The 144,179-nt window shown below is 38.7% G+C and overlaps 3 protein-coding genes across 6 annotated transcripts; 1 reads left to right on the forward strand and 2 right to left on the reverse strand.

Moving 5' to 3' along the window:
- Nucleotides 1-45,730: 45,730 nt before the first annotated feature.
- txn2 (thioredoxin 2) lies at nt 45,731-82,907 on the reverse strand. 2 transcript variants are annotated; one of them, XM_028815574.2, is made up of 4 exons: nt 82,769-82,904; nt 63,140-63,393; nt 56,147-56,270; nt 45,731-46,814 (listed from the first exon to the last, which is right to left on the reverse strand). In XM_028815574.2, the coding sequence occupies exons 1-4, from the start codon at nt 82,850-82,852 to the stop codon at nt 46,698-46,700; spliced, it is 579 nt and encodes a 192-aa protein (XP_028671407.1). In that variant the 5' UTR covers nt 82,853-82,904; the 3' UTR covers nt 45,731-46,697. The 2 variants fall into 2 exon arrangements, with proteins under 2 accessions (XP_028671407.1, XP_051790451.1); XM_051934491.1 differs by lacking the exon at nt 45,731-46,814 and adding an exon at nt 52,359-52,407 and having other exon boundaries at nt 82,769-82,907.
- Nucleotides 82,908-92,496: 9,589 nt separating this feature from the next.
- Nucleotides 92,497-109,226, reverse strand: foxred2 (FAD-dependent oxidoreductase domain containing 2). 3 transcript variants are annotated; one of them, XM_028815578.2, is made up of 12 exons: nt 109,110-109,226; nt 107,015-107,160; nt 106,362-106,519; nt 105,331-105,554; nt 102,948-103,262; nt 102,558-102,809; nt 101,846-102,142; nt 100,114-100,280; nt 99,865-100,030; nt 99,537-99,769; nt 99,196-99,366; nt 92,497-94,567 (listed from the first exon to the last, which is right to left on the reverse strand). In XM_028815578.2, the coding sequence occupies exons 3-12, from the start codon at nt 106,362-106,364 to the stop codon at nt 94,383-94,385; spliced, it is 2,013 nt and encodes a 670-aa protein (XP_028671411.1). In that variant the 5' UTR covers nt 106,365-106,519; nt 107,015-107,160; nt 109,110-109,226; the 3' UTR covers nt 92,497-94,382. The 3 variants fall into 3 exon arrangements, with proteins under 3 accessions (XP_028671411.1, XP_051790481.1, XP_028671412.1); XM_051934521.1 differs by having other exon boundaries at nt 109,191-109,212; XM_028815579.2 differs by lacking the exon at nt 109,110-109,226 and adding an exon at nt 108,766-108,830.
- A 24,245-nt stretch (nt 109,227-133,471) lies between these two features.
- Nucleotides 133,472-143,864, forward strand: hmox1a (heme oxygenase 1a). Its single transcript, XM_028815582.2, has 6 exons — nt 133,472-133,639; nt 133,832-133,952; nt 135,276-135,491; nt 137,977-138,252; nt 141,338-141,434; nt 143,045-143,864. The coding sequence occupies exons 1-6, from the start codon at nt 133,611-133,613 to the stop codon at nt 143,167-143,169; spliced, it is 864 nt and encodes a 287-aa protein (XP_028671415.1). The 5' UTR covers nt 133,472-133,610; the 3' UTR covers nt 143,170-143,864.
- Nucleotides 143,865-144,179: the final 315 nt, after the last annotated feature.

Consider the following 144,179-nt stretch of genomic DNA (forward strand, 5'->3'; position numbering starts at 1 on the left):
TAAATGTTAAAAAAATAATTATTTAGCTATTACACAATACAACAAATCCAATTCCAACTGTCCTTTATTTCTGAGCTGGCATTTAAAGTCTCATAACCATTTCAGATGCTAACAAGCCTTGCACTAAAATAACAGTGTCATTTCATTTAACACCCTATGATTAGCTAGCAGAAATTTATTATTAAAGGAAGACACAAGTGTTTCCTCGAAAAACACCGTGAGTAACAGAGAGGAGTTTAAGACACAGACAAACAAGGCTTTCATTTTTTGGTGGCTGGAAACACAATCAACGATCAATTAGTTGGCAGGGTTTGTGGGCCCGCCACTTTTTATAAGATGTACATAACTGTTACTCAAAAAGGAAAAAATCTCACCCACAAGTGAAAAACGTAACCTTTTTTGGTCAGCCGTTTTGCTAGAATTACAAAATGTTTCCTGTTTCATTTCTAACCTTTTTCAGTCAGTCCATCATTATTATGCAGCTGTATGCTTGAAAATCACAGCTGAACAAAGGTGTACAGGCAGGAAAATAAGGAAGTGGATTATTTATTAATGGGGGTCAACATTTTCAAATGATTCTGTACACTTTGGCATGTACTGTCAGGCAGGAAGGTTGGAAACTCTCGCATTTTGAAGCATTACAATACAACTGGCATGTTTACCATTTTATATAACTTTCAAAATATGTCACTTGATCAGAGTCACTCCATGCCTTCATTCAAGTTCGACGTATCAGACATTAAGCCAAGCAGCCTTTTGGCTATAGCAGTTCTGCCCTTGGTTTGAATGCCGTTTTAAGTTCACAACATTAAGATAAGAGCTGAGCTTTGATGGAAGAAGCTCACAGTTTACAGATTAACCAGCATTCCTAAATAATAGCTAAAAATAACAAGAAATTGCAATAAAAATGAGTATTCTTTCCTGTTTTATTCTCCAGGGAAGCCTGAAGATTTCAGTTAGCTTGAGGAGCAGCCACTTCTCCCAAGTAAGCGGAGACAGTTCAAGTGGGCTTTGGGAACTTATGCAATGTTGCCCTTCCGGTGCTATAATTTTCTGCTGGAAAGCCACCCACTGAAGTGAGACCTCGAGGCTGACCAAGGACACCTTGGACAAATTCCTGCCTAGGAATGCTTGAAAATCCCCCACAGTGGCTGGAATCTGCAGGGGAGGACAAAAGGGGGCTGGTAATGCCCACTGAGACTGCTGCCCACAGAATAAGGACAACTGAAAAATAATTGGACGGCTGCGTTCAGGACATTTCGGTTTAAATTATTAGCTTAATTAGACAAGAATTGAAAATGCTAAGTATGAAGTACTGAGGGGTGGTAATATCATACCGTGACAGCCATACTGTGTCAAAACCACATAATGCAATGTAAAATTAGATTCCAGGAAAATAAAATACTTTTACAAAAAATGATGATGGCAGGCAATTTCTAAAAATACAAATATTTAACAAAAAGTTAAAAAGCAAATCAGATCAAATAGACCAAGATATTTTGTAAAAATATGTTTTACTGTAGATATAACAATACAAAAGGAACCAGACTTCCTGACACCGGCAGGTAAAAGGTTTTATTTACAAAGCTGGACTCCCATGAAATGAATTTATTCTCATAATAGGCAGCTGGACTGCTTCCTGTCATCTTGCTGGAGTCTTTAAAAAAAAAAAAAGTATAGTTAAAGTTCATATGTTATTTCCCCAATGTAAAAATAATAAATATCAAAACAAATAATTAAAAGGGGGTAACACAATCATGCAGCAATTTACTCTCCTTCTTCATGAACAAGGCAGCCTGGGTCTGAATCCTGTGCCATTACTCCCACAGCCCCAAAGATATGAATGTTAGGCTAAATGGTGAGTCTGAGTTGGTCCTTGTGAAGTCAAGTGTGTATAGGGGGTCTGTATGAGTGTGTGTGCTGCCCTGTGATGCACTGGTGCCCCACCCTGTCCTGTTTCCTGCCTGGCGCTCACTGTTGCAGGGATAGGCACCAGCACCCACAACTCTGAAGTGGATTAACAGGACTTGAGGATGTTATGTTGTAATTATAAGGAGGACACAGAGGAGGGGACTTCAGTGTTATTCACAATTTAGGAAATGAAAATGATAGATAGATGTTAGTGGTACTATATAATCTAGATAGATAGATAGATAGATAGATAGATAGATAGATAGATAGATAGATAGATAGATAGATAGATAGATAGATAGATAGATAGATAGATAGATAGATAGATAGATAGATAGATAGAGGGCCAGCGTCACCATTAAGGCGAATTAGGCATTTGCCTAGGGTACAGATCATAAGATGGGGAAAAGCCCAGTCACAAGGGTTAGTACTGAGCAGTCTAATGGTGCACTAATAAGCTTGGCGTAGGGCACAAAATAACCTAGCACTGGCACTGGATACAAGAACAAGGAGCTGGTGTAATTATACCCCAAGAAAGTATAGAGCGGTGTGACTCCATCAAAGTTGGGTGCCGATGATTTGTTGACTGCTTGCTCTGCAAAACATATGGCATCACAGGATGGCAAGAAGCAGAGCCATCAGAGTAGCCACAAAGGCTACAGAGAGAGCCTCTGGTTGAGAAAGGATGATCAATGGACTAACACTGATGGGACACAAGTCGAGGCCTGATTAACCCCAGCTGGGTTGCCTTGGCAAGGGTGTCTGATGTCAAAAGATCTGGAACACCCAATGTCCCCAGGAGATAGATAGATAGATAGATAGATAGATAGATAGATAGATAGATAGATAGATAGATAGATAGATAGATAGATAGATAGATAGATAGATAGATAGATAGATAGATAGATAGATACTTTATTAATCCCAAGGGGACATGATGCTGAGACAAGCATACTGAGAAAACTCCTTGGCACAAGATAAATCAAATCAGCATTTTATTAAAGAATCTATTATAGAATAATTTAAGATAAACGTTTTGCCAAAAATCTTCATCAGAAAAGGACAGCAGAGATAATGTAAATGTTTTACACATTTTTAGAGTTGGCCAAAAAACAGTGTTAGTGAGTTGCTTGTGGTCCAATACAACACTTTGCCAAGCTAGATTTGTACCATTTGGCACGACTTCTGATTTTTTTCATTGCTCAATGGTATGTTGCCAGCAATTAAGTGATGATCATTATGTCTATGAGATAGATTCTGCTGTTCTTGCACATATAAATAAAATTTATTATTATTATTATTATTATTAAACATATCATTCAAACATTCACAGGTATAGATTGGAAAATGTCTGTGAACCCCTAGAATGATGACTTCAACGAAAGCTAACTGGAACCAGGAGTTAGCAAACCTGGAGTCCACTCAATCAGATAGATAGATAGATAGATAGATAGATAGATAGATAGATAGATAGATAGATAGATAGATAGATAGATAGATAGATACTTTATTAATCCCCAAGGGGAAATTCACAATGTAGTGCATTTACAGTATATGCACACACATAACTAGGTTAAGGTGACTATCCCGGTTAAAGCAGAAACCTGCTTTCTTAATAATCTGCCTTTACATGCGCAATTATTCTTCTGGAGTTTTCCTTTACCAAAATGCTCTGATGTCATTAAACTGCGCAAAAAAGAATTAAATGTCATTATTGGCCCACATGAATTCAAAAATAAGTAGGAGGCCTGTGATCATTTTCTTGTGTTTTATAAAAATGTTTAGTCAAATTAACACTTTAATTATAGGTTTTTGTTACAGGATTGCATGCAGCATACAAAGGCCTGGCATACCGGTATGCATGCTTCCTGCCTTACACCCAGGGGTGCTGGAATAATAATAACACAAGTATATTTAGAATATGCATTAGGTTACTCCTTAGTTTAAAAAGTACATAACGTACATTACTTTTAATGCATTACCCTAATGCTGTCAAGATTGTGTTGCTAATCGTGGCACTGTTCATTCATCTCATCAACACAAGCTTGTGATTTCTGAAATATTGCAGCAGACTATTTTAGCCAGGAGAAGGAATAATGTAATTGCCTGAGCATTTGCCTCTAGAAATGTATCTTTGTGGATGCTTCTATCCGTGGCTACTGATAGTTTGTGGCACTAACACATGTGCAGGCTGACAGAGTGCAACAGACATACACAGACTACAAAATCCTTAACAGTACCCTGGTTAAGGGTTTACATGGCCACATAATCGGTTATCTGGGGAGAAATCTACTTCTGTTAACCAGGTTTCTTAAAGGCCAATACTTCAATTTCTCTTACCTGGAGTAAAGGATTAAATGACACATGCTAAATGACACAAGATTGGATGTCCGGTTTACAGATACTTTGACCAATAAAAAAAGACTCATCCATTTTGAATTTGCTATTCACAAGAAGCATTGCTGATGTGAAGTATGCTTTGTTTTTCCTCAGATGATCTTCAATCAAGAATTGTTAATTTTCATAAAGCAGAAAAAGGTTACAAAGTAATTTCAAAGAGTTTAGATATTTATCAGTCCACAGTTAGTCAAATTGTGTATAAACGGAGACGACTTAGTACTGTGGGTGCTCTCCCAAGAAGTGCTAACTCAAAAGGCACAACACAGAGCGCTCAGTAAGGTAAAAAGAAACCCCAGAGTGACAGCGAAAGTGTTGAAGAAATCATTTTAACAGGTTAACATCTCAATTCATGAATCTACCGTAAACAAAAAATATAACACATATGGCGTCCATGGCAGGACATCAAGGAGGAAGCTGCTGCACTCCAAAAAATCATTGTTGCATACCTGAAGTTTGCCAAAGATAATTTTGACACTCCACAAGTCCACTGGGAAAACGTTTTGTGGACTGATAAAACTAAGGTTGAATTGTTCAGGTAAAATATGCAGTAGTATGTATGGTGTAAACAGGGTGCCACATACTCACATGAAAATATCATCCCTACAGTCATGATTTGGGGCTGCTTGGTTGCCTTGGGGCCTGGACAGCTTGCTATTATTGAAGGGAAAATGAGTTCCCATGATTATCAAGGTATTCCACAGGATAATGTCAGGGTGGCTGTCCACCCGGTGAAGTTCAGTAGAAGTTGGGTGCATCAGGCCAATGACCCTAAACATCAAGGTAAATCTACTACAGAATGGTTCCAAAAAAAAGAAAATCTGCCTTTTGGAGTGGTAAGTAAGAGCTGAGACCTTAACCCAATGGAAATGCTGTGGAATGACCTCAAGAGAGCCATCTACACCAGACATCCTAAGAATATGGTTGAGCTGAATCAACTCTGTAAGGAAGAATAGTCCAAAATTCCTCCTGAATGAGTGCAGGTCTGATTTGTGTCTACTGGAAGTGCTTTTTGAGGTCATTACTGCCAATGGAGATTTGACCGGTTCTCAAATTCAAGGGTTCACTTACTTTTTATACAGCATACAGTGAATGTTTGATTGGTTTGTTCAGTAAAGACATGAAGATTATAATTGTGTGTGATATTAGCTTAAGCATATTGTCTGTGCTTGGGACCGAGATCACATTTTATGACCAATTAATGCTGGAAAAAAGGTCATTTCAAAGGGTTCACATACGTTTTCTTGTCACTGTACGTGGATATAAAATCTCTCATGATGTGTGTGTCTACAGAAACTTGTGGAACAGCTACTTTCAAGATTATTCACTCACAGGTTATTTTTCCATCCTTAATTTATAATATCTTTACTAAGTGCTTTCTTTCTTTGTAAATAATATATAAAAAGAGGAGAGCAGACATACTTGCAAAGCACCGTTAACAAATTGCCAGTCATGTCTGTGCCAATGACCTACTTCTAGAAAAATGTAGTAGTGTCAATATGTAACAGTTACGCTGGGTAGCAAATATGCTTTGCTCCTAAATTGTATTTTCTTCTCTAGTTGTGCATCTTTGAAGAGACTTCTGGATTTGCACAAAGGTTTAGAAATGAGCTCAGGAACTGCCATATGTTAAACGTAAGAAATGATCGCAACATCAACTTAGAAAATTTAATTGAAGGCCTGGCACTGTGTCACCCACCGGCACCAGGGAGGCTCTGTCAACAGTGGCACAGCAGTCATCTGTGTCTGAACCTTGTGTATACAGGATCCCCATGTTTTTTACTTCAGAAACACATTACAGACCAATCATAGTACACGTGGCATGGATGTAGAATTGAATATTTGTGTTCCTTGCTCAGATTAAGAGACGGCCAAGTCTGGGATTTCAATGTGTCCTCAGCCACACTGATGTCTAATAATGATCTGAACAATTACTTATCACACCAACACTCCCACACTCAGTGTATATGTCTATACACTGTGGGAAGAAAGCAGAGCTCCCTGGGAGAACATGCAAACTCCACAGACAGAACTGAACCAGAATCAAGGCACTGTGAGGCGGTAATGCTAACATTAACCAATGCACCACATAACCATCACTAACTGTTCGGTTTTACACAATGCCTTGTGGGATTTTTTTTTTATCATTTAACATCTATCAAAGAGGAATGGCTCCTACTGTATTGAGAATGTTGAGATATTCACAAAACACTACACTTTACAGTGGACAGTGGCTGAATGCTGCATAGATTCCAATTTTAAAAAATCAGAAGGAACTGGGTATTTAAAAAAAAAAAAAATATATATATATATATATATTCCAAATGCTATTTAATTATATTACCGCCAAAGGCTTTTCATTCTGCCTTGGGTCTTCATGGCTGAGTCACCCATTGGCCTGGCTGGCTCTTTTCAGAGATGGTTTTACAGCCTACAGATAGCCGGGCACTGAACTGTCATCTTGAGAAAATCAAAGAAAAATAAGATTTGTGAAATTTATTTTTGCTCAACTTCTTAGCAATGGTAGTACTAGGGTTTTGTACTGTGTTAGCCATTATGAATGTAGTGACAAGTCAAGTAAGATGACACTTTATATTGGCTAACTAAAAAGATTACAATATGCAAGCTTTCGTGGCAACTCAGGCTCCTTCTTCAGGCAATGATAGTATTGCTGCATCATTGTAAGGAGATCATGGGTTCACATCCCAGGTTCTCCTTGCATGGAGTGCAAAGTGCTTGAAGTAGTGAGAAAAGCGCTATATAAATGTAAAGAATTATTATTATTATTTCATAGGGCTGCAGTCCTCCCAGCCATATGTTACAGCTAAGATATCCACCAGCTCCCTGCAACCCTGACCAGGAAAAAGTGACGGTAGACGTCAAATTTATTTCAAACACACCTGGTGTATGCACACTACTCGTATGGAAAGGAGACAGACAGAAATGCATTCTTTCAGATTGTTGATTACCCTTTAATTAACCACCTCTGTAGCAGATTCAGAAAGTATTCAGACCCTTTCACTTCCTGCACACTTTATTGTGTTGTAGGTTTAATTTTAAAAGGATCAATGTGCCATTTTGCCCATCAGTGTACACTCAATAACCCATAATGACAAAGTGAAAAGATGCTTTCAGAAATTTCTGCAAATTTATTAAAAATCAAAAACTGAAATCTCTCATTCATATAAGCATTCAGCCCTTTCGATGTGACACTCCAGCTTGTGCTCAGGTGCCTCCTGTTTGTTTTAGTTGTCCATGAGATGTGTTTAGACTGTGATTGGAGTCCAGCTGTGGCAAACTGAATTGATCGGACTTTAGAAAGGCACTCACCTGTATATAAGATTCCATAATTCACAGTGCACGTCAGGATAAACCAAGCCATGAATTTTAAGGAATTCTCTGTAGGCCTCCGCATTCAACTTGTGATGATGCATAGTTCAGGGCAAGAGTATGAAACCATTTCTAAAGCTTTGAGAATTTCTAGGAGCTCAGCGGCCTCAATAATTGTGAAATGGAAGAAGTTTGGAATCACCAGAACTCTTCCTAGAATTGGCTGTTCAGCCAAACTGAGTAACAAAGCAAGAAGGACCTTGGTCAAGGATGGGACCAAGAACCTAATGGTTGCTCTAACAGAGCTCCAGAGGTTCGCTGCTGAGATAGGAAGACCTGTCAGAAGGCAAACTACCTCAGCAGCTCTCCATCAATCAGGTGTTTATGTTAGAATGGCTAGACAGCAGTCATTCTTGAAAAGTGGCATATGGCAGTTTAAAAGACTTTAAGAGCATGAGGGAAAAGATTATTTGGTCTGACGAGACAAGTCATACTCTTTGGGTAGAACTCTAAACACTATGGTGAAGACCAGACACTTCTCATCACCTGCCTAATATCATCACTGTGGTGAAACATGGTGGTAGTCTTATCATGTTATAGGGGTGCTTCTTGGTGACAGTCTTTGACTGTCCTTGAGTGGCCCAGCAAAAACCCAGACTTATACCCCACAGAACATCTGTGGAGAGACCTGAAGATGACAGTTTAAAGACACTTCCTGTCCAATCTAATGGAGCTTGTGAAGATATGCCAGGAGGAATGGAAAAAACTTTTCAAATTCTGGTGTGCAAAGCTTGTAGAGACTTACCCTAAGAAGAATCAAAGCTGTAATTGCTTTCAAAGTTGCTTCTACAAAGTACTGAATTAAAGGACTAAATACATATACGAATGAGAGATTTCAGTTTTTGATTTTTTATTAATTTGCAGATCTTTTTGAAAACATATTTTCTTTGTTATTATAGGTCATTGAGTGTCGATTGATGGGACAAAATAGCAATTTTTGTCATTGAAAATTAAACCTGGAACACAATAAGGTATGCAGAAAGTGAAGGGGTCTGAATGCTTTCTGAAACTACCGTACATCAGTCCATTCAGTGGGGTTCAAGAAAAAGACAAAAACCATCCCAAGGAGGAAGATCAGTCATTTGCTGAGCATGCTACCTCAGATTGGGTCAATTTAGTGTCAATCATCCTTGCCTTTGGGATTTGTAAGGAAGTCAGAGAACCTGGGAAAACTTAAAGGACAGCAACTGGACTGGAAATCCCTCTGCAGCTCCTCTAACCACCCAGCTATGCCATAGGACTCATTCTGTGTGCTCACCACTAATCTCTTAAAAGCCTTGTTTACTTGACAGCCATTTTCTCTTTAATGGTGTACTGTTTGCAGTAGCTTATCATTACAAACACTGAAAATATGTTCTGCTGTTATTCTTTAGAATGGCATAGTGATGGAAATGTTAGCTGCCTCTCAGGTCCAGCAGCTTGAATCTGAAAATCTGAAAGGCAGCCCTAGGTCCAAGGCAGAAACAAACCGTGGATGGGATGCCAGCCCAGTGGATTTCACACTGAGTCCCTCACACTGCCTTATTGCACATTTCTGAAATGTGGGAGTAAAGCAAAGTAACAGGAGAAAACTTACAAAAACAAAACAACAAAGACCTAGGGAGGAATTGTGCTTTGCAACTGCCACCTTGCCACCATGTTAGAATTTTCCAAAGTTTAAAATCTCCTAGACTATTGTTGGAATGTGTTAAACAGGCAGAGAGTAAGCTGTTTTTGATCAAAACAACTCTGTGAAGAAACACTTCCGTCATTGTGAAAAATGCAATACACGACTCAGTTTCGTCCGATTGCAGACACTCAAGCTGCAACATTCACATAATTAAATAATTAATTCCATATACAGATAATCTGACAGGCTAAAATCCCAGTCAGAACCAGAATGTGCTAGAAGAAATCTGTTTCTCACTACAGACTGACTTCCTGTTACGAGCTGCTAGATGTTCAAAGATTTATATGTGTTTGTCAGCATGAATTATCCAACTGGTACATAAAAAAATTGTTAAAAACTCATTTTTTCCCATAAAAACTCCCTTCATTTTCTGAACTCTCTTAACCTAGTACAGAGTAGTAGCCTATCTCATTTTTTTGGGGGAGAACCCACCATGGACAATATAGATATGTCAGTTCATCTCAGGGCACATTTACTCACATCAGGCCGACAGTCAACTAACATAACACGCATATGTTTGGGATGTGTCAGAAACTCACAATACACAGAGAGAGAGAGAGTGAGCACACGGAGACAGGGAGAAGGTACAAAATCCACACAGACCTAAGGCTGCAAGACCGCAGTGCTTTGCACTGCACTTCCATAGAACCCTTCATCTCAAACAAAATGCAGACAAATATTTTATCACCTTCTTTCATCTGCCGTGTTTTGTTTCACCAGAATCAGGAATCCAAAATAAAACTCAAGTGAAAAGTCTTCTCGAGCTTATCAGTGCAAACATGTTTTGTGTGCACGAGCTCGGCTCAATACCTTGCCACAAACAGACAGCAAGTCTGGAAGTGCGGCAAAGGCTCACTGCTGGATAACACATTTTGGCTGGAGTGGTCATTTTTGGTGATTGGGAGACTAGTATCATGTTTTGCATTTAGGGCAAGTGGCAAAATGCACAGTAAAAACAACAAGACAACTTTGTTTAGTCTGCCTTATGAAGACAGCTAGGGGCTTTTGTTTAATTTACTTTGTGTTCTTTATCCGAGTTACTCTTCCACGTCTGGTTCAGAGTGTGTCTAAGCAATAGACTCAAGGAAAGTAAAATAAAACAAATTCTGAGCCTAGTTGTTGTGCAGTGTTATCTGGTGGCAGCATGTAATAACCAATCAACCTAATGCCTTCGTCCAATGAGTAATGCCACACTTTTTATATTTACATACATATTATTTGCTAAAAAATACATCAGAAATTAGAAACAAACTGTGTAAACTGTTCAGGCTCTATCATGGATGTTTCACGAAGGAGAACTCAAAAGTCTTTGCCCATTAATATGACAATATCCTCTTTTCCCCTCAAGGTGGCAGATAGTTATGAAGAGGGCATGTTGGCTGAGCTCTGGAAGGTCTTATGGCAGAATAAACTAAAGCAGCAATAGTGCAAATGGTCCAGGGCTGACATGGATAAAATGTGGGTAGGCATGGTGTCTCTGCCACAAGAAGAGGGCATACAAGATGTTGGAAGCTCTGAGTGAAGCCTTGACAGGGTTCAGTTCAGGACCTGGAGCTTGCCTGTGGTGTTTCACATGGTGGTGACCGGAGTAATACTCAGAGCCCCATGAGTAAGGAGTCTTGGCAGCCTTACAGAGCTCCACGGTCCGGCTTAAAGTCTAAGACAGGTCACTGTCTGGGTGGTGTCTTTAGGTTATTCCTGTGCACTTGTGGGCTTTTTCATGGTACACTAGATGACTGGTGACTTCAAATTGTACCAACATGAATAAGTGGGCCCTGTTCAATGTTGTTTAACAGAAATTTTAGTGATTGGCAATAATGGATATAATGAGGTTATTAGAAATAAACTTGATGCATTAGGATTAAAAGTCAAAACGGAGGTAAGGAATTTAGGGGTAACTATTGACTGTGACCTGAATTTTAAATCACATATTAATCCGATTACTAGGACAGCATTTTTCCACTTAAGAAATATAGCAAAAGTTAGACCTCTTACATCATTGAAAGATGCTGAGAAATGAATCCACGCTTTTGTTTTCAGTCGACTAGATTACTGTAACACTCTCCTGTCAGGACTACCCAAAAAAGACATAAATTGATTGCAACTAGTGCAGAATGCAGCTGCTAGAATCTTAACTAGGAAAAGAAAATCCGAGCACATATGTCCAGTTTTGATGCCACTACACTAGTTACCTATGTCATTCAGAATTGACTTTAAAATACTGCTTATAGTTTACAAAGCCTTAAATAATCTCTCTCCATCTTATATTTTAGAATGTCTTACACCTTACACTCCAAATCGTAACCTTAGATCTTCAAATGAGTGTCTGCTTAGAATTCCAAGAGCTAAACTTAAAAGAAGTGGTGAGGCGGTCTTCTGCTGTTATGCACCTAAAATCTGAAATAGCTTGCCAATAGGAATTCGCCAGGCTAATATGGTGGAGCACTTTAAAACACTGCTGAAAACACATTACTTTAACATGGCTTTCTCATGGCTTCATCTTAGTTTAACACAGAAGCTCTGTATATTCAATTAATTATCATTACTATTCCTGGTGGCTCCAAAATCCGTACTAACCCCGATTTTCTCTTCTGTACTTTTTCCGGTTTTCTGCAGTGGCAACCTGCGCCACCACTACCTGATCAAAACACTGTGATGTCTCTACATTGATGGATTAAAGGCCAGAAGTCCACATGACCGTCATCATCAAGTTCTTCCATGAGAACACTGAATACCATGAGGACTGATTGAAGTCATTTATGTTAGGTAGAATGCCTAGAGGAGGCTGGGTGGTCTTGTGGCCTGGAACCCCTGCAGATTTTAGTTTTTCTCCAGCAGTCTTGAGTTTTTTTTTGTTTTTTCTGTCCTCCCTGGCCATCGGACCTTACTTTTTTTCTATGTTAATTAGTGTTCCCTTATTCTAATTTTTATTTATTTTGTCTTTTTTTCTCTTTCTTCATCATGTAAAGCACTTTGAGCTGCATTACTTGTATGAAAATGTGCTATATAAATAAATTTTGTTGTTGTTGTTTCTTTCTAGAATGGACTATGGCACTTTGTGATCCTTTATTCAAAAAACTACAAGGGGGATATTCAGTACCTATTAAAAGTATTTACTTTCTCAGATGTTTTCACATTTTTTTATCATACAACATTGAAACACAGTGGATTTAATTTGGCATTTTTGACACTGATCAAATAGAAAAAGAGGTGATTGAAAAGCACAAGTCAGGGGATGGAGACAAAAAATATCCAACTTGCAGAGCAGTCTTTGTAGCCCAGATAAGAAATGGAAAGAGCATGGAAGAACTATAAATCTGCGTGAGCAGGCCGTCCACAAAAACTGAGTGATCATGAAAGAAGAAGAATAGTGAGGGATGCCAGCAAGAGACCTATGAAAGCGTTACTGTGCAAGCTGGGATTGGAGAGACATTGTGCATACAATAACTGCTGTTCCAGTTGCAACTTTCTGGGAAAGTAGCAAAATGAAAAAACATGCCTAACATCTCAGCTAGAGTTTGACAGAAGGCACATGGGAGACTCTGGGGTCAGTTGGGAGAAGATTCTATGGTCTGATAGATCAAAACTGAGCTTTTAGCAGTCAGACGAAACGCCTTATTTAAACACTGCACATTATCAAAAACACACCACTTCAGCATGAAGCATGGTAATGGCAGCTGTGGGGATGTTTCTCTGCAGCAGGCCCTGGAAGACTTGTGAGCGTAAAATAAATGTAGTAAAATACAGGAAAATGTGTGAAGAAAACCTGATAGAGTCTGCAAGAAATCTGCACCTTTGGAGACAATTTGCTTTGCAGCAAGAGAACAACAATAAAGCTACAGACAAATGGCTTCAAAACAACAATGTTAATGTCCAGAAGCGGCCGAGTCAGAGTCCAGATCTCAGTCCTAGTTGGAACAAGTAAGCCCGCGATTCGCTAGCGAATCGTAAATCCTAGAATGGCAATCAGTTTCTGTTCCGTCCGATATGTGGATGGATGACATATCATGGAGGGCGGGTGCGTCTGGGGAAATGTCATTTAATCCAATAAGCATATCTGTACTAAAGCAGTTTCGTTTTGTGGAGACGTGAGTCTGTTGCCTTCGCTGACACCGACTGCTTGAACAGGTTGTGTTGTTTGGGGGCCACCTACTGACTCTGGGAAGCCGCTGCGTCTGACTGTGGGGCGAGCGCCACAGCGCAATATGCGCCTCGGTGAGAAGCCGCTGTGTGAAGACATATCATGGAGGGTATATGTGGTGGTGTGGGCGGTCACGTCCAGGCAGCTGTACAACCTGGCGTGCACGCTTTACCTCAGGTGTACTTCACAGGTCGTAGTCTCGTTTCTGTGTTTTCTTTGGTTTGAGCCGTGACTCCTTTCGCAAGCGCGTTGCAGACGCCACAGCGTTTTGGGACGCCGCTGCGTTTGACTCTGGACTCTGGGGCGGGCGCCAAACTGAATGACCGTTATGTGATCTACATTACTGGCACAGTGGATTAGAGCAAGTGTAGTTTACAGGTGGCGGGCTCGTTGCAGTGCGGCAGTGCGCGTGACATCCGGTTTACAACCTTCTCGTTTCTGTGTTTTCTGTGCAGTGCAGCAGTGCATGTGCGCCTCGATGTGCCCAGCGCCCAGCACCCTGCGTCCATATCCAGTTTACAACCTTCAGTTAGTAAGATGGATGTGTGGCTGAACCTGTGGAAGGCTCCATGTAACATGACAAAGCTTGAGAAGTTTTGCAAAGACGAATATGGAAAAATCAGCCTCAATGTTAGCTCACTTCCATCTTGGACCAAATTTTTTTTTTTGCATTTCTCATTGAATTTTCCAGAGTACCCATAGGAAACCCACACAGACACAGGGACAATGTGCAGACTCCAAACAGGGGGATCCTGGAACGAAAACGTTGAAGTCCTTACTGTGAGGCAACAACGCTACCACTGTGCCACTGTGCTGCTCCTTGTTATAAGGTATATTAACCAAATGTTGATATTCTCAGAGTCTTACGAACACAGCCAGGATTTTTTTGGATAAAATTTCACTGCTCATAGATTTTGTGAAAACAGAATTGGATTAAGTGGTTTGAGATCTCATCTTAAGTACCTTATAATATTCATGTAGTCATCCTTTTCCTGACTTGCTTATGTAGTTAAAGGTTACATGGGGCTAAGGCTATAAATATGAAGTGTATTTAGAAAGATCTTCAAAATGTTATTTTCAGTTTTATAGGCTAAGAATCAAGAGATATACAATTAGATATGTTTATAAACTGCATGTATATTTATAGACATATTGTAAATATGAATATTCAAGCATTATTATTAATGATGTGATATAGTTAATATAGTTATTAAATCAAATACATGATTTTCATATATAAAAAGGAATAGTTTAGCACTCTACAAAAAATACTGTAAGTGGATGTTATAATGGATCATGAACACACAGCAGTCAGACCTTCTGGAGAATGCTGAGATATACTGCATCTCCTGAAAAGCATGTGGATTTCAGGATTCAGTTCCTGTCTTCATGCTATAAAAAAGACATTGATGAATCCAGCTGATCAGCTGAGTGTCTGTGGTCAAAACACACAGGCTGCCATTCTGATCCCATAGAGGCTGTCTGCCTCTGTAGTAATGAAAACTGTCTCAGATTATTCAAGAATTCTCTAAACTGCAACCAATAACCCAGAACAGTTCAGAGTGTGAGTACCGACTCCAGCTTTAGAGGAATAAGGAAGTCTCTTTCACTCACCTTCAGTGGGACATCACCAGGTACTGCCCATTGCTATTGGGTATAGGTATAGACAGAGTGCCTACATCTTTTCAAATGATGACATAATAAATGAACCTCAAATTAAGAACAGAAAAGTTTATGAAATATAAACTGATAGATAGATAGATAGATAGATAGATAGATAGATAGATAGATAGATAGATAGATAGATAGATAGATAGATAGATAGATAGATAGATAGATAGATATGAAAGGCATTAACATAATAATTTGGTTACAAATATGCACTTATACAGAATACAAAAAAACACACACACACACAGGGGTTCCTAACTGAAGAAAGAGCAATCAGGAGAAAGACAGAAAGTTGTGGTTAAATGGAAGCAGACGAGTTGCACCCGTTGGTAGTCACAGATGCAGGCAACTATTCAGGAAAGATCAGAAAGGGGAAATCCAGCATGTGATTATTGTTTTCTTTAGTGTAAGCTTTCTTCCTTTATTAGCCCTTGCTTTGTGTGATAATAAAAGCTTCTACATTTTGTGGTCTGCAGCTTTTTGTTTCAGGTCTGGGGTCATGCCAAGTGCCACCACCATTTCAAATGCCCATGCCAGAGTCTAAAAAAAGGCCAATTGAATTCATGTCTGAATTAGAATCTTAATACAATTTAAGAGACAGAATCTGTACAGTCCGGAATGAAGGAAAAAGTAGGCCTCCCGGAGGTCTGAAACATGTAAACATGATGTTTTCCTTCAGGAAACAGAGAGACACAATCAGGAGAAATGGGATGAAGCTGGGGAGTGTAGATTAACATTAAAAGAAAGCAGTTGTATTTATGTCCAGGGAATACTTCCAATGAAATATGCTGATGGAACATGTTGCAGAAGGCAAGATCAACATTTGGACTTTTTTATGTTCAACTTGAAAGACATTAAATGGAGGGATTCTGTTTCTCCTAGCTAACCTTCAAGAAGTTGTTCAGGCAAACCTTTGTGGACTGAATGATCTTCTCTCACTATGATTTTATCAATAGCATTATTACTTTTGCTATGTTCATTTCACCAAAGTGCAGGTGTGTCAACAGTCATTCTTGAGACAGCAAAGGGGAGAGCAAAACTTGTGGTAGGAGGAACAGCTAACAAAGAATGTGAAAAGTGGTGAGTTCAGAGGGGACAAAAAGTGTTACGAGGGTTGGAGGAAACTGAGTCATTGCTTGTAAGGCGGACAGACAGAAATGAGGAAATGGTTACAGGCTGAGGTAAAAGGTGTCAGTATTCATACAGTATAGATGAAAAACAGACACATTATGGATATGGAGAAGGTGCTTTGAAGTCTGAAAGAGTTGGTTTGTAGGGAAATATCAAGAGACATCTGTCCGTCCATTTAAAAAGCCTGATATTGTCATTAAAAGATCAGGAGCTGGACCTTAGGTTGCCAGAACGGGACACCATCTACTGCAGGGAACTCTCACTCAAAATCATCACATATGTTAAACACAGAAAACGTAATGTTTATAAGCAGATATACTGCTGCATGTTGAAGTATGTGACAAGAGGAAAATGGATGATACAGTTTATTACCAATAAGAGGACACATTGGGACAATGGATGAATGGCACTGGTGTCTAACATCTTCAGAGGACTGGTTTTGACTTTCAGCCCAATTGCTGTCAATTGCATTCACAACTGTCACTTTATTTATGAACTCCATTTTTCTTTATGCGTATTAACTGGGTACTGTTATGAAATGAAGCCTGTTGTTAGGCCATGGCAATACTGCACAATGGCTTAACTGGCCAGGCCAGGCCTTCACTGCCTGACTAAATTAAACCTCACTCAGTTGGGCCAATCCCTAGCCCATGTGATCTGACTCAGGCTTTGCAGGCCTAAAAGGGATGTAAGCCAAAAATAATCTTAAAATGTCTCTAACTATCTCAAAAGCCACACAAGAGGAGAATAACTATAAACCTCAGCTTGTGCATGTGTGGGCAAATGAAAAATCTTTATAAAAATGAAGATTTTGCAAAACACCAAAAAATATAACAAAAATTCCACAGTGCAAAAAATATCATTAAAGGAATTGCCAAAAGGGTACCCCCCCCCCCCCCCCCCTTCTTGGGGTATTACTCACAAAAAACCAGGAACAAAACAGAATACATACTTTCACACAGAAACATAATTACACAAAACTGAAATATTATGAATGTAAAATAAATAGCTATTGAAAAAATATAAAACGCACTTTAGCAAATAGCATAAACAGAAAATACATGATGTAGTAGACACATAACAGGTACACTAAAGTGGCACTGTATGTGGGTATGTGCATGGTGCTACCCTTGTAATTGATCAGTGCCTCTAGAGTTGGCTCCTTTCTTGAACTTGCTATTGCCATGATAGACCCCAGTACCCATGACCCTGAGCTGGATTAAGCTGGCTTGATAATAGATGGATGGGCCATGTCTCATGTCTGCAAATTTTGCCATTACATGTAGCCATTTGAGCCAAAGTCTTTGCTTTCTTAAGATAATCTTCTTTGTTCACTAACTGTTGTATCACTGCACCAATTCCTTCTTTATAATTTTTAAGTTTGTTGTTGTTTCCTTTATGTTTTTGATTATTCTGTGAATGTTTATGATTTCCTGCCACTGCTTTTGTTGCTTTTGTAGCCTAACATACATTTTGACCTTTTTTTAATTTTGTTCCGCTATGGTTTTATTTGCTCCTTTTGGTTCCTGTTCCTTCCCATTCCACATCATTACATTGCCTAGTTGCTCGATATGTCTATGTTCTCATCTTACTGATGTCACAAATATGAATCACCTACTAAATCACACTAATGAATACTCTGATCCTTTAGCTCTGTGTCTACTATGCCTTAAACAGAGGAGGGAGTGGACACATTCAAGGAAGCGGACAATTCTAACTTGTTAGTATTACACAGTGGCTCACATGAAGATGTATAATAATTACACAAGGCACCGGCAACACAGATGTGTCCTTGAACAATACAAGGAAAGAAACAAAACAAAAGTAAGAAATGCGCTGTTTTCATTACAATACTATTGAGCACTTTTTCAGTCAGGTTGTAACTCTGTGTAGGGTGAGAATGACTATCTAGGTTATAAATCATCTTTGATGTGGAGTCAACCAGCTACAATATATTAACACAGTGTTACATTTTTATTTTTTATTTTATTATAATTTGGTAAATTTTATTTTTCCTCACATCTTGCTTTCTTTCTTAACACAATGTCATTTAGAAAAATCACATGTCCGTGATCATCCCTCTGATGCCATCATGGAAGTGACAATATGCGTAAGCATATTCAGGGTTAATTCATCCAAGGTTTATTAATTTTGCTAACTTTTGAACAAAAAGGTTGTTAAGATGAAAGAAAAAATAACTTTGCTCTCTCAATATAAGCTAGAGTATTTTTTAGTATATTTGTTACACCTTGCCTGATGAAGGGGCCTTAGCTGCCTTGAAAACTTGCATTTGTAATCTATTTAGTTAGCCAATAAAAGGTGTCATTTCACCCAACTTTCTCCTGCATCAATCTATGGCTAACACAGTACAACACTCTACTAATATGCATAAGCGTGAGAGTCACTTCATGCACTATCCCTTGACAAAGTCTTCATTACTGTAGTTAGCGTCTGAATTCTTGTAGGCTCTTATGTTAGGTTTTTGCTTCTGCTTACAACTTCAATTTGCTTCCAACTTCTGATTAACGTCTAGCTCCTTATTGTTTTGGCTTTCAACTACTTCTGATCTCATGGTTTTGACTCCTTCCTCTGCCTGACTTTGTCTCGTTCTTGGTTAACCATCACCTGGTCTGTTGCTCCCTCACAATACTCCTGTGACACACCTTGTGTTCCCACAGGTTGATCCAAATTTGTGACTGTTATAAATCCAAGTCTTTTGCTGCAAGATTTATTTTTCCATTTTTGACACATGCACTGTATCTTTTGTCTGTCTTTATGTTAATTATTTTACAATTATTAAGACAATGCCATTTTGCGCTCTGTTTGTTGGATGGACACAGTCATTATACTCATTGCTGGCAACATGATATGGAGGTCATATGGAGATTTGTGTCATCATGATCTATTAAAGATAGCAGTGCATAGCTCCTAGTTTGTGTATGTTGGATTTCTCTTTTAATGAGTAACTTCTACCTTCTTGCTAGTGTTTGTGGAAGCTAACAGGTGCTTCCATGAAGACTTTAGAGGTAGGACTTCTTGCACTGTTAATTTGATAACTAATGTAAAGATGCTTCAGGTTCGGTTTACTGAGCTCTGGGTTACAAACCTAGCCTATTTCTTTACCATGATTAAGATATACCTTTTGTGCATCCATTTCCTAGTTGCAAACTGCCAATGCCTTTTTTAATCTTAGCCAGTTCAAAACAATTGTATGAAAACAGAGCTCATATGGCATGCAAAGCTGGATGGAGCAAATGTTTAACTTCCATGTACCACTAGTTTTTGTTTCAAATTTAGCTCAGACATTTTATTTTAAAATAACTGGTAAATCCTTCCCAAATTAAGAGTACTGTTGACGACAGTTATCACACTGGGGACACTTGATTTCAGTCATTAATTTCTTAGTTAAAACACACTGGGTAACAAAATGTAACATTTTTTGACACATATTATAGGTAAATCTTAAAGGATTTTTTGTCTTGAATTCAAATATCTAGTTAGACTTTCTCTGTCACACAAAGATATTAAGCAACACACAAATAAAGTAACAATAAACATATATTTACATTTTTCATACATTTTGGGAGTGTCTCACCTAAAAAATAGAAGTGTACAATTTCTGCAGTACTTCCTCAAGAATATCCCTCTTAAGGGTCCAGCAGTAGTCAGCAAGCATACTGAGTCTCGACTTGCCTTTTTCAGGGAAAAAAATCTGGAAAATTATAAACCATTCACAACAGCAATACCAACATTTTGATCTTGAATTTAATTTTTAAAAACCTAAAAGTGATTATATACTAAATATGCAGCCTAAAAAAGACATAACTCAAAAATTATGGGGGATAAAATAAGTCTGAATATATTTCTTAAATCAAGATGAAAAGGTACCATTAAAACACCCCTAAGCTGTTCAGTGAAAAAATACTTGTTGACCAGAGTTATCTAGTCTTATCATAATTGTTCTTTTTTTTTTTGACTCTTTTAAAAAAAATTTTTTTAATACATATTCACTCATACTCCTAGTTTGTTATTAAGGAGTCAAAACCGATCTTTTATAAAGACCAATACACACACCAAAAAAAAAAGTTCCTTTTAACAAAAGCTATGATTTAATACTATTTTTTGTCAAAGAAAAGGAATCACAAACAATTACCTAAATATCCAAACGCAGATGATCCAGAAACACAAGTGCCAAGTTTCATTTGGCCGTGCCAGTGATGTCATATATGTTGCATTCCTGGACCATCCTTGGTAAAATTGCCATAACAACAGCCCACATGATTGCTCTAAAATGGGTGGTACCAATATTAAAACAAAATGTGGCCATCAGATAACACAAAATTATTTCATCTTGTAAATCACACCTTTTGGGGAAAACAAATGCCAGAATCAACTTCCTTGGGATCAAAAACTCCAGAATAGATGTATTGATTGTAGAAATGTTTCACAGAAACATGAAAAAAATTAAATAAAAACTGCCAATTATAACTCTGGAGTCAGAGTCAGCCCCAGCCTGTTTATGCCATACCTTGATTGGCACAACACCACTGCAAGAACGGAAAAATAAAATTTAATTAAAAAAAAAATGTCACAAAAGTAATATGCAAAACACAACCCAAACTCTTGATGGAGTCTTGGTTTTACAAAGAAGATCAGGTGAGTTGGTGGCCTTGTCGTGCTTCAGGGCCTTTGATACTGTGTACTAACTCACGTGATCCAGCCCAGCGTGTCATATAACAAAGAATGCAAGGCAGCCACACAGAAAAAATAAATAAATAAATGACACACATGACAATGTGGTGCTATTTACAGGGAACAAAATGCAAACTGTTTTATTAAAACTTTAAAAATGCTGTGGAGTAGAGATCAGCTAGCAGCAAATCACACTTTGCTTGTCCAGTTACTTAAGCAGCTTATGGCTGTACATATCTTGCACCTTGTCTCTTATTTAAGGTCTTGCATTCCATCAGGTGTACAAAAATGTACCAGGGCCATTTTAAAACAGTGAGGCCAGTTTTAATTTTCACATGGCCACTGCTACGTCCTCTTTAAAGTTCTGAAAATGATCAAACAAGCCTTCAGGTAATGAGTGACAAGCCATTTAGTAGCTGTCAGAATCGCTCCTGGGCTCCACCCTTTGATTCATTTACCGTCTGTCTTTGGCCCTGCCCCTTTGGCTGTAATGCTAAGCAACATGAATTATGTAGCATGGGATTGGTGTAAGTAAAATTTTATTTATAACACACATTTAAAAAAACATGAGTGTCATCCAAAGTGCTGCACAGTATTAAGGGAAAATAAACCAAATAAGCAACATAAATTCATCATGTAGTCAAACTGTAAAATTTCAAAATAGAAGATGGTGGTCATTACACCCCAGTCAACAACTTTAAGACAATTTATCTTTATTCAAAACTATTGAAAAAATCTAAGTTTTAAGCCTGTTACACATCTTATTTCAAAAGTTATACCATTCCAAAGTCTAGTAGCTATGACACTGAAAGCTCAGTTCCCTTTATGCTTCAATCTGGCTCGAGGTATGAAGAGCAGAAGCTGATCTGAAGAAATGAGTGAACATTTATAACATTAAAATTTGTGATTTGATTTAAGAGATGCCAAGCATTTCAGAGCTTTAAAAACCAACCTTCAACAGTATCCTAAAATTAATTGGAAGCCTTTGCAATGATGCTAACACTGACATGATATGTTCTCTTTTTCTAGTGCCAATCAGCAACCATTCAGCTGCACTGAACCAATTGTTGGCATGACACAGCTGACTGGGTAGATCTGCGCCCTAGTGCTGTTCCACTTTAGCATCTGCAAGAGCCGTTGAGTTTAGTGCTTTGTTTCCACTCATGTTGTTAGATTTTGCCTGCTGTCTGCCTTTTTGCTCTTGTTTTGATTCAGTATTTCTGCCTTATCATTTTGTGACCTTGTGCTAGTTTTTGTTTTTTTTTATCTTTTGAAATGCAGATCTTAATAGAAATATATATATTTTTAGTATGGCATAGCTTTTGTGCTCATTTCTGCTCATTTCTACTTGTATCATCACTTCAGTTTGTGCTGGCGGTCATTATGGGGCATCGTTTGAATCTGTGCCATCATGACAAGATTTGTGCACTGTAGGGGGGGGGGGGCTGCATTGAATCAGCAAGCAACCATCTCTGTGGGCAGTTGGTCGGCATTAGCTTGATGGTTATCTGGAGATTAAGACAGTTTACATTTGTGCACAAATCCTTCTATATAAAAAAGAACAAAATGCATAAAGTAAAAAAATATCTATCTGTATCCATGGGGCCAGTTCAAGCAGCACCTGGCACAAGGCTAGAATCAAGTCTGGAATGGATGCCATTGCTTTGCAGGCCATACACAGTCACTCAGATCAGTTTATACAGTATACATATATTAACCTAATATGTACTAGCCTGGGTTTTGACCCTGACTGCTGGGCCACCATTCACTGCAGGTTTGCAGAGAGCCAGAGGCTATCCTGCCACAGAGCACAAGGCACACACCAAAACTGGATGGGCTTTCAGTCCATCACAACTACACTCACTCAGTGCAGGACAGTTGAGATGAGAGCATGAGGAGAAAAATGTAAGCAGATACTGAAAAATGTGACAGTAAGCAGGCCAGGTTTGAACCTGTGACCCTGGTGCCATGAGACATCACCACTTACCTGTCTGCCACTGTGTTGTTTCATGGAAAACATTTTTTATTGCCACATTACATCTGTATTGCAGAAAAATGTGTTCTCCCCATGTAACTCTGGCTTCTGGAACATCAAAAACATTGATTTAGTGGTGCAGTAAGCCATTCAGCCATAAGCTCAGAAGCCATTCAGTTGCACTACGGCTTTGATATTGTCCAAAAACATATGTGATTTTTCTTTTTTTTTTTTTTTTACATAAATAACTAGAATAGACCACCTTTTTATTTAAGAAGCAATAGGAAAGTATGAAGTCCAATGATAAAAGGTGTCATTACAATACCTTTAAAAAACATTTACCCCTTTGGAAGTCTTCACAATTTATTGTTCTATAATGTTGAATCGCAGCAGATTTCATTTGTCTTTTTTGACACTGATCAACAGACAAAGACTTTAACGTCAAAGTGAAAACAGATATCTGCAAATTGGTGTAAGATAATTACAAATATAAATCATGAAGTAATAAATTGCATAAGTATTCACCTCAATATTTAGCAGATGCACTTTAGGCAGCCATGACAGCCTTAGGTCTGCGTCAATGGATCTTTGTCAGCTTTGTGTATCCAGACACTGCCATTTTCTCCATTCTTCTTTGTAAAACTGCTCAAGCTCTGCCAGGTTGCATGCTGATTATAAGTGAACAACTTTTATGACATTCAGCTAGACATTCTCGCTAGGAAAGAGATCTGGACTCTGACATGGCCACTTCATGACATTAACATTGTTGTGTTGCTTTGACTTTATGTTTGGGGTCATTGTCATGCTGAAATACAAATCTTCTCCCAAGGCGCAGGTTTCTTGCAGAGAGCACCAGGGTTACTTCCATGATTTTCCTGTTTTGCTGTGCTCCACCCTTCACAAGCCTTCCAAGGCCTGCTGCAGATAATTATCCCCAAAGTATGAAGCTATCACCACCATGCTCCATGGTGGGGATGGTGTGTTTTTGATAATTTTATTCTCATCAGACCATAGAACATTCAGCTCGACATTAGAGTCTCCCATATGTCTTCTAGGAAACTCTAACCAACACGTTATACGCGTTTTATTTATCATTATCATTTTTTTAACAGAGCTTTTCTCTTTGCCACTCTTTCATAAAGCTGTGACTGATGAAGAACCTGGCAACAGTTGTTGTCTACACAGTCTCTCTAACCTCTGCCACTGCAGATTGTCATTCCTTCAGAGTTCTCATAGATTTCTTGGTGGCCTCCTTCACTAGTCTCTTCTTGCAGATTCATTCAGTTTTTGTGGATGGCCTGCTCCATGCAGATTTACAGCTGTGCCATCCTCTTTCAATTTCTTAATGACTGATTTAACAGGACTACAGTGGATATTCAGCAACTTTGTATTTACTTGTCTCCATCTGTTGACTCATGCTTTCCAGTTCCCTTTTCGTGGAGTTGCTTGGAGTGTCCTTTTGTCTTCATTGTGTTAGTTAAGCCACCATGCTGACTCACCACAAGTTGTCCCTTCCAGATAATATGCATCTCTCTATTATAATAAAAAAAATCTTGGGAAGAGAGATGAGATGTGACTTTCTTAGAGAGACACTTTCACGTCCCGCGAGACGAGACTTTTGCCAAGAGATTTAATCACACCCAGGGCTGGAAATAAAAGACAAAGAGTAGATGACAAAGTACTGTAGAACGTCATAAAGAATTCAAAAACATTGGCGCAATACTCATGCAGAGCAGGTTAGAGATAATGGAAGTACGAAAATTCGAAAGTCTCAAAAAAATGATAGTAAAGATCACATTAGCACAAACACACTGAAATTATTACTCTGTGAAATAATGGAACAGCAAAAAGAGACCGAATATATTGTTCAGATTTAAACTTTAAGTCAGAGACTTGTAGATCATCTAATTCGTGTTGCCATCAGGGAAAAGTAGTGTTTCTTCCCAATGAAGAAGGGTCTCTGTGAGAATTAAAAGATTTGTTGTTTGTTGAAAGTGAAATCCACATATGCTGTCATGCTTAGGTCACAGAGTTGCACAGATACACAGGAGATTTTATTGACTGAAACATTATTCAAACACTTCAAACAAACATAAGTCTCTTTTAGGAGTGAATCAAGCTCTGTGTGTAGTTGGAGGGGACAGTTCTGTCTCTCAATTAAAAGAATAGAAAATCTTCCTCTTCATAGGGACGCGCCTCTGGAGCAGGACCCCCAATAGGAGCAGAGGATGTCTGGGTGAGAAGAGAGACAAGGCAGTAACACAAAAGGACAGCTACAGTATAGGCTTTTAAATGTTCGAAGCACCACGTGAGATGCAGATCACGCAGCACGGCAACAGCAGCAGCAGCAATCCAGCAGCTGATTGAGCAAAGAGGAGGTTAAAAAAAACTGTATTTATTTCCCATTGTATCACCAATATGAGGGGGTTTCAGAGAAGCGACTGCGTCTCCTTGGGGTGCGTTCAGCCCTCTCTTTACAACACGAGCGGCAGAGACGTATAGTGGAGAAGCCCCCTAGTTTATAAGAAAATCAGCTGTAACCCCAAACAAATGATCTCCAGTGACCGAATTCTGAGACTTTTAAAGCCAATTGGCTGCACCAGCAATGACTTAGGCATGTCACGTTGAAGGGGGTAAATACTTAGGTGACCAATTAGTTGGTGTTTTCTGTTCTAAATTAATTGACACCATTTTGCACAGCTGTATTTTCACTCTGACATTAAAAAGTCTATTTCTGTTGATCAGTGTCATAAAGCCAAATTAACTCTATTGTTATTCAATGTTGTATAATAGAGGGGTTAATATGTTTTTTTACAGGCTTTGTATGTAATTATTTCTAAGAGTAAACAGCAACAGCTAAATCATGCTGAGCATGAACTGGACTTATATATGCTTTCAATGTCAAAACAGGCTTAGCCCTGTTGCATCAGACTGTGACCCTGCACAAAACATGAAAATCTTGAAGCAACATGATTCTGCAAAAGCTAATTGCAAGTGCTGATTGGACTAACGTCCTGCAAGGTACATGTGAAGAAAGAAATGAGAGATACTTAGCAAATGTCTGCGATTAGATCTAGCCTTAATATTTTCCTTCCCCCTGTCTTCCTCTCTCCTACTCTGACACACACACAAACACACACACGCACACAGGCAGTCTAATTGTGACCCCTGAACTCAAGAGAGTTCTGTGCATTCCAAGCTAGAACAACATCAGCAGGGCTGGCTGGGACATGCTTTGTGAGTGTGAGGAATGTAATTGATGTTTAAGTACTGATTTACCCAGGGGGTGCACAATTGCTAGCTTTATGTTTTTATTTAATGCAGTTTCTGACTAAGGTACAAGGTCTCCACGAAAACTCCCATAATGCAGGTCTACTTACTGGATTGGGTTAAGAACAGCCGGCATCACTCAAATAATCTGTTGGCACAAGTATTCTCCATCGCCATCACTCATGGGTCAGCCCTTTCCAACTCCCCCTAGCCCCCACCCCACCACAGTGCACGTCAGGCAGTGTTTCGATATCAAGCTCTTTAAAGTCATGCATTTCATTCTCAGACATCACTCGAAGCAAGAATTCTTTGCTTAATTTTTTGCAGCATTTTAGTGTGGATTTGTGATTTATTTAACTGTGATCAAAATAAAATCTGGTACAGAATGGAATCGTTTCCCGATTCCATTTGGGAATAATTAAACTAGATGAAGTCATCTTTTTTTCATTTCTAAACACGCTTATTTCAGTACAAAGTTGTGGGGGGCACACAATTCCTGGCAGGATTGAGAACAAATCAACAAACAGCCCGGTATGGGACCTCAGCCTGTTACGCAACATTCACTCAAGAGACCTACAATCAGCAGGACTGAGCAAAAGGTAGGAAAAACACATGGCCACCTCAGAGCACAGCAACTGACACGCCCATCCACACGTTTAATCCAGTTTTAGGGGCTTGGAGGGCTGGAAGCCCATCCTGTCAGCACCAAGTACAAAGCAACAGCCGCTTCTGGATGGGATGCAAGTCCTTTTACGGTATACACATATCTAAACACTCAGAATCATGCATTTGCATGTTTTTATGCAATATGTATTTGGCTTGACGGAGAGTATCAGGTAAGAGATATGAGAGGGACAAGCACAGCCCATTGCAGTGTATACTCGCTCACATACTCAAAATGGACCTTCTATCACATAGTGTAGTGAAGAGTAGGACTTTAGGGAGCTACAGATCTCATCTTGATGTTATTTTGGACAATCAAGGTGATGGATGAGCTTTTTGGGCTGAATGGCCTGTTTTCATCACAATTGCTCTAATGTTGGAATGTTCAATCCATTTGCTGGACTGGCCTGATAAAGCAGGTGCCTATTCCCAGCCATGTCTCGAGCAAGTAAATGGAGAGCAAGAGGTGACATGATCAAAGTGTTCAAATTATGAAAGGAATTAGAACAGTGGATCCCAGCCGTTACTTTAACATAAACTCTGCACCAAGAACACAGGGACATGGTTGAAAACTTGCTAAGGGCAGATTTCACACAAATTTACACAAAGAACCTATGGAAAAACATTATCATGTAGAGTGGTGGAAAGTAGGACCTTAGGGACCCTGAGATCTTAGCTTGAATAGGATGGATGAGCTTGTTGGGCTGAATGGCCAGTTCTTGTCACAATTATTACAATTTTCTAAAGTAAGGAACAAACCTTAGATGGATGCCTAAACTGAGAGTCAACAGTTACACTAATTGGCATGTCTTTTCCTGCAATGAATGGAGTTTGCTAACTAAGGCTTGTATCCAATAGTGCAGGGTTAAGACCATGTCAAATTACACAACCTTTTTACTGATTTTCTGTTCTCTGGTGATTGCTACTCACATAGTCTGTCATACCCAGCAACTCACCCCGACAAAATTTATCTTAATTTATAGGGGTGTGCTCTGTATGTATGGGACCTGATAAGCAATGAAGGCTCAGTTGGAATTACAATGCATAAAATGCAGGAATGTGGATAAGGAAGACGAGTGTTTTAGACCCCACAAACAGAACAAAGGCTTGTCCGTCTGATGTCTTAACAGAACAAGAAATAGAACATAATGGGCAGAGATTGCAAGTGAATTCATCTTACCTGCAGACCCTTCACATGGGAATCGGCTCTGTTAAGAGTCACATTAATGGCAGTCAGAACAAATGGTGAGCTCATGATACTTTGGAAATGTGAAACTGTGGTATGAAGTCGTCTAATTTCACAGGTGCAATGAATTCTAGTCTTGTCATCTGACATGTTCTGGCAACAATATCAACAACGGCAGTCATCTAGTCTGACAACCCCTCTGACTAGTAGTCATGTGACAATGGCTTTAGGCTTCTGCCTCCAGTAACCCCAAACTGGATAAAATGTGTTAGATCAGTGTTTGACCCAATCTATAAGACCCATTTCTTGATGAATGTCTGGATGATCGTCTGTGTGGGGGGGTCCATGGAGAACCATGGGTGATTAACTCAATGGGGGTTGAGGATAACATAATTGAGGATGATTGTTGGAGCAATGTTCATTGCTTAATCAACCCATGGAAACCCACTTCATAAACCATCTGTGACCCACTATCATTAAACACAACAATGATTTGTGATCCAATGACAGCAGAACGTGACTCATTTTGGGGCAAGACCCATAGTTTAAGAAACCCTGTTTTAGATGACAGATGGATATACAGTATTTAAGGAGAGGGATGCAACAGCAGCACAGTGACTAGCCCCTGAGATGGGATTCAAACACCTGCCTGCATGAAGTGTGCATATTCTCCCCATGTCTGTGTGAACATTCTCCAAGTACTGTAGTTTTACTTCCATGCAACTGGCCCGATGGAAGTGTGTGTGAGTGTGATCTTGGCCTGTGATCACCTTGCTGCCAGGATGCTACAACTATCTGTTTTGAAACTTGACCCAGGTACTTATGGAGTAATTAATTTGGTGGATAGCACCTATTTTCTCTGTCATGTTGTGCTTGTCCACATAGCTCTCTGCAAAAGAACTGGAAAACAGTTAAAACTTATTTACGCCTCATATGAACTTCTGAACCTCAAAGAGGTCCCCCATCAATTACAATGTTTCAAAATTTGTGTACGTTTAGCTTAGGTTAATGATGTTCAAGCCAAATGTCATTTACTTCTCTCATTGCAGCCAAAAATGGCAGAGTTCTTTTTTAATACTTTGGAAAGTCAGCACTTGCAACCTTTTGCAGTTCCGTGTTGCGGGCAGATGACACCTCTCAATTCTCTCTCGCCCTCAGCATCCTGCTGACTGTTTGATGAGAAATTTGTTTATGGGCTTTAAAGGAAATCGGGCCAATTTGCCTACACCACAAGGCTTTCCCTTCTGTCATGGACTATCTTCATAGTCAGTTTTTTTTCTTGTTGCCTTTTCTTTTAGACAGTTATATTTTTGTAAAAAAAAATAAAAATAAAGGTGTTTAGTGTAACATCTGCATTCTCTAAGTGACCTTGTGTTTTACAAGGCTGACTTCAGACCACATCCTGCTTTCACACATGTCTGACTAGAAATACTTCACCCAAAAGCCTCCAAATAAACCCCAAAGTGATGGCCGTAAAGTCGCTTAGGGCCATAATCCCCTCACTCAGAGCCAAACCAAACGACCACACGCAGGGATGAGCACTGTCTGTGTATTATGGGCCTGCCAGTGCTGCTGGGACAGACGTGTAGAACATTCTCTTGCCATTAGGAGGCTCATCCTCGGCTCATTTGCAGAGCCTGTCATCTGCAAGTCTTTTCTTGTACTCCATGTATGTACTTCATGTTAAACACCTTGTTTTAATCTGATCTCACCTATTCTAATATGGAGTCACAGAGGGCTCTTTTAGCAGCACTGGGGACAAGTTCGTCCTTGAAACAGTCCTTGTGGGTCATCTACACATTGCAGGGGCAATTTAGAGTTGTCAAATAGCCTAAGATGTAGCTCTTTGGAACAGGGATAGAAACCGGAGTACCCGGAGAAAAAACACACAGACATTGGGAGAACTCAACACAGAGCAGACTGGGATTCAGATCCAGTCCCTTAGGATTATAAGGCAGCAGCACCGATCACTGCCACGCCATATCGCTCTACTTGTAACTGTTACTTTTTCTTCTTGTTTTAGGCAGACATCCTAGAAACATACATGACAAACACAGGAAGATCATGTAAAGTTCACAGAAAGGAACTGGGCCAGAATGTGAGCCCAGGACACTTGAGTTGTGAAGCATTAACATTATCTCTTGTCACTACGCTCTCCGTTCCTTTAATTCAATTCACTTAATACACAAGACAGGATCAAACCCTGGATTTGATGCCAGTCCATTGCAGAGCAGAGTCAAGTGTCCACAAATTATCACCCATGCAGAGCACCAGGGTTGCCAACTACGTTAACACACAGGTCTTTGGCATGTGATGGAAAAGCAGAGTACCTAGTGTCACACACAGACAAGCCATGGGAGTGTTTCACTGGCTCTGGACTAGGAAAGGCAGGGAAGGGTGAGGGTGAAACAGCCAATAACTGCCTACATACACTTCTTTTCCCCTTAAGTAGGGTACGAGAATGTGGCCAAACCCTGAGGTTATTTCTACATCGCTGTAGTCCAGACCATGTTTAAGAGACCCAACAGACGTTATGCTCAGTTTATATAGTCCAGTGGTGAGACTGTACCCAGAGTTTTATGTGCAGTTCTGATCACCAAAGCTGTGCAGAGAGGAGCAATCAAGTGCATCCTAGGACTTAAGGACATGTCCTATTGTGACAGACTCAGAGAATTAGAATGGTTTAGTTTAAAGCAGAGGAGACAGCTGGGAGACCTAATCCAGGTCTTCAAAATTCTCAAAGGCATTGATAAAGTAGATCTGTCAGAATTCATTCAACTTAATGGTGATTCACATACTCAAGGACACCAGTGGAAATTAAGACGAAGTACATTTAGGACTGAGGCCAGCAAGCAGTTCTTTACTCAAAGAGTTGTGGGAATCTGAAACGAACTACTGAGACATGCAGTTGAATCAGAATTCCTGTGGATGAGATATTGGGACAGCTTAACCATTAGCTAAACAAACAAGCCCAATGATGAACTGTATAGCCTTCTCTTGTCTGTTAAATTTGTTATGTTCTTAAGAAGTTAGCATTCAGTTTGGACCCTGCTCCCATGAAGGCCACGAAGATGCCTTGTGGAAACAAGAGTCCTGGTAACAGACCAACAGTCCTTCCATTTTCTGTTATTCCTTGCAAGGACCCTCTTTTTCTTAGATGAGTTTACCACCCTGGTACCCCAAATTTTTAAGCATGTTCTACCTTTCTTCTTACACTGGATGTAACACATATTGACATCGGGAGACAGTGGCTGGGCAGAAGTTCAAATAAAATACTGTGTAGCAGAATCCTAATTTTTTTCAGTTTTATAAATTCAGTTTTAATCAAAAACAAAGGTGCACCTTAACAATATGTTTCCATATTTCTGATGTGGGAAGAAACCAAAACGCCACAGGGAGAACATGTCAGCACTAGACAGAAAGTCACCTCAAATAGATTTGGATCCAGAACTCTGGGAACAACACTAAATACTTTGTCTCCCCATTTTGAACAATCCATTAATTTTCTGCCTGGGCCCTGTCCTGGCAGCATTAGAAACAATGCTGGACACCATGCACATTCACGCTCAATGAACAACTTGTCACTTAAACTTACATATATATCTATATCTATCTGAGGCTAGGGATCTGCACTGGCAATCGGAAGGTTGCCGGTTCGAATCCCATAAATGCCAGTAGGGACTCTGCTCTGTTGGGCCCTTGAGCAAGACCCTTAACCTGCAATTGCTGAGCGCTTTAAGTAGTGAGAAAAGCGCTATATAAATGCAAATTATTATTATATCTTGTATATATATATATATATATATATATATATGCATATATACATATATTACATATAGGGATGTCAGAAGAAAAGAATGCTACACATGCAAAATAGTGCATGCAGACTCCAGAGAGAAAATAAGAAACAACATTTAAAATTAACAACTGTATCAACATGGGACCCTACATGGAAACATCCATTCATTTTCTGTGCTCACTTCTTCCAATACAGGATTGCTCTCAGATGGAGTCTACACTAGCTGCATCAAGCCAAACCAGGAATCAACCCTGGAGGGGATGCCACTCCATGGCAGGGCACATTCATTCTCACGTCCACAGAAACTCAACAGATCTGTCAATTAACCTAACATATTTGCAATTTGGATGTGGGGAGAAATCAAGGAGAAAACGCAGAAACACTACTGAGAAAGTAGTGTGAAGGATTTGAACCTAACTACTGAGGCACCATGGAGTCCTACACTGTTTCCTAAATTCATCCATCCAAAGACCCACTAATCTGCATATCCAGGGAGGGTGGTGGGGCAGCTGCAACCTACTCCAGAAGTCATCGGGTGCAAAGCAGGAACAACTCCTGGGCAGGGTGTAAGTCCATTGCAGGGAGAACACACACTCACATGCAAATTCTAAGGCCAATTTAGCAATGCCAATCCACCTAACCTGCATGTTTTTGGATGGTTGGAGTAAACCGGAACACCCAGGGAAAATTTATGTGGACATGCGCATGGGAAGAACATGCAAACTCCATACAGGGCACAGTCTGGGACACGAACCCCAGCATCCTACCACTGCACCCAACCCCCCCATGCCATCCTGTTCAGAATCTATTAAATCCAATTTTATTATCACATAGAGCTTGTGTTTAGGATTAGGGTACCGTGAAATAAAGTCTAAATGCAAACTCCACAGAGACAGTGACAAGGCCCCAGTGACACTAAGCATTGCTCCACCATGTCACCATACTGAATGAGTAGCATACTGATGAGGAGTAACAACATCATATTTTAAACAGCAGCTTAATTTCCTCAAGGATAACCAGATTGAACCTAAAACCCCAGTACTAGAACAACATGATTCAGAGCCAAGTCTGAAAAGGGTCAACGTGAAATTGCCTTTTTAAGGCCTTCTTCTGGAAGTTCTGTTTCAGGAAAAGGAAGTCATGTTCAGATGAGTCACTGAGTTCACACTACCGTTAGGAATGCAGCTCAGAAAAAGAAAAAAAGCACAAAAAAAAAAGAAGAAATCTCCGCCCACATCCCGTTAATCACCTTGGAAAAACAATTGCACAAAGGTGGTGCTGATTAGGAGATTTGGTTGGGGGGGGGGGATTGGAGGGGGTTCTTCACCACCCTCTAGGCCCGCCGGCCAGATTTTAGAAAGGCTTGCTGATTTTAAGCCCCTATGCAATTTGACTAGCCACTTGAAAGAATGGCAGGCACAGAGAGGCCGCACCTAAATGCCACGGTCTGTAGAAACTGGATGCTCAGCTTGGCAGGGACACCACTGTCCTGCCTTATGATCCACATGGAAGATTAATGTTCTTTTAAATTATTAACATATCTGGTGTGTGCTACATGATATATCAGCCTGGCTTTATCTAACATTTCTCCCCCATTTTTCATTCCCTTCAGGCTGCACTACCGCATAACTTTGCTTGTACTGCTGACCTGGGAATCAGCTACATAAAAACATTGGGTCTCCGCTACATAGGCGCTTGCATGTCTCTATCCGGCGAATGCCTTGCGTCGTACTCGTCAGCAGCATTCAAGCCGACAGCACACCACTTCTAGTTGAGCAGCTTTTCTTCCTTAAATGGTAAAAGCAGGGACAGAGGGAGTGCGAGAGAGGAGGTGTGTCTATTGTGTCTCTGCCCCTGCACGCTGCACTGATAATCACCACCACCACCCCCTCACGGCTCTGACATGCTGCACAGCCCAGCTCAGGTTTGCAAGTAAACCTAAGGCAACAAACTCCTGATTTAAAAAAAAAAAAAGTTTTGGTGTGAAGAAGATTAGCCATCATACACCAAAGACGGAGACGCGTTGCTTGCTGATTATTCAGATAGTACAATTCTGTCTGGGCTACTATGAGTCTCCACATGGAGTTGCGGTGGGAGGTGCTGTCCTGGAGTACACCAGAGCAGGCCACCCAAAGCATCAGGACTAAAGGGGAAATATCATGGTTTACATTTTATTGAAAGTCCAATGTGCATTATTCCCTAGGACTCTTGTGATGTTGAATTGTAAGTCACTTTATATTATAATGCACTCACCTATTTGTAATATTTTGGTTTGGTATACCCTGGCTTATAGGGATAATGGTGTTATCTGACTTTCAATAGATGGTGGAGTAAAGAACCACAATTAAGCCAAATGTAGCCTCACAAACATGTCATTTATTTTGATGGGTGGCTCAATGGACAAGGAATTGCCAGACAGGAAAGGGTGGAACACAGCTGGGCGCAGCAATGCTTCAGAAGGAGAGAGAGAGAAACACACAGATGTAGACAACAAGCCCTGCAAAATATGATACATTACTGGATATGCTATAAAGGCCTATAAGTGGGGCACAGGAGGAGGCAAAGGGGGAAGGACAACTTGGAAAGAGACAGGTAATGTGCCCCCTGAACCAGAGGACAGGCAGTTTAGGACATGCTTGAGGAACCTGACCTTGAATAAAAAAAAGTGAAAGACAGGTCAGCTGTGGCTATGGATGCATGGAAAGAGGATTAAAGACTTTCTGGCCCAAAGGGGCAGCACTTACTCTCACACTGACAGACTAGGGACTGTTCATCCCTTTAAAGGTCCCATCATATCACACAACTTTTCCTGCAAGTTTCAGTCGTAGACCTCATTTACATAATCTTAGCGAGTCAGGGGCAGTCACAGCATAATTCCATTTTAATCATCGTGTAGTATGACATACCCAGTTCAACTAGTCTGCAACTTGTTTAATTTTGTCTTAAGTCATAGGGACGGGCACTGTGTACATGAAAGCTGATTAACCAATGAACTCCCACCCAGCAGTGCATTAGTGACAAGGAATAATGAACACAGGTGTTTTGGACCTCAAAAACAGAAGAGAGGCTTGTATGTCTGACGTCTCGTGTTTTATGTACAACAATAGAATGGAAAAAGGTCTGAGATTATGGCTGAACTCTCCATATCTGCAGTGCATTTGTACAAAACTGGCTTTATCAGGCATCATTTTATTGGCTGTCAAAAAAGGGGCAAGCTCATTATATTTTAGAAATGTGAAATTGTGCTAGAAAGTCATCACAGAGTTGTGTAATTTGTCATGCCCTGTAGTTTCATGTAATCTGATACCCTTAGTGGACAAGACCAGCAAATTAGGAGGACAAAGGCGAGCAGTGTGACAGCTGCCCTGGAGATGCAGCATCTTTAAAGCTATACAAAGCTCAGGATGCAATTAAATCTAGGGTCACTAATGGAAACTCTAGTGTAGAGGCTCTGTGTATACGTATGACTGTGTGAACCTATTAGTGATTGTAGGGAACATTTTATGGTTCTGAGCTGGATGAATAAGGGAAAAAAAAAAGAGTGACATTGGCACCTTTGTTCCATCTTTTTCTTGAACATGGAGGAGATGAAAGCACTGGAAGACTGATGAGGTTGCTTCCCTTGCCCCAAAAGCCACACCTCTTCCAGTCCCAGATATATTTAGTCAAAGCTCTCAGCAAAAGTTGGCATTCATTATCAGACCACTTTCTGAGGAGAATAGCACTGCGACTCTGAAGTTTACTGTATTATTCAGGCAATATGCCAAACCTTTTGATCAGCATGTTGGTACTATATCTTCCTAGTCCTTCAGACAACAAATTTAAATTAGGCATCATCTGAGACCCCAGCCCTAATTTTTTTGTTTCAGTTTTCCTTTCACTATATATTGTACATATAAATACACACGGTTCACAACAACAATGACAACCATTTCTGGTGGGAAATAACTACCACCATTGCTTCTGGAGTGGGGTTTAAAACCACCTCAGGCAGAAGACGAGGTGGGGCAGGGTCTAACTGGGAGGAGGAGAAGGTTGGGCCAGAACCACCAAGTGCATAGTTAGGCCCAGTAAAGCTGGTTTTTGTCATCTGTTTATCTGGCACATTTGTGACTGTCCTTTGCGCAACACTCTTGTTTATTCTCTGAGGTACACACACATACATATTATATATATACACATATTATATATATATATATATATATATATATATATATATATACACACATACACATATTATATATACACACATACAGGGTGAGTCAAAATTAGGTTAACACTAATGGTACTGCTATGTACATAATTATATACAATTTATGTGCCACATATAGTACATGTGTTGAACATGATGGCGAACAGGTCGAGACATTCCTGTAAATTATCTTGTACCTATGAAGTATGTTATGTGAATAAATTGTTTCTGCCATTCAAATGTTAACATAATTTTGACTCACCCTGTTTTTTATATAGGGCAGAGAGGAACAAACCATAAATGCAATGCTAGTCCACCATAGGGCACTCCCCCTACACACAGTCCCACACCATGCAAAATTTCAGTCTCAAATTAACCTAACATGCATGTTCCTTGGACGTGTCAGGAAATTGGAGTATGCAGAAAAAAAAAAAACGTGTACAGTTATACGGAGAATATACTAACTTCACATGGACAATGACTGGGTCAGGATTTCAGCCCAACTTCCAGCATCTGTGAGGTTTCATTGCTAACTGATGGACAACCTTGCCACCTTTATATGCTTATCAGTGTAACTACACGACACATACTAAGTGGAATGGAGCCCACTGTTCAATCTGCTTGTCCAGTTTCAGTGTCTAGTACAGATCAAGGTGTATGTGAATGCTGGGAAAACTGCAGCTGGAATGCTGAGAAACTGCAGCTGGAAACCACTGCAGGAGGAGACAAAAAAAGGGACCATAACCCCTACGCTGAAAACTGACTCAGGAGGCCAAGCCAGGAATTTACATTCCTTTCCTCAACTTTATATTTATTGCCAAAAAGCTTCCTTTTACACACTGGTTACTTTGGTGAATTTCATACAAATTAAACCAGACACCAACAGCATAAGGAACACAGCAATAGGCATTTCCTTAAGAGCCCACACATAATCAGTTCAACACAACAGTCAGACCTTTATAAAATTAATACAGCAGACAAAATGCTAAGTCCCTACATTTCACTACTGTGGGGTAAGTACCATTTTTAAGCGGATCATTCTGCTCTTGACAGAATTAAGTCATTTACCAACCGGAAAGAGGGTTAGCAGAGGATGGGCGGGGTATAAAGGGTCAGATAAGATCTGTAAGGTTTTATGTTTCAGTCTTACTGGGGAAGAAGGCATCCTGCATTTTCAGAGGCGGCGCATAACACCCTCTTTAGCTGGTTTATGCCCTTGGTGGAGATATTGTTATATAACACTGTGTTGGACAAAGTCAAAACACTTCTGAGTAACCAGAAAAGGGTTACTGCTTCAAGTGAGGCTTCAAACTTCTTGTACTGTCCCTGAATGAATAAAGCCATGAGTGAACTTTCCTGACCACAAAGGATATGTTGATCACCCATGTTACTATTAGAAATGTGGCAGTTAAACACCTTAAAATCTCTGCCAACCTCTACAACGTTGCCAATAATGTAGTAGGTACCCTGTCAGTAGATCATTTAGGTCACTTTATTAGACAAAATCAGTTACTTCACCTTTGTACACATAATCATAATTAACAGACAAGCCCTGGAAACTTGATCATTCTTGCATAATCCACATATTAAATACAGTCATTTATACACAAACAATGATGGAAAGACACAACCCGTATCTATTCATTTTTCAGACATACTTATTCCAACGCAGGCAGCTGCAGCCAGTTGTGGATGCATCAGATGCAAATGAGTAACAAGCCCTAGATGGGCCACCAGCCCATTGCAGGGTACTTTCATGTAGGCACCCAAGACCTCAATTTACAATCATGAATCAGTCTGCACTTTTGGGATGCAAGAGGAAACCAGAGAGCTTTAAGGAAAATGAATGAAGGCTCAGCGAGAACGTGCAAACTCCACATTGAGAGCTTGTGGGTTGCGAGTGGAGCCAAGGACTATGGAACTTTGACACATCAGTGCTAGAGGCTGAGCTGCACACTTTTCGTTCTTCAGTCTCAGCACTTAAACAGAGACTGATTCTCAGTTGCTTTTCAAAACTAGTCCTCCTCCACTACGTACTAGACACTTTATTTTCTTCTTTTGTCTTATTATTTATTTGGTATTACTGATTTTATTTTTATTATCAGTTTTGGGTCTTAAGTAGTAGGGTAACTCAAAATGTTTTGAGCAAGAAAATTTAAAAGAAACATTAAAACTATTTTTTTCTATCTAATCCCACTGAATGCTAATAATCTTGTTATATTAACAAGACTTTCCTTTGTCACTCAAATAAAACATTTTGTCATTTGTATAACCACATATCTGTAGTTGACTTGCCTTCTGGGATAGCCCTTCCACAGAGGCCGACCTTCAGGCTGGGGAACACATCCACAGAGGCAGACCTTCAGGCTGGGGAACACAAGCTAGTCACACGGGCCCAGCACTGGAGAATGAGGTGGATTTGGCATCTCCCTGAATTCACAGTTTTGTAGAGCAGCCATTGGCTGCATGTGCAGGAGGTGCCATCAGCAACTTTGCTTGCCGATTTTTCCTGGCTGGTTGAAACACCAAAGCAAATCTGTATAATAGTGACAAGCTATATGGGTGTTTTGAGGCATGTAATCAATATGGACTACACCTTCAACATCACAAAAAAGTTTGCACATGATCTTGTCCACACTGAGCTGGACCTTGAATTTTTCATTGTTGAAGATTTACAATGCTTCTGCTGTTTAGACTCCAGGGTCCTCATGTATAACACCGTGCGTAGAACTCACACTATAACATGGCGTAAACACAAAAGTGGAAATGTTCGTATGCACAAAAAAATCCAGATGTATAAATCTGTGCGAACGCAAACTTCCACATTCTTCCGCTACATAAATCGCGGTCAGTGTGAAAAGTAACGCATGTACAGGCCCTTGCAGTCCCGCCCCAACTCCTCCCAGAATTACGCCTCGTTGAATATGCAAATCAATATAAATAGCCCTTAATCTGAGCCTTCTGTGAAATGACAATGGGAAAAGCACGAGGGAAAATAGAAGAATTTCAGCGAATAAATGCTTCCTGTTCTCTCTACAGCAAAGTATTGCTACGAAAAAAGCCATAAAAAAATTGCGGAGGATATTTGTGCTTTCCACTAACAATTAATAGTTAGGTTCTAAGGAAAAATCCACGAATGACCGAGTCCGTGAACCCTGAACCGCGACTTTGCGGGAGTCTACCGTATATGATAAAGCCGTGTCAGGGTTGTGGATCTAAAACAGAAAGGGTAACCACACAGGAACAGTAGCACTGTTTTGACGCTGGGTGCCGCCAGTTTGTAAAACCAAACTGAGAACTTGCGTATGCCAGGGTTTGAGCTACCGTGAAAATGTGCGTGGCTTTACGCCTACGCCAAGTTTAGGTTTTATACATCGCGATTTGAGCGTGGAAACGTTCATACGCAACATTTTTGTACGTACGCACCGTTTATACATGAGGCCCCAGGTGATTTTTTGAATTCAAGTTTCATCCTGTTATTTTTATATTTAGCTCCAAATTCAATAGCTCTAGAGTCTCTGGGAAACTGGATGCAGTGATTCTTCATTTCAGAAGTCAACATTTTGGGCACCCAACAAATGCCAACCTTGCTCATGTGAATGGAGAACCGGTTCAGCTGACCAAAAGCTGTCTGCTATCTCATGCACCTTCATTCTTTGATTCTTAATTAAGATATGCTCAGTGATGGCAACATTTTTTTTCTGTCATCAGTGTAAAAAAAAAAAAAGGCTGGCCAGATCTTGAGTCGTCTTCAAGAGACATCCTGCCACAATGGAATTCTTCGTCCATATCTCGACTAATGTATATCAATGGGTCTGGTTCTAGTACACATTCACTAGGAGAGAATAAATCTCTGAAGGTATAATGTCCCCCTGCTTCAGAAATTCAGTGATAGCTTGATTTTAACTTTTTACACATACATACTTACTTGGTTCTGAAATATGAAACATACACTGATCCAGAAATGCATGAAATTTGCCTTTCACACATGAGTACATACACAGCAGCTAATCTGAGCCAATTAGCAAATCAGTGCCGTAGAATACCCTTTTCAGATTCAGGCTCAAAAATTTCTGATTTCACATACAGATTACATTTCCTTATCTTGTATTACAGTGTTAACTCTTCTTTAATGCCTCACAGAATGGTGAACACTGAAAACACTGCTAAATGAAAGTTAACTGGTTGCCTGGCTTGAACTTTTCTTCGTCTGAGAAAATGCCAGATGTCAACTGAACTGTACAGAGCGATAACAGAACTACCAAAAAAGCTCAAAAAATTTCACAAAGTGGATTGTAATGAAAGCTATCCTTGTGCACACTGAAGGATTCCATCATGCAAAAGCAGCAGATCAATTGCAAACTTGGGAAAAAGAACTACATTTGCTCATTTTTGGCCTCATGTCACACACTAGGATCATGAGAGATGGCAGTCTGTGATTCCCAAATTTCCTAAGGCACATGCATTCCAGGCATAGCTTTTTACACACAGCTGGATCTCATTCACACAATGACCTCCTGGCCAGTCCTAGTCCAGTCAAGTCCAGATGGTTTGCAACTCTTTGGCTCCAGTTAACATCTGTGTATGTTTAGCTAGATTCTAACAACAACGGGAAACTAAGAAGAAACACAGTGGTACACCAGACACCCACTCTGCCATAAACCCGTATACTGACATGGAAGTTAGTCAAATACAAGGCTAATTATTTTACTAAAACAAACTACATGAAATATGTGATGAACATTAACCAGCTCTGGACAAGTTCAAGAGACTTCTGATATTCAAGCAAATGAGTTTCTGTAAGATGGCAAATAAAAGAATGAAATAAAAAAATACAGCTCAACCATGATGAAACTACAAAGATAACATGTGGCAAAAAATAACAATATTTAACTTAAGTAAATTGCTACTGTGATAACATTAAAATAATTTATGGATAAAGTTCTACAGCCTTGGATCAAACTGAGAGTATACTAGCTTGCAAATACATTAAAATAAATCTTCAAAAAAGCATTTTTAAAACTGTTACTTAAATATATGGGACTTGTACAGCTATTGCATGTATTTCTAAAAATAAATAGAAGGTACTATTATGAAATATTTACATTACAGCAAATGCATCCTTACACTTTATTTACAATTAATAATCAGAATTTTTTAATGAACTTGGATATTGATTTGTAGGTGCACTACAACTGCACCAATAGAGACAATAAGGACTACATTTCTAAATCTCAATTTAAATTTAATGCAGATCTAAATTACGAACTCTTAGGGTAGAGGAATTAAGAGTGCAATAAATACATATACAGGATGGTCCAGATCTAACTATGCAACTTTTAATGCAATGCAATAATTGCGTAGTTGGATCTGGACCACACTATACTGCATAGGAATAAAATTATGTAAATTATCGATGTACTATTTTAGTAAATTTTTGGAAATACATGTAACTTGTTTAAAGAAACTATGTAATCAGGAAAGTATGTAAAGTGTTAAAGACAACAAACCAAGGGCTGCGGATTCAGTCCTCCCTATCGACCGTCTTAGTGACCTTGACCAAAGTTATGTAATCTGCCAGTAATCACACTGTAGAAATATGACAGGAATTTACTATTCACTTGTGATTTATGCATTGCTTTGTATTAAAGCTTCATGTAAAAAAATATATACAGTCATATGCAAAAGTTTGGGAACCCCTCTTGATTCTTTGGATTTTTGTTTATCATTGGCTGAGCTTTCAAAGTAGCAACTTCCTTTTAATATACGACATGCCTTATGGAAACAGTATTTCAGCAGTGACATTAAGTTTATTGGATTAACAGAAAATATGCACCATAACAAAATTAGACAGGTGCATAAATTTGGGTATCCCAACAGAGATATTACATCAATACTTAGTTGAGCCTCCTTTTGCAAATATAACAGCCTCTAGACACCTCCTATAGCCTTTGATGAGTGTCTGGATTCTGGATGGAAGTATTTTTGACCATTCTTCCATATAAAATCTCTCCAGTTCAGTTAAATTTGATGGCTGCCGAGCATGGACAGCCTGCTTCACATCATCCCATAGATTTTCAATTATATTCAAGTCAGGGGACTGTGATGGCCATTCCAGAACATTGTACTTCTCCCTCTGCATGAATGCCTTTGTAGATTTCGAACTGTGTTTTGGGTCATTGTCTTGTTGGAATATCCAACCCCTGCGTAACTTCCAACTTTGTGACTGATGCTTGAACATTATCCTGAAGAATTTGTTGATATTGGGTTGAATTCATTCGACCGTCGACTTTAACAAGGGCCTCAGTCCCTGAACTAGCCACACAGCCCCACAGCATAATGGAACCTCCATCAAATCTGACAGTAGGTAGCAGGTGTTTTTCTTGGAGTGCAGTGTTCTTCTTTCGCCATGCAAAACGCATTTTGTTATGACCAAATAACTCAATTTTTGTCTCATCAGTCCAAAGCACTTTATTCCAAAATGAATCTGGCTTGTCTAAATGAGCATTTGCATACAACAAGCGACTGTTTGTGGCGTGAGTGCAGAAAGGGCTTCTTTCTCATTACCCTGCCATACAGATGTTCTTTGTGCAAATTGCGCTGAATTGTAGAACAATGTACAGATACACCATCTGCAGCACGATGTTCTTGCAGGTCTTTGATGGTGATCTGTGGGTTGTCTGTAACCATTCTCACAATCCTGTGCATATGCCACTCCTGTATTTTTCTTGGCCTGCCAGACTTGGGTTTAACAGCAGCTGTGCCTGTGGCCTTCCATTCCCTGATTACATTCCTTACAGTTGAAACTGACAGTTTAAACCTCTGAGATAGCTTTTTGTAGCCTTCCCCTAAACCATGATACTGAACAATCTTTGTTTTTAGATCTTTTGAGAGTTGCTTTGAGGATCCCATGCTGTCACTCTTCAGATGAGAGTCAAAGGGAAGCACAACTTGCAATTGCCCACCTTAAATACCTTTTCTCATGATTGGACACACCTGTCTATGAAGTTCAAGGCTTAACGAGCTAATCCAACCAATTTGGTGTTGTCAGTAATCAGTATTGAGCAGTTACATGCATTCAAATCAGCAAAATTACAAGGGGACCCAGATTTTTGCAGATAGTTGTATGAAATTAAATCAAATGTGAAAAACTAAATACTGCTCCACTAAAAATCTTTGTTCAGAAAACACCCCAGTACTCAGATGCTCCTAGGAAATGAAAGACATACTACTGTTATCTTTTTTGTTGAAAGTAAATTATTATGCAGGCTGAGAGGGGTTCCCAAAATTTTTCATATGACTGTACTATGCCTGGGTGATGCCTTTGACTTGTGAGAACAGTTTAGAGTACAACTGTTTGGAATCAGAATGCAGGTAGGTGATTTACGTGATTTGCTCAGGGCCAACTCTGTAACAAACATAAGAATAAACCAGCAATCTTGCAATTTAAATTCCTGAGCCTTAGCCATTAGACCATATTGTCTTCTTATATAAAAATGCATTAAACAATACCAATAAATTAGTTCATTTTAACAAGGTGTTCTCTCATATTAGGTAAAAGAGTGCCTTTCTTTTTAAATTTTCAGACTGCCACACCAAAATGGATTAATTTAATCTCATTTTGACTCTTCTGTTTGAAGGCTCACAAATGACAAATTACAGAATTATTTTTCTGATTCCAGACTGTCAGCTTTATTTCTGTGATTCAAATGGCAACCTTGCCTACCAGCTATTGCCATTGCATGACAATTTATTTATGAAAATGTAGTTTAATACCACCTTTTTGGTCGTTTCCAGTTTTACTTGATACACAAGAACTATACTGAATTCACCTCTCCCTTTGGTCATGCAGCTTTACTGAACCAAGTCACTGGGAGATTTGGTATGTAACATATTTAAGATACAAAGATACAGTATTATAGCTGTGAAAAAAATAAATGTCATTACTGCCAAGCATTAACTAGACAAGTATAAAAGTTTATACTTTTATTTTTATATTTTCAAATAAACATAAGAAAAATTATATTTTGTAGACTTGAAAACACTTCCAATTTTACTAACACTGCTATTGGTTCAGTTAATCCCTGCTATTTTGATTTTTTCTTTTACTTTTTTGGATTCCTTGAACAACATACTATATGAACAACTTTCTGAAGGAAAAATAAAGCATATTTCCTAGATTGTTAACAATTTCAATTTATTAGCACTTCCCTCTAGTCAGATACACTGTCCTAGGCAATGTTTGGGACATAGCAATGGCAGGTCTATTAAAGCAGTCATATTTAGTACTTTGCTGCATTTCCCTTGCATGCAATTACTTCTTGAAGTCTGCGATTCATAGACATCACCAGGTGCCGAGGATTTTCTCTGGTGATGGTTCATCTTTGTCTCGTCTGTGGACAAGACCGTTTTTCCAGAATTTTGAAGACTCTTTTAAGTATTATAATCTGGCCATCCTGTTTTTGTGGCTAACTACCGTGGCCTCTGTATTACTGTTCATGACATCTTCTGTGGATAGTTGTCTCTGACATCCACATCTGCCTCCTGAATACCGTTTCTGATCTGTCGTATTTTTCTGTCATAATTAGCTGAGGTCTTTTTTGGCCTACCTGTCTCTTTGAGATAACTTAATGATGCTCCAGACAGGTGATTTAGCTAATTGTAAGGTTTTACCGATGTCTCTAATGGTTTTATTGTTTTTCAACTTCATAAGGTCTTCGACTTTTATTTGGAACAGCTCGACCTAATGTTGAACAGCAGCAATCACAGAATCCAAAAGGTAGTCTGTAGGTAGAAGCAAGCCTAGGTATCTTATGCCTGCATTAATGAAGCAATGAACCACACCTGAATAATCACAAACACCCACCACATGTGACGCCAATTGTCCTAAAAGTTATTGTGCCCTGAAATGGGAGGGGCCATGTAGAAAAAGTGTTGTCATTTCTACACTATGACAGAAATGTATACAAATACGCTTAAACTAAAGTCTGCAATATGCACTTTGATCATGTCTGAATTGTTTGATTTATAATTTTAAACTGAGAAACAGAGGGGTAAATTGGGGGAAAAAAAAAGTGTCTTTGCCCCAAACATGGAGGACACTGAAATCTCTTGACATTTTCTACATCTGCTGCTCAATATCAATTTTGATCTTTCATGCGTATAATAAACAAAAACACAGTGTACATCATCTTATTCAATTGGACACAGATAATTATTTTGATGACATGGAATGGAGAAGAACTTAAAATTTTCAAGCAAAATATAACCAGAGTATTTTGCATTAGGCAACCAGAAACTTAATGTACATGTGTTGCACATGCAACTGCATGCACAATGACAAAATGGAAGTACCCTTGTCAAATTGTTTGCACAAACTTGCATCTTTGTATTTTCAAACCAGCCATACCTGTTGCCCACTTTCTTAGTAACAAGACCACGCCCTGTTTGCTGAACCAACAAGTTTGTTTCAGCTCTGCTATCACCAAGTGTTGCCTCAGGTTATGCAGTGATAATCACCCCTTTTATCTGTCAGTTGTGTGCTGTACATCCAGGTGTGCTCTACTTGTGGCTTGCAGCAAGGAAAAAAATACTTAAAATATTATGTTAGCTTTCTGAAGGAAAAAGAAAACAAGGGGGGAGATTTTTGTAATACATATTAAAAATATTTATTATTTTTTCTATAATGTTATCAGTGATACATGTAAACAGTGCAGGCAGCAAACAAGTCTGCTAAGTATCTGACTGACCTCTCTAAATCTTCAGAAAATAAAATACTGTGGGGTCAGGGCCATGTTCCCCACCCCCTCCCACAAATACAGTACCTAGAAAGACCTGCCCTCTGGTGGCCAGATTAAATAAAGCCAGATTAACAGCAATACCCTTAAATGATACAGGGCAATACAACAAAATGCTAAAATGTTTACGTTCTCTGGTAATGTTAAAAAGAATCAAAACCATGTTACTACTAGAATTTGACAGAAAATGCATTCTAAATATGTTAATACAATGCATTATTTTAAAAGTAGAAAATATCTTCACAGTGTTTAGGATGATTTAAAGGTTAATTCTTAAACCAAACAGCTGAATATTAAGCCAAATTCTACATTCCAATAAAGAAATTAATGTCTCAAGTTAGACTTGTTGAAATATTGCCAAGCAACCAAGTCAATCTGTTTATAGTCTTGGCGATAAGGCCATTATATATTGGCTGTTTCAATGTATAAACACTATTTTATAATGTAGACTGGTGACATTAAATTATAGAGTTGGGATTTCTCTCCTTATTCAGTAAGACATTCTGGATGATTGATACTTAAAGTACTATTGGAGCTTTTAGCAACATATCCAATGCAAATTAACTTAAAACTGTTCTGACAAAATCATGTACTTATACTAGGGCAACTATAGCTAGCAATGCAAGTAAGTACTCCATCAACACCAATTATCATTGGGGGGGCGGGGGTCTGTATGGTTAGTCATACATCAAGTTGTGAGTTTCCTGCCTTATTGTAGGTACTTGTTAACATCATATTATGAAACAATTATCAGGACTGAGGTACGCTAAAAAGGAACATTGTATATCATGGGCATAAGGACATAAGGAATTTTCAGGGGCCAATCAACTTGCGAATGAAGGCATCCAATTGATCTTCATCTTTAATCCCAACAAATTTGTCAATTACATTTCCATTCTTCACAGCAAGCACAGTAGGGACTGCTGAGACCTGAGGAAGAAAGGCAACGATTTTAAAGAGAAGTCAAACAAACAAGAAATGCAAATTTTAACACTGGGCGAGTAGCAACTAAATACAAAAATATACTGTATACAGTTTCGGCAACAAATGTTTTTATTCAGCTGTTTCACTTTTGGTACTGAAATGCCAACATTATTACTTGTGAAACAAAAGCATAACCCTTGTTTTTATGAGGCTGTACATGAAATATAGACTGTGAAGAGATAATGATCATGAACTTTGCATAAAGGAGGTACACAGCAATCAGATTCACTTACTACTAAATACATTTTTTTTTTTTTTTTTAATTTTGAAATAATCTCACCAGTATCAGCTACAGATTTTGTAGCGGTCATTCAGAAAAAAAACATTTTTTTCCTCTATCTAAAATTGTATATTCATAATCATCTATTTTGAATCCAGTGACAAAGTATGAGTAAAATTATAATTATTAGGCACATATAGGCAGCCAAAATGAATCAAACTGTACAAGAGGCCCCCCCCCCCCCCCCCCCCCACAAGCTTGATAAAACTCAAATATCTTGGCATTACATTTAATATATTTTTAAATTACAGTACAGTGCACATAGAAAGCCTGAATACCTTTACAAGAATTTTTGCTTTTTTGAAATTATAGTCAAAATCTAAAACAAATTAAACACAATGTAGCAACATAATCACCAAGTCATAAAATAATAAAATTCTGAAAATTAGAAAATAAATTTAAAATTCACCTTATTCCTATCAGTTTAAAATCAGTGCTGCTGCCAAGGATACAGGGCCCTGGATTCAAATCCTATCCTGGAAACAATATGTTTGCAAGTTCATACTGTGTGTAACAAGAGGTTTCCATTAAAACTATGATATTGTAGCAGATGACAACTGAATAGCTTTTCATTTTTCAGTATAATCATTTTTGTCTCACCAGTGCCTTGTAATAGAACTATTTAGCATTAATTGGCCCATCCAGGTATCTGCTAAATTGGTTATTAATTACAAGGACCTAGACTGGATGAACAGTGGGAACCAACTTTGGAGAAAAAAAATAGCATATCACAAGGTGTTATTGTGTGTTAGTTAGCCTTGAATGATGCGGACTCTAGCTATACACTTCAAAGTGAACCACGTGTTGTGTGGGGACAAGCTGGGATTGGCAGAAGGTTAGAAGGATACAAAATAACCATGCCTAACTTTTAAAACAACATGGAAATAATGTTTGGCTCAATGGAGGCGTTACACCTCAATGCACAATTCTACTTTTAGAGAAAATGCAACACAGCATTATCAGGCTAAGGAAGTTCTTTTCTCATTTAATCTACAATGGAGATCAGCATTTTGTCATAGGGATGTTTCACTTCAGCAGGAACAGAGAAATGTATTAGCATAAAAAGTGGTTAAGACAAAGTAAAAACAAATTCTTGGAAAATGCCTTAAAACAGAAATATGTCAACATGGTAACAAACCTAATATCCAAATCAACAAACATTGTAGTGTACAAAGAACAAAACACATGCCTATTTAGGGACTCAGACTTAAAATAAAAAGGAAAAATCTACATAATCACTTGGAGTGTACCAGTGGTTCTTTATCAATCTGAATGAACCTGAACAGTTTTGAATGTAGGAATCTACAAACACTGTCAAATATATACTACATTAGTACATACCTTTCCAAACATAACTCTGGCTGTAAATAAAACCTTAAGGTGTCTCTAAGTATTAACTCAAAAGGTGTGTGCGTTTGTTTAATACATTTTTCTAGCTTATTAGAAACTCCTCTCTTGAAATGTAAACACTGCTTTTTTGCTGTTGCAAATGAGTCTGTTATTAGAAATATGTTTCTTGAAGTCAAAGTCAAATTTTTGGGGGTATACAAATTATACATGTCCTATCAGAGTAACAGTGTAAGAATAGTCTGTAACAGAATCCCACAAATATTAAGTGCCACCTTAAACTACTGAGCAAATCATAATATAAAACAATGTAAAGTTTGGAGGAAAAAGTAACAGACGGTAATAATTTATTTGTTAAGGAAAATATGTGTAAATTTAAATGAGTGACGAAGGCTACAGTGCAGGCAAATACATGATTTGTAAAATACACCATTATACATTCAACAGTTGAGGCTTACTGTTCAGCACATATCTTATTTGGAAAAACAGATGATAGGGTACAGGCTTCCGTCATTAGATGCTGAACGGATTAAATCATACTTTAACAAGGGACACTATGGACTACTAGCACTGATATCATAAGTCACTGACTTTTCAAAAGCAGAAAATGAAGTTTGGACATTAATGGGTATTTTAATATGAAATATTTTTTGATTCTAGTTGAATCAAAGTTGAATCATGTATAAACTATCAAGGGTAAAGTAAATCAAGAATTTCCAAAGATAGTTCCCTTAATTGTGACAGGGTGTTCAAGTCTTATGGAAGAAAAAGCAGCAATAATACCATGTTTGATGGAAAGGAGACTATAGTTGGTGGTAGGCAATGTTAGGCTTTCACCAGATGTAGTTTGTTTTTATTTTCCTTAAATTTTAGGGTAAGATAGGTAATTTTTGAGTCAGCCAACCAGGGAACATTTTTCCAAATATTATTAGGACTAATTATACAGTGCATCCAGAAAGTATTCACAGTGCATCACTTTTTCCATATTTTGTTATATTACAGCCTTATTCCAAAATGGATTAAATTCATTTTTTTCCTCAGAATTCTACACACAACACCCCATAATGACAACGTGAAAAAAGTTTACTTGAGGTTTTTGCAAATTTATTAAAAATAAAAAAATTGAGAAAGCACATGTACATAAGTATTCACAGCCTTTGCCATGAAGCTCAAAATTGAGCTCAGGTGCATCCTGTTACCCCTGATCATCCTTGAGATGTTTCTGCAGCTTAATTGGAGTCCACCTGTGGTAAATTCAGTTGATTGGACATGATTTGGAAAGGCACACACCTGTTTATATAAGGTCCCACAGTTGACAGTTCATGTCAGAGTACAAACCAAGCATGAAGTCAAAGGAATTGTCTGTAGACCTCCGAGACAGGATTGTCTCGAGGCACAAATCTGGGAAACCACCAGGACTCTTCCTAGAGCTGGCTGGCGATCCAAACTGAACGATCGGGGGAGAAGGGCCTTAGTCAGGGAGGTGACCAAGAACCCGATGGTCACTCTGTCAGAGCTCCAGAGGTCCTCTGTGAGAGTGGAGAACCTTCCAGAAGGACAACCATCTCTGCAGCAATCCACCAAATCAGGCCTTTATGGTAGAGTGGCCAGATGGAAGCCACTCCTTAGTAAAAGGCACATGGCAGCCCGCCTGGAGTTTGCCAAAAGGCACCTGAAGGACTCTCAGACCATGAGAAAGAAAATTATCTGGTCTGATGAGACAAAGATTGAACTCTTTGGTGTGAATGCCAGGCGTCACGTTTGGAGGAAACCGGGCACCGCTCATCACTAGGCCAATACCATCCCTACAGTGAAGCATGGTGGTGGCAGCATCATGCTGTGGGGATGTTTTTTAGCGGCAGGGACTGGGAGACTAGTCAGGATAAAGGGAAAGATGACTGCAGCAATGTACAGAGACATTCTGGATGAAAACCTGCTCCAGAGTGCTCGACCTCAGATTGGGGCGATGGTTCATCTTTCAGCAGGAGAACAACCCTAAGCACACAGCCAAGATATCAAAGGAGTGGCTTCAGGACAACTCTGTGAATGTCCTTGAGTGGCCCAGCCAGAGCCCAGACTTGAATCCGATTGAACATCTCTGGAGAGATCTTAAAATGGCTGTGCACCGACACTTCCCATGCAACCTGATGGAGCCTGAGAGGTGCTGCAAAGAGGAATGGGCGAAACTGGCCAAGGATAGGTGTGTCAAGCTTGTGGCATCATATTCAAAAAGTCTTGAGGCTGTAATTGCTGCCAAAGGTGTATCGACAAAGTATTGAGCAAAGGCTGTGAATACTTATGTACATGTGATTTATCAGTTTTTTTTATTTTTAATAAATTTGCAAAAACCTCAAGTAAACTTTTTTCACGTTTGTCATTATGGGGTGTGTGTAGAATTCTAAGGAAAAAAATGAATTTAATCCATTTTGGAATAAGGCTGTAACACAACAAAATGTGGAAAAAGTGATGCGCTATGAATACTTTCCGGATGCACTGTATGTATTTAGATTTTGTAGGCACTACAGCTACTGCCTGCAAAAAATCAAATAATATCCCTGAATTACTGTCACTTCAGTGATTAAAATAGAACATTTAGAAACACAAGTAATGACTCTTCATCTGTAGAACTATTTCAGGCTCCCAGGAACAGCTCCAGTTTGCTTATCAAATTAATTAATTAGGTCAGTGAAGGACACAGTCTGTCTAGACCAACACTTTGTCCTTGAATACTTTGATTGGCATAACACCTACTTCAGGGTGCCATTCAAGAGATACTTTAATACACACCTTTAATACACTTAGTCAGTCTTGAAACTTTATCATGTAACCTTGCATAGCTAGATCTGCAAAAACACACTCAATTTCCTCAGAGTGAGATCACAGATTGTAAAGGAATAACAAAAACCTTTCAATGCAGATTTCTGAATGCTGGAGTCTTTCAAGGGTGATTTCTGCACCACTACTCATTTTTTTCCACAGAAACAGTATTTCTATTTGATTTGCTTATTATATCAAAAATTGCAACAATACAAATATGACTGTATACAGTAAAGAGATATATAATCTGGTTTTCAAGGGCCTGGTGGTTGTTTTGATACCACTCGGTCAAACTCATGAGATAATGACAGCCCAATGTAGCATTATAGTCATTTTACTACAAATTTCAATCTCTCCTCTTTACAATGCGGCAGATTATTCTGCAGTTTTTGATGTTTATCACACAGTTATTACCCCAAGATAGTAGATGTCTTCCACCGATAAAATCAATGACAGTCTCAGCTATCCCATTACTGTCATGAGTAATGAATATCATACATCTGCACAACATGCTGCACTATGGTGTATGCAGCATTTTATGCTGTAATCCAATTTGTATATTGTATGTTACAAGAAACATTTTCTTTTTACTTTTCCACTACTCATATCAACTATATTTAATGTCATCTAATATCTATTTTTATTAAATGGTACTAATATCTTTATTGATATATTAGGAGAGCAAAAATGAGTATTTCAAAGTATTTGTTATAAATTTCAAATAAAGCTAGAACCTGCGTAAGATGCTCAGTATCTGGTAACTAATCAGTAACTGTTGGTCAATTAACTTACATCAACAGTTTAGACTAAGTAGTCTTATCAATTGTGCAATTAATATAAATTTGCGTTGTGAAATGCAACTGCCTTGTAAATGACAACACCTTATATAGTCTTAATATGTAACAGGTAGTCAGTAGACAAAAGACAACAGTTTTTAAGCTGCTTGTTAGATTGTTTTCCATCCAGGAGCAGAAAAGATGCCGGTAGCAAAAATTAACCATGCTAAAAGTAGTTAGATTTTGGTTATGATGGATTTATCATGTACCTTAAGTTTAGTTAGAGGCCCATGCCTGTTCAACAGTTTACATGCTATTCCTAAACAAAACAAAAAAAAAAAAAAAGCTTTTCTGTAGCTTAAAATAACATTAACAAAAAAGTCTTTGTTAACATTAAAAAAAGTCTTACACACAATGCACTAAATCTTTTCAGGGAATTTATTCTTTTATTATATTCTGTTATCAAGCAGGGTGTGTTTTTTGTTTTTAATTATTAACAGTTATTAATTGATGAAATGTGGGCAAAACTCCCTAATGCAAACACTTGTATTTTTCTTGCTCCTTTCCATATTGGCATATTTATGTAGTCTTACCTTTTGGCTGAACACAACAAAACACATTTAGATTATATGATTAGACTATTGTGTACTTCTCAGCTAACAGTATATGTGAAACATGAGCACTTACCTCTAAAATTTACTTCCTTCCATGGTCCAGTCCATTGATATGAACTGTACCTACGCTTCCTGTATTCTGTTGTCGCTTGTTGAAGAAAATTATAATAAACAGAGTACAAAGTTGAATAGCCCGATGTAAAAACATCATTAGCAATGAGTAAACTTCCATCTTGTAATTAGGACTAAACATTACAAATTGTATTTTGGTTATAACTCTGCTAAATATCCCCAAATACTCTTTTGCCTACTCTTTATAGAAAGACCACTGCAAGAATTGTTTGAGACCTGCTGCTTGTGTTATAAAACATGCGTAAAGGGACAAGACACTACATAATATAAAAGTTTTTTTGTTTTTTTTTTTAAATTGAACAAAGGTGCAGCTGCTATACAAACCAATGTTTGCCAGCAACAGAGGAAATAAACAAATCAAGATGGGTTTGCTTTTATCTCTGCATTAAAATATAAGCATCTATTATGCTGTACTGAGCATAGGGCAATAGGTCTATAAGAAGCAGGGAAAAAAGGAATGTCTACACTGCATTTCCTTTCTTATAATAGAATGCTTTTGCAGAGTTTAATAGGAAAACCACCATCCAAAGTCATATTAAAGTCTGTGGCACTTGCTTCTGGTGAAAACACACCAAAGATGACATTGCAGTCAATTGTGACTCGAGAAAATGACTAGTCCTTATTACTTCAAAACGCAACATCAGTCAGAAACTGTTTAGTTACAGTCAAACTTGGGGAATTTGTCACTGCATATGCAGCATATAGAAAGTTAGTTTGCCTTGCACTTATATTTATAGATTTGGCTGTAAAAGTTAAAGTAGTGAAAGACAAGAGTTTCTTATAAATGAAACACTGGTTCCATAGGCAAATAAGGTTCAGTCCTTTTTTTTTTTTTTTTTTAAATTGATTCACTTACATTTTCTCTTTAAAGATCAAACTAAACTTGCAATAAGTTAAGCCATTTTTAAAAACTCTTCAAAAATACAATATCTGACTAGGGATGTCCATTTGTAAATAAATAAAAATAAACTTTAGATAGCTTGCACACATTGTTAAATTACTGGGAAAGAATATGCAAGCTATATTTAAAGAATCACAAGGCATGCTATGAACACCCACCCATCCATCCATCCATTTTCTAACCCGCTGAATCCAAACACAGGGTCACGGGGGTCTGCTGGAGCCAATCCCAGCCAACACTGGGCACAAGGCAGGAAACAATCCTGGGCAGGGTGCCAACCCACCACAGGACTGAACACCCACCCATTTGGTATTAATTCAAAGCATACATGACTAATTGTTTGAAGTATTACCAAGGTGTTGTTCTGCTTTCTGATCATCCACTACCTTGAATCAATCAGAGCAATTCACATTTTTAATGTCGTTGTAGTTGCCATTGCCTACAGTAGATATTACAAAATTATACCCATGGTGAAAGAAACTCAGGAGGCATAAATTGTGTATTTATTTAAAATATGTATTAACTGCTCACTATTTTGTTCTAATCCTTTAAAATGAATAAAAAAAAAACACACTAACTAGAAAATACAACGTGAATGTGGGTTTAAAATTTTTTTTATTTTTTTTTTAACAAGCATAAAGAAAACATTAATTTTGTCTACCTACTGAAAAAAATGGATAACATATAATTAAGCAACAACTAAAAGGCTGATAAACATAGATGGCACTTATGTATAATGGCAGCTTGCATAGCCACTTCATCTTATAATTATGTTCCATGTTGAATCATGTGTTAAATGACCATATGGTGTACACGGCTTGATGAGCACAGGCATGGTCAGCTGTCCTTGTACTTTGATGCAGAGAAAGCACATTTGCAGATTTCCATTTTTTATGGCCACAGTCCTCAGAGAACTGCATCTTCTTACAAAGATCATAATACTGAGGTTATTTGACCACCGCTGCCAAATATTAGGCTGGAAAGGGAAATCAGCAGTGATAAAAGGAAAGTGCTGTGCATTCTGATTGATAGTTCTCTCTAAATCTTGATGATCTGAAGTATGATCCTGGACTTACAGTAAATGTCACTGGAAAGGGAAGTTTCTTATTGACCTTAAAGAGAGTCAATGGTCACTAAGGGTGTATTAGCAGTCAATAGATTCAAACCCTCTAAAAATCTGCTGTATGACCGACTCTGAAATAAGTATATTGATGCATTTTTTTATTATGTGTCTGCAATGCACATACTTCAACTTTGCATACAACTGCCCTTTTCAAATTGTATTGATAGAAAAAACACAAGTATGGATTTAAATGTACTTGTTAGAAACAGACTTTTGTTTTCAAATTAGAACATTCAAAGAGGTAAACACAAGCTAAAATTGTAAAATATATTTAAAAGTTGTAATATGATCTTAGTAAAAAAATCTGAAATGATAGTCAAAAAATACTCTGAAGAATTTCCAAATGATAATTCTATTATGGTAAGTAAAACATATTTACTGCTATCAAGCTTTGACAGACATCTTCATTAGCTAAAATTCTTGGATTGCATTAACTCATTACAAAGCAAACTTCAGGAAAAGTCCTAACATAAACCACTTTATATCATAAAGATACAGCCAGAATAGTTGTCCTAAAACATTACAGATAAGGAAGGAAGCTAAATTAGCTAGTGGGAATAAAAATAAATATTTGAATTCCTTAAGTTAAAAAAAACAAAAAAAACAAAAAAAAACAACAGTTGTTTGTGAAAGTCTTCATTTTTTATAGTGTTCTAGCTAAATATCCAATTTTACATGCAATAAATTATTTTAGTTTTTGTAATTTTTTTAAGTGTATAATCATGTACACCAGTGGGAAAAAACATAGATGAATTCAGAATTGTATTTGTAAGCAGCCACACACTTTACCCTCTATGTATTGGGAAGGTTGAAGTCAAAATAGTTCATTCTGCTTTAAACAAACAATTCAGATATACAACAAAAGGGAAATATGTGGTAAAATTATAAAATCAATGTCTTAGTTAAGGAAATACTAAATATAATGTGAAACTTCACCCTCCCATTTCAAGTGAGAAAGTTATCATTCCATCATTCATCTTTTCAACTACAATCCTAATCACTAGAGTACAGAGCAAAGCTAGCAAACTTTATTTACTTATTTTGCGGACACCTTTATCCAAGTCAGCTTACAACATTTGAGATACAATATTTTACATTTCATTCATTTTTCCAATTGAAGTACAGGCAGGTGAAGTACTTGCTTATGGTCACACACACAGAGTTTTGAACCCACAACCTCAGGGTTTCATGTCCCATGTCCAAAGCTTTAACCACTATGCCCCACTGCCTACCCCAGAAGACTTTAGAAGGTGCTCTATATGATGATGCCTAAGAATTTGTAACTCACCCCATACTCAATGGCAAGATCAGTGTGATCATCTATATCAACTTTGGCCATTGTTACTTTGCCATTTTGCTTGGCAACCATCTTTTCTAGTCTGGGACCCAAGATCTTACAAGGACCACACCACCTACAATAAACAAATGACAAGCATACATATAAGTGATCTCTCTTTTTCACTATGGCTTCTTTTTTCAATTTTTACATCAAATCATAAACTGCTGAAAAAAATTAAGGCAATACTCAAATCACACATCGGATCTCAATGAACGAAATATTGTTAAGTGGATGTAAGTGGAAAATCTTTACTAAGTAATACTGTGTAACTCATCAAGAACAAAATGATGCAACAATGGTCAGTGGAAACTAAAATCACCAACTCACTGAGAGTTGGATTTGACAATCACCAAAAATCAAAGTCTAAAACTGAAATCATAGGTTGATCCAACTTGTTTGAATTTCACCACAGCAACTTATTATGCGACTCAGTAGTGTGTATGGCCCCCATGTGACTGTATGCACTCCTGACAACATCTGGGCATGCTCCGGAGGAGATGGCGGATGGTATTCTGGGGGATTCCCTCTCATACCTGGATCAAAGCAGCTGTGAGCTCCTGGGCAGTCTATGATACTACTTGGAAGTGTTGGATGCACCAATACATTACATCCCAGTGGTTCTCCGTTGGATTCAGGTCTATGGAACATGTGGGCCAGTCAATGGCATCAATGCCTTTGTCATCCAGGAACTGCCACCACACTCTGGCCACATGAGGCCGGGCATTATCCCACAGCAGGAGGAACCCAGGGCCCACTAGCAGCACTCTGACAAAGGGACTAAAGAATTAATCCCAGTACCCAACAGCTGTCAGGGTACCACTGCCTACGCCAGTGGAGGTCTGTGTGTCCAGGAGCTGGACTACCTGTGGAACCTGAAATTGGCTACAGGTAATATCTCATACTACCAGTAGTGACAAGGACACTAGCAAAACACAAAACTAGAGAAGAATCAGTCATGAAGGATAAGGAGAGAGCAATTATCTGTGGCCACCACCTGCAAAACAATTCCCTTTTTGGAGGTCATCTTGCTGTTGCCTCTCCAGTACACCTGTTGTCACACTTATTTACTCCAAAGCAGGTGAAGTTAATTTGCAATCGCTTATGCTTCCTAACTGGACAGATTGATTTCCCTGGAGCTTAAATGGCTTGGTGTTAGACTGTGATGATTAAGTGTTCCCTTAATTTTTTTGAGAAGTCTGTTTTAATGGTGTTCTAATAACTGGAAAATGGTGTCACAGCTCCAGTGAACTTATCCTTATTTCCAGTAGACTCACTGCCTTTGTTTAAGTCTGCATATTTTCTGAGTGTCTGTGTTGTGTATGTTTTCTTAGTTTAATTCAGGTTACTCTTAAGATGTGAATGGGACATTTGGTGGGAATTCTAACTTGGCCTATTATGAATGAGTGTAAATGTTTGACCTAGTGTGCCCTGTATGCTAGTCCATTTAGGGCTGGTACCTGCCATGTGCTGCTGAGATAAGCACTACTTCTCCACAACCTCAAAATCTAGGAGGATTAAAATTGTTACAAAAAAAAAAAAACACAATTAAAAGAAGAACATTTCAAGACATAACATTTGGACAGTTTTGTTTATAGGAGAGCCATCAAGAAACCAGACGCCATCACAAAAGTACAATCAAATGTAATAGCATAAGCTTTTGGAGTTAGGCCTGATTAATGGGAAGGAAATGGAGAGCACAGATAAGGACAAAATACTCAGTCAGGATGGAGATAATTAGCGAAGTCCACCAGGAATATGTGAGAGCATGATTTCACTTTAAAACATATACTGTTTTATTCACAAACAGTAAGGACACCTGCATAAATTTGCTAAGTTAGGCAGAGTTTAAAATATACCAGAATAATCAGTATAAATTAAAAGTAGATAAGTTTAAAAAAATTTTGCACATTAATTCAGTTCTCTACATGTAGGCAACTAGCAATCAAAATATAAAAGGAAGATGAGAGGTACGGAGTAATAAGAAGCAAATGACAGAAAGCATGTACATACTTATGTCAACATAAATATACCACCCTCTGGGCAAAGAGAAGAAACAACTAAAATTGCAAAGAAAATGTATCTGTTTCCCTAGGAAAAAGGACAAGTCAAACAACAGCTGAGGGAACAAAGCCCATTATATCTAAAGATAGCATGGTTTCAAGGGAACCTAGGCAGAAGTGTTTCTTAAAATAATTAAAATGTTTCAAAAGACAGGTCTATTTAAAATCATTTTATTACAATAACTCCGGACCTTTTAGGTGCTTCACAGTTACAGAAAATACGTTATACTTTAATTAAAATAAAAGTGAAAAAACAGAGTTAATTTCTTTGTTTTTTTTTCTTACCAATGGCATACCTTAACATTTTTAAATCCACTTAATATAATTCAAGGTCACGGACAGGAATATTTATAAAATTTTAATTTGCAATTCCATCAATTAGTGTGTTTACATGCACATCAATAACCCGATCATTCACAGAAATCTGATTTCTAAAATGCAATGCAAACCCTTATTCTGAACGGAGAAACCGGGTTATTCGCCTCTGAGAAACCACATTATTAGAAGTATATTTCTCCACGAATAATCCAATTATATGGTCATGCAAACCCTTAACTGGGTTACTGTTAAAGATTTTGTAGTCTGCACATGCCCGCTGCACTCTATCAGCCTGTGCACGTATTTTGCTTCACACATGCTTTCAGCAGCCACAGGTACAGTAGTAGCATCCACAAAATACACTTCCAGAGGTAAATGTTCAGGTGATTGCTAAATTCCTTCACCTGGCTGAAATAATCTATCTCAACATTTCAGAAATTGCTAAATTTGAGTTGCTGAGCTGAATGTAGGCTAAACTAAGCAACACAACTTCAAGAACAACAGAGTAATGTGTTAAACGTAACGTGCGTCAAGACGTCTGATTACTCTTTAAAGCAACGAGTAACCTAACTCACTAGTTATGTTACTGATATAAAAATTATTCCAGCAACACTAAGTGTAAAACAGGAATCACACATACTGTGTCCTTTCACAAGCTCAATTGCACAGCCAAGCTGAAAAGAATTTGCTCTGTGCATTTCAGTAACAGAAACCTATAAATAAAAGTGTTAATTTGACTAAACGTATTTATAAAAACACAAGAAAATTATCCAGATGTCATGCTTATTTTCTGATTCACAGTGACAAATGATCTTTTTTTGTGCAGTTTAATGACGTCAGTGAGTTTTCCCATAGTAGAACTCCAGAAGATTACTTGCATACATAAATGTGGATTATTGAGAAATCAGGTTTCTGGCTCATTCGGGTTACTCACCTTAACCCGATTTTGTGTGTGTATGTAAACGCACTGAATGTGAAATACCTAATGAGCAGCTACAATATAAAAGGAATCATACATTCCCTAGAGCAGTGTTTCTCAACCACTGTGTTGCAATCCATGGGGTGCTGATGGTGGATCATGAATGGCTGTCGTTTCTCTCGTCACCCCATTGCCAACAAAACAATCAATAGCACTGTGCAGTGTTTTTTCCCATGCTTCTTTCACCATGGGGGAACCTACTCCTCTAATCATGCTTGTTTTATTAATGGGGGACTCCCATGGTCCACTTTGTTCAATTACTGACTGGATCGTCAGTGGAATTGAAAAGATAGAACTGGGTTGTGAGACAATAAAAGCTGAGAAACACTGCACTAAAGAAATGTTTCTTAAACTATAGTTCACAGCCCAAATTGGGTCACCATATGATTGCGTAGTAAAACTAGCCGTTTTACCCTAGCATGAATTCTATGTTGAGCAATATGCCATTTGCTACTCAAAATACTTTTTATTGCTGCAGTATGGGAAGCAATGCTGTTAACTCATCAGCACAGTATTACTTTCTGTGGCACGAAAATATATTAAGTATGTACCACCTTCCATCTCACAACCTATTCAACAATCAAATTGAGAAGACTGGCAGCAAGGACTCAAATAAGAAAGTGGGAGAGAGGAGAAAAAGACCAATACAAGCTGGTGAGGTGAACAGACCATGGTGCTAGATTCAAATGTTTTTTTTTTTTTCTTTTCAACAAAACAGGTGTGGGCCAAGGATGTGACAGTTTCCAGGGTGATATGAATTGTGCATAAATTGGGTGGGATTCTATATATAGTGCCATGGCAGTTATCAGTGATGTACACAAAATACAGTTTAGTGACCATAGACAATTGGATTGTGCCTCATCGCCTTGTTCACTATTACAGTACACACTGAATCTAAATATGTAATAGAGGTGCAAAGAAGATACTGAATTTCAGTAAAGAAGTTCTTCATTACACTACTTCAAAGTGGTTCAATTAATGTCATTTTATAGGTATTGTGAAGGATGTGTTTGTTAAGACAATTGAGAACTTTAAGAAAAAAGGTGTACAGACAAGCAGAAGACATTCAGCACAAGGTCTGCTGGCAGAGTTAAACATTATTATCTTTTTAAAAAAAAAAAAAAAAAAAAAACCTCGGGTAATTGAAATCTGTGTATGTTAAACTAAACTGCTCAAAAAATTAAAGGAACACTTTGAACACACATCAGATCTCAATGGGGGAAAAAAAACCTGCTGGAGATATCTACGGATATGGACTGGGTAATGTATTAGGAATGGAAAGGATGCCACATCGTTTGATGGAAATGAAAATTATCAACTTACAGAGGTGAATTCAAAGACACCCCGAAAATAAAAGTGAAAAGATGCGGCAGACTAGTCCATTTTGCCAAAATTTCATTGCAGCATCTCAAGATTGTACTCAGTATTTTGAATGGCCACCACGTGCTTGTATGCATGCCTGACAATGTTTTTTTTTGGTTGTTTGGAGGTGGGGAATGATCCTGATGGTGTCCTGGGGGATCTCCTCCCAGATCTTGACCAGGGCATCACTGAGCTCTTGGACAGTCTTAGTTGCAACCTGGCGGCGTCGGGTGGACCAAAACATAATGTCCCAGAGATGTTCTATTGGATTTGGGTCAGGTGAGCATGAGGCCAAGTCAATTGTATCAATTCCTTCATCCTCCAGAAACTGCCTGCATACTCTCGTCACATGAGGCCGGGCATTGTTGTGCACCAGGAGGAACCCAGAACCCACTGCACTAGCATAAGGTCTGTTAATGGCTCCAAGGATTTCATCCCAATACCTAATGGCAGTCAAGATGCCATTGTCTAGCCTGTAGAAGTCTGTGCATCCCTCCATGGATATGCCTCCCCAGACCATCAGTGACCCACCACCAAACAGGTCATGCTGAACGATGTTACAGATAGCATAAAATTCTCCACGGGTTCTCCAGACCCTTTCACGTCTGTCACATGTGCTCAGGGTGAACCTGCTATCACCTGTGAAAAGCACGGGGCACCAGTGGTGGACCTGCCAATTCCGGTATTCTATGGCAAACGCCAATAGGGCTCCACGGTGCCGGGCAGTGAGCATACGGCCCACTAGAGGACGTCAGGCCCTTAGGAAGTCTATTTCTGATTGTTTGTTCAGAGACATTCACACTGGTGGCCTGTTGGAGGTAATTTTGGAGGGCTCTGGCAGTGCTCATTCTGTTCCTCCTTACCCAAACGAGCAGATACCAGTCCTGGTGATGGGACCTTTTATGGCCCTGTCCAGCTCTCCAAGAGTAACTCCCTGTCTCCTGGAATCTCCTCCATGCCCTGGAGACTGTGCTGGGAGACACAGCAAACCTTCTGGAAATGGCACATATTGATGTGCCATCCTGGAGAAGATGGACTACCAGTGCAACCTCTGTAGGGTCCAGGTATCGCCTCATCCTACCAGTAGTGATAATGACCGTAGCCAAATTCAAAACTACTGAAAAAAAAGAGTCAGAAAAGATGAGGAGGGAAAAATGTCAGTGGCCTCCACCTGTTAAACCATTCCTTTTTTGGGGGTTGTCTCATTGTTGCCCCTCTAGTGCACCTGTTGTTAATTTCATTAACACCAAAGCAGTTGAAACTGATTAACAACCCCCTCTGCTACTTAACTGACCAGATCAATATTCCAGAAGTTTCATTGACTTGATGCTATATTCTGATTAAAAAGTGTTCCTTTAATTTTTTTGAGCAGTGTATTTGCAAGCTAAATTAGAAAAATGTATTGTTAATAGTGGAGCTCGCTTGAAAAAAGTTTTTTTTTTTTTTTTTTTTTAAATAAAAGTTACTTAAGACAGGGTAAACAGACTATATCAATTATCGATTAATTAATTTTTGATCTACTTCATTTCTTAACAGGTGCCAGAGTCAAGCATCTAAATTTAAGTGACGTTTCAAAAATCCACATATCCTTGCACGGCAATAAAGCTTACACTGAGAATTTCCACTGGCACTAATAAACCCTGTAATCTATTTCTATTTTAAATGATAATTGTTTTAGGTTCAAGCTCCAGGTGCTCACTGTGTGGAATTTGCATGTTCTCCTTGCACCGATGTTGGTTTACCTCAAAAGCTCCACTTTTCTCCTATAATAGAAAGACATGCAGTTTAGGTGGATTGTCATTGCTAAAGAGGCCTGTGTCTATGTGTTTGCCATTCGATGGGCTTGCAACCTATCCATAGGTTATTCCTACCTTGTGCCTGTTCCTTGCTGGGACAGGATCCAGCTGCCCCACAACCCTGCTCTGAATAAGTGAATTTGGAAAATTAATGGAATGGGTATTGTTTTAACATTTCCAGTTTAGTAATACTCGTGTGAGAAATATGCTTGAAAGGAAACAAAAACATTTACTTGTATTTACATTATATGGACATTGCTATAGTACCAGTTTTCTAATTTAATTTCTAATCAGATTAAAAGGGTGAAGAACCTTTGCACTACAGCATCCATATAACATTACATTTTAGTAAACTTAATATCTAATCTCCCATTCCAGTATCTTCACTTATCCTAAGTAATAAGTGGTTATTACTAACATCACTTACTGTGCATGGAAATCAACCAGTACTGGAAGCTGGCTGTTGAGGACTCGTTCAGAAAAGTCTTCTCCATCCTGAATGCTGAATGTCACCCAGCGAGTGCTAGATATTGAGAATGGCTGGTGACGGCCAGTGAGGTAAGGGTGAAGAAGAGATGGGGATCTAGAGAGCACAGCAGATACACAACTGAAGTGAAGAGAAGATGGCAATATCCTTAGAGGGAGCACCTTTGCTCGCCGAAACAATATTCTCAGTGTCATCTTTAAAAAAAAAAAAACACCAATTCAAGATAAATTCTATGGTATCTCTAAACAATAGCATCAGACTGACCACTGTGTAGTTCAAGTCAGGGACACCTGCTGTACAAACAACTCCTTATATTTATCAGTTGAAACATATAACAAAGTAATCAAAGCTTTATTATCTTTCACTCCCTTAGTCCACATATTTGAAAACATCCTGTACTTTAAACTCACTAGAATGCCACAAAGGGTCAATTTGTAGAGAACAGGATGCAACATTTTACTGTAAAGGATTAAAAGATTAGGATAATCAACTTCTTAGATTATCAGATTGCTAAATTTGCTTTTGAACAAAATCCACTGTACTTGTGGATCCCTTAAATTATTCACTTTAATATTATGGAAGAAGCAAAGACCACAAATTAAAATGTTACCTTTTAAATTCATTTTGATATTTTAGGTAATGAGTTCCCTCATGTGTATTTAAGCGTTAAAAAATACAATAACTATAATTACACATTGCCTGTGTAGAGTCTACAGTTGATCTCAGAGTACTCCTCACATATCCAAAGATATGCATGTTAGGTTAACTAGCATTTGTAAGTTGGTTCTGTAAGGGCGAGTATGGGTTTGGGTGTGAGCCCCTCAATGAACTGGCATCCATCCAGATTTAGTTATTGTCTTCTCCCTGGTGCTGCTAGAATCGGCTTTGGCTCACCTCAGCCAGGGTTGGCAGGTACTTAAAACGTTTATAGCCCAAGGACACCTTATAAATAACTGATCACCGAAACCACCCCCCCCCCCCCCCCCCCCCCTACCCCGTGCGCACAAAAAAAAAAAAAAAAACCCAGTACCTTACATAGACAAAATGACACACTGGAGTGTGTGGCACGGTGTCAGCGGGAAAGAGGTATGGCATGGTGGGGGGGAATTGGGGCAGGTATCCTCAGAGATATTTTAGCGACAGAATGGGTATATACCATCATAAACTGGTCAGATTGTCCCTCTGAGATGGTAAAGAACATATAAAAGTGCAAAAGGAGGGTTGATGGTGCCAGATGGATGAAAAACATGGTAAAATGCAATGTAGGAGAGTTGAGCAATAGCCCAAGTTTTTTTTTTTTTTTTTTTTTTTTATAAATAGCCCTAAAAGCCCATGCTTTCTCACATACAATGATTGAAAATAGCCCAATTGGGTGAGAAAACCATGGACCTGGCAACTCGCCCCTCAGCTCTAAATTAGACTAAATGGATGTGAAAATAAATGAACAATTGAAGTAACATTTGTGTTTATTATAAGGTGCTGTAACTTCTTGCAATACAATCAATTACAATCTAAATAAGAAACGCACTTAAACAGTTCAATGATATCTAATATTTTTTTCTATCTGGGGACAGTAGACAACTTTATAAAGGTATCAGATCATAGAGGGTATACCTCTTGTACAAACACTGCAAAGTAACAGTTAAAATGGTCTTTCACATTCACTAAACTGTTTTCACCATGGTTATTGAAAAACAAACAAAATCCAGTAATACAGTCTTAAAAACTAGGACAAAAGTGAACTAAAAATGGAGAAACACAAAAAGAAATAAAAAAAAAAAAATCAACAAATTCGAACTTGGTTACAAAGAGAAAGAACTTCCAGACACACTGATAGTCATATTTTGAAATTAAGGCATGATGCCTCATATACTGTACTTTGTTTATAGGACAATGCAATTAATTGATAACCAGCTAAAAGAGAACTTTAAAAAACTACAGTTGCCAAGTACAATTCTACACTAAACTAGTTTAGAACCACAGGGCTTTAAGATGACAAAGGACAACCCACATTAATAACAAATAAGAAGAGGTGGGTAATAACAGATTACATTTACTTGGTTACTAAAATTTATGGAAAAAATTGTACTTTTTTGACATTAATCCTTTGTACATTTACTCAAATATACTTGTAAACAAAAAATGTACTTCTATTCTGTTACATTTCATTTGCCCTCAATACTGTTACATTTCAAATTTTAATATTTGTTAGCTTCCTCAAGTCTCTTACCATGAAGAGCAAGTACCAGTTCCTCACCATCAGCTGGCATATTTTGTGTATTTCATTGGTTGTTTTCAGCTATCAGTCAGTTTTCCCTTTTAGACCTGTAGTACTAGGGTGCTGTACCGTGTTAGCCATTATGAATGTAGAGAAAAGCCAAGCAAAATGACACCTTTTATTGGCTAACTAGAAAGATTACAATATGCAAGCTTTCGAGGCAACTCAGGCCCCTTCTTCAGGCAAGAAGAAGGGGCCCGAGTTGCCTCGAAAGCTTGCATATTGTAATTTTCCTTTTAGACCTGAAAACCTACAGTGATGTCTCATCAATTTCATATGACTTATTCAGAGAATATCATTGGCCATAATTGGCTGTCAGTCATCAATGTCCTTCCTGCGAGTTGTCAGTGAATGCAAACTTTTTAAAAAAAATGTATGCAAAAATTTGGAAAATCCAGTTAAACAGTTGGAAAATTAGAGGCATGGAGGATTTGTCAAGTTGCCCAAGTGAACACTTCTGATTTCAAATTCAGTCAATGTTTAGATTGTATGCCAAAGAGGGTAGGAATTTCAGAAGCTAGCATACATGAACTGCACCTCTCGTGTATGAAAACAAATGGCTGGAAGTACTATATTTACTTTTTTTCTGTTATGTAGCTAGGCCTTGAATAAAACTAATTAAAACAGGTTTTGAAGTCTGATTTTGTCATCATCATTATTATGTATTATATACACTAACATATACTGTAGCTATCAAATAAAAGTAAACTGACACAGTAAAAATGTACCTAAACTTCACAGTGTGTGAATCAGAGCTATCATATATTTAAATTTACGTCTTGTGAGAGCTACAGAAGCTTATTGTAACCACTCACAAGAAAAAAATTACTTAAAGATACTGCCAGCTTACTGTATCATCATAGCGACTGATTAAGCAGATGTATAACATGCAATAAATGCTACTAACCAAGCCGATGTTACGCCTATACATTTACTACTGAATGTGGACTGACCAGTGCGATAAGCTCAGGCTTGTTTGCTAGCTTGGTCAGTACCTGTATGGAGTTTGCATACTCTCTCTATGTGTACGTGGACTGAGCATTTGTAACTGCACAAGATTATCTACTTAACAATTTGATACTGGAAGTGTTTCATTTAGTGTTCTCAGTTTCCAAAAATGTGTTTATAAATTACATCAGCCAAGTTTAGAGTATCACAGCAAAACAAAATAAAAACTAAAAAAAATAGAACAACAAACTCAATAAAAAACATACTTCTTAAAACTATAAAAATACTGTTTTTAAGGTATATTACGTGAAATGGTGATCTGCAATACTAGGGGGCTCCGCCCCCTGCTCGCTTCGCTCGCCAACCCCTGGTGTTGGGAAATTACAAAGAGCGTGATGTATGAATGAGATATAGCATAGTGTGAAGGTGTAGATGACGCAGATAGGAAGCAAACAATAAAGTGTTTGGCACAGTGTAAAGGTTTATTGGAAAATTTCTTTGTAAACAACATTAGTAGTAAAGATGGTGTCTTGTCCTTGAATGAGTTTTCCTTGGCATGGAGCATTTATGACCTTAACTTTAACGTCAGATGAACGTCGAAGTTGTGAGAAGGCCACATAAAGTTGTCCATGTACAAAAACGGGCTCAGATAGGTAGATGCCAACCTTGTGCATGGTTTGTCCTTGTGATTTGTTGATGGTCATGGCAAAGGCAGGTTTAATGGGGAATTGTTTCCGTTTAAGTGTAAAAGGTAATTCCAGGTCAGAACTTGTAAGGTCAATTTTAGGAATTAGAACAGTACTGTTAGCATGTGATCCTGTAAGAACTGTTGCTTGAATAACATTGTGTGTTATGGTGTAGACGACGAAACGTGTACCATTGCATAAACCCTGTTTAGTGTTAAGGTTTCTTAATAGCATGAGTATTGTTCCGTTTTTAAGGCTAAGACTGTGTTGTGGTAATCCGGCTGGGTTAATAGTGTTCAAATATGCTAAGGGGAAATTAAGATGGTCATTGTCGTCATCAGAATCAACTTTGTCAGAGCTTAGAAATAGGTGTGACTCTCCAGGAAGTAATGAAATGACCTGGTTATTAATGTGATCAACAGTAATATTTTTTGGACATAATATACTTCGTTGTGTTAAAAGGGGCATTTGATCTAATGAGACCGCTGTTCCAAATATCTCCGTAAGTAAGTCGTTGCAGATGAAGGGTTGAGGAATTGTAATAATATCTGGGTGAAGTCCATCTGTATTGGTGAGTGTACAATGTTCTAGTTGTAATAACCAATTGTTATATTCGGGATCTGGAAATCGCATGTTTTGTACCAAGTGTATCTTTAGAAAGCAATGCCAATTGTTCGCGTAACATTTTTTGTTCCGCGGTTTTAGAAGTGCGCCGAGGTGAATTTTTTTTTTTGATGCGGGTTCGTGTTTGTGGTCCCGTTACTCGAGCCGTCTAGTTTTGTATCCGTGATCGTGAATTGATGACTTGTTTGATCTTTATCGTTAGGAATATGGATAAGTAATAAGTAGGATCGAACTCAGTGTTAATATGCGGACTGTTCGTTTCTTCGTATTATCACCAATCAGGTCTCGCGCCTGTATATGTATTGTAGTTCGGTCTCGTGTTGTTTATATGACGTCATTGCGTATTTTAAGGTGGACTGAATAATAGCTGAGCGCATGGCATGTGGAGCAATAGGTAAGCACTGTCTAAAATCTACTCCTAATAAAAGTACCTTTCCTCCAAAGGGAATATTATTATTCATCAACGCAATGCCAATTGTCCGCGTATTTTAAGGTGGACTGAACAATAGCTGAGCGCATTGTAAGTGGAGTAATAGTTAAGCACTGTCTAAAATCTCCTCCTAATAAAAGTACCTTTCCCGCAAAGGGAATATTATTATTCATCAACGTTTGTAGAAGTTTATCAATGGTGTTGAGTAAGTGAGTGGATGCCATTGTACATTCATCTATAATTAATAGTGTGGCAAGACGGATGTCACGTGCATTGTTACTGTGCATTGTCATAGTGGATACCGAAGTTTCTGTGATTGGGACCGGTATTTGGAATAAGGAGTGACATGTGTTTTTGGAGCCGAGACATTTTTTCTTCCGCGGTTTCAGAAGCGCTTTGTAGGTGCCGACGTGATTTGTGCATATTTGCGTTCTTGATTTGTTTCAGGGTGCACTGTTCCAATGCGATGTAATATTTGTCCACATACGCGAAAGCAGTATGGGTCATTGCCTTTTGGTGACCTGATATTTACTCCGGTAGATGCAAAATCAAATGACCTATTGTAGGATGTAATGCAGTTCATAAAGTTTTTACTTTCAGGTACAGTAATCCCTCCTCCATCGCGGGGGTTGCGTTCCAGAGCCACCCGCGAAATAAGAAAATCCGCGAAGTAGAAACCATATGTTTATATGGTTATTTTTATATTGTCATGCTTGGGTCACAGATTTGCGCAGAAACACAGGAGGTTGTAGAGAGACAGGAACGTTATTCAAACACTGCAAACAAACATTTGTCTCTTTTTCAAAAGTTTAAACTGTGCTCCATGACAAGACAGAGATCACAGTTCCGTCTCACAATTAAAAGAATGCAAACATATCTTCCTTTTCAAAGGAGTGCGTGTCAGGAGCACAGAATGTCACATAGATAGAGAAAACAATCTCTGGCAAACAAATCAATAGGGCTGTTTGGCTTAAGTATGCGAAGCACCGTGGCACAAAGCTGTTGAAGGCAGCAGCTCACACCCCCTCCTGTCAGGAGCAGACAAAGAGAGAGAGAGAGAGACAGAGACAGAGTTTGTTTTTCAAGCAAAAATCAATACGTGCCCTTCGAGCTTTTAAGTATGCAAAGCACCGTGCAGCTGCACAAAAAATAGCAACGTGAAGATAATCTTTCAGCATTTTTAGACGAGCGTCCGTATCGTCTAGGTGTGTGAACAGCCCCCCTGCTCAATCCCCCTACGTCAGGATCACAGAAAGTCAGCGCAAGAGAAAGAGAAAAGTAATTTGGGTAGCTTCTCAGCCATCTGCCAATAGCGTCCCTTGTATGAAATCAACTGGGCAAACCAACTGAGGAAGCATGTACCAGAAATTAAAAGACCCATTGTCCGCAGAAACCCGCGAAGCAGCGAAAAATCCGCGATATATATTTAAATATGCTTACATATAAAATCCGCGATGGAGTGAAGCCGCGAAAGGCGAAGCGCGATATAGCGAGGGATTACTGTACTTCGTTAGTTAGAAGCTTCTGTAGATATGCAGGATATGAATGTAAAGGAGGCAGTGTAATTTGACTTTTTTGACAACAACGTGTAAATTCATTACTTGTATTGCCATTTGTTTCTTCAGGGAAGTTAAGTGAATGACAATGATTGCAAATGACATTCATTAATCCCAATGAATTTTCATGAAAAGTGGACTTATTATTGAACGCGCTGTCAGCGAACTGGCGCAATCGTTAGTGTGGTCGTGGGTGTCCCGTTTCGTGTGCAATGGCTTCGTGCGTTTACGTTGCATTCCATCCGGCCGGTTTCCGTTGCTTGGGGGTGGGGGTTTGTGGGGCGCCTGCGCAGTACGTCTTTTGTGGCCACGGCCCATGGCTGGATGTCCCTGCATCCATCCGGTTTAGCATTCTCAGTTAGTAATATGGATTAAGACTAAGAAAGAAAAGTGCTATTTAATGTTAGGGGTGTGTCACTATTCCCCACTTTTCCTGTGACCCAGGTTTGGTTAGTAGCTGAGTCACTGTCTGTGTGGATTCTCTCTGGCAATTTCAGTTTTTTCTTAATACACTGATGTACATTATCGGCTATCTTAAGACTCACAAACATCCATGTAGGAATCTTTATTGATGTATGAGACATCCTACCCAGGTTTGGCTATCACCTTGCACCCAGTGTTGCTAGGATAGACTCCAACTACAAGTGACATTGTAATGAAAAAGAAAAATAAACATACATTTCAATATTTCTTGATCTTGATCCATTGTTAAAAATGTACATTATTTTAAACAAGCAGAGATGCTTGCTTGTAACTATAATGATTCTGTGGCCAGTCTGGGATACACGTTTCACAAGTAACATGAATTTGGAAATATGACTGAAGATATCCTCAGGTTTTTTTTGGGTTTTTTTAAAATAATTTTTTAAAAAGGCTAATGACACTTCAGTGTAGCATGGAAATTAAACGCAGGAGCTCCACCTCAACCCACTGAAATTTAACCAAATAGACATAAAAAGGTGTTTCAATGTAGAAATATTCCTCTCATGTACTCTGAAGGGCTAGGGTACATAACTGCAAAATTTTACTTTATTATTAGTTTTTGCCAATGTATTATTTTCAATAGGTAGAATCATTACACCAGCTTCTTCAAAATGCTTTTACTCGCAGATGAATATTTAGCATACTGTTTTAACTACAAGATAGGTAAAGCAAATGCTTTAAAACAGCAGTGCTCAGACTGGTTCTTGATGTAAAACATGTTCTTTACCCAGCCACATTAACTGTAATTTGTGATCAAATACATTGGCTCCGTTTTGTTCTGTATAGTTTAATATACACCATAGTATGTTATTCACTTTCTTAAGATGTAGCATTGTGTATTATGGCTTTCAATATTTGCATAAACTTTTTTTTTTAATTTAATTCCTTGTCTGTAAAGACTGTTTACCAATAACAATGAGCAGACCCACAAACAAATGAATAAGCTCATTTACTGTCTACTATGCCCGTGTGTTCACATGCCAGACAGCTACTTTACTGTAAAGATCATTTTGGAAGGAATGAGAAGTCTGAATAGAACATCCATATTACTAACCGAGAATGGTAAACCGGAAGGTACGGACGCAGGTACACGGCGATGGACCCAGGAGACATAGTGCGCAGGCGCCTACAGCACGCGTCTCATGTTCTCTCTTATCCACCGCGGACGAAGGACTCACGGCTCAAAAACGAAAGAGCTCAATTAATGTAAATAAGACATGAAGCAACAACGCACCCATAGCTAACGACTAACGACACAGCCACACAGAAAAGAGGATTCTGCACTGCACCCCAGAGTCAAACGGAAGACACTACAGAGTCCGCAAAGGTCCACAAAGAAAGTACGGAAGGCGCGAGAAAGTACGAAACGCGCAGGCGCCTACAACGCGTTTCTGAACTAAACGTCCACACTATACAGCATGGTCCGGGTAATAGGAATAAACGAACTCTCCGTATTAAACGTACGGCATCGTCACACGTCCAAATCATATAGCATATGTGAATCACATTACAGTGATGCATTATTAACAGTACAGCCACAGAAAACGCTCCGTATTAACAGTAAGTGCAATTATCCATATTACTAACTGTAGACAACGGGTAACTAATGGAGTCATGGTCACGGCTCCAAAACAATCCAGCTCAACTAACGGAGATACAATAACGAGCCCGCATGGATAAAAAAAATAAAAGTAGGCGCCTACAAACGTTAATGAATAATAATATTCCATTTGGAGGAAAAGTACTGTTATTAGGAGGAGATTTTCGACAGTGCTTAGCTATTGTTCCACATGCCATGCGTTCAGCTATTGTTAAGTCCAGTTTGAAATACGCAGACAATTGGCATTACTTTGAGACAATACATTTGGTACAAAACATGCGATGTCCAGATCCAGAATATACCAATTGGTTATTGCAACTAGGAGATGGAAACCTTACCAATACATATGGACTTCACCCAGATATTATTCAGATCCCTCAAGCCTTTATCTGCGATGACTTAGTGACGGAGGTGTTTGGTACAGCAATCACATTAGACCAGATACCATAATTAACACAACGAGCTATATTATGTCCAAAGAATACTGACATTGCTCATATAAATAGCCAGGTCATTGCATTACTTCCTGGAGAAAGCCGCCTCTTTCTAAGTACTGACAATGTTGATTCTGAAGACGAGAATGAGCATCTTAATTTCCCCTTAGAATATTTAAACACTATTAACCCAGCTGGATTACCACAACACAATCTTAACCTTAAAATCGGGACAATAGTCATGCTATTAAGAAACCTTAATACTAAACAAGGTTTATGCAACGGTACACGTTTAGTCATCAACACCATGACAGACAATGTTACTGAAGCAAAAGTACTTACAGGATCACATTCTAACAATACTCTTTTGATTCCTAGAGTTGACCTTACAAGTTCTGACCTGGAATTACCTTTTACACTTAAACAACACCAATTTCCCATTAAACCTGCATTTTCCATGACAATCAACAAATCCCACGGACAAACCATGAACAGAGTTGGCATATACCTCTCTGAGCCTGTATTTGGACATGGACAACTTTATGTAGCCTTCTCAAGAGTTCGGCATTCATCTGACATTAAAGTTAAAGTTGAAGATACTCCATACCAAGGAAAACTCATTCAAGGACAACACACCATCTTTACTACAAATGTTGTGTAAAAAGAAATATTCCAATAAATCTTTCTAATGTGCCATGCTATGGGTTCTTTACTTCCTTTGTTCGTCATCTACACCTTTACACTCCAATATATCTCATACATACATCAATGTATTTCGGGTTACCCAACACCAGGGGTTGGCGAGCGAAGCGAGCAGGGGGCGAAGCCCCCTAGTACACTAATTAATACATCCCTCTGTATAATAAACATATGCACTAAGCAGCTGCTTTTTTACTAGGTGCACTACCTGAATGTGGGTAATAGAATAATTTTTAAATATTTCCTATTTCTTGCTCTAGATGTACCTTCAGAATCTTTCCTTTGTAACCATTTGTGTCTAAACCAAGATTATTATAGTTAACGAAAACTAAAATCAAAACAAACTATTATTAAAAAAACATTTTCGTAAACTTAAACAATTAACAAAACCGAAATGAAAAACTAAACGAAACTATTAAAGTAGCTGAAAAGACTAACTGAAATAAAATAATAATTTACTAAAATATTTTTAGTTTTCGTTTTTGAATGCATATTCTTGCCGTTAGTCTTTAACCCTTGTAAGTTTTCTCTAAAACAGAAACTCATCCACCACGAGCCGCCCGCATATTTTCATCCAGTGAACGGTGGCTGGTGACGGAGGGCGGCTGTTCACACAGCATTTGTGGTGACAGAGCAAACTGATTGTGGGTGCGTAAAGAGTGAGAAACAAAGAGATTTGCGTGCCGCCTTTCTTTGCGCTTGTTGTATATCAAGATGTAATTCAAACAGCTGAAATCAGAATGTGCTGGTCAACAAAACGTTTACCATATGGACAGAAAAATCAAGAGTGAATAACGTTTCAGTTTATTTCTCAGGTGTCTGCCTTTTGTTGACAGCAATTCACCTGCCACTTCGCACAGGAGAATTCGTTTTTACTTTCTCATATACAAAGTATAGAGAAAGTATATTAATCATGAATAAATTCAACCTTGATATTTTGATGAATCTTGACGTTATAGACGAACCAGTGTCCAACAATACTGTTTTTTGGAACTGTGTGTGTACGCACGCGTGTATGTGTGTGTAAACACGACAACTCAAAAACACAACTAGACAGATGGATGAAATTCGGCATGTGGTTGTTACACCACAATTATAGATCTGTATTAACTTTTGGGCCAAATCCATCACCAGGAAGTGGTACTTTACCTGAATACATACTCTATTTTTTTTTTTTTATACAGCTGCAGAGTCCGATTTATTCAACTTTACTTTTATAATAATTGCTCAATATATTATTAATTTGATTTGTTGTTGATGGTTCCTTAATGTACATAATATAAAAACAATCATTGTTTTGCAGTTTACTCCTCAAAGATCCATTCCCATATCTGAGTATACAAGAAAGTCGAGGAGAGAGCACTCACGGTTTTTGAAAATAAAACGGCACTGATCGAGAGACTAACTAGGTCATCATACAAGATCAACATATTGTTGCTGACCAATCACTTTTGCTTTAAAAACATCTGATAAGTGATGAAAAACTACACATACTAATGGGTTTTTGTATTCATTCCATATTTATTAATTTATCTTTTTAGTTCATATTTACAACTCAAAATAGCTGATATTGTGAAAGTAATCCATTAGCAGAATTATATTTTAAAATTTGTTTCCCTTTTTTCAGTGTTTTTCTCTCTCTCAAAATAGGTAGTTGAAATATCATATTCTTTTTGTTCTTAACATCAGCCTTATCACACATATAAGGGATACCAGGGATTTTTCCTGCCTTGCATCCAAACCAGCTGCGGTAGGCTCCAGATTTCCTGCAATCCTACTCTGGATAAACAGGTTTAGATAATGTATATGTTGTTCTTAATCTCAGACGCTGTCTCTGTATCATTTTGTGCTTGTCCGTACTCCTATTACCTGCTCTTGCTCTGCTCATTATGGGTTTACTGTCCTTTATGGTGGTCTATTCAAGACTCACTACCCCTAACCTTGACACTACATGCTTGTTGTTCTTTGTTTCCCTCAATACAGCTAGGTGGGGTCTGCACACTCATTCAAGTCTAAGAGCCCTGTTCTTCCTAAGCCCCGTGATTTTCATGAGAAAATATTTTTAAAATTATAGAATTGTGTAAAATTGTTCATATTCAGTGTCTAGTTTTGATTATGCTTGTTTTTATCAGACAAAACAAAAAACAGATAGTAAACCAGGCAGTGTAGTAAGCTTCCACTAACATTAAACTTATATCCAAATCTGTTAAGTGTACAGTTCTGTCTGACTGTGACACAAAACTAACTCCATAGGCGCTCCATGCCATAATTACTAAAACTAAAACTGAAACTAATATATATATATATATATATATATATATATATAAATAAAAGAGAAATGTCTTTGTGAAATAAAAACTAAATTAAAACTAAAAATACACGATGAAAGAAAACTAAAACTAAACTGAATTTCCAAGTAAGGTCAGAAAAAATATAGAAATAAAAACTAATATAAAAAGACAAAACTATAATAACCTTGGTCTAAACCTCCCTATAAAGCCTGCTTCTCAGACTGTCATTGTTTTTCTCACCTCCTGTTCAGTTTTATGCTTTCCATCTTTGAAGGCAACTCTCTCAACATACCTATCCTTTCTCCCCACCTTGTGTGTCTTGCACATCATCTTTCAATCGTGTCACCAAAGCCAAACTGCCCAATCAGATTTCTTTGAGGGACTTGACACACACAGACCTTAGGGTCTTATTATACAGTAGATATCCATCTTGTACATGTAGGACTATCGATATCCATCTTGTACAGGTAGGACTATCTTTGGCAACCATAACAATGATTTTAACAATTTTTTTGTTAATTTTTTTAGGGATTTTTGGATTATATTGCTGCAAACCACCTGTTTCACCCCACCCCAAAAGAACTCCTCTGTTGAGGTCTACAAGGTACTGATTTTGAAAGTTTTATTCTGCTCAGCTTGCTTTTCCCACACTCACAAATGTTTCATTCCACTCCCAACCTCAATAAAGGCTTTTTTTAATTTTTTTTTTTTTTATAAACAACCGAATCAGTGTTAATCTATTGAAATTGTTGTCAAAAAAGAAAAGCTAGCTAGACGAATAGATAAAGGGTGCCAAGACTATTCTTCCAAGAGATGTACTCTTTTTGAGAGCCAAAATAGCAGTCTGGCTAGTATTTATAAAACAAATATGCTCAGGATTTTGTCTTGATCATTACTTAAAATCAGTCTTTCTTAAAACTATGGGTTTCGACTAAATTAAGTCATGGATATGTCTATGATGGGTCACCACATGATTGTGTAGTAAAATTACAGAGTTCATCCAAGTGTGAATTCTGTGTCGAATAAGATGGGACCTGCTATTTAATGCATTGCAATGTAAAACAACACTGTTGACACATCACAGAAGTTTTGTTTCTGTGGCACGAAAATATAATATACTCACCTCCCATCTCACCAATTAAACAGTCTGAGAAGGCTGACAGCAAAGACTTGTATAAGATGGGGGAGAGGAGAAAATGACAGACAATCCTGTGAGGTGAATTGACTGTGACTCTAGATTAAACTTTTTAAATTAACACAACAGGTACAGGACAAGAAAGTGACAATTTTCAGCATGTTATGGAAGGCAAATGAAATAGATGGGAGTACATTGTGATGGGTGGCCAGATCCCCTGCCTGGCTGGGACGCCCCTGCTGCATATGTTCCAGGGGAGCAGCCATGGGCTCCTCAGTACCTCCCCCAGGATGCTTGGTGGCAGCTTCCCTGGGTGACAATGGTGCCTCAGTTTCCCGCAGGCCTCCATGGGAGATGGAGTTCTTCACAACCCTGTAGGGATCTGGGGTGGCCACCAGGGGGTGCTGCATGGATCCCGGAGCCATTTTGGACACATGTACAGCCCCGCCCAGAAGTGCAATTAGCAACAGGTGATCAAGTACCTGGAGCACTTCCGGGTGGGCTATAAATAGGGCCACCATCCACCACTCAGGAGCCAGAATCGGGAGGAAGAGGACGAGGTTGCCTGGGAGGAGTGGTGGTGCCAGGGTGGAGAGTTGTGTGTTGACTAAATTAAGTGCTTTTGTGACTGTGTTGTGGCTGGGGGGTTCACGGGGAAGACATGCCCTCCAGCTGAAGAAAAATAAAAGTCTGTTTGGATTTTACACGGGCCTCTGGAGTGAGTCTGTGCCGGGTCGGGTGCTATATAGCGCCTTTTACAACATAGTGTGCCATAGCAGGGTTGTAAAATAATGCTGTTTTGAAGGCCACAAACAATTGCTTGGTGCCTCATTGTGTATTCAACATTTAGGCATACAAATCCAAATCTGTAACAGAAAAGAAGATTTTGTATTAGGTATAACATGCCTCAGCAAGGCTGAACTCCTCCTTGTTACACTATTTTAAAGTGGTTTGATAAACGTCCATCAACTGGTAGAGTGAAGGACATGTTTGTTAGACCACACTGAACCTCGAGAAATGCAGAAAAAGTTGAGACAAGCTGTAGACATTTGGCATGATGTCAGCTGGTAGAGTTAAAAATTTCAAACTGGACTTCACCAAATTATCCAGCAAGATTTACTCTATCATCCCTTTAAAATACAAATAGTGCATATTTTTTTAGGAATAATTTAGTTTTTTTTTTTTTTTTAAACTCTGTTGTAAATTGAATTGTTAAACTGGAGCTCAATTAGAAAACATTATTTAAAAAAATGTTACTTAAGACAAGTTAAATAAGCAGCATCGATTAATAATTTTTTGAACAACTTCATTCCTTAACTGGCACCACCTTTCATGGTCTGTTTCCAAAATTCATTACAGCCTTGTGTGGCACCCCATGAATTTCTCTCTCTCAGCTTTGCTAAAACTTATTCTAGCATTTCCACTCTATTCGGGTTTTGAATGATAATATGGCAGTTATTTAAGGTTCAAGCAGGTGCTTGCTAGTGGAGTTTGCATGTTCTCACTGTGTACATATGTTACTCCAAATGCTCCAGGTTCCTGCCACAGTTAAAAGACATGCAGGTTATTTGGATTATTGACACTAAATTAGCCATAGATTGTCTGTGTGTGCTCACCCTCTGATAGACTGGTGCCTTCTTTGTCCAAAAGTTATTCCTATCTTATGTTTGCTGGGATAGGTTCCAGCTGTACTGTTCAGGATAAGCAGCTTTGGAAAATGGATAGATGGAGTATTGTTTTAACAGTACAGTTGTTTCCCAAACAGACCTACATATTTTGACCAATCAATTTGCAATAGGTATAGGATGTTCTGAACTTGCAATCAGTGTAACTCGCATGCAGCGCAGAGTTATGAATCAAGTGAGAGCTAAGAACACTGGGCAAAGTCGTGTTACTATTCAGCACTAACTTATTAAATGGTATTCCACAGAAAAGCAGGCCTCTGCTCTGTTGGATTGAAATCTGGGGACCTTCCAGGCCAGCATTAGATGATACATACTTAACATGAGGCACAACCCTGCTGGAAGTTTCCATTTGAAAAATGAACTGCTCTTAAAGGGAAGCACATAGCCAGTAGCAAGGATTTGGTACACTCCTGACACCAATATACCACCACCAGCTTAGACAACTGACATGAGACAGACAGGCATGAAAGTTCAAAAGATTCAATGACATTTGTACCAAATTCTGACAACTAGCATATCATAGTGTAAATGCTTATCAGACTAGATGACATTTTTTAAAACCTGAATCATCTGATTTTGGTGATAATATGCCTACTCATCGAACTTTTCTTACCTGACAAGAATGAAACCTTAACTGGTCTTACGTAGCTATAGCCCAACCACTTCAAGGTCTGACTTGAGCGGTGATCAAACCACTATGATAAAAAGCTGTCATTTGATTATTTTTCTTTTTTCTGTTAGCTTGAAAGATTCTGTCCACTTTCTTCTGAATGCCTTCATTAACTATATGTTCTTGCCTTAAGTTAAGGTTTTGTATTATCATATCAGTTTTCAGTAAACTCTATAGAGTGTGTACAGTAATCCCTCGCTATATCGCGCTTCGCCTTTCGCGGCTTCACTCCATCGCGGATTTTATATGTAAGCATATTTAAATATATATCGCGGATTTTTTGCTGGTTCGCAGATTTCTGCGGACAATGGGTCTTTTAATTTCTGGTACATGCTTCCTCAGTTGGTTTGCCCAGTTCATTTTATACAAGGGACGCTATTGGCAGATGGCTGAGAAGCTACCCAACTTACTTTTCTCTCTCTCTCTCTCTTGTGCTGACTTTCTCTGATCCTGACGTAGAGGGATTGAGCAGGGGGGCTGTTCACACACCTAGATGATACGGGCGCTCGTCTAAAAATGCTGAAAGATTATCTTCACGTTGCTACCTTCTGTGCAGCTGCTTCCTGAAGTGACATGCTGCACGGTGCTTCGCATACTTAAAAGCTCGAAGGGCACGTATTGATTTTTGCTTGTTTGTTTTTCTCTGTCTCTCTATCTCTGCTCCTGATGGAGGGGTTTTGAGCTGCCGCCTTCAACAGCTTTGTGCCGCGGTGCTTCGCATACTTAAAAGCCAAACTGCCCTATTGATTTGTTTGCTTTTCTCTATCTCTCTGACATCTGCTCCTGACACGCACTCCTTTGAAGAGGAAGATATGTTTGCATTCTTTTAATTGTGAGACGGAACTGTCATCTCTGTCTTGTCATGGAGCACAGTTTAAACTTTTGAAAAAGAGACAAATGTTTGTTTGCAGTGTTTGAATAACGTTCCTGTCTCTCTACAACCTCCTGTGTTTCTGCGCAAATCTGTGACCCAAGCATGACAATATAAAAATAACCATATAAACATATGGTTTCTACTTCGCGGATTTTCTTATTTCGCGGGTGGCTCTGGAACGCAACCCCGCGATGGAGGAGGGATTACTGAATAGCTCTTTTCAAGATGCCAGATCCACCAAGTTTGGAGTCTTCTGTTCTCTTTACCATTAACACGAGAAGCATCAATGACTGGTTTAGGAGACAACCAGTGCTGCCCTTTCTTTCCACTTAGAAATACTGCATGAGTATATTGCAGGAGTGCACCATCCTCTTAAGGAAATGGAGTCTGATGTATCCACTCTCATCATTTCCTTGTTACCTCAGTGAAGTGGCCTTGTGATTGTGGTCTTGTCTGGCATCTTTGTCAGGGTTGTTTGGCCAGTGGGAAAGTTCCCGCAGTAAAAGTTGTATTTCTCACCCTTGTCAAGAGACTCCACCTCAGAACAGAAGTTCCTTTTCTGGATGTTCGCTGGAGGAGACCACAACTGCACTGGTGGATGTTTAGACTGTTTAGACCTGTTTTGTAAATTGTCAGTAATCATGTTTCCTAATCCTTTGTGGTGTACAGATCCTTTCTCTCCCCCTTCAGGAGAGGGTGCAGTTCGGCTTTCAATAGCTAAGTCCAGGTGGGAAGTCATAGCCTGCAGTTTCCAGAAAATGGACTACCCTGTGGTTTGAGACCTGAAATTACAGGACCTTATAGTGTGAGAAGTAGCACAGGATCTGGACATTTTTGCTATGTTTTACTGTCATTAATCTTTGAATTTGCATCAGGCAGGCTCTAGGTATGGTTGACCAATCTGGTCCTGGCAGGTCCCTCTGCTTCTTGCAAGGGTGCTTTGCTTATCATCTCACTGAGCAGTTTAGGTGTGGCTCCAAGTATTGCAGATGTACATGAGCACAGTTGTCCTCCGCAGTGTGACAATTGAAGCCCATTCTGTAGCACCACTGCCCATATGGTTGTGTAGTGGTTCCACGGGGTCTGGAAAAATGCTAACAACTCATTCCTGTCAGGGGTCATCAGCAGTTAGAACTCTCTCCCTAAACTGAATCCAAAGTACAGAGGTTTCCCTAATAAGTATGGGGACCCTTTTCTGACTTGTACCTAGGCCATGCAACTGTTTCCTGTCAAGATATTAGTAGGACTTAATAAAAAGTAAACACTGCACGCGATTATATAAGTACTGTATATACACTGTATATAAACACTGTTTGCAAGTATTACATATGTATACATACCGTTTCTTAATTTATTCTTGAGATTCCCTGTTCAGCAACTTTATGATCTGCTGGTGAATGTGCCAAAGGTTCTGTACAAATTTTCAAATGGGACGAATAAGAAAATGCACTGTGTAGGGTGGCTGGAGTCTAAAATTTTATGTTTTGTCTCTCATAGGCCACAAGTATTATATATATCCTGAACAGAAGATAGGTCAATACCAGTAAAATACTCTTAATCTACAGCACACGGCCTAGGTGTGGCTCCCACTCCCTACAGTCTGTAGAACCATAACCAATGACTGTGTTTTGCCTTATCTGGGGCTCTATGATGGATAGCATGAAGTGGAAAGTCATGTAAATGGAGGACTGCAAAGGTGGTAAGGATGTCACCAATATCCCCACATTGCGGAGGACTTTTCCTACCTGAAACTGCACAATACTGGTAACCTTTAGGATACAAACTAATAGAGGCTGTCTAATAAATTCACTTAACAATAGGGGTTTACTAAAATAAACTGTTTTGAAAGTAAAATATACAATCATTTCAGAACTACAGCTTGCCAACCTCACCGTTTTTACATATAATCTCATTAGCATGTTAAAAGAAGTAATCCCCTGCATTTAAATGAAATTTCTTTTTTTAAAATCAGGCTTCTCTTTGACGAAAACAGCTGATTATACAAGGAACACACTACAGCTGGCAATTAATAAAAGTCTAGCAGGAAATTCTTCAGTAGTCTGTTTCCTAAACCTGTTAATTGTAGTTTTGTTATATGAGGATCGACAGCCTATCCGGATTACACCCGAAACAAGCCACTAATCAAACAGCTATGGACGCTACTCCCTCTCGCTGCCCCATTGTTTGTGTGGAGTTTGCATGTTCTTACTTTGTTTAGTTTTTCCTTCCACTGACATGCATGACTGTCCTGGTGTGAGCGTGTCCTGCCATTGTCGGGCACCCTGTCTGAAAGTGGCTGGCACTTTGTGATCAATCCTGCCAGCAATGACCTATGGATAAAAACTGCCAGCTAAATCCACAGGAACTGATTATGCAGGTTAGGGACTGACGGAATCAACGAACTGAGCTAAACATTCTCTGTTTATATATACTACACTTGTACAAATGGTGATAGAGTAAAGATGGTCACTATTATCGAGCTACTATGAACTATCTATAGCACAATCATAGTGTTATCCCGAAGTGGACTTATTTTTAACACACTGAGGATAACCGTTTAATTATTTGCTATCCGTCGTCCTCGAATCAAAGTAAAGTTATTTATACAATTACTTTGATCCCCCCCCCCCAAACAGTCAGTGCTATTCAAAAACATCATACCATTTTGTAAAACACCAACAGATAGGCAACACAAGCAAATGCGCCACGATAAAGTAAACTTCGTATGTATTTTACCTGTACTCGCTGCTTCTGAAATCTAACACAACAACGCGTAGCAATTTCGAATCAAAATATGATGTTCGTCACATTTTGGGTACAAATTTGCGTTTTTTTTCCTGTCCGCTTATTTCTTACTAGTTTGATATTTGCAATAATCTCAAAACGTATGTTTTAAAATTAACGACACACCACAACAGTTAAATCATAACCTAAATTGAACTATGAGAGATTTGCGTGTCGCAGCGGTTTCGTTAAAACTTGGCAGCAATCAGGTGTGCACTGGTCACCTCTGCCCGACTTTACCCAACACCCTGTCATGACAGCTGCCCCACTGCTAGCTTTCCACATAAAGAAGCAACAGCCACCCCCAGCTTTAAACGTTATGTCTCTTGTTATCAATAGGCCGAATAAGTAATTAAATAAACTGCAAACATAAGTACTATTCCTTTCCTTACCTTACACCCCCCGGCACCGACACAACTCTTTTCAGGGGACGACCTCTGAAAGCACTTCCTGTAAGAGAATTTGCCAAGTACCATAGAGTGTGCACAAGCGGCGCACTATCGCCTCAAAACAACAGAGTGCACTCATCGAAACTAGATGGGCAGACGAATAAGAATGATCTCTGATCAAGCGTGTCAACAAATAAACACGTAATACGTTTCTAACAGATTGATCACTTCACCTTTGAATTGAAAAGAAATTTAAACTTGGTAAATTCGCCATAGGGAAAGATCTGTTCCTATTTATATTGTATTTAAGAAATGTCAAATCCACTTCCAATCAATAAGTCAGCATTTTGCTCGAATAACGTTACGTATGAACAGAGGAAGCGATGATAAACTGATAGCGACGCTGAAGACGTAAACAAAATTGCGACGGTCTTATCTTGATTACGTCTCCTTATCGCCCCAGAACTTTACAATTGACATTGTGTCCTTTTCTTGACCGGTTAATCCGAGTAATTTCATTTAATGGAGTATGATCTGTCGCTATATCTGGGTGCTAATAATTAATTCAACTTTTAAGATTAGGACCCAAACTTATTTAGTTGGAGACATTAAAGTGCTGGGCACACGTGCACACAAACCCACTCTCACACAAAATGAGACATTCAGAGCTGCCAATTAAGCTCGGCATGCAAGTTTGGTAGGTGGGAAGTCATGCAATGCATTACATGAGACAACTGTTACTTTGAAATGTTGTGTGTGTGACCTAAAGTGTTCTATTAATATAAAGGTTTGTGTGGTGTTTGTTAACTTGACGGGGAGTAGTATGAGGTAATCCAGGAAAGAAGTTCGCCGCATCATTAAACATATACGCTGCCAGTCAAAAATTTGGGTACAGCCAGAAATGTTAATGTTTTTGATAGAAATTGACACCTTTCTTTGATTCAAGATATCACTAAATTGATTTAAAAAAAACAGCCAATATGTGTTAATGGCTTTTACTACTCGAAACGACTGATTATTAATTTATTATTCAAATATGACTGCAAAGCACCATTTACAGCAGTTATTTCTTCAGTGTTCCAGTGGTCACCTCCTTTAGCTTATCCATAATTAGTCATGTATAAATGTTAATTGATGATTACCGAAACCTTTGTTATTGCATTAGCACCACTGAAAACAGCTATTTTATTCAGTTAAGGTTGCAAGCTGCCATTGCTTATGTTCAGTTTTGGGTTCAAAGATGGCCAAAATGAAACAGCTGTCTCAAGAAATGACATGTCAAGTTTATTGTTTAGTTTTTAGCTGAATTAAGTTTATTTTATGTAACAGATTGCCAAGAAACTAAAAAATGCATATAAGGTTGTATATTACTATCTTGAGAGAAGAGGGCCAACTGGATCTAACTAGGGCAGAAAAAGAAGTCAGGAAGCCCTGATGCACAAGTGCATAATATAATAAGGACATCAGGGTGTGCAGTTTGGGAAACAAACACTTTACAGGTGGCTTCTTCCTCAATTATACACTTATTACCAGTGTTGTCTGTAACAGAGAAAAGACAGTTGTAGGATGCTGGCCATAGTATGCTTTTCCGGTCGCCTTCAATCCAATTTCTGTGCTCCTTTTCATGTCTTATTTTTTTTGCCAGTTTCAGATAAGTCTTTTTCTTTGAAACTTTGTCCCTTGGGCCAGCATCACAGAGTCATCATTTCAAACTGTTGCATATATTTGGTGTTTATTTAAGGAAGAAATCAGATGAGGACCTGTAAGGTGTTTGTTTTTAAAATTGCAGACTCTGATGTCCTTATCGTATTATGCAGTTGTCCATCTGAGTCTTCTTCTTCTGTTCTGGTTAGACCCAATTTACCCTTTCATCTCATGTCAATAGACACCTTTGTATGAAATCTTCAGTTTCTTGACAATCTGTCACATGAAATAATGTTTGTTCTGCTAAAAAAAACAAAACAAAAAAAAAAAACAGACTGACATGTTTCTACAGAAAGCTGTTTCATTTTGGCCATTTCTGAACCCAAAACTGAACTTTAGGAATGCCAGTACCTTGCAACCCACATGAACAGAAAAAACAGTTTCAGTAGTGCTAATGCAAGTACAAGGTTTCTCTAATAACCAATTTGAACAGAAAAAACAGTTTCAGTAGTGCTAATGCAAGTACAAGGTTTCTCTAATAACCAATTTGAACAGAAAAAACAGTTTCAGTAGTGCTAATGCAAGTACAAGGTTTCTCTAATAACCAATTAGCATATAAAATGAATAATTAAGGATAAGCTATGGGAGTTTACCATTGAGACACTAAAGGAATGACTGCAGTCTTATCTATACAATCTGATTGGTCACTTTTACTGTGGTTGACCAGTCAAACGTGATTGAGACCATATGCGCCAAGCAAGGTAGATTGGCATAAACAAGGATACTGAGGACAGGCATGGGAGAAATGCTGAGAACTGCCTTCAGACACAGGAAGTATTAGCAAGAATGCAAAAAGTGTTTTCATAGTGGGTAATGAGGGCCTGTCTACAATTGGTGGGAGCCAAAAAGTGGACAGGAGGCAAGCAACACACCTCAAAATGACAGGCTTTACAGAGGCAGGCCTTACAGGAATGCATTTGAAAGAGGAAGCCCCAATCAACACAATAATATCGAAGAAAGGCTTAGGATGAATGCTGAAGGTACAGTATGTGTATGGCATGAGGCATAAAATATTTTTAAATTTACTTTATAGCTAGTGTGAATAATGAATTAATATGAAAAATATGAACATTTCTGGTTGTGTCAAAACTTTTCACTAGTAGTGTACTGTAATAGTATCATTCTCTTTGTAAATGTTATGGCACCTAGAAAATAAAAGGAGGAAAACAGTTGATCCTTCATATCTTTTTCGGCAGAATAATTGGCCGCTATACAGTGCATCCGGAAAGTATTCACAGCGCATCACTTTTTCCACATTTTGTTATGTTACAGCCTTATTCCAAAATGGATTAAATTCATTTTTTTCCTCAGAATTCTACACACAACACCCCATAATGACAACGTGAAAAAAGTTTACTTGAGGTTTTTGCAAATTTATTAAAAATAAAAAAATTGAGAAAGCACATGTACATAAGTATTCACAGCCTTTGCCATGAAGCTCAAAATTGCGCTCAGGTGCATCCTGTTTCCCCTGATCATCCTTGAGATGTTTCTGCAGCTTAATTGGAGTCCACCTGTGGTAAATTCAGTTGATTGGACATGATTTGGAAAGGCACACACCTGTCTATATAATGTCCCACAGCTGACAGTTCATGTCAGAGCACAAACCAAGCATGAAGTCAAAAGAATTGTCTGTAGACCTCTGAGACAGGATTGTTTCGTGGCACAAATCTGGGGAAGGTTACAGAAAAAATTCTGCTGCTTTGAAGCACAGTGGCCTCCATCATCTGTAAGTGGAAGAAGTTCGAAACCACCAGGACTCTTTCTAGAGGTGGCTGGCCATCTAAACTGAGCGATTGGGGGAGAAGGGCCTTAGTCAGGGAGGTGACCAAGAACCCCATGGTCACTCTGTCAGAGCTCCAGAGGTCCTCTGTGGAGAGAGGAGAACCTTCCAGAAGGACAACCATCTCTGCAGCAATCCACCAATCAGGCCTGTATGGTAGAGTGGCCAGACGGAAGCCACTCCTTAGTAAAAGGCACATGGCAGCCCGCCTGGAGTTTGCCAAAAGGCACATGAAGGACTCTCAGACCATGAGAGAGAAAATTCTCTGGTCTGATGAGACAAAGATTGAACTCTTTGGTGTGAATGCCAGGTGTCATGTTTGGAGGAAATGGGGCACCGCTCATCACCAGGCCAATACTATCCCTACAGTGAAGCATGGTGGTGGTAGCATCATGCTGTGGGATGTTTTTCAGCGGCAGGGACTGGGAGACTAGTCAGGATAAAGGGTAAGCTGACTGCAGCAATGTACAAAGACATCCTGGATGAAAACCTGCTCCAGAGCGCTCTTGACCTCAGACTGGGGTGACGGTTCATCTTTCAGCAGGACAACGACCCTAAGCACACAGCCAAGATATCAAAGGAGTGGCTTCAGGACAACTCTGTGAATGTCCTTGAGTGGCCCAGCCAGAGCCCAGACTTGAATCCGATTGAACATCTCTGGAGAGATCTTAAAATGGCTGTGCACCGACGCTTCCCATCCAACCTGATGGAGCTTGAGAGGTGCTGCAAAGAGGAATGGGCGAAACTGGCCAAGGATAGGTGTGCCAAGCTTGTGGCATCATATTCAAAAAGACTTGAGGCTGTAATTGCTGCCAAAGGTGCATCGACAAAGTATTGAGCAAAGGCTGTGAATACTTATGTACATGTGATTTCTCAGTTTTTTTATTTTTAATAAATTTGCAAAAACCTCAAGTAAACTTTTTTCTTGTTGTCATTATGGGGTGTTGTGTGTAGAATTCTGAGGAAAAAAATGAATTTAATCCATTTTGGAATAAGGCTGTAACATAACAAAATGTGGAAAAAGTGATGCGCTGTGAATACTTTCCGGATGCACTGTATAAACTGCAGGTCGTTTTACTCTATTTGGTACAGATGCTGGACTGTAATATGTCTTGGTGTTCAATTTTTAGTGAAACTGCATCACAATGGCCATAGAGCTCTAAACACCATAACTTGTGTAGAAAACAATTAAGTTAGGTACTATAGGGGGACAAACAAACAAACAAATAAAAAATAGACCGCATGGTTTCAATTTAATCTTGGCTTCCTACTATCGATTATAATGGACTGGTCATACAAGGGTTACTTTTCCTTTTAATTGGAGCATCACAGGAACTCCATCCATCCATCCATTTTCCAATCCGCTAAATCCAAACACAGGGTTGCGGGGGTCTGCTGGAGCCAATCCCAGCCAACACAGGGCACAAGGCAGGGAACCAATCCTGGGCAGGGCACCAACCCACCGCAGGACACACACAAACACACCCACACACCAAGCACACACTAGGGCCAATTTAGAATCAGCAATCCACCTAACCTGCATGTCTTTGGACTGTGGGAGGAAACCGGAGCGCCCGGAGGAAACCCACGCAGACACGGGGAGAACATGCAAACTCCACGCAGGGAGGACCTGGGAAGCGAACCCGGGTCTCCTAACTGTGAGGCAGCAGCGCTACCACTGCGCCACCGTGCCGCCCATCACAGGAACTCCCGTGGCCTAAAAGAAGAGTGTTCGGATGGCAGACCCTAGAGTTCCAAAAGCTCGGTCTAATCTGAAATTTATCAGTTAGCCTCCAGAGGTGGGTCCTAGCCTGGGTTGAGAAGTCTTTCCAGTCAGAAGGCTAGCAAGTGTTGACGTCGGTGGTTAGTTGTGGGTGAAAATTCACCTGTTGGGACAAGGATTAAAGGCCGGAAGAATGGTGGAAGGTGTGAGCAGGTGGAGACCTGACATAAGGTACACTTTAGTTGATAAGCATTTATACCACCCTACATAACAGACAAGGAACTAATTTAATTTTTACGAAGCTTTAGAATGCTTATAGGTTGTCTACTGTTTATTTGTCCCTTTTGTTTTGTAACACCCTGTAGATGTAAAACATGGCCTCCTGTGTGTGTAAAATGGATGAAGAGTGCCTCCAATTGTAGCACTGAAGAATCTTTCAAGGGAGCAGGCACAACTAAAACTGATCTTCAAACCCTAAAAACGTTACATGTAAAAATAACAGTCAAAAATAGAAAAGCAAGATGTTTCTAAAACTGTTCAAAAGATTTTCCCTTACCTACTTATGCAGTATTAAAGAGCACCCATCCTAAATACTGACAATGCAATGAAGTCATGAAAAGCAGTGACAGTCCCACATGAGAAGCAACGGAAACTAGTCATAAACAAAATGACAATGGTCATAAAACAATTCCACAAAATGGTAACACATGCCAGAGATAACAAGAACAAAATGGCACCACAAAGACATCTCCACAATAGCAATAAAAAGCTACTACCAGGAAGAATATGCACAAACATACAACAAAATCAGTCTAAACTGATTCTAAACATCCCCGTACTGAAATTCATGACACTTATTGATGACACCCTTCAAATACACACATTTCAATATTTTTTCACATTTCCACACCAAAGAAATGAAATAAGAACGTAACAGTTACCATTTCTCAGAGAATCTCTTGTTTATAGTATTAGAACACACAAATGATGTGGCCCAATTACAGTGAAAAATATGCTGTAATATGCAAAGTTCTATGCGGGTAAAATACTTTTTTTTTTGGATGCATTTGTTTATTAGACAACTAGGGGGCTCCGCCCCCTGCTCGCTTCGCTCGCCAACCCCTGGTGTTGGGAATGACAAAGAGCGCGATGTATGAATGAGATATAGAATAGTGTGACGGTGTAGATGATGCAAATAGAAAGCAAACAATAAAGTGTGTGGCACAGTGTAAAGGTTTATTTGAAAATTTCTTTGTACACGCCGTTTAAGTGTAAAGGGTAATTTCAGGTCAGAACTTGTAAGGTCAATGAAGATGGTTATTGTCGTGATCAGAGTCAAGTTTGTCAGAGCTTAGAAAGAGTTGTGTCTCTCCAGGAAGTAATGGAATGACTTGGGTATTTATGTTTTGCACATTAATATTTTTTGGACCTAATATAGTGCGTTGTGTTAAAAGGGGCATTTGGTCTAATGAGATTGCTGTTCCAAATCTCTCTGTAACTAAGTCGTCGCAGATAAAGGCTTGAGGAATTGTAATAATATGTGGCTGAAGTCCATCTGTATTGGTGAGTGTACCATCTCTCAGTTGTAATAAGCAATTGTTATGATTTGGTTCTGGACATCGTATCTTTTTTACTAACTGTATCTTTTGAAAGCAATGCCAATTGTCTGCGTATTTTAAGGTGCACTGAACAATAGCTGAGTGCAAGGCATCTGGAAGAATAGCTAAGCACTGTCTAAAATCTCCTCCTTCTAAAAGTACCTTTCCTCCAAAGCGAATATTATTATTCATAAACGTTTGTAGAAGTTTATGAATGGTGTTGAGTAAGTGACTTCATGCCATTGTACATTCATCAATAATTCACATTTTTTCAAGACGGATGTCACGTGCAGTGCCACCGTTAATGTTCATAGTGGATACCGATTTGTAGGATCTAATGCAGTTGATAAAGATTTCACTTTCAGGTACATCGTTAGTTAGAAGCTTTTGTAGATATTCAGTATATGAATGTAAAGGAGGCAGTCTAATTTGACCCTTTTGACAACAATGTGTAAACGTATTACTTGTATTGCCAGTTGTTTCTTCAGGGAAGTGAACTGAATGACAATGATTGCAAATGACATTCATTAATCCGAATGAATTTTCCTGGTGTATATTTTGCTTGTGCCGTTTGAGAGGCGCGTTGTTGCATGTGTAGTATTTGGGACGTGTTGTTTTGGAGCTGTAATCGATTTGCCTGTGCTGTGTGAGAAGCCCGTTGTTTCCTTCCTTGCCATTAACGTATGTCTGAGACGGGAGGTGTTTCGTTTTGAATCCGTGCCTGTTGCGATGCAGCACTTTGATTGATAGCTTGCGTCATGTGGATCTAGGATGTAGATTTGTGCATATTTGCGTTGTTGATTTGTTTCAGGGTGCACTGTTCCAATGCGATTCAGTATTTGTGCACATATGCGAAAGCAGTATGGGCCATTGCCTTTTGGTGGCCTGATATTTACTCCGTTAGATGCAAAAGCAAATGAACTATTGTAGGATCTAATGCAGTTCATAAAGTTTTTACTTTTAGGTACATCGTTAGTTAGAAGCTGTAGTTGAGCTTTGCGTTTTTGGAGTCGAGACATTTTTTCTTTTAGAAATATGGATAAGTAATAAGGAGTATTGCACTCACTGTTAATATGGAGCCTTTTCTGCGGTTGATCGGTTAATAGTGCCTTATTGTAATGAGATCCACCTATGCTGCATAGCCGTCTATTTTGTTGTTTCTTTCGTGTTCGTGTGTTTGTTCCTGTTATCCTTTCCTTTTCGTTTTGTACCCGTGACCGTGTATTCATGACTTGTTTCTTTCTCAGCATGCGAAATATGGATAAATAATAAGGAGGATCGCAGTCACTGTTAATATGTTTCCTTTTCTGCAGTTGAACGGTTAATAGTGCTTTATTGTAAGGAGATCCACCAATGCTGACACCTATGCTGTCTAGTGTGAAGGTGTTGACGTTCACTTTAGAATATGTGGCTTTGGGTGTCACTTCTTATGGATGTGTGTGTGTGTGGGGGGGTGGGTGGGTGAGGATTGTTGTTGCGCGAGCGTCTTCTTTCTTTTTGTGTTCCTGTGTCTTGTTGAATCCCCCTCTTTGTGTGTGTCCCGTCCGTTGCTTGTAGGGTCTGTGGGGTGGTTTTGTTGTGTTCTTTTTTTTGTGTTCCATGGGCTTGTTGAATCCCCCTCATGGTGTGTGTCCTGTCCGGTGCCTGTAGGGGATGGGGGGCCGGGGGGGGGGTTGGGGGGGTTGGTTGCCTTGCTGTTGTGCGCGAGCCTCTTTTTTTTTTTTTGGGTCTAGTTTCGTGCTTTGCCTGCATTTGACTACTTTTTTATGTGCCTTTTCCTTTTTTTGGTGCTCCTTGCGCGTCATTTCTCCTTTTTTGTCTTTTTTCTGTGCTCACTCCTTTTTTCTGTGGTCTTGTCCGTCTGTCGCGGCCCCTCATCCGCCTCTCGCGGCCTCTTTTGTCCCCCTCTCGCGGCTCCTCATCCGCCTCTCGCGGACTCTTTTTGCGCCTGCGCAGTACGTCCTTTTGCAGCTACGGCCCATGGCCGGATGTGCCTGCGTCCATCATCCGGTTTAGCATTCTCGGTTAGTAATATGGATGTTTTATGTGCGGACCTTCATAAAGTTGTATTTTGTAGAATTTTTGGGAATAGAAATTGGTGATGAATACTGTTCAGTCCTACAGAATAATAGATAAGGAAACAATGAGCCTAAACATGCAAAAGAGGTTTAAGCATGAAAGTATCTTACTAAGAGTTTAAGCAAAATATAAATATGTAAATGTTATAGCCCTCACATTTGGCAGGATGATTCTGATATTATTAGGTTTCTCTTATTCTTGGAACCACATCAAGATTGCTGGTTCAGGACAGCAATTCCCTTTCAACCTATACATCCAGCTCTGCAAGCAGGTTCCACAGGGGAAACGTGGGGGTTGCCACCGTAAAAAACCTCACACTGTTCCAATATGATGCTGAGCTGTCATCTGCTCCACTCAGGTTCCAATCCACGTGTTTTGTCATGTGGTGGGTGCGGCAATGCGCTATCAGCGAATGCTCCAACACTCGTCTCTATCAGATTATAGTTGGGAATGTATGCACAAAGACCTACAATTTCACATGCTTTACTAAAAAGTTTAAAAATTGAATAACTTGTAATAGAAAAGTCTTTTTCTCTTTGAACAAGGAATTTTCTAGGCATTTTCATGCAATCTTTGCTTTAATATATCAGAGTATAACTTTTAATATCTTGGAGTTTATTCTGATTGGTTACAGGTAAATTAGAGTACTAAACCAACTTGATGTGGTCAATGGAAACCCAGCATCTGATCCATCAGTTAGGCAGCACTGGCCTAGTTCAAGTACAACATATAGTGAGCTGATTATAAAATAGTTGAATAGTCATTAAGTCCTTTCATAATAAACAAATAATAAAAAACATTCTCATAACCACTTTATTCAGTTCAGTTTATCATCATTAACTTAATTAGTCTCAATTACATGCTAGTTATTAGTAATTAATCATTATATGACAAGAAAAGTATACAAGGTAGAAACAGGTTGTTCAAGTTCAATTTAAGACAGAAACCTGGAATTTAAGAATTCTAACATTCAAAACTCAACAAATTACTTCTGAGATATGCTTTTCCATATAATAAATAATTAACATTTTGTTATCCAGGCATTTTAATAAGAGTAACTGTGCTGGTTGCAGAGGGCATCTTTATTGTAGAAAATTGTAGAAATGTAATGTAGAAATGATGGGACATACCAGTATTAAGTAAAGCATTCTGAATTTTAAAATACGGAAAAAAAACTTGAGGCTTTGTATCATTAGATTCTAGTATTCCATATCACATAAGACTATCTGAAAGGAATGAAGGGATATTTTTAATATTTTATGACCGACTGACAAACTACAGCAAAAAAATGGGCGTCACAGTTCACTTCAAGTGTTAATGGGATATGTTACTATCCAAGACTGTTGAACTATAAAGATGACTGTTGCAGAAGACAGGGGGTGCAACTGAGCCCTGACCACCAGACACAACTGATAGGAACAGTCACAGGTTCACATATAATTATTTGAATTTCATCCAAGTACCTTTATATAGCACTGTACACACAAGGATGGTGAATCCTTCCTCTTTCTTCTCTTCCTCCCAACTCTTACTTCATGCAAGTATTGTCCTCTGCCTCCCAAATCTGACTGTCTGAGGTGAGGCAGAGGACTTTTTTTAAACCAGTCCCTGGCAAAGTCTGAAGGAGACACTTCCGGGTCAGTCAGAAGTGTCAGGATGGGTCTATCCCTGCAGTTCCCCCTGGAGTTATCCACAACACTCATCGGGGCTGTCACATGGCACTACAATTCTCAACCTGCCCCCAGTTTCAAAAATGGGCGCAGCAACACATGGCTTCTGCCCTCTAGTGTATCGGGGGGGAGTATATACTTTGAACAGGCTAACTCCCCCATGCCCATTTTCCTTGACTCCCTTCCTCCCTTGTAGAGTCACCAGTCCATCGCTGGCCTTCCACTCTGGCCTCCCTTCCTGGCAAGGGTTGCCTTTTCTTCCTGGACAGGATACCGGACAATCCTATTTGGCACTTACACTGTATTATATTTGCATGATGGCCAAAAATACTTGTAAATGTACAGAAGGAGAGATCAGAAATACACTAATTAGCACAGTAATGACCTAAAGTCAGTGTTTAAGTACCACAGAATTACTTTAAAAATATAAATTTAAAAGCACCTGAGAGTGTATTATGACATGACATTCTCAAACCCATGAATCCTTTTCAGGGTGGCTCACAATGGGCTGGGGCTTATCCTTGTAGCAAATTTCACAAGAAAGCCAATACTAAATGGGGCACAATACATTACAAGCCCATTTCTCACAAACACCTACATTCACATGCACATAGGTGGCCAATTTATAACTGTCAATCAACCTAATATATATACCTTGGGGGTGTAGGAGGAAAATAGGATGCTGGATCCAGCAATACTACCCTCTTTCCCAGAGTGTCAACCCGAGAATGTTTTCTTACTTAAATATTTGGCATAATTTCATACAAAAATTAAATATGTTTGCTGAATGCATTACCTGAATCCTGAATACCAAACCACTTTATCTTAAATATAATTAAAGCATATTTTGCCAACTTAGATAAATTATCCTTACATTTTAAATCAGTCCACCCTTTCTTAGGCATAATGCAGATGTTATTAGAAACACTATTTGTATCTTTCTTAATGCTGCAGTGGTTCTTGATTATTAATTCAATCAATGTATCAGACCACAAAGGGTAAGTTCACTGCTAGCACCACCAAGTATTCACATGAGAATTCCTTCTGGCATTGTGCTGCTTCACAAAGACATATTATCATCTGGCTGTTCTCTGGTAGTATCCGAACGGTAGTCATCCATCAGTCCAGCATCCACTGCATGCTGCCACAACCTTTTATTTCCTAAAAGGCCCTGGCCCTTCAGGTAACCTTGTTGGCAGAATAGTGGCGTCTTCTTACTAATCAGAGCATGCTTGAAGCAAGTCTCTAAAAGAAAAATAAATGGTGTAATTGATGTAGCATTCAAAATGATGCCTGTATTATGTCAAAAATGTATATATACAAACTCCCACTGCCCCATCTGTAAATGGCACAGCATTATCTACTTTTGTAATCCCATTTAAATATTAAGACTGTTTATTAGAATGTGAACCCAACTCTAATGATTTGCAAAAGGCACCACATGCCAAAACACTAATGGAGAGAAAAATTTTAGAATTATAAGAATTGTACCAGGGCATAGAAAAGTGCCATTGGGGACATGCAAAAACATAGTGAAGGTGGAGACAAAGCAGTCACATACTAGAAAATGCCATAAAAACCAAGCAACCAAAACAGAAGTCACAAAGAAAGAACACAAAGTCAAAAAGTTAATTGGCCATGCAAAATAGTCATAATAGTCATAAAATGATTGTAACCATCCAAAAAAGAAAGTGATGTCACAACCAGGACAAAAAAAACAGTGATAAAAACATACGTAAAATTTCAAAAACAAAATGAATATGACTTCAAAGAAGCTATAACACAAATTTTAGACACAACCACCTAATACATTTACTCCTGTCTTATTTTGATGAGAACACATCTCTATTGCAACTTACAAACTGTATAATAAACAGCATATGTTTAGTGGTAAGCCCGTGAATTGACCATGTTGAGGCTCTATCCTTAAGGTTACAACACTGCAGAGTAAAAATGGTAAAACAAAACTATATTACAGACCCCTATGATTCAATAAGGAAGGCTTCACACTTTCTAAAGGTGCTTCATCAATGCTTGTGTGTTTCCATTCTAAATCAGAATGTGGTTGCGCATAAACTTTTGGATGCTACTACCTATTGTTATTATTATCCATATTACTAACCGAGAATGCTAAACCGGATGATGGACGCAGGCACATCCGGCCATGGGCCGTAGCTGCAAAAGGACGTACTGCGCAGGCGCAAAAAGAGTCCGCGAGAGGCGGATGAGGAGCCGCGAGAGGGGGACAAAAGAGGCCGCGAGAGGCGGATGAGGGGCCGCGACAGACGGACAAGACCACAGAAAAAAGGAGTGAGCACAGAAAAAAGACAAAAAAGGAGAAATGACGCGCAAGGAGCACCGAAAAAAGGAAAAGGCACATAAAAAAGTAGTCAAATGCAGGCAAAGCACGAAACACATTGCACACGAAACTAGACCCAAAAAAAAAAAAAAAAAAAAAGAGGCTCGCGCACAACAGCAAGGCAACCAACCTCCCACCCCCCCCCCCCCCCCCACCCCCTACAGGCACCGGACAGGACACACACCATGAGGGGGATTCAACAAGCCCATGGAACACAAAAAAAAAGAACACAACAAAACCACCCCACAGACCCTACAAGCAACGGACGGGACACACACAAAGAGGGGGATTCAACAAGACACAGGAACACAAAAAGAAAGAAGACGCTCGCGCAACAACAATCCTCACCCACCCACCCCCACACACACACACATCCATAAGAAGTGACACCCAAAGCCACATATTCTAAAGTGAACGTCAACACCTTCACACTAGACAGCATAGGTGTCAGCATTGGTGGATCTCCTTACGATAAAGCACTATTAACCGTTCAACTGCAGAAAAGGAAACATATTAACAGTGACTGCGATCCTCCTTATTATTTATCCATATTTCGCATGCTGAGAAAGAAACAAGTCATGAATACACGGTCACGGGTACAAAACGAAAAGGAAAGGATAACAGGAACAAACACACGAACACGAAAGAAACAACAAAATAGACGGCTATGCAGCATAGGTGGATCTCATTACAATAAGGCACTATTAACCGATCAACCGCAGAAAAGGCTCCATATTAACAGTGAGTGCAATACTCCTTATTACTTATCCATATTTCTAAAAGAAAAAATGTCTCGACTCCAAAAACGCAAAGCTCAACTACAGCTTCTAACTAACGATGTACCTAAAAGTAAAAACTTTATGAACTGCATTAGATCCTACAATAGTTCATTTGCTTTTGCATCTAACGGAGTAAATATCAGGCCACCAAAAGGCAATGGCCCATACTGCTTTCGCATATGTGCACAAATACTGAATCGCATTGGAACAGTGCACCCTGAAACAAATCAACAACGCAAATATGCACAAATCTACATCCTAGATCCACATGATGCAAGCTATCAATCAAAGTGCTGCATCGCAACAGGCACGGATTCAAAACGAAACACCTCCCGTCTCAGACATACGTTAATGGCAAGGAAGGAAACAACGGGCTTCTCACACAGCACAGGCAAATCGATTACAGCTCCAAAACAACACGTCCCAAATACTACACATGCAACAACGCGCCTCTCAAACGGCACAAGCAAAATATACACCAGGAAAATTCATTCGGATTAATGAATGTCATTTGCAATCATTGTCATTCAGTTCACTTCCCTGAAGAAACAACTGGCAATACAAGTAATACATTTACACGTTGTTGTCAAAAGGGTCAAATTAGACTGCCTCCTTTACATTCATATACTGAATATCTACAAAAGCTTCTAACTAACGATGTACCTGAAAGTGAAATCTTTATCAACTGCATTAGATCCTACAAATCGGTATCCACTATGAACATTAACGGTGGCACTGCACGTGACATCCGTCTTGAAAAAATGTGAATTATTGATGAATGTACAATGGCATGAAGTCACTTACTCAACACCATTCATAAACTTCTACAAACGTTTATGAATAATAATATTCGCTTTGGAGGAAAGGTACTTTTAGGAGGAGGAGATTTTAGACAGTGCTTAGCTATTCTTCCAGATGCCTTGCACTCAGCTATTGTTCAGTGCACCTTAAAATACACAGACAATTGGCATTGCTTTCAAAAGATACAGTTAGTAAAAAAGATACGATGTCCAGAACCAAATCATAACAATTGCTTATTACAACTGAGAGATGGTACACTCACCAATACAGATGGACTTCAGCCACATATTATTACAATTCCTCAAGCCTTTATCTGCGACAACTTAGTTACAGAGAGATTTGGAACAGCAATCTCATTAGACCAAATGCCCCTTTTAACACAACGCACTATATTAGGTCCAAAAAATATTAATGTGCAAAACATAAATACCCAAGTCATTCCATTACTTCCTGGAGAGACACAACTCTTTCTAAGCTCTGACAAACTTGACTCTGATCACAACAATAACCATCTTCATTGACCTTACAAGTTCTGACCTGAAATTACCCTTTACACTTAAACGGCGTGTACAAAGAAATTTTCAAATAAACCTTTACACTGTGCCACACACTTTATTGTTTGCTTTCTATTTGCATCATCTACACCGTCACACTATTCTATATCTCATTCATACATCGCGCTCTTTGTCATTCCCAACAACAGGGGATGGCGAGCGAAGCGAGCAGGGGGCGGAGCCCCCTAGTTATTATTATAAGTATTATTGTCTGTTTTTACCTGCATTATTATCAATCTTTAATTTAATATTGTTTTTTTGTATCAGTAAGGTGCTGCTGGAGTATGTGAATTTCCCCTTGGGATTAATAAAGTATCTCTCTATCTATCTATCTATCTATCACTACTTTCTGCATATCAAACAATATCAGTAATATGTTATATTTATTGCCTAAACTTTGTTGAATCCCTGTCAGTTAAAAGTCGGGTTACTCTTCTGCTTAACCACTCTTCCAATACCAAAATGCATGTCTCTTCTCACTTCCCATCTCATCTCTTTTAGACCCTGGTGTCTCCTCCTGCCACCAGTTGAGTGTTCATCCACAATCCTAACAACTGAAAACTTAAGTAGCCTCTGTTACGGATGCAGCTTTAAACTCCTTTCATCAACACTTTTTAGAACAGGGATAGCCTTCCATTCACTCCAAGAACATCAGGACAGAATTCCCTCTGGCAACTCCTGATGTCTTTGTACCCTTAAGCTATTTATTGTACTCTTGTGTTTAGTCCCCAAGTTGGCACTCCAGCTACTTGCCCTTTCCAAAAACAATATGACACTATACAATTTCCCTGCTATTATGTTGTGTTCAGTGGCAAGGAAGTATTACAACCTTGGGCATTTCCTTCCTGACCTCACTCTTAATTTTATTTATTTAATTTATTGAGATTCTGTAAAAAGCCAAATGACCTAATGGACTGGGAGAGCACTGCATACTTCCACTCAGCCCCCCCAATCCCCCTAATTTATGCAAGTGCATATCAACATTTCCTTCTGGGGCAATCATCACAACTTCAAAGTGTAACTGTCTTAAGCGGCCATTATATGTTCCCATGGTAGTACCGCAGGATTATTCTTGCGGTCAGTGGTTCTATCTTTCTCTTTAAGGCAGTCTACTGGTCTTGTTTCTGCACCATGTGAACCTGGGGGTGCCCTTGCTCTGTCATACCCTCACATGGTTTAGAAAATAATTAAAAGATGGATATTTCAAAACACATATTATGCCATGAATTTCACGTGATCATTGTTCAAGATTTGAATTTTATTTAATTACTGTGAAAAATTGTGCTCATTCTCTTGAGACAGCATACTATACTTTCAGATTCTGTAAAACTTTAAAAGAAGCCAAAGTACCTCAAAATTTCAGAGCTGCATTTCTATTACCTGCATAAAAAGTCCTCAGATCAGTGCCCAAGCAGTTCTCCAAAAAACGCCTCAGTGGTTGAATGTGAGACACAGGAGCACACCACTCTGTAAGAAAGTCTTCTACAATGGGATGTATAGCTTGAGGGCGAGGCAGAGGCCAGCCTTGTGGGCGCAACCTCATCTCAGATTCTGGAAAAGGCAACAGTTCTCAAGATAAGCACCTATTGCATTCATTTTTTGTATAAGTAAAATCTTAACTTTTTGCAGCACTGTGTGGAATCTGCACTTTCTGTGTTATTCAGTTAAGCTAACAGGTGTAATAAAATGTTTGTAAAAATGCATTGTGATGACTGTATTACCTGTGGGCAGTGTTTTGTAGAAATATATGACAGGGTGCAGAAAGTTTGAGTGCCAGGCATCTTTCCAGCTATTTACCGCCCGATTCTTTCCCAAAACATTGCTCAAATTCTTTCCATATTCCATGTTTATAACAAACAGTCCAGAAGGCTCAACCTGGTGTCCAGACAGGTCCTCCAATTTAGGTAGTGATAAGAGAGGAAATTCTTCTAAATATTTAAATTGAGAACCCTTGCTATGAAAAATGAGAAAACAAATAAACGGTCAAAAGCAGAAATATACATGCCTGGAGAGTTCATTGGAGAGTCAGATATGTAGTAGATCACTCACCTCTGCATTAACACCACATCTCCCAGTACACTGAACATTTGGTATATTCCCGATGCCTCATTCAATCGGCGAAGGATGTTTTTTAAAAGGAGGCTAGTAGGTTGTACTGTTGTTGGCCATACATTTCCATGATGGCGCTTTTCCAAAATGTGATGCACAGCACGCACTATAAGGACACAGAAGTTGTTCTACACATTTATGCTTATCCTGTTAAAAACAACAAAACTTTTTTATTAATCAATATATTACCTGTGTACCTAAAGCCATGTATGAAGCCTCCAGCTGACTTTCGATGATCAATGGAATGACTCGCAGTCCCAATCACAAAAATTCCAGGATCATTCACTGCCTCATACCATGGTGTAATACGAGGATACTTTTTCCTGCCACCAGCCACTGGGGTGAGTTTGGTTCCACTGGGAAAGAAAAAATATGCAAATGAACAAACTGTATTTTTAACTTTATGCATGATTTGTCTCACTATTCTATAGTATGAGTGAAAGGAAGACATCTATACAAGTGTGTTATGTTTCTTTTCACAACTTGAAAGTCCTTGGGAATATAGAAATTTTCAACTACCACTTATGAGTGAAGAAAGTAAAATCCTATCCAAATTCAACCTAAACATTACTGCAAGAGAACATCAGAACATGAAACAGACCTAATGCTAGGAGATCGCTTGCAGTCATTTTCTGTGTGAATGATGCTGCAATACTGTGAAGTGATTTATTAAAACATGAATTATACTGATAAGCAGACAGACTTTACAGTTTGCTTTTAGAAGAGTTTGTTAAATGGAATGAAGATTCACATCTAATCAATAAAATTAAAAAAGTGTGCACTAACTTTAGCAAAAGAAAAGTAATTCATCTTCTCAACCTCAATTAAGGGATGTAATACAGAGTATGCAGTAGAACGGGGTTTCAGGGGGTTTCCTTTATAATAAACTACAGTAAAACAAGTGGACAGGTGACATTTAAAAATGTATCCAAAGCATCTGTATGTTTTATTTTTAAAAAACTCTGATCTTTCAATGTTGATTATGCTCTACTAGTATCTTAACACTTCCTTCACTGGAAATATGTTAAGCTTTTGAATCTTTTGTTTGCAGCACAAAAAAAATAATTTAAAGTAAAGAATTAGGTTATTGCATGCCTGTTCCTTTAATGAGTCTTGAGTAAGGTTGTACTTCTGCCTGGGGGTTACAGATGACTGTATTCTATGGATGGAATTAGGTATTTCATTTTAACCATTTGTGGCAATATAATGCCACAGCAGATAACGTCATATTAAATACACATCCTAAGCCACTTTGTAATCAGTATGGAATTTACATGATCTCATTTCTGTGAGGGTGTTTATTCGAGTAGTCTGGTTTTCTATCACATCCCAAAGATGTTCATGTCAGTCTCCAAAGACATTCATGTCAGTCTAACTAGCAATTTTAAATTGGCCCTGCGTGAGTTTGGGTGATTGCGTAAGTGGAACTAACAACCCATCCAGGATTAGTTTTTCACTTGTGCCTGGTGATGCCGAAATGTGCTCCTCCTTCCCCCCAACTATGTACTGGATTAAACAGGCTTTAAGATGTTATGTTCCTGTAACTACAGACCTTACAAAGTTGACTCTCTGAGACAATTGACAATTAAACAGTGATTTCAGACTCCCTATGGAAATTAAGTGCAGAATTTTGGAAAAAGAAAAACTCACGGAAAGTTTTAGAAAGTTAATAAAGACATGCATGAAACATGTCAAGATAGGCCATCTTTTTATTTATTTATTGTAAATTTGCATCTATTCTTTTCTATTTCCCTGACTGCATGCATCAGTTGACCCACATAACTTCAATATGTTTTTAATATTTATAATATACAGACTTGTGTGTTTGCATAGAATAATGGCCACCACAAATGGATCAATGCAAACACCTACTAAAATGCAAATTAGGATTAAGTCATAAAGGTAATATTCAAACAAATACTTGCGAAATAAGGAGAAGTCAAATTCAAATCCCAGGCAGCGAATAATTCGGTTGTAAGGCCTCCTCATAGAGAAGTTGTCATCTTGGTATGAGGGAAGAAGAGCCATAAGGGTTTGACTGTCCAAACCATGTTTTACAGCATGTGTAGACACATTAAGCTCCTGCAGCAGCTGTGCCAAAGTAAGGTGAAACTGGCCTTGGTTATCTTTTAACACTGCCAGCTCCTCTAGACTACCCTCTACAAGTCCATCTAGAGATTTCAACTGGTAGGTGTCCAAAAGTTCATTGTTAAAAGCCCTGCAGAGGAAATCACATCACAATATACAAACATTAAAAAACAGATGTATCCTCAACAGCTTGTTTTTCCCTCATACGTGAGCATTAAAAAAACAGTTTCATAACCAGATGTTACTAACAGATATTTCTTTTTTTCCTTTTACTATGACTTCCAAATCATCTTTTCTGGCAATAATGAAAACCGAGGAAGGTGGTTCAGATATTTGGAGTAAAATGCAGAGAACAATATGCAGTATGATACAGGCTGGTTTTGATGCCAAAAGGAATACAAAAAACGAGAACAGGATGTAAATGGAAGTAGGCACACAAATAATAATCATCACCTTTATGAATGTACTTTACAAGACTATACAATGTTTGTTAAACTGGATGTTTGCATAGCGTATGCTAATAAATATTTCACTGGCATGCTTACCTCAAGTCACCTACATAGTGCGTTTCCCAGGCCAACCTTACAGGTGATCTGCTATAGAGGTGAATATGGTTTGTCACACCAAGAAGATTAGTTGCAGTTTCAAAGGCTGAATTTCCCTTTCCCAAAATAAGAACTGTTTGGCCAACAAATGTTTTTGCATCAACTGAGATGGATTCATAGCCTTCAAGGTGCTCAGAACCAGGAAAGTTAATAATGTGTGGAACCCAGAGTCCTGTTGCAACCAGTAGTACACTGAAACAAAAACCAAAATTTACTATGAATAGCATTCAATCTCTGGTAATTGATCATCATTTATGGTATTTTCACATTTTTTACAATTCCACTGTAAGCCACTGTAATTTTTAAATATATTAATAGTATTAAACACACCTGCAACTAAAATGGTTTCCTATTTTATCTATTAATTTGTATTGATGGCTATACCAAGAAGTGCCTTCATCAAATTTATGAACACTAATAATCTCTGTGCCATATTTCACTTTGATGCCAAGTTTGGAGGTGAAGTCTTTCAGGTAGTGGAGCATAGACTCACGATGGGGATAAAATTCAGAAGAATAATGCCGAAACAATAGTGTGTCATCATCACTCAGCAAGGAGTTCCAATCATGTCGCAGGTTGAACTCTTTGTTACTTTTTCCAGTATACTGCTTGTTGATACTTATTAGCCGATTGTGACGTGGATATCTGGAATGAGACCGTGATCAAATTTTAGTATGCTACTTATTATTGCACATATACAAATGCAAGCAAATTTAAAAATTAATTTAAATATAATGTAAAATTGACAACCCACCATATTTCTTAAACATATAGTATTAAGAGAGAGAAAATCGTAACCCTCTGAACCTTCCTCAGCAAGAAACGAGTGTGGAGAAATTATTTTGACTTTAAGAAAAAAAAAAACATTGTAAACATCATGAAGTAAATGCTAGTTATCTGAAGCACTAGTACAGGTGGCAGCTGAAGAAAGCACGATGCACTTCTAGGACAAAAATTAGACTGCAGTGAAGAAACAGTTATGCTGATAACTGTATAAGAGTGACCTGAAAAAACACTGTTCTATTGCTTCAAAAAATTGTCTAAAGTTGAAACTTGGAGTACTATATACTCTTAACCATTAATTCTTAAGATTAGGGTGTTTATATGCAGGAAGGGTGTGAAAAGTATTCTTGTAGTTAGCAATTGTTTGTCTTGAAGAAAGCGTTAGATAAAGCACTGTTGAATTTCCACAGTTTTAGAATTGAATAACACCAGTTTGTAGAAAGTCAGGGATGGAGATGTACTAGCTGTTTGCCTGAATGAAGATGGTAGTTATGTTGAATATGAATTTAGAAGAAGATTTAACCTTCAACAATGCAAAAGGATAACACACAAACACTGACCTCTCATGTGTCATGATCTGGACTTTACTTTATATTTTATCACTTTTCCCTTGTTTGCTAAAAATAAACTATATATAATTTGGAGGGTTTCAGAATTCAATTAAACTAATTGTGAGGTTGGTCTTATAATTTAAAACATTTTTAAAGATGTTATTTTTGGAATATGTCTTGACGTGGCACCATTTTGTTTCTTAATGGGAGAGGCCCATTATAAAAAATGCTGTTTGTGATGCAGGGCTATAAGGCTGTTGCTGAGCAGGATAACCTGGAGTGTGCAACGGATGATGTCATTACTTCGACCACATAAAGGTCAGCATCATACATTTATGTACAGTTCAAATTTGTTACCGATTCCTTTCTGTTCACAGACTTTCATTTATGTCTTGCATTTTGACTTTGGTGGCTTGAAATATTCTGGTTACTGACTCTACATTTCTTGACCATCAATTTTGTCTCGTATTCTGGATTTTTTGTATTTAAATCTTGCACACCAATCCCTTGGCTAGTTATTACATATACGATCCGTCTTATGATTATAATGTTACTTTAAACTGATGCCACCTTACGCTGTCAGTACATCAAATGCTTTTACTGATTAACATTTGTTTAAACACATTTTGGATGGTAGAGAAAAAAAAGTGTCATATTGACAAGTTTGTCCAATGTCTATAATACAAAAACTGAAGCATGCTAATTTCTCTTCAGGTCCAAACTTTCTGTACTCTCTTATCATACCCTTTAGTTCAGATGTCATACAAAAACAAATATGCTATTTCCACAGATCAATTAATCAACCTTACATGAACTTTATACAGTTTCTGCACTATTATTGCTTCATAAGCAACTTTTCTGGTATTGCACCATTACAAGTTTACATTACATGTTTTACTTCTAAAAAATCTGAAGACATCTCACACAATACTGTAAGGAAATTAGTATGACCACAGAAACACATGACCAAGGCATTATAGAAATAAAACTGTAATTGTTCAGTTTAAAAACACATCACTTTGAAAATTAAATTTAAATGCATAAGCTACTTTTTATCTATATGTGTGTGTTTGTATATGAGTAAATGAATGATTATTTACTTCAAGCAACTGGTACAGACTCTATGATCCTAAATTTCAATTAAGTGAAATATAAATTGTATTGACAAAAGAATAGATTGTATGGAAATAGTTTTTATGTTCCATTTGAATTTGAGGAAGAATTTTCAAGTATAATATATTATATATATATATATATATATATATATATATATATATATATATATATGTGTGTGTGTAATTTTATAAACATCAATAAGCATTTAAAACATTTACCCAAAACAGTTACAGTGAGAAGTTCAGTAAATGTGTTTCTGTTACCTCTGGAAGAAACTCCCAGGGATGTCACTTCGCTCCAAAACTATATAGTCCCTTCCCTGTTTCTCCAAAAAACATCCCATTTGTAAACCAGAGGGACCTGCTCCCAGAACACAGTAGTCATGGTAACTGGAGATTGGTTGTGTGTCCTTAGAATCAGTCACACAAGACACAAGTCCTGCCACTAGGAGCCAGTTGAAGAGACCCTGCAACATCACAGCACTTGACTGTGAAGGTGAGAGAAACAAATTAAAGTCAGTTAAAAATATTTTACATATGAAGAAAGCCATGAATGCTTACTATGCCACAACATATACAAATTCAAGAACTGCAGGAGAAATATGATAAAAAATGTGATTTACATATAAATTAACTTTGTGTGACTTAACACCATGCATATTAGATTTGAAATTTATTAATTTAATTTTTACATTCCCTTTTTTCACTACTGTGTCACCATGTCAAAAACAACTGTAGCAAGTTGTCCAGGAACCACACCAGAATAGAATGACAATCCACTGAAAGGCAAACTCAAGTACACTTAATCACTCACACTGGCCATTTAGGCCGTCAATTACTATAGCACACATGGCACATCTTTAAGATGCACTTTGTTTTCTGTAACAAATGGGTCCCCTGTTTGAATGACAACTGCAGAAAATATTTGAGAACTTAAATCCTGTTTTCTACAATAAAACAAAACTCTTTACATCTGATATGCCAAAAGAAAACTTGAGACTGGGCTAGGTAAAGCTGGTGTTTGAAAGACACAGTAGCTTTCTTAATTTGTGGCCAATATCTTCTGTTAATTGAACGTATCATTTAAACAAAAAGCTTTCCTTAGCTCTCAGTTTGGAATTTCAGAAATCACTAGTAGTGTTTTTTGCTTCTCTATGTACTTCTGACTTTATGTAAACTGTAGTATTATTAGTATAATTTTAGACTATGCTTTTAAAGACTCTTAAGTGATTCTTCATTGGTTTTCTTTAACACCAAGTCATTTTACAAATAAATGTAAAAATATCATTGCTTACCATAACACAGCTAACATGACACCAATTACACTAGTTTTTAGCTATTACAGCCATCCATTAATGCACCATAACAGTTATCCAGTTTTGAGTATCAGGAAGACAGTGCCTATCCTGGCAGCACTGTGCACAAGGAAGGAATCAACCCCATTTTATATAATCTGTTTAAAGTAAACAAATGATAATAATATTAAGGACGAGGCACACAAATTCAGTCTTGTTTGGTAAACATTTAATTGATCTTCTCCAAATATTTATGTATAGTATAATGATAACTTTTAATGCAGCTGAAAAAAGAAAAGCATTATGTTATTTATTTGCATATCTTAACAGCAAGAATTGGATTCTGAGAATTTAGAATAAAACTACTGCTCTTCAGGGCTTTATCTGTATATAATAGACAGCTTTGTTTCACCTAGCACATTTAAATCTAGTATATTAGCTCTAATATAAACTACAGAACTAAGCAATAAAGAATAAAAGCTACCCTCACCCTATAAACAATGTCACCTAGCTGAAACATTTCAATTTAAATAAATGCAAAGAATTATTATTATTATTATTATTATTAAAATCTGTTAGCTAATTTACTGCTAATCCCAACAAATAAGTCTTGTACTTTAGATCCTTTGAAAATTATATCATGATATACTCACTGTTTCATATTAAAAAAACTTGCCATTCTCTGAAGATCAAGTCAGACTGTAGCACACCCTATTGGGAGATCTACTGTATTACTTAATGGGCCTGTCCAGTGTGCAAGGTATTGGCAAAACTATAGCTTCAAACTGAAGGTGTTCTCCTAAAATAAATGTATTAAATAGATTAACACAACATTATGAAAAAAGCATCTATTTATTTAAATCTACAATTTTAAACAGCCATAGTATTACATAATTTAATTATTCAGTATTTCACAAAGCACATTTCTAAGTAAACACAACCCCAACACTTTTACAAATATAAGAAGATATAGTTTTTACAGAAATTCATATGTGTACATAGTCAGAGTACTTACTAAATGTGTGATTCATCATCCAGGTTCAGGGGCCTTACGTCCCAACTCTAAAGCAGTATACTGTTAAGTTACATTTAATGTGATTCAGTAAATATTCACAGTGGAAACTGAGTACACTCAGTAAGTTAATTTTATTTATTAGAAAACAAAAGTCCAATCATATATTTTAATATTTTTTACTACGGCACCAGAGACGGATGTGGCATGCTGGCTGGATCATGCAGACATGGTACACTGGAAAATACTACAACTACTAGTACAGGTAACAAGCCACACTGCCTGCAAAAACATGGTAAACAGCTTGGATGCAAAGTATGAAATGGTTTGAGGCTCAAACGCTATCCCTAAGCAAGTAACATAACCTGCCAGTTGTTGAATTATGAAAAAATTACTAACCATTATGTACTCTGTTTCTTAAATCTGTTTGTATGTGTTACATAATGGATATCTTAAAAACGTGGATGCTGACACTCATTGAAAATCAAGTTTGGTTTGCTTACAAATTCTGAGTCATCCTTGGATCCAATTAACAAATAAATAAATAAATACTTGTGCTTGACAAAGGTGAATGACACAGTGGCATATGTGTTAGTGTTGCTGCCAAATGGTTGCAAAATTTTAGGGCCAAATCCTGTTCTCATCTCTGGTTCAAGTGGGCTTTTCTCATTGTACTCTGGTGTTCCTTCAACATCTCAAAGGCTTGCTGGTCAGGCTGACTAGTAACACTAAACCACTACAGTGTGGTGGGGGTGCACTGTCCGGCATTGTCGAATAGATGGCCTTTCAGCTTCCAGTGAGTAGAGGCCGTGACCGCGTTAGCCACGCGAACCTGTACAATCAAATTACATGTTAGACACTACAGTACGGCAACACACATTCTGTAGCAATTCGGCTGTGTTTGTGTTTTGTCTGTGAGTTCGGGGTTCCTCTCCAGGTGGAAACACGCCTGGACAGATGGGTGGAATGAGTGAAATTTTATTTGTCGAAAATGGCGATTTTCAATCTGTGCATACATTAACAGTCTTTGCCATCACCAAATATACCCTATCAACCACATCGCATGTGTGAAAAGTATGTCTGCATACATTAACAGTCTTTGCCATCACCAAATATACCCTATCAACCACATCGCATGTGTGAAAAGTATGTCATGCCGACTGAACACGTTTCAGTCTTTGTAGGAGGAGACTTGAAATATCATGGTGTCTGAGATCGCTGATGGCACCGTAGCCTCGTGCTGTTCCATCATCAACTGCCCACTCTAAAGCACGTCCGTTCTGATTCCGCTCCCTGCGCTCGCGGCCACATCGCGATGTCACTGGGTAAAGTAAAGTAAAGTAAAGTAAAGAAAAAAAAAATTCTATAGCACAACCGGCAGCTCTGTGATACCTTCACTTCAGAGTAAAAGGTTCAAGATTCCTATATAAAAAAATATCCTTGTCCATAAATGGATTTTTCTCAGTAAAAGTAGTGTAACTGGAACAGAAACGCGCCACCTAATTAAATATCATGTACCGACAAGACTTGGCGTCAAACCAAGGAACGTGTTGGAACGCAAGCCCGCGGCAATCGAAATAGGACGGACTGCTTTTATAATTGCGCAGCACCACCCATTTACGAGTTAAGGCCGCGACACGGAAATTCCAGCAGGCCGTCTGTCCAGACCCCGGCTTCTTGTTAGCAACGTAGCCGTCAGTTCGTCTCCAACCATTTCCGCACGTGTATTGTCTTACCTTAACGGCGTTATCTACTCCACATTTCGTGTGTATTTAGTAATTCAAAAGCCAAACTACTGGAAAGCACCAGCAAGATACCGTTCACTTCACGGTGGGCGGTGCTTGCAGACAGATGGGAAGAAACACTCTGTTAAATAGCTCAGAGGCAATCTGTACATTGTATGAGAGAGCGAGCGGGAGCTCACCAAACGACGAAAAACAAAAAGCAGCGGCCCGTGGAAATAAAAACGCGCACAAAATCTAGCGACGGCTATAATAACGGTGTGTTTCCAAATGTAAATAGTCACTGTATAAAATAGAATACCGATGATGTATTATAGAATACTGATGATGTATTTATTTACTAACAGGGTCTTTCATAAGCAAGGGACATTTATTTTGGGACATATGCGTCAAAAATAGGATTTTATATGCAGTAAACGAAATATTTAATTACAGCCTTTGCGTTAACTTTTTTATTAAGATTCTTGGAAAAAGTTTTACAATACTCCATTTTATATAAATGAACAACAAAGTGTCAAACTTAATACATGGCAATGCCATAATAGAAACAATGCATTTTCTATAGTGAGCTGGCCAAAAGGCGTGTGGATGTCCAGCTGTATGAGCTGATTTAACCATGGGTTGATTTTCGGGGTCTACTAAACCCCACCTTCCTCCAAAACAACAGATGCACTTCTTTCACTTCATCTTTACCCACTTCTCTGTGCAGTCCATGTGCTTGACCGACCTCCATACAGCTCAGTCCTGCACCTCTTTCCCAGTCAGACCCTTTCCCTTCAAATCTTCTTTTACTTTATCTTTCCACCACTCTTTTGGCCTCCCTTACTTTCTGTTCCCCTGTATTTCCATTCCTATCACTCTTTTGACTATGTATTCATTGTCTCTCCTTGTACTTTCTTAGATATCTCTTCCAATTTTGTTGATCTGATTGTCCTTTGTTGTAACTCCACACATCCATCTCAACATTTTCATTTCTACCACATCTACCATCTCCTGCTCTCCTTTTACTGTTCATGTCTCAACTCCATGCATCATTGGAGGTCCTACCACTGTCTTAAAAACCTTATCTTTAACCTTCACCTTAATTTTTCAGTCATGTAATACTCCTGATAACTTCTTCTGATTGTTCCACCCATACTGCACTCTTAGGGTTATCATTGCATATAATTTTCCATCTTAGGCTTCCACTGACCCTAGATGTTTAAATTTATCCACTATTTTTAATAGCTTTACCCTTAGGTTAACTTCTAAATCCTGATCATCATTAAACCTCACATATTCTTGTCTTCTTCCTAATTATCTTCAATCCTCTATCTTCCAAAGCCCTTCAGTGTTCTTCCAACTTCCTCTTCACTTCCTCATTTCTGGTGGTACACAATACAATATAATCCCCAAAAAGCATGTATCATGGGGATTGATCCTTTATCTCCTGACTCAACATATCCATAACCAGATTAAAGAGGTAAGAACTTAAAAAGAAGACCCTTTCTGCAAACCTACTCTAACTGGGATCTTGTCTGTTACCCCAACATTGCTTTTAATTGGAGTTCTCACTCCCTCATACTTATCCTGGATCCCCCCGAACAGACCCACTATGTTACTAAAATAAGGCTCAAATAAAGGGCATTTACCCCCTTATTTTTGGAAGGTAATTTAGGTATGTTAACAATAAGCAAATAACACAGGACAGTGATGAAGTGTTAAGGCTGCTGCCTCTCAGTCCGGGATTTCGTGTTCCCCTGCTCTTTGCCTGTAGTTTGCATGTGGGCTCATGTTTATGAGTTTATCTTGGTTTCTTCCTAAAGGCGTGCAGGCCAGGTAAATTGGTGGTGCTAAATTAGCATGTGTTTGTTTACATTGTGATGGTAAAACACCCACTGCTTGCTGGGAGAGGCTCCAGCTGCCCAGTGATGCTGCCCTGGATACTCTGGTTTAGAAAGTGGATGCATGCATCAATGAATACTACAGTATACCCATCCTGTGATAAGCAACTCTCTCTAACTTTAGGTCACCTGTCCTCTAAACAGAGAAACATTCTGTACAGTTTTAATTTCAGATTACTATACCGTTTCAGATTTAGCTTGAGAGAGGTTATTTCAACTTGCCTGTTTTGTCTACAGTATTTTTGTCTTTCACACGTCTGATAGTGCATGCATTCCAAACGCTTATGCCTGCCAGGACAAATAGCAGCAAGGCGGTCTGAGCAAATCTCCATGACACGTCACACTAAACCCTGTTACAAAATATTTAAAAAAACAGTATGTGATATTTGTCTCTGATGAAGCAAATAAATAATTGAAAAAGAACCAACCAATAACCACTTAGCTTAGTTTAGAACACATAGGAATGTTAAATCATACTTACATTTTCTAATTTGTTGAAAATAAGGAAGTGATTATTTACAATTACAATAAGCAGACTAACACGCTTAAAAAGGCAACCTTTTCTGTTATTTAAATATAGTCAATAGTATTTGTGTACTTTTTCATATAGAATAACAAACCCACCTCATACAGTATTATCTATATTACTAAACGACAGTTAATTTATGCACGGCGGACGCGGCGGACGCACCGAAGCGCATGCGCACTGCGGCGTGGCGCCCCAGAGTCAAACGCAGCAGCTTCCCAGAGTCAGTAGGTGGCGCCCAAACAACACAACCTGTAAACTAGACTTGCTCTACTCCACTATGCCAGCAGTCTGTGTGGCATGTTCAATCTACCTAACGACACAGCCGCAGAACAACAAAGACGAGACCGCATAGATAAACACAATAAACAGAGGCTCCTACAACGCGCTTCAAAAACACCACACGCAAGACCGCATGGATACAAACAATACACGGAGTTCTCCCACAACGTGCTTCAGACACACCAGAAGCAAAGACATCATGGCTCCACAATGAAAGGGCTCAACTAACGGAAATACAAAACGAGCCCGTATGGATAAACACAATGAACGAACGCACCCACAACACGCTTCTGACACAGCACAGGCAAAGGAGGCACGTATCCAGATGGAGGGAGCTCAACGATTAGTAATACAAACACGAGCCCGTACGGCTACGACCTGTAAACGAGCCCGCATGGATAAAAACAATGAACGAAGGCGCCCACACAAAGAAACCGCTTTAGTTCAAATAGGGTTATTGAATTAAATGGAAACTTTACCATGCCTACGACCTGTGAACTAAATCTGAGGTGAAGCGTGCACGCCAGGTTGTACAGCCGCCTGGACGCGACCGCCCACACCACCGCATATATGATGACACAGCCATAAAAAAACAAAAACGAGACTGCATGAACAAAACCAATAACAGAAGCGCGTTTAAATGAACTGTCCCAGGATGCACCCACCCTCCATGATATTTCATCACGCAGTGGCTTCCCACCGAGGCACATATGTACTGCGCCGTGGCGCACGCCCCAGAGTCAAACGCAGCAGCTTCCCAGAGTCAGTAGGTGGCGCCCAAACAACACAACCTGTACACTACACTTGCTCTTATCCACTGTGCCAGTAATATAGATCACATAACGGTCACAGACTCAAACCCAGCGGCTTCCCAGACTCAGTGGTTGGCACACGAACACCACAACCTGTACACTAAACTTGCTGTGCTCCACTCTGCCAGCCGTCGGTGTCAGCAAAGGCAACGAAATCACGTCTCCACAAAACGAAACCGCTTTAGTACAGATATGCTTATTTAATTAAATGACATTTCCTCAGACGCACCCACCCTCCATGATATGTCATCCATCCAAATATCGGATGGAACAGAAACTGATTGCCATTCTTGGATTTACGATTCTCTAGAGAATTGCGGGCTTACTTGTAATTTTATATTATGAACAATTTACAATATTTGACATGATATGTCACATCATTTTCTAACCTTCTCAATCTTAAATTGACCAGGGACATGGGGGGCTGGATCCCATCCTAGTTAGCAGTGGGCATAAGGCAGGAACAAACCCTGGACAGGGAGCCAGTCCTTTGCAGGGTGAACACACACACACACACTAGTGCCAATACAGTATTGCCAATTCACCTAACCTGCATATCTGTGGACAGTGGGAAGAACATCGGGAAATGAACCCTGCTCTCCTTATTGCGAGGCAGCAGCAGATTCATCACTGTGTTGCCCAACATGACATGAGATATGATGTTGATATGTAGAAATAGTGCAGAGACTGTAAAAAATGTAATTTGTCTGTGCCCCCCAGGCCTATATGTCAAACTATGCCCATGGATTTAACTCCTGAACAGTGTGTCCTATCAGTTCCTTTGAAATGGCATGATCAGTGATCCTGTAGAAAAATACCAGTGTGTGCTACATGAGAATACTGGAAGATTGATTCATAAAAATAATTTAGGATTATTATTTCAACATTATTAATTTTTATCTTCTTTTTTTGCAGTTCTTCTGTGTGTTTGAGTAGGGTTCTTGTTGGATGTTATACTATTCCTATATTCCATGAGCTTTTGTAAACACTAAATTTCCTTTTGGGATAAATTAATTAATTTTGAGTTAATTAGTAAATATAGTTGAATGTCTTAATAAGGATGTTTAAGTATAATTTATAAAGCATATTACTAAACTTGATTCTATTGAATCTACCATGATTTGTTTTATAGTGCAGAAGAATAAGTAACAATGGTTTTATTAGACAGTTGTAATATCCTATTTGTGAAACTGGATGATCTGGTGTTGGTTTGAATTTAGTTAACTATTTTTTAAAAGTCATTATTGAAATCCATGGTCTTTAATCCTTAGTCCTATACACCCATTTACTTACTTATTAGGTCTCTGCAAGCAACATGTCCAGGGCGACACCGGGTGTATCTTTTCAAAGAACTCCTTTGTCTCTTTCCGCATATCTCACCAAACTATCCTTAGTCTTCCTATTTCCCCTTCCATTCTGGTGGCTAGTACATGATCTATTTATGATGGATTGAGTGCTTCTTTTCAAACAGTGGCCAGTCCTTCTCCTAGGCTAAAACTACAGTATAATAATACTGGGCTGGTTTCATCATTCTCTAATTTCCTGATTTTTTACTTTAATGCAACAACATACTAGATACTAGAAAATCAGTAACTATATAGACATAGTAACATAGATACTAGCATAGTAGATAAGTGTCTGTAACCAAGTCACTTTACTTGCTTGTTTTTTTTTTCATTGTAAGCAATTGTGCTATAGTTCTGCAACTGTTAAAAGTTTAGGGATGATGTCAACTATGGAAAGGAGCCAATTAAAATAATAGGTGCGATTTTTCATGTTCTGTTTGGTCAATGGGCTCCCGTATTACAATTTGAATGTTCTCTCCATGTGTGTGTGGGTATTCTCCAGGTGCTGTGGTTCTCTCCCACTGTTTGAAGACAGGTAAGTTAGGTGGAGTGGTGATGCTAATTTGGCCTTGATGTGTGTGTGTGTGTGTGTGTGTGTGTGTGTGTGTGTGTGTATGTTCACCCTTCGATAGGATGGTGCCCTGTCCAGGGATTGTTCCTGCCTTTCCCCCATGATTTGGCATAGGCAATAGCTCCAATGTTACCCAGCTTTTGACAAACAGGTTTGGAAAATGAATGGACTCAAGGATATTGTGGCATCTAATGTTTAAAAGGATTAGGAGCTGTTAGTGTTGTTCTTATGCATCCAGTGTCCTGTGTTAGAATCCTGTATCTGGTTGTGGTCTCCCCATGTCTGTTTAGGTTTTCCTGTGAGTACTCCAGTTTTCTTCTACATTTCCATAGATAGATAGATAGATAGATAGATAGATAGATAGATAGATAGATAGATAGATAGATAGATAGATAGATAGATAGATAGATAGATACTTTATTAATCCCCAAGGGGAAATTCACAATGATGTGTGTGTGTTAGGTTAATTGGGTCATTTAATTTGGTCTGCTCTGCCCAGACCTACTTCAAACCACCCTGTTGCAAGTTGGAGAGGTGCACTGGCTTCTCGTTCCTGGCTTGGTTTGCTCTTCCTCCACATATGAAGCAGGCAGGAAGTATGCTTGAGGGACCAAAGTACGGCAGAAGGGACAGGCGCCAGGAGGATGCAGGAAATTCCAAGACGTCAGCTCAACTCAGGAAGGTCGCCAAATAGAGGATGTTGATGACCCATTCCAGTCAGGTGATCTCCTGGGAGGATTTTTAAAAAAAGAAAAGTAGTCTTAAGGGAAAGAGAAAGCACTTGTTCTAGGGTGCTACCTGGCATAGAAGACACCTTATTCTCATAACTGAGGCAAGAACTCGACTTTTTAAAAGAAGAGACTGTGCTAGCGTTAACTGATAAAAAGACAAGTACTGCTGTTTTAATAGGGGGTCATAGAGAATGTATTCCTTTTTACATATTATTACTTTTTTTAATATAAGGCTATATCTGTCTACAGTATTATCTATCTATTGCAAGGAAAGAGAATCTAATTAGAGACAGTGTTTGGTTGGGTTAGGGCGCCACCTACTGGCTGCTGGCTGCATTAAAGAAAAGACCCAGTATTATTATTCTGTCAATCAATCTCTTTTATTAATTTCCAAGTTCTTGAAGTTATTTAGTTTTTGCTGTTGTGTCTGACCTGTAAGAGGTACTATGCCTGTTTCTAGTTACAGGTATTTTATGATGTTTCACCATTGTCACTGTTTTTGACTGTTTCTTTATGTTGCCAGTGGTCACTCAATAATTTCTAACTGTTTTAGAGTTCTCTTCTGGAAGATTTTTTTTATGTCAGGGTTTTTAATTTTGTTAAATGCAGTCCCTCATCATATTGAGGCTGTGGATGTTTTCTTCACCTTGATGTGAATTTTAGATTTTAGAAACAACTTAATTTATGCTTTATGGAAGAAGTCTGATTAGATGGGTTGCACTCCCTCTCTTTTCGCTGTGCCAGAAAATCCTTCTTGTTCCTATTTTTTTAATATAATCAAAAATTTTGTGCTTCAGAATGTATTATTTCCTCAATTATCCTTTAAATTTCAGCTTTTCTTTGTCTGTTGTTTCTTTCTAAATGTTTTACTTAAAGTGAACTTAGGTAGGTGGAATGGGACAAAGTTTCAACAAATGATTGGAAAAAAAGCAGACAGAGAGAGAAGCATCATTCCAAAGTTCATAAAAGTAAAACATTCAATATTTGTATTTTCCATGGTTGCACAAGGAACATCAGGGCAAGCCATCTGATTAAATGACATATTCCATTAACGTAAAGAAACAGCTTCCAATCATGAAATTAACTGGAGCAAAAAGCAGTAATCAGTTCGATCAACAGGAATGAGACTAAGAGTTCTCTCCTTTAAGGGTTGAGTATACCATACGTTTATCTCAGTTTCATACAGAAAAGCTAAGATTAAAACCTTCCTTTTTGCGAGTCATTGCCTTATATACATTTTTTGTTTTTTGGTAGACATGATGGTCTGTCATTAACAAGTTATTCTCTGCCTCTCCATGTCTCAGAATAAGATAAATAGTTTAACAGCAATTTATGTTTTAATATGCTTTGAATGATAGGGATAAAGCTTCATCTGTCCCTTGACTCAGTTAATGACAACTTACAAAAATCAGTTTATTTTAACTAAAGTAATGAATAGATAAAGGAACAAGTTATGCAAGTGGTCTAGTACCAAAAAAGGGGGTCAATCACAACAAACCTGTACTCGCCCTAACTATACAAGGTTCTGAGCCTTGTCTAGAAGGTAGGGTTCCAGGTCCACTTTCCTACAAAATGGTATCCAATTAAGACTCCTTATGTGCACATGTTCTGCATTCTCTCATTCCTCTCTTGTTACTGCTAGCTGCCTACTGATTTCAAGGTCATCTTATGATTTCTGCATAGGGTTTTTAATATGCACCCTAAAAATACTTCTGGAAGCACTCCAGTATTCCAGGTTTGAGTAAGACTTTGGATTTCCTGTGGCTATCCTCTTTAGAGATCCCTCCAGTTTTTCCAGGTGTTTCTTCTTTTCTGAGTCCCTACTCCTAATAAACATTTGGGTCATATGGCCTAAAGGTGACCCGAATATTATAATGGTAGCAGGGGCACTCATTATGCATGACAGTTCCCTGCTGCAACCTGTTTGCTTGGGGAATCCTTGTTACATTACCCAGAGTCACTTATCTTTCCATGAAATAATTATTCCTGCAGTATCTACCTCCAGGGGTTCTTCCATACTCCAGGGGGCTTAACATCCACATATTATTCAATTATAAAATTGATTCCAGACTCTAGAGCTCATTCCAGAATTAAGAGAGATGGCACTCCCTCTTCCGATTACCAATGCAGGTTGATAGGCCTCCTTACGCTCCAACTCCTGCCCTGTACTATGAGAAACTGGTTGCAGCTTCAATTACAAAAAGGCCTCTCATTGTGCTATGTACTGATCATATCAGATAATTTATATTGATTTGAAAATAATAACTATTTATAGATGTGCTTTCTCTTGACAGAAGATGGTCTTCACATATGATTCAGGGTTGATGTGCTCTCTTTTGGCATTTTTTCCACCTCTTTTTTGGGTATTATCTGGTTACTCTACTTTCTTCCCAAAGTCAAAGTTATACTAGTTTAATATACAGCACATACCTGTAAATATTGCTGTTTGGGCTATAGTCATGATGTGAGCCATCTAAGAGGGGCTAGAGCACTATCCAGGATGAACTTTTCATTTGTAGCATTTATTGGACTAATCTGTATGAAATCCCAACTATTATAAGTGAAAATAAAAAGAGAAGTTTTAGACTATCAGTTAAATTAAGACAGACTTTGTAATATTCACAAAATTGCCGGCAAGTACCTGGATAATCTCATGTTACATTCCTTAAACACAGATTCTAATCTCCTTCCCCATTGTGTTGGGCAACTGAGCTGCATGTTCACAGATTTAATACCACTTGCCTCTATTTCTTTGAGTTTTTAACCAAGATAAAGTGATGTTTAACAAATACTTTGTATTTGTATTCTCACCTGTTTTGCAAAATGTTTCATGATGGTGCTTTTTCAAAATAACCTTTGTGAAAGAACTCAAAGGGAAACAGAAAAAAGGTTTGGGGGCAGCCGCCCGTATACTTGAAATAGGCCGCCGTAAATGAAGGATTGTGATCCAGTATAGACTTTAGTCCAAAACAAGAACAAACAGACAGGCAAACAGACAGGCTTTAAAGTCAGGCAGGGGAAGTGATATCATCGGGGCAGGAACCAGAAGTGATGTCATAGGATCCAGGCAAAATGTTCTGTGGTCGGTCGCCAATGAAAAAGAGAAAGGATCAGTGCACCCTGCCATCGCCTGGTCTGGCATGGAATTACCTTCATTTGAGCCCTTTAGCTGCCTCCCATGTGCACGTGTGTGACACACCACTCCCCCTCAGCCCAGACCCTGAGAAAGAGAATTGGCGTTGGTGTGATGAGACCCTTGTCAGTTAACAAGTGAAAACTTATAAGGCTGCAGGTCTAAAAACCACCTCGTAAGATTAGTCAAGGGTACCGCTGTCTCAGAAAACTGGGGTACAAACTGGCGCTAGTAACCTGCCTCTTGGTCTTCGGATGGGGCCAATTCAAAATGGCATCTATTTTGGTACCCGGGTGGCCGAGTATGGGGTGTGGGTAGCAGGTTGGGAGGACCACTTGCAAGCTCCATCCCAGGGGTCAGTATGTAATACAGTCCACAGGGAGAGTGTGAAAGGGGCCAACAGAATAGAGCCACGCTAGATGGGGGAAGTACAGGAGGTTTGTTATGGGCTCTCAGAGGAGGAGTTTGTCCTTCCAAGCCCCACAAATGCAAAGACCTTTGGAAAACATGGGGGGAGATCCCCGCACAGGTTCGGATCCTTTTGACTATGTCACTGTGAAAGAACTCAAAAGGACACAGAAAAAAAGGTTTAGGGGCAGGTGCCTGTATACCTGAAATAGGCTGCCGTAAATAAAGGATTGTGGTTCAATATATATATAAGAACAAATAGACAGGCAAACATGGTGGCTTTAAAGTCAGGCAGAGGAAGTGATGTCATCGAGGCAGGAACTGGAAGTGATGTCATCAAATCCAGGTGAATTTCCCGTGGTCAGTCTGCCAATGAAAAAGAGAAAGGATCAGTGCACCCTGCCATCCCCTGGTCTGGCATGGAATTACCTTCATTTGAGCCCTTTAGCTGCCTCCCATGCACACATGTGTGACACCTTTTTTATGTAGTTGGAAAACCATAAACATGGATTGAAAAGGTTTTGAAAAATGGATGGCTAGATCTGTTTACAGCTTTGTTGATGCACTGCTACCAGGCTTCTCCAGAGGACCTCTCTAGTAGTACATTTCTGATCATTGGTTGCAACTTGTTAAAGCTGCATTGTTTTTCACTATTTGTTAAGAATGCTCCCAGATGTCTGTTCCATAAGAAAATATGGGTATGTGGACATTCACCCATTCTTCCTTGAAGTGCTTAGAGACCAGTCTCCAATCTTGAATAACCATTCAGTCCTAGGTGCACATTCTCATTATCACTCATTGATTACATGGGATCACCACATGTTTCAAATCATACTGTGCTCTAAATCGTATAGTAATAATTCTGCTACAACTTCTAGATGAGGCCTTTATTCATGTCCTGCACAACTGCCTCCTGTAATCTCTGAGATGCAATTTGATTAAACTTGAAAAAGAAACGTTTTATAAAATCCTGGCATAGAGGTGACCCCCTGGCACCTCCCACTACACAAATAATGATAATACAGAATTATGAATGTCAGCAGTGAAGCTTTTTCTTGACTCATGGAATCTGATTTGACTTAATCAGGTATTTGGTCAAAGTGCTTAGCTAATATAATAGCAGTGTAGCTGTTTTATCTGAAGGAGTGAGTATTAGCGAAAGAAAAGTAAACATATAAGAAGAATAGAAACTGATGCCACTAACACACAAATCAGATTTCATTTTTTAACGTGCTTCTAAGAGTTTTGCAATCTTTTACATATTTGCTAAGCGCATTATCGTTAAAAGTGGCCTTTTGTCTTGGCTAAAGGTACAGATATTAAATGAATTACAGTGCTCTTTCTGTGGGAATTATTTTTATAGTATAGTTAAAAAGTTTGTGCAGAAGAACTAAAAAACAAAACCCATCCATCCATCCTTACTTTTTTATTTCATTTTTTAAAATAACAGTCACGAGAAGCTGAAGCCACTCTTGGTTGTTCTGTGAAAGAGTATATAGCACATACCTGGTCAATTTAAAGTCCACCATCAGTCTAATCATTTATTAGGTTCATGTGTTCTACGTTTTAGTTTGTTAATGTGCCACATCTGTATTGTTAATATCCGAACTGTTACAGGGTAACCTGCCCAGTCAGCGCCTGCTACATGAGAGAAGGGCAAATTACTTATGGTAGAGTAAGCTGGTCCTCCAATATGCAGTACTCATCAATTTAGAGAGTAGTAACTGGGACTTTGGAAATGGGTGTCATGAAGGCTCCAAAGTAAAGTAAGGGCAGAAACAGCACTCTTAAGTGAGCACAACCTTTTGTTATGCCCATAAGGATTGTAGATGTACCACAAGGGGATGTAGAGTTAGGAAGATCTTTGCATCTTTTCATACCACACCCTTCATTTACTCTGCACTAGCTGGCAGGAGGAATGACTACCATGGAGGTTCAGCAGTAATTAGGCCAAAGTACAGACAGTAGTCACAGCTGATTGGTCTGTTAATTTGGCCTAGGGATCACTGGAAAACAGAACTTCTGTGTAGACTCTGGTCTTGTAGGATCATCCCAAGAACTACACAATTGGACATTTTTATGGTTTAGTTAGAGTTTAGTTTTTCGTCCTAGTTCCTTTTATTTTTATTCATTTATTTTGTTGTCATATGGGTATTCTATTGTAATTTACATTATTGAATAGGCTATTTACTTTCTGTTTGAACTTCACTATTTCTTAGTGAGTATTGCTTTATTTGTTTGTGTTATGACATGATGGTGGTCTTCTGTATGTTGCACCTAAGGGGCCAGGGAGACCAACACTGAAGTTGAAGGACTTCCCTTTGCCTATATAATAAGGTGGCTTGGGCATGTTGAGACCGTTTACTTCAATGTGTCTCAAACTGATGAAACACAAAAGTAAATGGCCCAAGAAATGCTTAAGGGAGTAACAATATCCCTGTGTTTTATGTTTAGGTATTTTGAAAACTGGAGTACAGAGGTAGAGAGATTAAATCTAAAGACTGAGGAGCAATGTGTTGTCAAACTTACCTCTTTCCCAGGTGTGCCAGCTGTTATATCTATGGACAATAATATTGTACCAATAAAAAGGAAGAAGACGGAGACAGGTTCAAGGTAATAAACTTTAACAGGTCCTTTTTTTAGATTATACGTTGCACAGTCTTATATTTTATGTCACTTCCTTTAAGCTCCCCAATACCCATAATTCCTTATCACTATGGAATCTCCAAAGGTCCAGACTACAATATACTACACCAGCATGTGTGCTTCTTCATAGAAAACTAATTATTGGAAGGTTCCTGCACTTTTTACAGTCCTGACCCTTTATATCTTCTTTTGTAAGAATCTACAGGAACACAAATTGGAAAAAAAAATGTTACAGCTGGACACATAAAGAAGCATTTAGCACTTAAGGTGGGCACAAAGAAATCGGAGGTGTTCAGCTGGGGCTGATAAGAGACAGCACAGCAGTCCATCATGTTAAGTCCTGCACACCAACTTAATGTAGAAATAAATATTAATGACTGTCACTTTCTGTGAATAAATGAGCTGTACCATGAGAGGAAGGAAAATGTGGCACAGTGGAATTGGGGCAGGGGTGATTGGGTTTAACAAGGAGATCATCTCCTTTCATGGTTATATGTGGAATAATCAGACTAGCCTCAGACATAGCAGGGCTTTGTTTATTTGTACTTAACTCACTTTTTAACTCCCTGTAGTTAGATAAATAACTCTGAGGTCATGAGAAGTTGTTGGAAGAATTAAAACAAGATCTCTGATAGCTAGCCTATGACATGGCTTGTCTTCAGCAAAAGACAACCTTGCATTTTATCTTTAGGGTACCCACAAGTTGCCTGAAAGGGGAGTATCCACAGAGGTAGGAGGGAGTAATGGAGGACTGACTGTTAATTTTGGGAACTGCCAAAATCTGTTGATTCTGTTCTAGAATTAATTTATCATTTCCATTCATTTTCAAAGATACTTTTTTGTTACCAGATTGTAGGATACTGGTGCATTTTGTAGTGATACTGGGCAGGAAGCAATACTGGTAAAGATCACAAGGCACAATCACACTCATGCAAGACCTTTTCAATGTGTCCACCATCTGGAATGTAAAAGGAAACCATGATGTCACAGAGAGGATTTACACATTCTGTACAGACTTGTGACCACACTTGATCCTGGATTCCTGGAGCTGTAAGGTAATGGCACTAACCGCCACATCATCACAGCACTTTTGAATGAACATATTCATTTAGAGGGCGGCACGGTGGCGCAGTGGTAGCGCTGCTGCCTCGCAGTTAGGAGACCCGGGTTCGCTTCCCGGGTCCACCCTGCGTGGAGTTTGCATGTTCTCCCCGTGTCTGCGTGGGTTTCCTCTGGGTGCTCCGGTTTCCTCCCACAGTCCAAAGACATGCAGGTTAGGTGGATTGGTGATTCTAAATTGGCCCTAGTGTGTGCTTGGTGTGTGGGTGTGTTTGTGTGTGTCCTGTGGTGGGTTGGCACCCTGCCCAGGATTGGTTCCCTGCCTTGTGCCCTGTGTTGGCTGGGATTGGCTCCAGCGGACCCCCGTGACCCTGTGTTCGGATTCAGCGGGTTGGAAAATGGATGGATGGATGGATATTCATTTAGATTTTTTTTTATGATTTTTTTTAATGATTATTCAATCAGAGCTGCTTCATCACTGATACTGGTTGCAGTAACTGGTCTTATCAGCCCCATGTTCTACCCTTCCAATTTTTTTCTGGCTTGGGACTGGCAGGATCCACAAAACAGACCGCTAAAATAAATAGTGAGTGGTATAACATATGTAAAGTTTGCTTAAATACAATGTGATCAAAGCAACTATGTAACAGTATACAATGAAACAGCCAAGTGCATTTGAATGTACATAGGAATGGGTAGTCAAAAGGAGAGTGTATTAAAGGGTTGGGTGTAAGTTAATGGGTAGAATGTCTTGTAATAATAATAATAATAATAGCAGATTTTATACAGGTATACTGTATAGAGCAACTTTCCAATACTCAAAGTGCTTTACAAATATTCAGAGTGGCACCATAGGAATACATGACACAGATTAACCTTTACTGTTTATGCCAAGTGGGCCTAACTATACAGAAGTGCTTCTAGGATTGAATGGTATCAGTGTCTTAGCTCCCCTTTAAGGGTGTCTAGGGACTTGGTTCTTTGTGGTTTTGCACTCTCAATTAACCTCAAAACATGTCTTAATTTGTACTTCAAATTGAACTGAATTACTGTTGGTACTCTATTTTTTTGTTGACGTCTTGCTCCTCCTCGCCATGTGTTTTTAATTTCACACAATGTCTTAGCCAAGCGCATTCATACACGTATATAGAAGAAGGTGGGTAGGATCCCGCTTGGGGTTTCAAGTTCATTGATGAATATATAATGTAGCAAATAATGTGTGTGTGTGTGTGTGGAGTGGTGTTAATAAATTAATAACAATATATACAAAATGGACGAAAAGATCACGGGCTTCGCACAATATATCATGGGCTTAAGCCTGTGAAGCCCCTTGCTTTCAATGCCACTGTCACATTAATGCCCAGTATCTATGTTGATTTCTCATTCAGTAAGGCCCCTTGATAAATGGAAAGTGCAGAATGTGACAACACATGGCCTAAAGGCACACAGTATCCACAAATGTAGGCTTGGTTGTCCATTTATCCAGCAGTATATTATCAAACTATCTTATTCCAGTTCAGGGTCATGGAGGCCAGAGGCTATTCCAAATGCATTGGAAACAAAAGAGAAAATAACTGAGCAGAGCAGACCACTCCATGGTGGTCACACTCACACACACTCTTCAGCTTCTTATACTTGCCGAATATAAAGTTGTCAATCATCGTAAAACTCATGTATTTTGGATTGTGGGGCAAAACTGGAATCTTTGAAGAAACTTCCATGCAGTCACATGGAGAATGTGGCACCCGGTCAGAATCCAAACCCAGGGCTTTGGAGATGCTAAGCAGTACATCAAAATACAATTCTTTTATTAGAGAAAAGCCAAGCAAAATGACACCTTTTATTGGCTAACTAAAAAGATTACAATATGCAAGCTTTCGAGGCAACTCAGGCCCCTTCTTCAGGCAAGATGTAAATTCTTTAATTAAAAATTACCATATAGGTTACTCGCTTAATAAAGTACATTAAATTTGCCTTGACAGTTTCATAAAACATACATTTACAGCAATCATAATAATCTCTGCTTCAGCAAATATGTTTCTTTAGCTTTTTTTTTCTTTCCCTATTTTACTAATAGATCCAAAGGCCCTTTTCTTTGTTTGCTCAGTGATCTGCCAGAGCTGCTGAAAGCATAGTTTTTTTTTTTTCCTCTCTTTGTTTTTTCCACTGAGCAGATGTTTGCTCGGATTTTTGCAGAGTCATTGTTTGCTTCTGCTCTCACGGATACAGGTCATGTGGTGTTTTCTTTTCTGCTGAGTCACGCTTTAAACCAGATACTCAAACACTACTTCCAGGCAGGACTGTGATTCACATTGGGTGAAGGGGGGCAGCTGGGGCAGCAGAATTGCTTCTCAGTAAATCATCAGCCATACACTTTACCTAAAACATCCATATTAGACACTACAGGTGGAATATGAGCAACTCACTCAGGTAAAGAAAAGAGGAAAAAAAATATTTTTACCATCAGACTTTTTTTAGAGTGCAATGTTTATTGATTAAGAAGGCAAACACACCAAACAACAAGCAACACACCAATGTAGTAGTTAACCAGCCACAGTTAAGTATTTAAATTAAAATAGTGAACACTTGCAAGAAAGCAGTTCTATACAGAACCACAGTTTATATGTCAGGGGAAAGCTTTTGAAAGCAATATGGAGTATGTTCAGAGATGAAAGGAAACCTCTACTGTAGCACTTAAACTAGCACGGGGTTCAGCACACTGGACTGGGCTAACAACACAGTGGCACTGCACAGGAAGGGCCAGAGCAGATTGTACCTCCTGAGGAGACTCCAGTCTTTTGATGTATACAGCAAGCTGCTGGAAATGTTCCACTAACCCTATTAGCTACTGTATTGTTCTACGCTGTGGACTCCAGGGAAGCAGCTTGGGATCAATAGATGCACAATGCCTGAACAAACTTATCAGAAAAGGCTGCTCCATCACAGGGAAGGGGTTGTGCTGAAGATGATTGGATGAAGAGGTGCATCATCATGGACGTGCAGGAAATGAGACCAAAGAAGACGTGATTGGAGATGGTGCCAGATGCTATGAAAATAATGGGACTCTCCCCAAAGGATATCAAGGACTCTAGAGAGTGGAGGGAAAAAGATTTAGGGGAAAAATGTCAAACTGGAGTAAAAATGTCAAATTGCTGTTAAAACCGGTGGATGATTTAATACTACTCCAACTAGACAAAAGAATTAAGAGCCTTTACTCTAATAGACCCTACATCCCTAATGTTAAAAAAAATATACAAAAAAGTTGTCAGTTCTTGACAAAATTATTTGAAAAGCTGAAAAAAATTAATTAAGTAATTTAACTCTTTGTATTTCAAAAGGGGAAATGCTAACTGAACATTATGTTCTTTGATCGCTTAGCCTTCACCTATTGCCTCATCCTTGAACACAACACACACATACATCCCCAAGTAGGTAATAGAATCACAAACCACTGGAAACAGAGAGAAATAGCACTCAGCTCTTTTAACGCTAGTGTAACTAATTCAAATATATCGCTGTCAAGACACAGGAAGACATGGATTATTATATGACAACCATAAACTAAGGAATACAGAAACAGAGAATGAAAAGCTGTGCAGCTTCTTTGAGCCCAACTGAAACAGCTCTTACCTCTGGTTTCAGAATCTCTTGATCTTTTGCAGTTTGCCGTACAGTCACATACACTGTAGGTGTGGAGGATGATCTGATCTACATGCTCCACAGAGCCTACTCCCACTTAGACAAAGCTGACACCACATTCAGACTAATGCTCCTTTCTGCCTCATTGACTGGAGGAAAAGCTCCAAGCTTTGAATCTTGATGCCTCAACAATCTCCTGGATCATGGAGTACCAGTCCAACAGACAGCAGTTTGTGAGGCTTAGAGATTGTGTGTCAGAAATGGGGGTGTGTAATACTGGAGCACCTCAGGGAGCTGTCCAGGCTCCCTCCCTGTTTACCCTGTACACCACAGTCTTCTAGTATAATACTGGTGCTTGCCACCTACAGAAATTCTCAGATCACTCCTCCATTGTGTGCTGTAGTAATAATGTTGGAGTTGGAGTACAGGATGCTTGTGAAGGATTTGTCTTGTGGTGCAGGGACAGCCACCTGCAGCTGAAAATCAGCAAGACAAAAGAGCTGGAGGCGGACTTCCAATCTGTTAAGGAGACTTTGACACCAGTCATCCTCCAGGAGGAGGACTTGGAAGTGGTGCAGAGCTACAAGCACCTTGGAGGTTCACATAAATAGCAAACTGGACTGGTCTTACAACATAATAGCGCTGTACAAGAAGGGCCAGAGAAGACTGTACGTCCTAAGAAGATTCAGAAATGTCCCATCAGTCCATAGTATCCAGTGTGTTGTTCTATGCTGTGGTCTCTTGGGAAGCAACTTAAGTTCAAATGATGCACAATGCCAGAACAAACTTATCAGGAAAGGCTATTTCATCACAGGGCTAAAACACTGGAAGCTGTTATGGCAAAGAGGATGGTGGAAAAATCAGGTACCATCATGAAAAATCCCCTCCATCCCCACCAGGAGGCGCTCTCTTGGAGTACTTTTAGCCACAGGCTTATTCCACAACAGTGTGTCAATAACCGCCTCTAGGGATCTTTTCTGCTCATTGCTATCAGGCAATTCAATGCTTCCACCCAATATCTGAAACTATATGCTTGTACTCTTTAAGTTCATTTTTACAATTTCTACACAATATACATGTACATTTATTTATTGATTGACTGATGTATTATTTGTCCAATGAGTCTATATCTTGGTTTTTGATTGCTTTTGCTGGTGTGTGCATCTAAATTTCCCCTTGAGATTAACAAAGTTTATCTAATCTAATCCACCTTAATAAAAGGATCGTTTGTCTGGGTGTCTATCCGTGTGTCTGTCTGGTTGCCATGCCTCTGTCATTCCAATAGATACTGCATCACAAACATTAACACTGCTTTTACAAATCCTATACCAAATTCCACATAACCAGAGACATATGACTTAGGCGGGTAGCAGAGCTACTTCTAGTATACAAGTGCTGGGTTTGTGTGTCAGGTAAGCCCCCACTTTTCTACCTTTCCAGTGCCACTAAAGCACGCTCTGTTACCTCCCATCTGTAACATTCCTTTCTCCATGAAATCCTTTGAACCAATCCCCAGAATCATTTCCATGGTCAACGATGTTCTTTAACACCCCAGGACTCTTATTGTCACATTGGCATGTAGTGGCTCCTTGACAAGCCCTAAGTGGCCTTTGAAAGGCTCAAACTCTTTTTGGGGGCAGACATCCCACTTTTTCAGGCATCTGCTGGCCCTAAGGATTTGTACTTACCTATCATTAGTCCTTCATGGCCATAACCTTTCAGTTAGAGCTTGGGGTATGTTGTATTGCCTGCTCTGTACCATCTTGAGGAAATGTTACAGCTTTCTTCCCAGGATGGCACCACATTTTGCTCAGTGGGAGATGCTCTTAGAAAATTCAACTCCTGAACACATCCTTCAAAAATAGGATCTGCTACTTCTTAATTCTCCTCCTGGTATTGATGGGCCCTTTTCACGTGCTACACCAGTGTCATCTCTGCTTGCCTCAACCTCTTCTAATCAGAGAATCCCATATAATTTTCTCAGTTTAATCTGTTTAGTGCAACAATCCCCTTTCAAGTTTTTCTTTTCTATCAAACATTTGTGTGTCTCTTGGAGTCAAATATAGTTGACTTTCTGTACAGCCTACAAATAGGAGCATTGATGTATGGATTTATTAAAGGAAATCCCAGGAGATTAATTAAATAAAACAGGGAGGAAAACGAGAAAATACTATGATCTGTCACCATAACTAAAATGTTAAACACTAATCAAAGTCAAAAAGAGAACTGAAAGATGTTACAAACCCTAACAAGACTGTAAATTCATGGTTTTAGATGCTGCATAAACATGTAGTGGTGGCTTATAAAGTGTTGCATGCCTGACAGTATGCAATGTAATTCTGAGGCAACAATATCACAAAATGGCAGTGCCCAAAGAAAATAAAATGGTGGTGCAGAAAAACATGAACATATGAACAAAACCCACAATTTATCCAGAGACAAATATTAATCAAAAAAACCATATAACCAGAAAGTACCAAAAAACATTAATTGACTTAAAAAAAATTACTAACGCTTTCTGATATATATTAACTGTGAGTTCAAAATGTAACTTAAACAAAGCGGTTAAGTTAAAATTAAGTAGCTATGTAGCTCAGTCTCAGCCTTGTTTTAACTGAACACCACTGGGAGTAACTTGAATTTGCTGAAAGAAGAAAAAAAAGTCCCTTAAGCTAATAATATGAAGCTTGGTTTCTAGAGCTTTCTTTAACACATACTGTCTTGGAGTGCGTAATACACGTCTGTAGTAAAACAAAAGCTCTCCAGTGCCTTCCATTTCTTTTGAAATCTGACCACAGTTCATTCACTTCAGTGCCATCTGCATTGGAGGAGTTCTGTTAGTCAGTGGGGGTGATGAAATCGTTATTCAGCAGAAGTAGTACAAGAAAAAACAAGAGTAAAGTGAAAACATGACACAGCTAGTCTGCTGAAGTGAGTGCTCCCGAAAGAGAAAACATGACTCAGCAGCCTCTTTAGTTTGACGACTTTTTTTTTTTTTAAAAGAATTCTAAAGAAACGGCTTAAGATACATGTTGTGTGAAAAACAGCAATGAAAGACAGTTGTGCCAAAGACATCAGTAGTGCTTCCATAAAAAATGTTAGTGAAAAACTGCATACAAGAAAAGGAAGAAAAAAAGAGTTAGAAATCAGTGTTGCTTCAGATACTAAGCAGACAATGTGAACTTTGGACTGTACACAGACATAATAAACAGCTGCTGACCTGGAGACTTTATTTTGGCTGTCCTGTCACACACGTATTTACCCTGATTTTATTCATCTTCTACACATGGAGTGGATCTTAACTAATAAACTTACTTCTTTTATTCTCAATGCACATAAAATATTAGTAATTTAAAACAGTTATTTTTCATTTTATTGAAACTAACTACCAAATTAGAAAGCTTCAGTTGTTTCCATACATTTAGTATTGTGGGGGCAGTCGCTATTTACATTTAATTATTTGGTTGACACCTTACAACATTTGAGATACAATTGGTGACATTTCTTTTTTTTCCAACTGGAGCATAAGCAGGCGAAGTAATTTGCTTATGGTCACTCAGTGAGTATCAGGATTTTAACCTAGGACACTTTACAGTTTCAAATCGTTTGGGTACATGGCACCTCATTTCTGGAACCCTGTCCATTTGTTTGTCTGTATTTGAAGCTCCTTATTCAGTAGCTCAAGTTTAAGATCCAGTCCTAAGACACGCATTTTCCCTTTCTTGTATTTACATGACCAACCATTTTTAGCATTACCTTATACTTGGTTTTTCACACATACTCATGTTCTTTTGCTACTTTGTGAGAAGGCTTGGCATGACCTTTTAAGAGGTACATTAATGTAATGTGCCCTGGTACATGCTGCTCTGGCTCTGAAAACGTTGCTTTGGCTCCACAGGACTGATCCTTGAGCATGTGTAAGAAAGGCACCAGTGTCACAGGCAGGGTTCCGAGTTTTTCTACGGTTTAAATTGTCCAAAGCCATTTAAAAACAAGCCATTTCAAACTTCTTTACGTACCTCAAACACCATAGCTTTTTGTATAGTTTGAGTAAAATGCCTTGCAATGCCTTCATTTACCTGTCTCTTTCTCTCTCTGTCACCTCCTTTCAGTAGCTCGTCCCCATTGTTCTGTGTTTGGACCTGTCCTGATGTAGTGGAAAGCTTCAATTTTTGAACTGCAGACAGATTATATTAAGTTTTAATTAATTTTCTCTTCTTTTCTTGTAAATTCCTCCTGCATTGCACCACTAATTTATCAATCTATTTCAGTTGGTTTCTTTTTTAATTAGTTTATGTCCTTGGAATGGGAAGTACTGTAAGAACAGATGATGCCACAGAACCTGTTTTAATTAATTTATATCCTTGGAACAGATGGATTCTGTAGGACTAGGAATTACAGAATCAGTTTACAGTGTGGGAAAGGAAGATGTCAGCTGGCACTTAAAAGATCAAACACTTTGATCAGAGTCCTTCGCCAATCAGGATAAGATAGCCAATTAAATGTGTGCAATGTCTCATGTCCCGAAACCTCATGCGTGCATTTTAACATAAATATGGCTCGTCCAACAGACCAAAGATGACAACAACACAAAGGCAACAGTGGAAGCGACATCAGAGATTGAGACACATGACCTTTTTATTTGGACATAAGAAAACATAATCTATAATTAACACCAATGGCTAAATCAAAAAGTCACCTTAGCATTTCTGATTTTCAGTGAGCTTTTCTATGACTGACTGTATCCAAGCTTTTCCATCTATTTTATTTTCAATTATATTTTTTTCTATTAGGTATTGTTATACATTGCTTTTATTTATGTATACTTTGTCTTTTATTAAAATGATTGAAATAATAAGAGGGCACCAAGTGTGGGAAAAATTGACACTCACTTGCCCACAGGATTTATTAAGGCTACTCAATAATTAGAACTACTGCAGTCAAAGTAAGATGTTGTTTGCTTGGCAAGTGACAAATAACCAAAAGAGATGTGCTGTTAGTGTATGTGTGTTGCGATGACACCCACAAGTTTGTTAGTGCTGCTAACAGTGAGTCCTGTGTGGAATATTGCAGAGTAACTGACAATTGGCACCACTGAAGACTTTGTCTGGATAGGATCGCTATGTGTATGTGTGTGTATCTCTGTTTGTGTTAATCTTCAACGGTGGGAGTAAATGAATCCGATAAACATACCTGGTAAGACTAACAAACTTCATGATAATGCAGAACCCCTGACCTTGCCATCGTCAGTGTAGAGTTTGCATCAAAGCAGGTTAACTGGTGATTACAAATGGCCCCAAGTGTGTGTGTGTTTGTGAATGGGTCCTATAATTTACTGATACCCCCTGTCCAGGGCTGTTTTCTGCCTTGTGCCCAGTGTTGCAGAGTTACCCACTGGCCACCTACAAAACTGGACTGGATTAAGCAGATTTAAAAATGAGATATTTTTTATTATAAGCTTAGGGGGTGAAGCAATTTTGATTACATCTTGCCTTATCATTTAAGGAAACTTGCTTTAACAACAATGTAGCCCCATGTCTCTTTCTAAATCTCTTGTAGACATTTACTTATTTGGTTGATGCCTTTATATAAGGTGGCTTACAACATTTTTGATACAATTGGTTACATTTCTTTGTTTTTTTTTTCCCCAGTTGAAACAGCAGCAGTTCAAGTGACTTGCTCAGGGTCACACAGTGTCAGTAGCAGGGTTTGAACCCACAAGCTCAGGGTTTGAAGTCCAAATGCTTAACCACTACACCACGTTGTTTCAGTGAGACACACTGTGAACCGAAATTCAAGCTCTCACCTTCCACTCCGGAGCTGTTAAATCAACACCACATGTGTTGAACTTGTGAGACACTAGATGGTGATGTGTAGGTTGCAAATTGATCATCTGCTTCTCTCTTATTCATTGATTGATTATTTCTTTTTCTTTGTACTCTTAGTTATTGGTATAATTATTTGTTAATGTCAGATCCTTACACCTTAAAAGAAACACTGGCACTTCTTTTTAACTCCATCCAGCCACATCTTAAAATCTTAAAAAATGGCACTATTTGCCAAAAACCATTCTGGTCATTTACCATGCATATCTTTTGGCCCAACGAAGGACAGTTTCTGCCAATCAGTATTAACACTGTGAAACTTTGCTTCAAATGTCTTTCTGTGTTTGAAGAAAACAGCTAAGTGAAGCAAAAGTGCTAAATAAAGTGAAAAGTAATTTGGAAGGTGTTTGTTATAGAATGGCTTTATAGGCTGAAACGAATGGACTAGTAAATACAGCAGGGAGACTAAACTAAGAAAAAGTTATAATGTAGGCATTTATTTTCAGACAAATGAGGATATGATTCTTTAACTGTACCCAAAGACTTTTACTTTCCAGTTCCTCAAAATACAGCAAAAAACTGGCAAGAGCTGGCTTAGAGAAACTCACAGAATATTCTACTGACATTAGAAATTCTAAATAACACCAACTCTTTTGAAAATTTTGATAAATGAAATTTTAAAAATGGTTGAATGATCATGGTATTCTTCTTTGAGGCTAGTCTCTATATTTACCTTTGTAATTCCTTTGTTTTTGTTAAATATTTTGTCTTTTCAACATATGGCCTGTTGATAGTTTTGTCTTGCAGACACTTAGGCTCCTAAAGTATACTAATATAGTGTATATTCTGTAAATTGCTAACAGCCACTCTCTGCTTGAAGGCTGTCAGAACAGTTTGGCTGCAATTTTGGTAGAAAACCAGAGGACAAAGCAGCTGATGTGATGTACACAGTATTGAAGAACAGTCAGTGGAGTGACAAAGGCTAAATCACTCCCTAGTAAGTTCCTGATGCAAGTAAATATATACAAGGTAGTTATGCCTTCATTACAGTAGCAGTCATTCACTACATTTTCGTTATCTTGTTGTGTAAAAAGAAATGGCAGTCATAAAAAGGTTTGCTCTACTATCCAGTCCCTATCTACGCCTTTATCTTTGTTTTCATTCTTTACAGGTGATGTAAGCCAACCGGCCCCTTTACTCTACCTGGAGTAGTAGCAACCCTCACTACAAATCTGTGAACCAGTCTTAGATTATAGTTTTGAAACGTGCTGTGCAGAAGCAAGGACCTCAAACAACCTCCGCAGGCTTCCGGCTTGTGCTGTTGTTCTTTTTGCTCCTTTATCAGCCCTGGCACGTGAATCGGGCTAAGGGGGAGGAGGGGTAAGGGGGCTGCTAGTTAAACTTTGTTTAGCACTTAACATCTGTTGCGACACTTCTGGAAAGGGCAAAAAAAGTCATATGATCCATATGGTGTGGCTATAAAAGGCAGTGCGGACAGCGCTCACAGTACAGAGAACGCCGCACTGCTCACGGGTCTACACGGTCTGTCTTCGGTTTGCCATTGTGAAGCGCACCGCACCGCACCGCACCGCACCGCTCCGCAGCGAAACCTCAGCACTCTATATTCACAAAAGATGGAGCATCAGAGCGAAGCAAGCGGCGGGTGAGTATGGGCTTAGTGTTTGAGAGCATTGTTACTAAATCTTCGATAGTATATGCAACGTGAGATAAGGTAGATATTGTACTTTTAAGTTAACTTTTAAATCTCAGGTCAGTTTCGAATTTTGTTAAGTTGACTTGACATTAGAGATTTCGCTGAGTTGGTTGAAAGATCTCAAAATTATTTTTATGTCAGGATGAAGCAGGACTTGTCAGAGTCCATCAAACTGGCCACGAAAGAAGTGCACGAGATCGCCGAGAATACAGAGTTCATGAGGAGCTTCCAGAAAGGCAATGTGAACCTGGAGGAATTCAAGGTGAGCTCATTAATATCTCATCCATTTAATTAACTCGACCTTGTAGTACATGGCCTCGGAGAGTTTGAAACGATGCTGAACGCAACAGGTACATGACTGGCATCAGCCATAGGATGCCAATATATCGTAGGGCACGCTTCCTAAAATCGGGCCAGTGCATCAATAACGATGTTTCACTGCTTATAGCATACGCACAGTGACCAGAGCAGAGCATGCACACTGCACAGAAGAGCACAACAGAAATGCAAGCATCAAATTAACTTAATATCAAAGTAACTTAAAAAAAGTGTGTACAGTATATGGAAAGAGTGAACCTATATATAAGTCTTAGGGTATTTATTTTTGTTAACAATTTATTAAAAATCTTTGGTCTTATTTAAGGGTTTTTATTGATGCTTAGCAAGATCTTAAAGAATTAGACTAGAAGAATTATTAGTAATCTTATTACGAATAAGTAATCTGCAATATATTTAACAGAAGAATAAAAATCCCCATGGCATTAAATTATGTTTCTACTTCCAAACTAATAGATGAAAATCAGGAAATGGTTGTAGACACTGATAATTGAAAATAACGACAAAACAGTCAACTCCGCTTTTATTGGTAAGGGCCATAAATTCATTTTCAGGGTTGATGGTACATCACATTAGCTTTGAGTGTAAGACTGGAACCATCCCTGGAAGGAGCACCAGTCCACTGCAGGGCACAGTCACACACAGACACAAATGTAGAGTGTCCAATCAGTCTAACACACCCATCTGGAGGATATGGAGAAAACTGGAGTACCCGAAGAATTGCCCAAAAGTCCCAGGGAGAACATGCAGACTCCACACAGACTGAAAACCCTGAGCACTGCAGCTGTAAGGCAGCAGTGAGTATAACTGTGCCACCATTCTGCCTTGTTAATAATATACAGGAACTAAAACTTGCTTGTCAAGTCTCATCTAAATGGGGTCTGACTCAGTACAATAGCCAGTAATACTCAGAAAAAGAGGAGTGGTTAATAATTCAAAGCATTGTCTTTACAGAAATTGCAGATAATTATATCCAGTATAGACTAGTTCTGTAACAAATGAGCTAAAATAGTTAGTGGATCAATACCTATACCTTGTACAAGGTGCTAATTTCAGCATTAATAGGTTGTATATCATACATAGAATCCGATATACAATATTAAACACAGCATGTAGGGAGAACCACCTTAATACTGCAGTGCATCTTCTAAGAGCTCAGTACTGGCAAAGATAAAGAAAAGGCAGCATGGAGTGAAACATGCCATGAAATTAATAACTATGTTGTTTCATTGTCTCTACCCCTTTTTAGCTGGTTCTTTCGTCTTTGTACCACATCTACACAGCCCTAGAAGAGGAGATTGAATGCAACAAGTCTCACCCAGCCTTTGCGCCCCTTTATTTTCCGGCTGAGCTTCATCGTGTTGCTGCTCTGGAAGCAGACCTCAAGTACTACTATGGAAATTCATGGAAGTCCTGTATCAGTGTGCCCTTGGCCACAGAGCGGTATGTGGCCCGCATACATGAGGTGAGCACTTTTCAAGCAACAAGAAGCAGGAAAATCTCCTGTTTACTCACGCATTACATTCTTGTAGTTTAGAACTTAATCTGTATTTTGTTACAAATATAATCTGTGTTGGTATATACAGTATAACATAAAGGGATTCTTTGATGCAATACCTGAAGTATTTAAAATGGCACATTTAATATTAATATTTTCACTACCTAGTGCACAGACAACTGTCTTCTAATTTTTCAACAAAAGCATTACAAAACAAACATATTCTATATTGTACTATCAGTGTATTTAACTGTAGCCCAGCTAAGGCAAATATAGCAAGATTGTAACCCTGGAGACCTCACTTCACTGGCCTAAACAAATTCGACATTCAGGCTTACTTGGACGATTAGGAATACAGTTTAAAAGGAGTAGTTAAATATGCACAACAGATCTTGACATACATTAGCTGGTTAGAGTCAAACCTATATGAGTGCTCTTCTGATTTATATTTATCTTTTAGCCAAGTACAGTAACTTGCTGTATCACTAATATGTATTTTATTTTATACAACCTGCTTCAGTAATAAACACTTCTTTATACAATGATGTACTGCACCATAATGTATTTGGAAAATTTGTAGTTTTTTGGATGTCCAATTGCTATTAACTAAAATTACACTTGCAAGCAGTCTATGACGTCATAAAAGATGTAGATAGATAGATAGATAGATAGATAGATAGATAGATAGATAGATAGATAGATAGATAGATAGATAGATAGATAGATACTTTATTAATCCCAATGGGAAAGTAGTCTATCCTCCATTTTTTTCTCTGTTTTTCAATTTATTATTGTAGGGAATTGAAATCTCTCTCTGTATAAAGCAGGAACCATCCTGAAATGGGCATCAAACATCCAAAGCCATTCACTCATTAGCATAGCAATACTACTCAGATTAGCTAATCATTCTGAATGCATATATACATGAAGTGTGTGAAGATGTCCAAGGGCTTGGTAGAAACTCAGCACAGTTAATTGCTGAGAAGTAGCAGTACCATCTGTTGGTGCTACTATGGTTCTCCAGTTGTAACTTGTGTATTTCTATCGCTCTTGTAGCTCATACTTTACCAGTCTGAAGTAATAATTTCATGTGTACCTTTTTAGAATTCAGTATTTCTCAATGGTATTGTACAAACTTTAATATCAGAAGTTAGATTTGGTTTGACTTGCTAAGATTTCACCTTTTACTCTCCATGACAAGTGCACTTCAGGGGCTTTTGGGGAAGGCTATAGACTGGAGCACAGTCGGTGTGAAGAGTACTTGGTTTCAATGTATTAAATGTCAGGTAGACATAATAAATTAGCTATTGTGCTTTCTCAGTATTGTACAGAGAGAGCATTGACTCAAACATTTGACTTGAATAGCTTGTATGTGAAGGTGACAACACCTGTTGGGTCTCCTCCCATATTGAACCAGTTGTTCATGGGCTGCTAATTTTTGTGCTATTAATTTTGATTTATGTTCATGATAACTTTTGGGCATTCAGCTGTCCTACAATTCTTCCAGCTGGTGCTGGGGATACATTATAAGTAATATCTGACTGATTCCCCACATCAGTGTTTTGAAAACCTTTATTTCATACAAATATAATCTAAATCCTTAATGGTTTATGATAAACTACATTATAGACTTATACAGATTTCAAAATGCAGCAGTAATATATTGCACTAATTTAATAAAAATATATGCTTAGGCAGACAATATTAAGTTAAAATTATCAAGACATGAAAAAGGTTAGCCCTTTTCCATGCTAGGTTATGCATATAATTTTATTTCTCAATGCAGTTTTTTTACCTTACACTTTCAAATAATTTGGTGTTTCATATAACTTATGTTTAAATGGAATAAGTCAAGATGATTTCAGGTGGCGCAATGGGTAGCGCTGCTGCCTCGCAGTTGGAAGACCTGGGGACCCGGGTTCGCTTCCTGGGTCCTCCCTGCATGGAGTTTGCATGTGCTCCCTGTGTCTGCGTGGGTTTCCTCCGGGCGCTCTGGTTTCCTCCCACAGTCCAAAGACATGCAGGTTAGGTGGATTGGCGATTCTAAATTGGCCCTAGTGTGTGTCCTGCGGTGGGTTGGCACCCTGCCCGGGATTGGTTCCTGTGTTGGCTGGGATTGGCTCCAGCAGACCCCCGTGACCCTGTGTTCGGATTCAGCAGGTTGGAAAATGGATGGTTGGAAGATGATTTCAATTTCTTTTGGTAGGAAAATGTATATTTATTTCAAAGGGCATGGGGCAAGGTTGTATATAATGAATTATTGCACTGACTCAAAGATCCAATATAGCAGCACAAATAAAAAGGTGAAAAGAGCAGATATTTCTTTATTTTTCCTGTGATTCACACTGTGATTAATAAGATTACTGTGAAAGGGCAACCATTTCTCACACTTTAGACAGCAGGATGAATGCCTTACATAGACTTTGCCTGAATCTTTCTTTCCATTTTTCAGGTCGGCAAATTACATCCAGAGCTTCTGGTCTCTCATTCATACACGCGCTACCTTGGTGACCTTTCTGGAGGTCAGGTTTTGAAAAAGATTGCACAGAAAGCTCTTAATCTTCCACCATCAGGTGAAGGACTTGCTTTTTTCAACTTTTCTAATGTGAGCAGTGCTGCTAAATTCAAGCAGCTGTATCGAGCAAGGATGAATACACTGGAGATGAATGAGGAGACAAGGCAAAAGGTGCTGCAGGAGGCTGTTGAAGCCTTCATGTTGAATGTGAAGGTAGGTGCACATGGATGGACAGACTTTGTGTATTGTGGGTCAAGTACCTCACTTGACTGATTAGCATAATAGTTTCCTAACTGACAAGTGGATATGTTATATTTTTACTATTATAAAGCATTAAAATATACCATGCTATATCAGTTATCTATTTAGCTGAGAGAAAACCTGAGTTTACCCCAACTTGTGATAGCTTTATATTCAGTTTTTCCTGTCAGACAAGATACCTTCATGTTCTCCTCTTTCAAACTTTAGCATAATGAGTGACGAACAAGTGAGTTTTAAATGGAGCAATCAGCTTGCAGCAATAAGAGAAGCAGAGGTAGTAATACAAAATGAGTTATGCTAGGCACACATTACCGTTTTCAACATTCACAAAAGGCTTCCCAATTCTAAACAGATCTTAAAGGATGGTCATCCCAGATTTTCCTGTAACATGAGGTAGACAGTGATTAACAGTAACCTCCTTGATTTACTGACAAGCCACTCAGATCCAACACAATTTCAAAAAATAAATATTAAACATGTTCAGTTTCTGGTGAGGGTGAAGTTTTTTAAAATACAATGCATCTTGCCATTGCATGTAAAAGACTGATAGCATATGAAGGATGAGCAGAAGAACTTAAATGTGCAAAAGTTACTAGTAATGTTGACTCCCATCTTCTCAAACATGGCTTCATTTTATTCTTTTTGACTTTTCATTATAAAATAACACACCAGCAAGATGACATTTGTCAGTCAGTTATTTTCCAACCCGCTATATCCTAACACAGGGTCACGGGGGTCTGCTGGAGCCAATCCCAGCCAACACAGTGCACAAGGCAGGAAACAAATCCCGGGCAGGGTGCCAGCCCACCACAGGACACACACACACACACACACACCCACCAAGGACAATTTAGGATCGCCAATGCACCTAACCTGCATGTCTTTGGACTGTGGGAGGAAACTGGAGTACCCGGAGGAAACCCACGCAGAAACGGGGAGAACATGCAAACATTCAAGGAGGACCCGGGAAGCTAACGAGGCAGCAGCGCTACCCCTGCGCCACCATGCCACCCCAAGATGACATTTGTTTTGAAGTAAAATTTTTTTTTGTGAAAAAACTTTGCAAGATCCCAGGTTCAGGCAGTTGGGACTCTATACTAGAGGATACACTGATTTTTGAAAATTGGCATGACGTGCATGTTCTCAAACATTTTCAGATGGGTACAAGATAAGAGTATGCAGTTATTCTTTTTGAACTGTGAGGCGGGAAGCAAAGTCATTAAAACGTGTTGCTTAGTTCAGGTTATAAAACAAGCATAAGATCTAAAAGTGAAAAATATTTTCAAAAATATTGGTTTATTTTATGCCATTTTATTTAACACTAGTAATTAAGCCCGTTACAATAACGGGCGCTAGAACAGTAGTCCATAAACATTAGTAGGAACAGTCTATATTAAATGGCAAGGGACATTTTACCTCTTTAATTTTTTTCTGTAAAATGCCTGTAATTTTCTCTGACAGTAATACTGGCTTTGCTGTCCGTAATATGCGTCCCAGCAACTGATGTAATGTGCGTGAAAATAAATCTACTTTTAAAAGTCATCGTATTGTAATATCATGAAAAATCGTATATTTAGGAAAACCCCTTCAACGACTGACACTTTACACTTTACTGGGCCAAGCTTCTTAATCGCAAATCTGACATCCTCAGAGTGAACACTTGCACAACAACAAACACTAATCCCACCTCTTTGGGGAAGCTGGTCTCCGCGTCTCAGTACTCGATTGGATTTTTCGTGTTTTATGTTTTAGGTCTTGCCTCATTTACCGAAATCCGATTGGATCAGCCGCGCGATATTTTATAGCTCCCGCCCTCTCTGTCTTGTGTGACGCGTCAGGCGGCCTTTGAAGCATCTGCTTTGAAGCATCGCACCGTGCCCCGCGCATGCGCACTTCACCAGAAGACACACACACATGGACACTGGACGCACACAGGGGTTTTATTAAAGAGGATACATCTCATCCATGTGTACAGTACCTTCCACACTGCTTTGTGTCTGACCACTCTGACTAAAGTTGTATGTCTCGATTATAGTGAAAAAGCATTGTATGGTAAAGGGTTTTCACGTATGAAATAAAAAGTTGTGCTCTGTGCCCCCTTTTAGTGTCTTGCTAATAATATTGTAATATTTTGAAATAAAAAGCAACATCCATTATCCAAACATAATGGAATGTGTGTTGCCCTGGGTACCCTAAAAATCCCTTTTGGTATGTCAGTACTGCCACAGAATGGTACATTATGGTGAACCAAGGAATTCCATCTCTCCTCTTGCAAACACAGCTTTTCCAGTATAGGGAGATACAGACCAAATTTTTCAATTGAAAGACAATCCTCCATATTCCAGTATAAGGTCATGGGACCTCCAGCCTAACCTGGTGACACTGGGAACAAAGTAGAATACTCCCCAGGACAAGATGTTAGTCCATCACAGGCACCCACCTACACTTGCAATCACACAATGGCCAGTTTGGAATGGCCATTAACTTTATAAACTGTGAATAAACAAATAGTTTATATTGTATTTATGTGAATAATTTATTTGAAAGCATGAAAAGAACAATCAAAGCCCTGAAAGAAGAAGAAAAATGGTTTAAAGCATTAGGTCTTTCAGTCACTGCTTCTAAAAATGTTAGCTAAAATCTGATTCCGTCAAAGCTACCTAAAACTGATTTTTTTTTTGTTAATTTTTCTAAGACGAGAAATCGTGGTGGTACAATGTTTGGTGCTGCTGTTTTCAATGGTCCAAAATTCTATGTTAAAATTAGGATCGAGGCACTACAAGGGTGGTGTTCACCTTGTGTCCAGTGGTTCCATGACTCTGGAACACTAAATTAGATAAGCGAGTTAGAAAAGGGATAGATATTCCTATGACAGTCTTGCTGACTTCTGGAAAAATAAAATTTAAAGACCTAAATCTATTATAACCCAAAAGTATGTTAACTGCAAAGAAGAAAAACAAAACACATTTTAATCAGACATGATGGTTATGCAGATGGTCAAGGATCTTATTTTTTTTCTCTCTTTCTTCATCCAAAGGTGTTTGAAGCACTACAAGAGATAAGCAATGCCTCCTCTAAAAAGAAGTCAGACAACAAGGATCTTCGGCAACGGCAGAAGCACACAAATTCTGAAGGTATGATTGCCATCTAATAGTTATTTTTGTATTAATTACATTCTTTTAAGAATGATATACCAATATTTTATGTAAAAAGGAGGCAGTTGTTTTGGCATGCATTCCGGAAATAAATATAAATTAAGAAATTAGTGGTTATGTCATTCTTTAACATCGCAAATAAATGGTGTCCCAACCAGAGTTGGTTTCTGCCTTGCACTCACTGCTGCCAAGGTGGGCTGTGCTCTGTATTAAATTAAGTGAGTTTGAACATAAGATTTCAATCACTGGAAAAACAAAAACATAAAATATATATATAATAGAAGAAAAAATAGCAGGCACCTCCTAAAAAATTAAGCAATGACATCAAGCAAAGTCAGGCAAGAAAAAAAGCAGTGGATGTCACAGTAACAGTGGATGTTTAGGAAGAATAAAGGGGGCAATCATTCAGTTTCTATACTTTCTTTAGCACCCTTTCATAATCAGTACTATTACAAACCACTGTACAACTCTAATGATAAAAATTAGATGTGTCATGAAAAGCATTTAATATTGTAGAGAAAGGCACTACTTTGTACTTTTCTGACCCAGAATGCCAGTCCATTAAAAGCTGTACAATTAACTTTTATTCACACCACAATGAGGGAAGGTGTTCAGATGAAATAACATACACAGCATAAAACACTACGCTCTCATCTGTCCCCGTTAGTTCTGCTTAGACACAAGTGGGGATTCCATACTATCCAGTGGGGTTACCTGTCCACTTCTAAACACAATTCTTCCACTCGCCTCTCCTCACCAGCTTTTGTGCTCTTTGCTGCCCTTTTCCCAACAGGGAACTGTTGCATCTTCATATCTCAGGATTAAGGAGTCTTCTGAGACAAGTCAGCTTTAAACCTAATTCCACAGTCTTGTCCAGACAAACACTCCAATCTATTATAGGGTCTGAACTTGATGATAAGGCTTCCCCCAGTGACCCTAGTGGCCCAGAACCTTTAATAGCCTTTAAAAGGGCAGTTCACAGTTAGTTACACACTTGCCACAAGAACCCCTACACGATCACTCTTTGTCATATACAGGGTCACAAAGCTTTGCCATAATCCACTGGATTGGCTGTCATCAGTAAGAAGCCATCAGTCCCTGTTTTGGCCCACTTGCTGCCCTCTACTGTATGATGACATCATACACACTCATTCCCAGTGCTACGCGGTAACAGAGCAGAACACCTGTGACGGTTACTGAATGATGCTATTCTGTCATAATCTGTAAGAGCTGGCCACACACATATATGGCAAGGCTAGTGGATGACTGGCTACGTCATCATTAAGGGCAAAATTTGGAATTAGGGTATGGGCCAAACTTTCAGGTCTTTAAAGTTACTATGAAAATATTTACAGCTTAGCAAATGGATCTCTTGACAATGTGTTAAACCCCAACATGTGTTACTGTCTAAATAAATGGGTTTTTGTAAATTATAGCTTTGTGTTCTGTCAAAGTGCTGTTTTCTGTGTTCCTAGTTTGTACAGATTGAGCTCAAGAGTGTTCAAATCCAGTTTAACCATTGTTCCCAGTGTTTAAAAATATAAGGTAGCTAAAGTATTTTATTTTGTCATCTTTCTTATCTCTCACAGCCAAAAAAACAAACCACTACAAAAGTTCTGAGACAAGCCTGTCTTCACCCTTCCCAAGTCTGCGGCTGGTCTTTGTCACCTTGTTTGCTGTAGCAACAGTGGTCATTGGGATATACATCCTGTGATGAGGAAGAAGAAGTAATTAACTGGAAATTCAATTTAATGCAGGATTGGTTCACCAAGTAATACTTAAAGGGAACCTTGTGGATTCTTTTTGACACGCTGTTGTGCCTTGTTTAACTAGTATTTGTACCAATATTTCGGTTTCAATTCCTGTAAAATTTCAAGCACTTAATTCTGCTTTTAGCATAAATGGCGGCTGCTGATAATTGCAGAGTTGCTTTCTTGTCCTTGTACTCAATGTACAAATAACAGGGCTACTCCTAAAACCCTGAAATAAATCAATTATTCTGCTTTTGTATATACTGCATTTATACTGAGCACTGTGTACTGTACATAAAATATATATTTAATTATAAAAATTACCATGTAAAATACAAGCATGAAGACAGTAAAGACAATTTACTTAAATTGCAACTTAATTACTTGAAAATGCCAATACCTATAATTGGTGTTTTACAAAAAGGGCAAATATGCAAGTGGCATTACATACCTGTACGGATAACAGATGAACTTGTTAAAAGTTAATTAGAAGATTCTATTTTGTAATCAGTGTTATGATCTACAGTTATATATGTATATAAATGCGTGTGCACAATATCTTTATTTATGTCAAGTTCTACTTTTTACTTTTCTATATTGCTACATGTTTCTGGAGATCTTATAATAACATTTTAATAAAATGTATACATTTACTTTAGTTGCTTCACAGTTTCTATTTTATTAAGGTTTTTTTGTTATCTTACAGCAATTTGTTTGATTTATCCATTCAATTTTTGTAATTTTTTTCACCAATGCATAGTTTCTTGGTGAAACCTACAGTTATAAACTGTGCCACAGCTCAAATAAAGAAGCAGATTTCCCAATATAAAAATGATAAATGAAATACTGCAAATGAGCAGAATAACACAAAATTATTACATAATAAATCTTTTAAATTCAATCTGTATATATATATTTTTTTTTCATGTACAGTATATACAGGAACATTGCAATGCTGTCAGAAGGAAGGATC

Source organism: Erpetoichthys calabaricus, chromosome 12 (assembly GCF_900747795.2).
Source record: "Erpetoichthys calabaricus chromosome 12, fErpCal1.3, whole genome shotgun sequence".
NCBI lineage: Eukaryota > Metazoa > Chordata > Cladistia > Polypteriformes > Polypteridae > Erpetoichthys > Erpetoichthys calabaricus.

Coding starts and splice junctions, on each gene's coding strand:
- txn2 (XM_028815574.2), bottom strand. CDS start 82,852: ATGGTACTTGGCAAATTCTCTTACAGGAAGTGCTTTCAGAGGTCGTCC. Junction 63,394..82,768: donor TCGGTGCCGGGGGGTGTAAG/GTAAGGAAAGGA, acceptor TTTTTTTTAAAG/ATGACACTGAGAATATTGTT. Junction 46,815..56,146: donor ATCTTGCCATTGAGTATGGG/GTGAGTTACAAA, acceptor TTTCTTCCTCAG/GTCTCAGCAGTCCCTACTGT.
- foxred2 (XM_028815578.2), bottom strand. Junction 103,263..105,330: donor CCTGGGAGTTTCTTCCAGAG/GTAACAGAAACA, acceptor GTCTCATTCCAG/ATATCCACGTCACAATCGGC. Junction 102,143..102,557: donor CACTATGTAGGTGACTTGAG/GTAAGCATGCCA, acceptor TTTCCTCTGCAG/GGCTTTTAACAATGAACTTT.
- hmox1a (XM_028815582.2), top strand. CDS start 133,611: ATGGAGCATCAGAGCGAAGCAAGCGGCGG. Junction 138,253..141,337: donor CCTTCATGTTGAATGTGAAG/GTAGGTGCACAT, acceptor CTTCATCCAAAG/GTGTTTGAAGCACTACAAGA. Junction 141,435..143,044: donor GAAGCACACAAATTCTGAAG/GTATGATTGCCA, acceptor TATCTCTCACAG/CCAAAAAAACAAACCACTAC.